The sequence below is a fragment of the Petromyzon marinus genome, unplaced genomic scaffold (assembly GCF_048934315.1).
Source record: "Petromyzon marinus isolate PM22_M1 ecotype Great Lakes invasive population unplaced genomic scaffold, UKy_Petmar_22M1.pri1.0 PM_G_Scaffold_43, whole genome shotgun sequence".
NCBI classification, from domain to species: Eukaryota; Metazoa; Chordata; class Hyperoartia; order Petromyzontiformes; family Petromyzontidae; genus Petromyzon; species Petromyzon marinus.
The window spans coordinates 621,356-765,534 of record NW_027422995.1 but is presented as its reverse complement, the minus strand read 5'-3'; positions in this window follow the sequence as shown (position 1 = coordinate 765,534).

The following is a 144,179-nucleotide window of genomic DNA, read 5'->3' as shown; positions in this document are numbered from 1 at the left end:
GCCTATTTAATAAGCCTATTTAATAAGTATTTAATGAGCCTATTTAATAAGTCTATTTAATAAGCCTATTTAATAAGCCTAGTTAATAAGTCTAAGTTGCTGAAATAAGCCTATTTAATAAGCCTATTTAATACGCCTATTTAATAAACCTATTTAATCAGTATTTAATGAGCCTATTTGATAAGTCTATTTAATAAGCCTTTTTAATAAGTCTCTTTAATAAGTCTATTTAATAAGCCTATTTAATAAGCCTATTTATTGAGCCTATTTGATAAGTCTATTTAATAAGCCTATTAAATAAGCCTATTTAATAAGTATTTAATGCGCCTATTTAATAAGTCTATTTGATAAGCCTATTTAATAGGCCTATTTAATAAGCCTATATATTGAGCCTATTTAATAAGTCTATTTAATAAGCCTATTAAATAAGCCTATTTAATAAGTATTTAATGCGCCTATTTAATAAGCCTATTTATTGAGCCTATTTAATAAGCCTATTTATTGAGCCTATTTAATAAGCCTATTTATTGAGCCTATTTAATAAGCCTATTTATTGTGCCTATTTAATGAGCCTATTTAATAAGTCTATTTAATAAGGCTATTTAATAAGCCTATTTAGTAAGCCTATTTAATAACCCTATTTAATAAGCCTATTTAATAAGCCTATTTAATACGCCTATTTAATAAGCCTATTTATTGAGCCTATTTAATAAGTCTATTTAATAAGCCTATTAAATAAGCCTATTTAATGCGCCTATTTAATAAGTCTATTTGATAAGCCTATTTAATAGGGCTATTTAATAAGTCTAAGTTGCTGAAATAAGCCTATTTTATAAGCCTAACTTGCTGAAATAAGCCTATTTAATAAGCCTGAGTTGCTAAAATAAGGCTATTTAATGAGGCTATTTAATACGTCTATTTAATACGCCTATTTAATAAGCCTATTTAATAAGCCTAAGTTGCTGAAATAAGCCTATTTAATAAGTCTAAGTTGCTGAAATAAGGCTATTTAATAAGCCTAAGTTGCTGAAATAAGCCTATTTAATAAGCCTAAGTTGCTGAAATAAGCCTATTTAATAAGTCTAAGTTGCTGAAATAAGCCTATCTAATAAGCCAAAGTTGCTAAAATAGGCCTATTTAATGAGGCTATTTGATAAGTCTATTTAATAAGCCTATTTAATAAGCCTATTTAAAAAGGTCTATTTAATAAGTCTAAGTTGCTGAAATAAACCTATTTAAAAATGCTATTTAATACGCCTAAGTTGCTGAAATAAACCTGTTTAATAAGGCTATTTAATAAGCATAAGTTGCTGAAATAAGCCTATTTAATAAGCCTACGTTGCTGAACTAAGCCTATATAAAAAGGTCTATTTAATAAGTCTAAGTTGCTGAAATAAACCTATTTAATAATGCAATTTAATAAGCCTAAATTGCTGAAATAAACCTGTTTAATAAGGCTATTTAATAAGCATAAGTTGCTGAAATAAGCCTATTTAATAAGCCTAAGTTGCTGAAATAAGCCTATTTAATAAGGCTATTTAATTCGTCTAAGTTGCAGAAATAAACCTATTTAATAATGCTATTTAATACGCCTAAGTTGCTGAAATAAGCATATTTAATAAGCATAAGTTGCTAAAATAAGCCTATTTAATAGGCCTATCTAATAAGTCTAAGTTGCAGAAAAAAGCATATTTCATAAGCATATTTATTGAGCCTAAGTTTCTGAAATGTCTATTTAATAAGGCTATTTAATAAGCCTAAGTTGCTGAAATAAGCCTATTTAATAAGGCTATTTAATGAGCCTAAGTTGCTGAAATAAGCCTATTTAAAAAGCCTAAGTTTCTGAACTAAGCCTATTTAAAAAGGTATATTTAATAAGTCTAAGTTGCTGAAATAAACCTATTTAAAAATGCTATTTAATAAGCCTAAGTTGCTGAAATAAACCTGTTTAATAAGGCTATTTAATAAGCATAAGTTGCTGAAATAAGCCTAAGTTGCTGAAATAAGCCTATTTAATAAGGCTATTTAATAAGTCTAAGTTGCTGAAATAAACCTATTTAATAAGCCTAAGTTGCTAAAATAAGCCTATTTAATGAGGCTATTTAATAAGTCTATTTAATAAGCCTATTTAATAAGCCTATTTAATAAGCCTATTAAATAAGCCTATTTAATACGCCTATTTAATAAACCTATTTAATCAGTATTTAATGAGCCTATTTAATAAGTCTATTTAATAAACCTTTTTAAAAAGCCTATTTAATAAGTCTATTTAATAAGCCTATTTAATAAGTCTATTTAATAAGTCTATTTAATAAGCCTATTTAATAAGTATTTAATGAGCCTATTTAATAAGCCTATTTATTGAGCCTATTTAATGAGCCTATTTATTGAGCCTATTTAATAAGCCTATTTATTGAGCCTATTTAATGAGCCTATTTATTGAGCCTATTTAATGAGCATATTTAATAAGTCTATGGAATAAGCCTATTTAATAAGCCTATTTAATAAGCCTATTTAATAAGCCTATTTAATAAGCCTATTTAATAAGCCTATTTAATAACCCTATTTATTGAGCCTATTTAATAAGTCTATTTAATAAGCCTATTTAATAAGCCTATTTAATAAGTATTTAATGAGCCTATTTAATAAGTCTATTTAATAAGCCTATTTAATAAGCCTAGTTAATAAGTCTAAGTTGCTGAAATAAGCCTAATTAATAAGCCTAAGTTGCTGAAATAAGCCTATTTAATAAGGCTATTTTAATATGCATAAGTTGCTTAAATAAGCCTATTTAATAAGCCTAAGTTGCTAAAATAAGCCTATTTAGTGAGGCTGTTTAATATGTCTATTTAATAAGCCTATTTAATAAGCCTATTTATTAAGCCTATTTAATACGCCTATTTAATAAACCTATTTAATAAGTATTTAAAGAGCCTATTTAATAAGTCTATTTAATAAGCCTTTTTAATAAGCCTATTTAATAAGTCTATTTAATAAGCCTATTTAATAAGTCTATTTAATAAGTCTATTTAATAAGCCTATTTAATAAGTATTTAATGAGCCTATTTAATACGCCTATTTATTGAGCCTATTTAATAAGCCTATTTATTGAGCCTATTTAATAAGCCTATTTATTGAGCCTATTTAATAAGCCTATTTATTGAGCCTATTTCATACGCCTATTTAATATGTCTATTTAATAAGCTATTTAATGAGCCTATTTAATAAGCCTATTTATTGAGCCTATTTAATAAGCCTATTTATTGAGCCTATTTAATAAGCCTATTTATTGAGCCTATTTCATACACCTATTTAATATGTCTATTTAATAAGCTATTTAATGAGCCTATTTAATAAGCCTATTTAATATGCCTATTTAATAAGCCTATTTAATAAGCCTATTTAATAAGCCTATTTATTGAGCCTATTTAATAAGTCTATTTAATAAGCCTGTTTAATAAGTATTTAATGAGCCTATTTAATAAGTCTATTTAATAAGCCTATTTAATAGGCCTATTTAATAAGTCTAAGTTGCTGAATAAGCCAATTTCATAAGTCTAAGTTGCTGAAATAAGGCTATTTAATAAGCCTAATTTGCTGAAATAAGCCTATTTAATAAGCCTAAGTTACTGAAATAAGGCTATTTAATGAGTCTAAGTTGCTGAAATAAGCCTATTTAATAAGCCTAAGTTGCTGAAATAAGTATATTTAATAAGCATAAGTTGCTGAAATAAGCCTATTTAATAAGTCTAAGTTGCTGAAATAAGGCTATTTAATAAGTCTAAGTTGCTGAAATAAGCCTATTTAATCAGCGTAAGTTGCTGAAATAAGCCTATTTAATGAGCCCAAGTTGCTGAAATAAGCCTATTTAATAAGGCTATTTAATAAGCCTAAGTTGCTGAAATAAGTCTATTTAATAAGCGTAAGTTGCTGAAATAAGGCTATTTAATACGTCTAATTTGCTGAAGTAAGCCTATTTAATAAGCCTAAGTTGCTGAAATAAGCCTATTTAATAAGCCTAAGTTGCTGAAATAAGCCTATTTAATAGGCCTATCTAATAAGTCTAAGTTGCAGAAATAAGCATATTTCATAAGCCTATTTAATGAGCCTAAGTTGCTGAAATGTCTATTTAATAAGCCGATTTAATAAGTCTAACTTGCTAAAATAAGCCTATTTAATAAGGCTATTTAATAAGCCTAAGTTGCTGAAATAAGCCTATTTAATGAGGCTATTTAATAAGCCTAAGTTACTGAAATAGGCCTATTTAATAATCCTAAGTTTCTGAACTAAGCCTATTTAAAAATGCTATTTAATAAGTTAAGTTGCTGAAATAAACCTATTTAAAAATGCTATTTAATAAGCCTAAATTGCTGAAATAAACCTGTTTAATAAGTCTATTTAATAAACATAATTTGCTGAAATAAGCCTATTTAATAAGCCTAAGTTGCTGAAATAAGCCTATTTAATAAGGCCATTTAATAAGTCTAAGTTGCAGAAATAAACCTATTTTATAATGCTATTTAATACGCCTAAGTTGCCGAAATAAGCATATTTAATAAGCCTAAGTTGCTAAAATAAGCCTATTTAATAGGCATATCTAATAAGTCTAAGTTGCAGAAATAAGCATATTTAATAAGACTATTTAATGAGCCTAAGTTGCTGAAATGTCTATTTAATAAGTCGATTTAATAAGTCTAAGTTGCTAAAATAAGCTTATTTAATAAGGCTATTTAATAAGCCTAAGTTGCTGAAATAAGCCTATTTAATAAGGCTATTTAATGAGCCTAAGTTGCTGAAATAAGCCTATTTAATAAGCCGAAGTTTCTGAACTAAGCCTATTTAAAAAGGTATATTTAATAAGTCTAAGTTGCTGAAATAAACCTATTTAAAAATGATATTTAATAAAGTCACGTAGAATGAGAATAAAATAATAAATTGATAAAATAAAATAACACAATAATATTATTGTGTTATTTTAAATTGATAAAATAAAATAACACAATAATATTATTGTGTTATTTTAAAATAAATAAAATAACACAATAATATTATTGTGTTATTTTAAAATAACACAATAATATTATTGTGTTATTTTATTTTATCAATTTATTATTTTACGTGACTTTACCGAAAGAACCAAAGAAGATGAATCATTGCAGTCACGAAAGCTTTAAATCGAAAGATATTTAATAAGCCTAAGTTGCTGAAATAAACCTGTTTAATAAGGCTATTTAATAAGCGTAAGTTGCTGAAATAAGCCTATTTAATAAGCCTAAGTTGCTGAAATAAGCCTATTTAATGAGGCTATTTAATAAGTCTATTTAATAAGCCTATTTAATAAGCCTATTTAATAAGCCTATTTAATAAGCCTATTTAATACGCCTATTTAATAAACCTATTTAATCAGTATTTAATGAGCCTATTCAATAAGTCTATTTAATAAGCCTTTTTAAAAAGCCTATTTAATAAGTCTATTTAATAAGCCTATTTAATAAGTATATTTAATAAGTCTATTTAATAAGCCTATTTAATAAGTATTTAATGAGCCTATTTAATAAGCCTATTTATTGAGCCTATTTAATAAGCCTATTTATTGAGCCTATTTAATGAGCCTATTTAATAAGTCTAGTGAATAAGCCTATTCAATAAGCCTATTTAATAAGCCTATTTAATAAGCCTATTTAATAAGCCTATTTAATACGCCTATTTAATAAACCTATTTAATCAGTATTTAATGAGCCTATTCAATAAGTCTATTTAATAAGCCTTTTTAAAAAGCCTATTTAATAAGTCTATTTAATAAGCCTATTTAATAAGTATATTTAATAAGTCTATTTAATAAGCCTATTTAATAAGTATTTAATGAGCCTATTTAATAAGCCTATTTATTGAGCCTATTTAATAAGCCTATTTATTGAGCCTATTTAATAAGCCTATTTATTGAGCCTATTTAATGAGCCTATTTATTGAGCCTATTTAATGAGCCTATTTAATAAGTCTAGTGAATAAGCCTATTCAATAAGCCTATTTAATAAGCCTATTTAATAAGCCTATTTAATAAGCCTATTTAATAAGCCTATTTAATAAGCCTATTTAATAACCCTATTTATTGAGCCTATTTAATAAGTCTATTTAATAAGCCTATTTAATTAGCCTATTTAAAAAGTATTTAATGAGCCTATTTAATAAGTCTATTTAATAAGCTATTTAATAAGCCTAGTTAATAAGTCTAAGTTGCTGAAATAAGCCTATTTAATAAGCCTAAGTTGCTGAAATAAGCCTATTTAATAAGGCTATTTTAATAAGCATAAGTTGCTTAAATAAGCCTATTTAATAAGCCTAAGTTGCTAAAATAAGCCTATTTAGTGAGGCTGTTTAATATGTCTATTTAATAAACCTATTTAATAAGCCTATTTATTAAGCCTATTTAATACACCTATTTAATAAACCTATTTAATAAGTATTTAAAGAGCCTATTTAATAAGTCTATTTAATAAGCCTTTTTAATAAGCCTATTTAATAAGTCTATTTAATAAGCCTATTTAATAAGTCTATTTAATAAGTCTATTTAATACGCCTATTTAATAAGTATTTAATGAGCCTATTTAATACGCCTATTTATTGAGCCTATTTAATAAGCCTATTTATTGAGCATATTTAATAAGCCTATTTATTGAGCCTATTTCATACGCCTATTTAATATGTCTATTTAATAAGCTATTTAATGAGCCTATTTAATGAGCCTATTTAATAAGCCTATTTAATAAGCCTATTTATTGAGCCTATTTAATAAGTCTATTTAATAAGCCTATTTAATAAGCCTATTTATTGAGCCTATTTAATAAGCCTATTTAATAAATCTATTTAATATGCCTATTTAATAAGCCTATTTAATAAGCCTATTTAATAAGCCTATTTATTGAGCCTATTTAATAAGTCTATTTAATAAGCCTGTTTAATAAGTATTTAATGAGCCTATTTAATAAGTCTATTTAATAAGCCTATTTAATAGGCCTATTTAATAAGTCTAAGTTGCTGAATAAGCCAATTTCATAAGTCTAAGTTGCTGAAATAAGGCTATTTAATAAGCCTAAGTTGCTGAAATAAGCCTATTTAATAAGCCTAAGTTACTGAAATAAGGCTATTTAATAAGTCTAAGTTGCTGAAATAAGCCTATTTAATAAGCCTAAGTTGCTGAAATAAGTATATTTAATGAGCCTAAGTTGCTGAAATGTCTATTTAATAAGTCGATTTAATAAGTCTAACTTGCTAAAATAAGCCTATTTAATAAGGCTATTTAATAAGCCTAAGTTGCTGAAATAAGCCTATTTAATGAGGCTATTTAATAAGCCTAAGTTAATGAAATAAGCCTATTTAATAATCCTAAGTTTCTGAACTAAGCCTATTTAAAAAGGTCTATTTAATAAGTCTAAGTTGCTGAAATAAACCTATTTAAAAATGCTATTTAATACGCCTAAGTTGCTGAAATAAACCTGATTAATAAGGCTATTTAATAAGCATAAGTTGCTGAAATAAGCCTATTTAATAAGCCTACGTTGCTGAACTAAGCCTATATAAAAAGGTCTATTTAATAAGTCTAAGTTGCTGAAATAAACCTATTTAAAAATGCTATTTAATAAGCCTAAATTTCTGAAATAAACCTGTTTAATAAGGCTATTTAATAAGCATAATTTGCTGAAATAAGCCTATTTAATAAGCCTAAGTTGCTGAAATAAGTCTATTTAATAAGGCCATTTAATAAGTCTAAGTTGCAGAAATAAACCTATTTTATAATGCTATTTAATACGCCTAAGTTGCCGAAATAAGCATATTTAATAAGCCTAAGTTGCTAAAATAAGCCTATTTAATAGGCATATCTAATAAGTCTAAGTTGCAGAAATAAGCATATTTAATAAGACTATTTAATGAGCCTAAGTTGCTGAAATGTCTATTTAATAAGTCGATTTAATAAGTCTAAGTTGCTAAAATAAGCTTATTTAATAAGGCTATTTAATAAGCCTAAGTTGCTGAAATAAGCCTATTTAATAAGGCTATTTAATGAGCCTAAGTTGCTGAAATAAGCCTATTTAATAAGCCGAAGTTTCTGAACTAAGCCTATTTAAAAAGGTATATGTAATAATTCTAAGTTGCTGAAATAAACCTATTTAAAAATGCTATTTAATAAGCCTAAGTTGCTGAAATAAACCTGTTTAATAAGGCTATTTAATAAGCGTAAGTTGCTGAAATAAGCCTATTTAATAAGCCTAAGTTGCTGAAATAAGCCTATTTAATGAGGCTATTTAATAAGTCTATTTAATAAGCCTATTTAATAAGCCTATTTAATAAGCCTATTTAATAAGCCTATTTAATACGCCTATTTAATAAACCTATTTAATCAGTATTTAATGAGCCTATTTAATAAGTCTATTTAATAAGCCTTTTTAAAAAGCCTATTTAATAAGTCTATTTAATAAGCCTATTTAATAAGTATATTTAATAAGTCTATTTAAAAAGCCTATTTATTGAGCCTATTTAATGAGCCTATTTATTGAGCCTATTTAATGAGCCTATTTAATAAGTCTATTGAATAAGCCTATTTAATAAGCCTATTTAATAAGCCTATTTAATGAGCCTATTTAATAAGCCTATTTATTGAGCCTATTTAATAAGCCTATTTATTGAGCCTATTTAATAAGCCTATTTATTGAGCCTATTTAATGAGCCTATTTATTGAGCCTATTTAATGAGCCTATTTAATAAGTCTATTGAATAAGCCTATTTAATAAGCCTATTTAATAAGCCTATTTAATAAGCCTATTTAATAAGCCTATTTAATAAGCCTATTTAATAAGCCTATTTAATAACCCTATTTATTGAGCCTATTTAATAAGTCTATTTAAAATGTCTATTTAATAAGCCTAGTTAATAAGCCTAGTTAATAAGTCTAAGTTGCTGAAATAAGCCTATTTAATAAGCCTAAGTTGCTGAAATAAGCCTATTTAATAAGGCTATTTTAATAAGCATAAGTTGCTTAAATAAGCCTATTTAATAAGCCTAAGTTGCTAAAATAAGCCTATTTAGTGAGGCTGTTTAATATGTCTATTTAATAAGCCTATTTAATAAGCCTATTTATTAAGCCTATTTAATATGCCTATTTAATAAACCTATTTAATAAGTATTTAAAGAGCCTATTTAATAAGTCTATTTAATAAGCCTTTTTAATAAGCCTATTTAATAAGTCTATTTAATAAGCATATTTAATAAGTCTATTTAATAAGTCTATTTAATAAGCCTATTTAATAAGTATTTAATGAGCCTATTTAATACGCCTATTTATTGATCCTATTTAATAAGCCTATTTATTGAGCCTATTTAATAAGCCTATTTATTGAGCCTATTTAATAAGCCTATTTATTGAGCCTATTTCATACGCCTATTTAATATGTCTATTTAATAAGCTATTTAATGAGCCTATTTAATAAGCCTATTTAATAAGCCTATTTAATAAGCCTATTTATTGAGCCTATTTAATAAGTCTATTTAATAAGCCTGTTTAATAAGTATTTAATGAGCCTATTTAATAAGTCTATTTAATAAGCCTATTTAATAGGCCTATTTAATAAGTCTAAGTTGCTGAATAAGCCAATTTCATAAGTCTAAGTTGCTGAAATAAGGCTATTTAATAAGCCTAATTTGCTGAAATAAGCCTATTTAATAAGCCCAAGTTACTGAAATAAGGCTATTTAATAAGTCTAAGTTGCTGAAATAAGCCTATTTAATAAGCCTAAGTTGCTGAAATAAGTATATTTAATAAGCATAAGTTGCTGAAATAAGCCTATTTAATAAGTCTAAGTTGCTGAAATAAGGCTATTTAATAAGTCTAAGTTGCTGAAATAAGCCTATTTAATCAGCGTAAGTTGCTGAAATAAGCCTATTTAATAAGCCCAAGTTGCTGAAATAAGCCTATTTAATAAGGCTATTTAATAAGTCTAATTTGCTGAAGTAAGCCTATTTAATAAGCCTAAGTTGCTGAAATAAGCCTATTTAATAAGCCTAAGTTGCTGAAATAAGCCTATTTAATAGGCCTATCTAATAAGTCTAAGTTGCAGAAATAAGCATATTTCATAAGCCTATTTAATGAGCCTAAGCTGCTGAAATGTCTATTTAATAAGTCGATTTAATAAGTCTAACTTGCTAAAATAAGCCTATTTAATAAGGCTATTTAATAAGCCTAAGTTGCTGAAATAAGCCAATTTAATAAGGCTATTTAATGAGCCTAAGTTGCTGAAATAAGCCTATTTAATAAGCCGAAGTTTCTGAACTAAGCCTATTTAAAAAGGTCTATTTAATAAGTCTAAGTTGCTGAAATAAACCTATTTAAAAATGCTATTTAATACGCCTAAGTTGCTGAAATAAACCTGATTAATAAGGCTATTTAATAAGCATAAGTTGCTGAAATAAGCCTATTTAATAAGCCTACGTTGCTGAACTAAGCCTATATAAAAAGGTCTATTTAATAAGTCTAAGTTGCTGAAATAAACCTATTTAAAAATGCTATTTAATAAGCCTAAATTTCTGAAATAAACCTGTTTAATAAGGCTATTTAATAAGCATAATTTGCTGAAATAAGCCTATTTAATAAGCCTAAGTTGCTGAAATAAGTCTATTTAATAAGGCCATTTAATAAGTCTAAGTTGCAGAAATAAACCTATTTTATAATGCTATTTAATACGCCTAAGTTGCCGAAATAAGCATATTTAATAAGCCTAAGTTGCTAAAATAAGCCTATTTAATAGGCATATCTAATAAGTCTAAGTTGCAGAAATAAGCATATTTAATAAGACTATTTAATGAGCCTAAGTTGCTGAAATGTCTATTTAATAAGTCGATTTAATAAGTCTAAGTTGCTAAAATAAGCTTATTTAATAAGGCTATTTAATAAGCCTAAGTTGCTGAAATAAGCCTATTTAATAAGGCTATTTAATGAGCCTAAGTTGCTGAAATAAGCCTATTTAATAAGCCGAAGTTTCTGAACTAAGCCTATTTAAAAAGGTATATGTAATAATTCTAAGTTGCTGAAATAAACCTATTTAAAAATGCTATTTAATAAGCCTAAGTTGCTGAAATAAACCTGTTTAATAAGGCTATTTAATAAGCGTAAGTTGCTGAAATAAGCCTATTTAATAAGCCTAAGTTGCTGAAATAAGCCTATTTAATGAGGCTATTTAATAAGTCTATTTAATAAGCCTATTTAATAAGCCTATTTAATAAGCCTATTTAATAAGCCTATTTAATACGCCTATTTAATAAACCTATTTAATCAGTATTTAATGAGCCTATTTAATAAGTCTATTTAATAAGCCTTTTTAAAAAGCCTATTTAATAAGTCTATTTAATAAGCCTATTTAATAAGTATATTTAATAAGTCTATTTAAAAAGCCTATTTATTGAGCCTATTTAATGAGCCTATTTATTGAGCCTATTTAATGAGCCTATTTAATAAGTCTATTGAATAAGCCTATTTAATAAGCCTATTTAATAAGCCTATTTAATGAGCCTATTTAATAAGCCTATTTATTGAGCCTATTTAATAAGCCTATTTATTGAGCCTATTTAATAAGCCTATTTATTGAGCCTATTTAATGAGCCTATTTATTGAGCCTATTTAATGAGCCTATTTAATAAGTCTATTGAATAAGCCTATTTAATAAGCCTATTTAATAAGCCTATTTAATAAGCCTATTTAATAAGCCTATTTAATAAGCCTATTTAATAAGCCTATTTAATAACCCTATTTATTGAGCCTATTTAATAAGTCTATTTAAAATGTCTATTTAATAAGCCTAGTTAATAAGCCTAGTTAATAAGTCTAAGTTGCTGAAATAAGCCTATTTAATAAGCCTAAGTTGCTGAAATAAGCCTATTTAATAAGGCTATTTTAATAAGCATAAGTTGCTTAAATAAGCCTATTTAATAAGCCTAAGTTGCTAAAATAAGCCTATTTAGTGAGGCTGTTTAATATGTCTATTTAATAAGCCTATTTAATAAGCCTATTTATTAAGCCTATTTAATATGCCTATTTAATAAACCTATTTAATAAGTATTTAAAGAGCCTATTTAATAAGTCTATTTAATAAGCCTTTTTAATAAGCCTATTTAATAAGTCTATTTAATAAGCATATTTAATAAGTCTATTTAATAAGTCTATTTAATAAGCCTATTTAATAAGTATTTAATGAGCCTATTTAATACGCCTATTTATTGATCCTATTTAATAAGCCTATTTATTGAGCCTATTTAATAAGCCTATTTATTGAGCCTATTTAATAAGCCTATTTATTGAGCCTATTTCATACGCCTATTTAATATGTCTATTTAATAAGCTATTTAATGAGCCTATTTAATAAGCCTATTTAATAAGCCTATTTAATAAGCCTATTTATTGAGCCTATTTAATAAGTCTATTTAATAAGCCTGTTTAATAAGTATTTAATGAGCCTATTTAATAAGTCTATTTAATAAGCCTATTTAATAGGCCTATTTAATAAGTCTAAGTTGCTGAATAAGCCAATTTCATAAGTCTAAGTTGCTGAAATAAGCCTATTTAATAAGCCTAATTTGCTGAAATAAGCCTATTTAATAAGCCCAAGTTACTGAAATAAGGCTATTTAATAAGTCTAAGTTGCTGAAATAAGCCTATTTAATAAGCCTAAGTTGCTGAAATAAGTATATTTAATAAGCATAAGTTGCTGAAATAAGCCTATTTAATAAGTCTAAGTTGCTGAAATAAGGCTATTTAATAAGTCTAAGTTGCTGAAATAAGCCTATTTAATCAGCGTAAGTTGCTGAAATAAGCCTATTTAATAAGCCCAAGTTGCTGAAATAAGCCTATTTAATAAGGCTATTTAATAAGTCTAATTTGCTGAAGTAAGCCTATTTAATAAGCCTAAGTTGCTGAAATAAGCCTATTTAATAAGCCTAAGTTGCTGAAATAAGCCTATTTAATAGGCCTATCTAATAAGTCTAAGTTGCAGAAATAAGCATATTTCATAAGCCTATTTAATGAGCCTAAGCTGCTGAAATGTCTATTTAATAAGTCGATTTAATAAGTCTAACTTGCTAAAATAAGCCTATTTAATAAGGCTATTTAATAAGCCTAAGTTGGTGAAATAAGCCTATTTAATGAGGCTATTTAATAAGCCTAAGTTACTGAAATAAGCCTATTTAATAATCCTAAGTTTCTGAACTAAGCCTATTTAAAAAGGTCTATTTAATAAGTCTAAGTTGCTGAAATAAACCTATTTAAAAATGCTATTTATTACGCCTAAGTTGCTGAAATAAACCTGATTAATAAGGCTATTTAATGAGCCTATTTAATGAGCCTATTTATTGAGCCTATTTAATAAGTCTATTTAATAAGCCTATTTAATAAGCCTATTTATTGAGCCTATTTAATAAGCCTATTTAATAAATCTATTTAATATGCCTATTTAATAAGTCTATTTAATAAGCCTATTTAATAAGCCTATTTAATAAGCCTATTTATTGAGCCTATTTAATAAGTCTATTTAATAAGCCTATTTAATAAGTATTTAATGAGCCTATTTAATAAGTCTATTTAATAAGCCTATTTAATAGGCCTATTTAATAAGTCTAAGTTGCTGAATAAGACAATTTCATAAGTCTAAGTTGCTGAAATAAGGCGATTTAATAAGCCTAATTTGCTGAAATAAGCCTATTTTATAAGCCTAAGTTACTGAAATAAGGCTATTTAATAAGTCTAAGTTGCTGAAATAAGCCTATTTAATAAGCCTAAGTTGCTGAAATAAGTATATTTAATAAGCATAAGTTGCTGAAATAAGCCTATTTAATAAGTCTAAGTTGCTGAAATAAGGCTATTTAATAAGTCTAAGTTGCTGAAATAAGCCTATTTAATCAGCGTAAGTTGCTGAAATAAGCCTATTTAATAAGCCCAAGTTGCCGAAATAAGCCTATTTAATAAGGCTATTTAATAAGCCTAAGTTGCTGAAATAAGTCTATTTAATAAGCGTAAGTTGCTGAAATAAGGCTATTTAATAAGTCTAATTTGCTGAAGTAAGCCTATTTAATAAGCCTAAGTTGCTGAAATAAGCCTATTTAATAAGCCTAAGTTGCTGAAATAAGCCTATTTAATAGGCCTATCTAATAAGTCTAAGTTGCAGAAATAAGCATATTTCATAAGCCTATTTAATGAGCCTAAGTTGCTGAAATGTCTATTTAATAAGTCGATTTAATAAGTCTAACTTGCTAAAATAAGCCTATTTAATCAGGCTATTTAATAAGCCTAAGTTGCTGAAATAAGCCTATTTAATGAGGCTATTTAATAAGCCTAAGTTACTGAAATAAGCCTATTTAATAATCCTAAGTTTCTGAACTAAGCCTATTTAAAAAGGTCTATTTAATTAGTCTAAGTTGCTGAAATAAACCTATTTAAAAATGCTATTTAATACGCCTAAGTTCCTGAAATAAACCTGATTAATAAGGCTATTTAATAAGCATAAGTTGCTGAAATAAGCCTATTTAATAAGCCTACGTTGCTGAACTAAGCCTATATAAAAAGGTCTATTTAATAAGTCTAAGTTGCTGAAATAAACCTAACTAAAAATGCCATTTAATAAGCCTAAATTGCTGAAATAAACCTGTTTAATAAGGCTATTTAATAAGCATAATTTGCTGAAATAAGCCTATTTAATAAGCCTAAGTTGCTGAAATAAGCCTATTTAATAAGGCCATTTAATAAGTCTAAGTTGCAGAAATAAACCTATTTTATAATGCTATTTAATACGCCTAAGTTGCCGAAATAAGCATATTTAATAAGCCTAAGTTGCTAAAATAAGCCTATTTAATAGGCATATCTAATAAGTCTAAGTTGCAGAAATAAGCATATTTAATAAGACTATTTAATGAGCCTAAGTTGCTGAAATGTCTATTTAATAAGTCGATTTAATAAGTCTAAGTTGCTAAAATAAGCTTGTTTATTAAGGCTATTTAATAAGCCTAAGTTGCTGAAATAAGCCTATTTAATAAGGCTATTTAATGAGCCTAAGTTGCTGAAAAAAGCCTATTTAATAAGCCGAAGTTTCTGAACTAAGCCTATTTAAAAAGGTATATTTAATAAGTCTAAGTTGCTGAAATAAACCTATTTAAAAATGCTATTTAATAAGCCTAAGTTGCTGAAATAAACCTGTTTAATAAGGCTATTTAATAAGCGTAAGTTGCTGAAATAAGCCTATTTAATAAACATAAGTTGCTGAAATAATCCTATTTAATAAGGCTATTTAATAAGTCTAAGTTGCTGAAAGAAACCTATTAAATAAGCCTAAGTTGCTAAAATAAGCCTATTTAATGAGGCTATTTAATAAGTCCATTTAATAAGCCTATTTAATAAGCCCATTTAATACGCCTATTTAATAAGCCTATTTAATACGCCTATTTAATCAACCTATTTAATAAGTATTTAATGAGCCTATTTATTAAGTCTATTTAATAAGCCTTTTTAATAAGCCTATTTAATAAAGTCTATTAAATAAGCCTATTTAATAATTATTTAATGAGCCTATTTAATAAACCTATTTATTGAGCCTATTTAACAAGCCTATTTATTGAGCCTATTTAATAAGCCTATTTATTGAGCCTATTTAGTAAGCCTATTTATTGAGCCTATTTAATAAGCCTATTTAATAAGCCTATTTAATAAGCCTATTTAATAAGCCTATTTAATAAGTATTTATTGAGCCTATTTAATCAGTCTATTTAATACGTCTATTTAATAGGCCTATTTAATAAGTCTAAGTTGCTGAAATAAGCCTATTTAATAAGGCTAAGTTGCTGAAATAAGCCTATTTAATAAGGCTATTTAATAAGCCTAAGTTGCTGAATAAGCATATTTAATAAGTCTAAGTTGCTGAAATAAGGCTATTTAATAAGCCTAAGTTGCTGAAATGAGCCTATTTAATGAGGCTATTTAATAAGTCTATTTAAGAAGCCTATTTAATAAGCCTATTTAATAAGCCTTTTTAATAAGCCTATTTAATAAGTCTATTTAATAAGTCTATTTAATAAGCCTATTTAATAAGTATTTAATGAGCCTATTTAATAAGCCTATTTATTGAGCCTTTTTAATAAGCCTATTTATTAAGCCTTTTTAATAAGCCTATTTAATAAGTCTATTTAATAAGCCTATTTAATAAGCCTATTTAATAAGCCTATTTAATATGCCTATTTATTAAGCCTATTTAATGAGCCTATTTAATAAGTCTATTTAATGAGCCTATTTAATAAGTCTAAGTTGCTGAATAAGCCTATTTAATAAGCCTAAGTTGCTGAAATAAGCCTATTTAATAAGCCTATTCAATAAGCCTAAGTTGCTGAATAAGCCTATATAATAAGCCTAAGTTGCTGAAATAAGCCTATTTAATAAGTCTAAGTTGCTGAAATAAGGCTATTTAATAAGCCTAAGTTACTGACATAAGCCTATTTAATAAGCCTAAGTTGCTGAAATAAGGCTATTTAATAAGTTTAAGTTGCTGAAATAAGCCTATTTAATATGCCTAAGTTGCTGAAATAAGTACATTTAATGAGCATAAGTTGCTGATATAAGCCTATTTAATAAGTCTAAGTTGCTGAAATAAGGCTATTTAATAAGTCTAAGTTGCTGAAATGAGCCTATTTAATCAGCATAATTTGCTGAAATAAGCCTATTTAATAAGCCCAAGTTGCTGAAATAAGCCTATTTAATAAGGCTATTTAATAAGCCTAAGTTGCTGAAATAAGCCTATTTAATAAGCCTAAGTTTGCTGAAATAAGCCTATTTAATAGGCCTATCTAATAAGTCTAAGTTGCAGAAATAAGCATATTTCATAAGCCTATTTACTGAGCCTAAGTTGCTGAAATGTCTATTTAATAAATCGATTTAATAAGTCTAAGTTGCTAAAATAAACCTATTTAATAAGGCTATTTAATAAGCCTAAGTAGCTGAAATAAGCATATTTAATGAGGCTATTTAATGAGCCTAAGTTGCTGAAATAAGCCTATTTAATAAGCCTAAGTTTCTGAACTAAGCCTATTTAAAAAGGTCTATTTAATAAGTCTAAGTTGCTGAAATAAACCTATTTAAAAATTCTATTTAATACGCCTAAGTTGCTGAAATAAACCTGATTAATAAGTCTATTTAATAAGCATAAGTTGCTGAAATAAGCCTATTTAATAAGCCTACGTTGCTGAACTAAGCCTATATAAAAAGGTCTATTTAATAAGTCTAAGTTGCTGAAATAAACCTATTTAAAAATGCTATTTAATAAGCCTAAATTGCTGAAATAAACCTGTTTAATAAGGCTATTTAATAAGCATAAGTTGATGAAATAAGCCTATTTAATAAGACTAAGTTGCTGAAATAAGCCTATTTAATAAGGCTATTTAATAAGTCTAAGTTGCAGAAATAAACCTATTTAATAATGCTATTTAATAGCCTAAGTTGCTGAAATAAGCATATTTAATAAGCCTACGTTGCTAAAATAAGCCTATTTAATAGGCCTATCTAATAAGTCTAAGTTGCAGAAATAAGCACATTTCATAAGCCTATTTAATGAGCCTAAGTTGCTGGAATGTCTATTTAATAAGTCGATTTAATAAGTCTAAGTTGCTCAAATAAGCCTATTTAATAAGGCTATTTAATAAGCCTAAGTTGCTGAAATAAGCCTATTTAATAAGGCTATTTAATGAGCCTAAGTTGCTGAAATAAGCCTATTTTAAAAACCTAAGTTTCTGAACTAAGCCTATTTAAAAAGGTATATTTAATAAGTCTAAGTTGCTGAAATAAACCTATTTAAAAATGCTATTTAATAAGCCTAAGTTGCTGAAATAAACCTGTTTAATAAGGCTATTTAATAAGCGTAAGTTGCTGAAATAAGCTTATTTAATAAGCCTAAGTTGCTGAAATAAGCCTATTTAATAAGGCTATTTAATAAGTCTAAGTTGCTGAAATAAACCTATTTAATAAGCCTAAGTTGCTAAAAAAGCCTATTTAATGAGGCTATTTAATAAGTCCATTTAATAAGCCTATTTAATACGCCTATTTAATACGCCTATTTAATAAGCCTATTTAATACGCCTATTTAATAAACCTATTTAATAAGTATTTAATGAGCCTATTTATTAAGTCTATTTAATACGCCTTTTTAATAAGCCTGTTTAATAAAGTCTAATTAATAAGCCTATTTAATAAGTCTATTTAATAAGTCTATTTAATAAGCCTATTTAATAAGTATTTAATGAGCCTATTTAATAAGCCTATTTATTGAGCCTATTTAATAAGCCTATTTATTGAGCCTATTTAATAAGCCTATTTATTGAGCCTATTTAGTAAGCCTATTTATTGAGCCTATTTAATAAGTCTATTTGATAAGCCTATTCAATGAGCCTATTTAATAAGTATTTAATGAGCCTATTTAATAAGTCTATTTAATAAGCCTATTTAATAGGCCTATTTAATAAGTCTAAGTTGCTGAAATAAGCTTATTTAATAAGCCTAAGTTGCTGAAATAAGCCTTTATAATAAGGCTATTTAATAAGCATAAGTTGCTGAATTCAGCCTATTTAATAAGCCTAAGTTGCTAAAATAAGCCTATTTAATGAGGCTATTTAATAAGTCTATTTAATGAGGCTATTTAATAAGTCTATTTAATAAGCCTATTTAATGAGACTATTTAATTCGCCTATTTAATAAACCTATTTAATAAGTATTTAATGAGCCTATTTAATAAGTCTATTTAATAAGCCTTTTTAATAAGCCTATTTAATAAGTCTATTTAATAAGCCTATTTAATAAGTATATTTAATAAGTCTAATTAATAAGCCTATTTAATACGTATTTAATGAGCCTATTTAATAAGCCTATTTATTGAGCCTATTTAATGAGCCTATTTATTGAGCCTATTTAATGAGCCTATTTATTGAGCCTATTTAATAAGCCTATTTATTGAGCCCATTTCATACGCCTATTTAATAAGTCTATTTAATAAGCCTATTTAATAAGTCTAAGTTGCTGAAATAAGCCTATTTAATAAGCCCAGGTTGCTGAAATAAGCCTATTTAATAAGGCTGTTTAGTAAGCCTAAGTTGCTGAAATGAGCCTATTTCATAAGCCTAAGTTGCTGAAATAAGGCTATTTAATAAGTCTAAGTTGCTGAAATAAGCCTATTTAATAAGGCTGTTTAGTAAGCCTAAGTTGCTGAAATGAGCCTATTTCATAAGCCTAAGTTGCTGAAATAAGGCTATTTAATAAGTCTAAGTTGCTGAAATAAGCCTATTTAATAAGCCTAAGTTGCTAAAATAAGCCTATTTAATGAGGCTATTTAATAAGTCTATTTAATAAGCCTATTTAATAAGCCTATTTAATAAGCCTATTTAATATGCCTATTTAATAAGTCTATTTAATAAGTCTATTTAATACGCCTATTTAATAAGTATTTAATAAGCCTATTTATTGAGCCTATTTAATAAGCCTATTTAATATGCCTATTTAATAAGTCTATTTAATAAGTCTATTTAATACGCCTATTTAATACGTATTTAATAAGCCTATTTAATAAGCCTATTTAATAAGCCTATTTAATAAGCCTATTTATTAAGCATATTTAATGAGCCTATTTAATAAGCCTATTTATTGAGCCTATTTAATAAGTCTATTTAATAAGCCTGTTTAATAAGCCTTTTTAATAAGTATTTAATGAGCCTATTTAATAAGCCTAAGTTGCTGAATAAGCCTATTTAATAAGCCTGAGTTGCTGAAATAAGCCTATTTAATAAGCCTATTTAATAAGCCTAAGTTGCTGAATAAGCCTATTTAATAAGCCTAAGTTTCTGAACTAAGCCTATTTAAAAAGGTCTATTTAATACGTCTAAGTTGCTGAAATAAACTTATTTAAAAATGCTATTTAATACGCCTAAGTTGCTGAAATAAACCTGATTAATAAGGTATTTAATAAGCATAAGTTGCTGAAATAAGCCTATTTAATAAGCCTACGTTGCTGAACTAAGCCTATATAAAAAGGTCTATTTAATAAGTCTAAGTTGCTGAAATAAACCTATTTAAAAATACTATTTAATAAGCCTAAATTGCTGAAATAAACCTGTTTAATAAGGCTATTTAATAAGCATAAGTTGCTGAAATAAGCCTATTTAATAAGCCTAAGTTGCTGAAATAAGCCTATTTAATAAGGCTATTTAATAAGTCTAAGTTGCAGAAATAAAACCTATTTATTAATGCTATTTAATACGCCTAAGTTGCTGAAATAAGCATATTTAATAAGCCTAAGTTGTAAAAAATAAGCCTATTTAATAGGCCTATCTCATAAGACTAAGTTGCAGAAATAAGCATATTTCATAAGCATATTTAATGAGCCTAAGTTGCTGAAATGTCTATTTAATAAGTCGATTTAATAAGTCTAAGTTGCTGAAATAAACCTATTTAATAAGCCTAAGTTGCTAAAAAAGCCTATTTAATGAGGCTATTTAATAAGTTCATTTAATAAGCCTATTTAATAAGCCTATTTAATACGCCTATTTAATAAGCCTATTTAATACGCCTATTTAATAAACCTATTTAATAAGTATTTAATGAGCCTATTTATTAAGTCTATTTAATACGCCTTTTAAATACGCCTATTTAATAAAGTCTATTTAATAAGCCTATTTAATAAGTCTATTTAATAAGTCTATTTAATAAGCCTATTTAATAAGTATTTAATGAGCCTATTTAATAAGCCTATTTATTGAGCCTATTTAATAAGCCTATTTAATAAGCCTATTTAATAAGCCTATTTAATAAGCCTATTTTATAAGCCTATTTAATAAGCCTATTTAATAAACCTATTTATTGAGCCTATTTAATAAGTCTATTTAATAAGCCTATTTAATAAGCCTATTTAATAAGCATTTAATGAGCCTATTTAATAAGTCTATTTAATAAGCCTATTTAATAGGCCTATTTAATAAGTCTAAGTTGCTGAAATAAGCTTATTTAATAAGCCTAAGTTGCTGAAATAAGCCTATATAATAAGGCTATTTAATAAGCATAAGTTGCTGAATTAAGCCTATTTAATAAGCCTAAGTTGCTAAAATAAACCTATTTAATGAGGCTATTTAATAAGTCTATTTAATGAGGCTATTTAATAAGTCTATTTAATAAGCCTATTTAATGAGACTATTTAATACGCCTATTTAATAAACCTATTTAATAAGTATTTAATGAGCCTATTTAATAAGTCTATTTAGTAAGCCTGTTTAATAAGCCTTTTTAATAAGTATTTAATGAGCCTATTTAATAAGCCTAAGTTGCTGAATAAGCCTATTTAATAAGCCTGAGTTGCTGAAATAAGCCTATTTAATAAGCCTATTTAATAAGCCTAAGTTGCTGAATAAGCCTATTTAATAAGCCTAAGTTTCTGAACTAAGCCTATTTAAAAAGGTCTATTTAATAAGTCTAAGTTGCTGAAATAAACCTATTTAAAAATGCTATTTAATACGCCTAAGTTGCTGAAATAAACCTGATTAATAAGGCTATTTAATAAGCATAAGTTGCTGAAATAAGCCTATTTAATAAGCCTACGTTGCTGAACTAAGCCTATCTAAAAAGGTCTATTTAATAAGTCTAAGTTGCTGAAATAAACCTGTTTAATAAGGCTATTTAATAAGCATAAGTTGCTGAAATAAGCCTATTTAATAGTCCTAAGTTGCTGAAATAAGCCTATTTAATAAGGCTATTTAATAAGTCTAAGTTGCAGAAATAAACCTATTTAATAATGCTATTTAATACGCCTAAGTTGCTGAAATAAGCATATTTAATAAACCTAAGTTGTAAAAAATAAGCCTATTTAATAGGCCTATCTAATAAGTCTAAGTTTCAGAAATGAGCATATTTCATAAGCATATTTAATGAGCCTAAGTTGCTGAAATGTCTATTTAATAAGTCGATTTAATAAGTCTAAGTTGCTAAAATAAGCCTATTTAATAAGGCTATTTAATAAGCCTAAGTTGCTGAAATAAGCCTATTTATTAAGGCTATTTAATGAGCCTAAGTTGCTGAAATAAGCCTATTTAAAAAGCCTAAGTTTCTGAACTAAGCCTATTTAAAAAGGTATATTTAATAAGTCTTGGTTGCTGAAATAAACCTATTTAAAAATGCTATTTAATAAGCCTAAGTTGCTGAAATAAACCTGTTTAATAAGGCTATTTAATAAGTGTAAGTTGCTGAAATAAGCTTATTTAATAAGCCTAAGTTGCTGAAATATGCCTATTTAATAAGGCTATTTAATAAGTCTAAGTTGCTGAAATAAACCTATTTAATAAGCCTAAGTTGCTAAAAAAGCCTATTTAATGAGGGTATTTAATAAGTTCATTTAATAAGCCGATTTAATAAGCCTATTTAATACGCCTACTTAATAAACCTATTTAATAAGTTTTTAATGAGCCTATTTATTAAGTCTATTTAATACGCCTTTTAAATAAGCCTATTTAATAAAGTCAATTTAATAAGCCTATTTAATAAATCTATTTAATAAGTCTATTTAATAAGCCTATTTAATAAGTATTTAATGAGCCTATTTAATAAGCCTATTTATTGAGCCTATTTAATAAGCCTATTTATTGAGCCTATTTAATAAGCCTATTTATTGAGCCTATTTAGTAAGCCTATTTATTGAGCCTATTTAATAAGCCTATTTAATAAGCCTATTTAATAAGCCTAATTAATAAGCCTTTTTTATAAGCCTATTTAATAAGCCTATTTAATAAGCCTATTTATTGAGCCTATTTAATAAGTCTATTTAATAAGCCTATTTAATAAAGTCAATTTAATAAGCCTATTTAATAAATCTATTTAATAAGTCTATTTAATAAGCCTATTTAATAAGTATTTAATGAGCCTATTTAATACGTCTATTTAATAAGCCTATTTAATAGGCCTATTTAATAAGTCTAAGTTGCTGAAATAAGCTTATTTAATAAGCCTAAGTTGCTGAAATAAGCCTATATAATAAGGCTATTTAATATGCATAAGTTGCTGAATTAAACCTATTTAATAAGCCTAAGTTGATAAAATAAGCCTATTTAATGAGGCTATTTAATAAGTCTATTTAATGAGGCTATTTAATAAGTCTATTTAATAAGCCTATTTAATGAGACTATTTAATACGCCTATTTAATAAACCTATTTAATAAGTATTTAATGAGCCTTTTTAATAAGTCTATTTAATAAGCCTTTTTAATAAGTATTTAATGAGCCTATTTAATAAGCCTAAGTTGCTGAATAAGCCTATTTAATAAGCCTGAGTTGCTGAAATAAGCCTATTTAATAAGCCTATTTAATAAGCCTAAGTTGCTGAATAAGCCTATTTAATAAGCCTAAGTTTCTGAACTAAGCCTATTTAAAAAGGTCTATTTAATAAGTCTAAGTTGCTGAAATAAACCTATTTAAAAATGCTATTTAATACGCCTAAGTTGCTGAAATAAACCTGATTAATAAGGCTATTTAATAAGCATAAGTTGCTGAAATAAGCCTATTTAATAAGCCTACGTTGCTGAACTAAGCCTATATAAAAAGGTCTATTTAATAAGTCTAAGTTGCTGAAATAAACCTATTTAAAAATGCTATTTAATAAGCCTAATTTGCTGAAATAAACCTGTTTAATAAGGCTATTTAATAAGCATAAGTTGCTGAAATAAGCCTATTTAATAATCCTAAGTTGCTGAAATAAGCCTATTTAATAAGGCTATTTAATAAGTCTAAGTTGCAGAAATAAACCTATTTAATAATGCTATTTAATAAGCCTAAGTTGCTGAAATAAGCATATTTAATAAGCCTAAGTTGTAAAAATAAGCCTATTTAATAGGCCTATCTAATAAGTCTAAGTTGCAGAAATAAGCATATTTCATAAGCATATTTAATGAGCCTAAGTTGATGAAATGTCTAATTAATAAGTCGATTTAATAAGTCTAAGTTGCTAAAATAAGCCTATTTAATAAGGCTATTTAATAAGCCTAAGTTGCCCAAATAAGCCTATTTAATAAGGCTATTTAATGAGCCTAAGTTGCTGAAATAAGCCTATTTAAAAAGCCTAAGTTTCTGAACTAATCCTATTTAAAAGGTATATTTAATAAGTCTAAGTTGCTGAAATAAACCTATTTAAAAATGCTATTTAATAAGCCTAAGTTGCTGAAATAAACCTGTTTAATAAGGATATTTAATAAGCGTAAGTCGCTGAAATAAGCTTATTTAATAAGCATAAGTTGCTGAAATAAGCCTATTTAATAAGGCTATTTAATAAGTCTACGTTGCTGAAATAAACCTATTTAATAAGCCTAAGTTGCTAAAAAAAGCCTATTTAATGAGGCTATTTAATAAGTCCATTTAATAAGCCTATTTAATAAGTTAATTTAATAAGCCTATTTAATAAGCCTATTTAATACGCCTATTTAATAAGCCTATTTAATACGCCTATTTAATAAACCTATTTAATAAGTATTTAATGAGCCTATTTATTAAGTCTATTTAATACGCCTTTTTAATAAGCCTATTTAATAAAGTCTATTTAATAAGCCTATTTAATAAGTCTATTTAATAAGTCTATTTAATAATCCTAATTAATAAGTATTTAATGAGCCTATTTAATAAGCCTATTTATTGAGCCTATTTAATAAGCCTATTTATTGAGCCTATTTAATAAGCCTATTTATTGAACCTATTTAGTAAGCCTATTTATTGAGCATATTTAATAAGCCTATTTAATAAGCCTATTTAATAAGCCTATTTAATAAGCCTATTTAATAAGCCTATTTAATACGCCTATTTATTGAGCCTATTTAATAAGTCTATTTAATAAGCCTATTTAATAAGCCTATTTAATAAGTATTTAATGAGCCTATTTAATAAGTTTATTTAATAAGCCTATTTAATAGGCCTATTTAATAAGTCTAAGTTGCTGAAATAAGCCTATTTAATAAGCCTAAGTTGCTAAAATAAGCCTATTTAATGAGGCTATTTAATAAGTCTATTTAATGAGGCTATTTAATAAGTCTATTTAATAAGCCTATTTAATAAGTATTTAACGAGCCTATTTAATAAGCCTATTTATTGAGCCTATTTAATAAGCCTATTAAATAAGCCTATTTAATAAGCCTATTTAATAAGTCTATTTAATAAGCCTATTTAATAAGCCTATTTAATAAGCATATTAATTAAGCCTATTTAATGAGCCTATTTAATAGGCCTATTTATTGAACCTATTTAATAAGTCCATTTAATAAGCCTGTTTAATAAGCCTATTTAATAAGTATTTAATGAGCCTATTTAATAAGCCTAAGTTGCTGAATAAGCCTATTTAATAAGCCTAAGTTGCTGAAATAAGCCTATTTAATAAGCCTATTTAATAAGCGTAAGTTGCTGAAATAAGCCTATTTAATAAGCCTAAGTTGCTGAAATAAGGCTATTTAATAAGTCTAAGTTGCTGAAATGAGCCTATTTATTCAGCGTAAGTTGCTGAAATAAGCCTATTTAATAAGCCCTAGTTGCTGAAATAAGCCTATTTAATAAGCCTAAGTTGCTGAATAAGCCTATTTAATAAGCCTAAGTTTCTGAACTAAGCCTATTTAAAAAGGTCTATTTAATAAGTCTAAGTTGCTGAAATAAACCTATTTAAAATGCTATTTAAAACGCCTAAGTTGCTGAAATAAACCTGATTAATAAGGCTATTTAATAAGCATAAGTTGCTGAAATAAGCCTATTTAATAAGCCTACGTTGCTGAACTAAGCCTATCTAAAAAGGTCTATTTAATAAGTCTAAGTTGCTGAAATAAACCTGTTTAATAAGGCTATTTAATAAGCATAAGTTGCTGAAATAAGCCTATTTAATAGTCCTAAGTTGCTGAAATAAGCCTATTTAATAAGCCTACGTTGCTGAACTAAGCCTATCTAAAAAGGTCTATTTAATAAGTCTAAGTTGCTGAAATAAACATGTTTAATAAGGCTATTTAATAAGTCTAAGTTGCAGAAATAAACCTATTTAATAATGCTATTTAATACGCCTAAGTTGCTGAAATAAGCATATTTAATAAGCCTAAGTTGTAAAAAATAAGCCTATTTAATAGGCCTATCTAATAAGTCTAAGTTTCAGAAATGAGCATATTTCATAAGCATATTTAATGAGCCTAAGTTGCTGAAATGTCTATTTAATAAGTCGATTTAATAAGTCTAAGTTGCTAAAATAAGCCTATTTAATAAGGCTATTTAATAAGCCTAAGTTGCTGAAATAAGCCTATTTATTAAGGCTATTTAATGAGCCTAAGTTGCTGAAATAAGCCTATTTAAAAAGCCTAAGTTTCTGAACTAAGCCTATTTAAAAAGGTATATTTAATAAGTCTAAGTTGCTGAAATAAACCTATTTAAAAATGCTATTTAATAAGCCTAAGTTGCTGAAATAAACCTGTTTAATAAGGCTATTTAATAAGTGTAAGTTGCTGAAATAAGCTTATTTAATAAGCCTAAGTTGCTGAAATATGCCTATTTAATAAGGCTATTTAATAAGTCTAAGTTGCTGAAATAAACCTATTTAATAAGCCTAAGTTGCTAAAAAAGCCTATTTAATGAGGCTATTTAATAAGTTCATTTAATAAGCCTATTTAATAAGCCTATTTAATACGCCTACTTAATAAACCTATTTAATAAGTTTTTAATGAGCCTATTTATTAAGTCTATTTAATACGCCTTTTAAATAAGCCTATTTAATAAAGGCAATTTTATAAGCCTATTTAATAAGTCTATTTAATAAGTCTATTTAATAAGCCTATTTAATAAGTATTTAATGAGCCTATTTAATAAGCCTATTTATTGAGCCTATTTAATAAGCCTATTTATTGAGCCTATTTAGTAAGCCTATTTATTGAGCCTATTTAATAAGCCTATTTAATAAGCCTATTTAATAAGCCTAATTAATAAGCCTATTTTATAAGCCTATTTAATAAGCCTACTTAATACGCCTATTTATTGAGCCTATTTAATAAGTCTATTTAATAAGCCTATTTAATAAGCCTATTTAATAAGTATTTAATGAGCCTATTTAATAAGTCTATTTAATAAGCCTATTTAATAGGCCTATTTAATAAGTCTAAGTTGCTGAAATAAGCTTATTTAATAAGCCTAAGTTGCTGAAATAAGCCTATATAATAAGGCTATTTAATATGCATAAGTTGCTGAATTAAGCCTATTTAATAAGCCTAAGTTGCTAAAATAAGCCTATTTAATGAGGCTATTTAATAAGTCTATTTAATGAGGCTATTTAATAAGTCTATTTAATAAGCCTATTTAATGAGACTATTTAATACGCCTATTTAATAAACCTATTTAATAAGTATTTAATGAGCCTATTTAATAAGTCTATTTAATAAGCCTGTTTAATAAGCCTTTTTAATAAGTATTTAATGAGCCTATTTAATAAGCCTAAGTTGCTGAATAAGCCTATTTAATAAGCCTGAGTTGCTGAAATAAGCCTATTTAATAAGCCTATTTAATAAGCCTAAGTTGCTGAATAAGCCTATTTAAAAAGGTCTATTTAATAAGTCTAAGTTGCTGAAATAAACCTATTTAAAAATGCTATTTAAAACGCCTAAGTTGCTGAAATAAACCTGATTAATAAGGCTATTTAATAAGCATAAGTTGCTGAAATAAGCCTATTTAATAAGCCTACGTTGCTGAACTAAGCCTATCTAAAAAGGTCTATTTAATAAGTCTAAGTTGCTGAAATAAACCTGTTTAATAAGGCTATTTAATAAGCATAAGTTGCTGAAATAAGCCTATTTAATAGTCCTAAGTTGCTGAAATAAGCCTATTTAATAAGCCTACGTTGCTGAACTAAGCCTATCTAAAAAGGTCTATTTAATAAGTCTAAGTTGCTGAAATAAACCTGTTTAATAAGGCTATTTAATAAGTCTAAGTTGCAGAAATAAACCTATTTAATAATGCTATTTAATACGCCTAAGTTGCTGAAATAAGCATATTTAATAAGCCTAAGTTGTAAAAAATAAGCCTATTTAATAGGCCTATCTAATAAGTCTAAGTTTCAGAAATGAGCATATTTCATAAGCATATTTAATGAGCCTAAGTTGCTGAAATGTCTATTTAATAAGTCGATTTAATAAGTCTAAGTTGCTAAAATAAGCCTATTTAATAAGGCTATTTAATAAGCCTAAGTTGCTGAAATAAGCCTATTTATTAAGGCTATTTAATGAGCCTAAGTTGCTGAAATAAGCCTATTTAAAAAGCCTAAGTTTCTGAACTAAGCCTATTTAAAAAGGTATATTTAATAAGTCTAAGTTGCTGAAATAAACCTATTTAAAAATGCTATTTAATAAGCCTAAGTTGCTGAAATAAACCTGTTTAATAAGGCTATTTAATAAGTGTAAGTTGCTGAAATAAGCTTATTTAATAAGCCTAAGTTGCTGAAATATGCCTATTTAATAAGGCTATTTAATAAGTCTAAGTTGCTGAAATAAACCTATTTAATAAGCCTAAGTTGCTAAAAAAGCCTATTTAATGAGGCTATTTAATAAGTTCATTTAATAAGCCTATTTAATAAGCCTATTTAATACGCCTACTTAATAAACCTATTTAATAAGTTTTTAATGAGCCTATTTATTAAGTCTATTTAATACGCCTTTTAAATAAGCCTATTTAATAAAGGCAATTTTATAAGCCTATTTAATAAGTCTATTTAATAAGTCTATTTAATAAGCCTATTTAATAAGTATTTAATGAGCCTATTTAATAAGCCTATTTATTGAGCCTATTTAATAAGCCTATTTAATAAGCCTAATTAATAAGCCTATTTTATAAGCCTATTTAATAAGCCTACTTAATACGCCTATTTATTGAGCCTATTTAATAAGTCTATTTAATAAGCCTATTTAATAAGCCTATTTAATAAGTATTTAATGAGCCTATTTAATAAGTCTATTTAATAAGCCTATTTAATAGGCCTATTTAATAAGTCTAAGTTGCTGAAATAAGCTTATTTAATAAGCCTAAGTTGCTGAAATAAGCCTATATAATAAGGCTATTTAATATGCATAAGTTGCTGAATTAAGCCTATTTAATAAGCCTAAGTTGCTAAAATAAGCCTATTTAATTAGGCTATTTAATAAGTCTATTTAATGAGGCTATTTAATAAGTCTATTTAATAAGCCTATTTAATGAGACTATTTAATACGCCTATTTAATAAACCTATTTAATAAGTATTTAATGAGCCTATTTAATAAGTCTATTTAATAAGCCTGTTTAATAAGCCTTTTTAATAAGTATTTAATGAGCCTATTTAATAAGCCTAAGTTGCTGAATAAGCCTATTTAATAAGCCTAAGTTTCTGAACTAAGCCTATTTAAAAAGGTCTATTTAATAAGTCTAAGTTGCTGAAATAAACCTATTTAAAAATGCTATTTAAAACGCCTAAGTTGCTGAAATAAACCTGATTAATAAGGCTATTTAATAAGCATAAGTTGCTGAAATAAGCCTATTTAATAAGCCTACGTTGCTGAACTAAGCCTATCTAAAAAGGTCTATTTAATAAGTCTAAGTTGCTGAAATAAACCTGTTTAATAAGGCTATTTAATAAGCATAAGTTGCTGAAATAAGCCTATTTAATAGTCCTAAGTTGCTGAAATAAGCCTATTTAATAAGCCTACGTTGCTGAACTAAGCCTATCTAAAAAGGTCTATTTAATAAGTCTAAGTTGCTGAAATAAACCTGTTTAATAAGGCTATTTAATAAGTCTAAGTTGCAGAAATAAACCTATTTAATAATGCTATTTAATACGCCTAAGTTGCTGAAATAAGCATATTTAATAAGCCTAAGTTGTAAAAAATAAGCCTATTTAATAGGCCTATCTAATAAGTCTAAGTTTCAGAAATGAGCATATTTCATAAGCATATTAAAGAGCCTAGGTTGCTGAAATGTCTATTTAATAAGTCGATTTAATAAGTCTAAGTTGCTAAAATAAGTCTATTTAATAAGGCTATTTAATAAGCCTAAGTTGCTGAAATAAGCCTATTTATTAAGGCTATTTAATGAGCCTAAGTTGCTGAAATAAGCCTATTTAAAAAGCCTAAGTTTCTGAACTAAGCCTATTTAAAAAGGTATATTTAATACGTCTAAGTTGCTGATATAAACCTATTTAAAAATGCTATTTAATAAGCCTAAGTTGCTGAAATAAACCTGTTTAATAAGGCTATTTAATAAGTGTAAGTTGCTGAAATAAGCTTATTTAATAAGCCTAAGTTGCTGAAATATGCCTATTTAATAAGGCTATTTAATAAGTCTAAGTTGCTGAAATAAACCTATTTAATAAGCCTAAGTTGCTAAAAAAGCCTATTTAATGAGGCTATTTAATAAGTTCATTTAATAAGCCTATTTAATAAGCCTATTTAATACGCCTACTTAATGAACCTATTTAATAAGTTTTTAATGAGCCTATTTATTAAGTCTATTTAATACGCCTTTTAAATAAGCCTATTTAATAAAGTCAATTTAATAAGCCTATTTAATAAGTCTATTTAATAAGTCTATTTAATAAGCCTATTTAATAAGTATTTAATGAGCCTATTTAATAAGCCTATTTATTGAGCCTATTTAATAAGCCTATTTATTGAGCCTATTTAGTAAGCCTATTTATTGAGCCTATTTAATAAGCCTATTTAATAAGCCTATTTAATAAGCCTAATTAATAAGCCTATTTTATAAGCCTATTTAATAAGCCTATTTAATAAGCCTATTTATTGAGCCTATTTATTAAGTCTATTTAATAAGCCTATTTAATAAGCCTATTTAATAAGTATTTAATGAGCCTATTTAATAAATCTATTTAATAAGCCTATTTAATAGGCCTATTTAATAAGTCTAAGTTGCTGAAATAAGCTTATTTAATAAGCCTAAGTTGCTGAAATAAGCCTATATAATAAGGCTATTTAATATGCATAAGTTGCTGAATTAAGCCTATTTAATAAGCCTAAGTTGCTAAAATAAGCCTATTTAATGAGGCTATTTAATAAGTCTATTTAATGAGGCTATTTAATAAGTCTATTTAATAAGCCTATTTAATGAGACTATTTAATACGCCTATTTAATAAACCTATTTAATAAGTATTTAATGAGCCTATTTAATAAGTCTATTTAATAAGCCTGTTTAATAAGCCTTTTTAATAAGTATTTAATGAGCCTATTTAATAAGCCTAAGTTGCTGAATAAGCCTATTTAATAAGCCTGAGTTGCTGAAATAAGCCTATTTAATAAGCCTATTTAATAAGCCTAAGTTGCTGAATAAGCCTATTTAAAAAGGTCTATTTAATAAGTCTAAGTTGCTGAAATAAACCTATTTAAAAATGCTATTTAAAACGCCTAAGTTGCTGAAATAAACCTGATTAATAAGGCTATTTAATAAGCATAAGTTGCTGAAATAAGCCTATTTAATAAGCCTACGTTGCTGAACTAAGCCTATCTAAAAAGGTCTATTTAATAAGTCTAAGTTGCTGAAATAAACCTGTTTAATAAGGCTATTTAATAAGCATAAGTTGCTGAAATAAGCCTATTTAATAGTCCTAAGTTGCTGAAATAAGCCTATTTAATAAGCCTACGTTGCTGAACTAAGCCTATCTAAAAAGGTCTATTTAATAAGTCTAAGTTGCTGAAATAAACCTGTTTAATAAGGCTATTTAATAAGTCTAAGTTGCAGAAATAAACCTATTTAATAATGCTATTTAATACGCCTAAGTTGCTGAAATAAGCATATTTAATAAGCCTAAGTTGTAAAAAATAAGCCTATTTAATAGGCCTATCTAATAAGTCTAAGTTTCAGAAATGAGCATATTTCATAAGCATATTTAATGAGCCTAAGTTGCTGAAATGTCTATTTAATAAGTCGATTTAATAAGTCTAAGTTGCTAAAATAAGCCTATTTAATAAGGCTATTTAATAAGCCTAAGTTGCTGAAATAAGCCTATTTATTAAGGCTATTTAATGAGCCTAAGTTGCTGAAATAAGCCTATTTAAAAAGCCTAAGTTTCTGAACTAAGCCTATTTAAAAAGGTATATTTAATAAGTCTAAGTTGCTGAAATAAACCTATTTAAAAATGCTATTTAATAAGCCTAAGTTGCTGAAATAAACCTGTTTAATAAGGCTATTTAATAAGTGTAAGTTGCTGAAATAAGCTTATTTAATAAGCCTAAGTTGCTGAAATATGCCTATTTAATAAGGCTATTTAATAAGTCTAAGTTGCTGAAATAAACCTATTTAATAAGCCTAAGTTGCTAAAAAAGCCTATTTAATGAGGCTATTTAATAAGTTCATTTAATAAGCCTATTTAATAAGCCTATTTAATACGCCTACTTAATAAACCTATTTAATAAGTTTTTAATGAGCCTATTTATTAAGTCTATTTAATACGCCTTTTAAATAAGCCTATTTATTAAAGGCAATTTTATAAGCCTATTTAATAAGTCTATTTAATAAGTCTATTTAATAAGCCTATTTAATAAGTATTTAATGAGCCTATTTAATAAGCCTATTTATTGAGCCTATTTAATAAGCCTATTTATTGAGCCTATTTAGTAAGCCTATTTATTGAGCCTATTTAATAAGCCTATTTAATAAGCCTATTTAATAAGCCTAATTAATAAGCCTATTTTATAAGCCTATTTAATAAGCCTACTTAATACGCCTATTTATTGAGCCTATTTAATAAGTCTATTTAATAAGCCTATTTAATAAGCCTATTTAATAAGTATTTAATGAGCCTATTTAATAAGTCTATTTAATAAGCCTATTTAATAGGCCTATTTAATAAGTCTAAGTTGCTGAAATAAGCTTATTTAATAAGCCTAAGTTGCTGAAATAAGCCTATATAATAAGGCTATTTAATATGCATAAGTTGCTGAATTAAGCCTATTTAATAAGCCTAAGTTGCTAAAATAAGCCTATTTAATGAGGCTATTTAATAAGTCTATTTAATGAGGCTATTTAATAAGTCTATTTAATAAGCCTATTTAATGAGACTATTTAATACGCCTATTTAATAAACCTATTTAATAAGTATTTAATGAGCCTATTTAATAAGTCTATTTAATAAGCCTGTTTAATAAGCCTTTTTAATAAGTATTTAATGAGCCTATTTAATAAGCCTAAGTTGCTGAATAAGCCTATTTAATAAGCCTAAGTTTCTGAACTAAGCCTATTTAAAAAGGTCTATTTAATAAGTCTAAGTTGCTGAAATAAACCTATTTAAAAATGCTATTTAAAACGCCTAAGTTGCTGAAATAAACCTGATTAATAAGGCTATTTAATAAGCATAAGTTGCTGAAATAAGCCTATTTAATAAGCCTACGTTGCTGAACTAAGCCTATCTAAAAAGGTCTATTTAATAAGTCTAAGTTGCTGAAATAAACCTGTTTAATAAGGCTATTTAATAAGCATAAGTTGCTGAAATAAGCCTATTTAATAGTCCTAAGTTGCTGAAATAAGCCTATTTAATAAGCCTACGTTGCTGAACTAAGCCTATCTAAAAAGGTCTATTTAATAAGTCTAAGTTGCTGAAATAAACCTGTTTAATAAGGCTATTTAATAAGTCTAAGTTGCAGAAATAAACCTATTTAATAATGCTATTTAATACGCCTAAGTTGCTGAAATAAGCATATTTAATAAGCCTAAGTTGTAAAAAATAAGCCTATTTAATAGGCCTATCTAATAAGTCTAAGTTTCAGAAATGAGCATATTTCATAAGCATATTAAAGAGCCTAGGTTGCTGAAATGTCTATTTAATAAGTCGATTTAATAAGTCTAAGTTGCTAAAATAAGTCTATTTAATAAGGCTATTTAATAAGCCTAAGTTGCTGAAATAAGCCTATTTATTAAGGCTATTTAATGAGCCTAAGTTGCTGAAATAAGCCTATTTAAAAAGCCTAAGTTTCTGAACTAAGCCTATTTAAAAAGGTATATTTAATAAGTCTAAGTTGCTGATATAAACCTATTTAAAAATGCTATTTAATAAGCCTAAGTTGCTGAAATAAACCTGTTTAATAAGGCTATTTAATAAGTGTAAGTTGCTGAAATAAGCTTATTTAATAAGCCTAAGTTGCTGAAATATGCCTATTTAATAAGGCTATTTAATAAGTCTAAGTTGCTGAAATAAACCTATTTAATAAGCCTAAGTTGCTAAAAAAGCCTATTTAATGAGGCTATTTAATAAGTTCATTTAATAAGCCTATTTAATAAGCCTATTTAATACGCCTACTTAATGAACCTATTTAATAAGTTTTTAATGAGCCTATTTATTAAGTCTATTTAATACGCCTTTTAAATAAGCCTATTTAATAAAGTCAATTTAATAAGCCTATTTAATAAGTCTATTTAATAAGTCTATTTAATAAGCCTATTTAATAAGTATTTAATGAGCCTATTTAATAAGCCTATTTATTGAGCCTATTTAATAAGCCTATTTATTGAGCCTATTTAGTAAGCCTATTTATTGAGCCTATTTAATAAGCCTATTTAATAAGCCTATTTAATAAGCCTAATTAATAAGCCTATTTTATAAGCCTATTTAATAAGCCTATTTAATAAGCCTATTTATTGAGCCTATTTATTAAGTCTATTTAATAAGCCTATTTAATAAGCCTATTTAATAAGTATTTAATGAGCCTATTTAATAAATCTATTTAATAAGCCTATTTAATAGGCCTATTTAATAAGTCTAAGTTGCTGAAATAAGCTTATTTAATAAGCCTAAGTTGCTGAAATAAGCCTATTTAATAAGTCTAAGTTGCTGAAATAAGCCTATTTAATAAGCCTACGTTGCTGAACTAAGCCTATCTAAAAAGGTCTATTTAATAAGTCTAAGTTGCTGAAATAAACCTGTTTAATAAGGCTATTTAATAAGTCTAAGTTGCAGAAATAAACCTATTTAATAATGCTATTTAATACGCCTAAGTTGCTGAAATAAGCATATTTAATAAGCCTAAGTTGTAAAAAATAAGCCTATTTAATAGGCCTATCTAATAAGTCTAAGTTTCAGAAATGAGCATATTTCATAAGCATATTAAAGAGCCTAGGTTGCTGAAATGTCTATTTAATAAGTCGATTTAATAAGTCTAAGTTGCTAAAATAAGTCTATTTAATAAGGCTATTTAATAAGCCTAAGTTGCTGAAATAAGCCTATTTATTAAGGCTATTTAATGAGCCTAAGTTGCTGAAATAAGCCTATTTAAAAAGCCTAAGTTTCTGAACTAAGCCTATTTAAAAAGGTATATTTAATAAGTCTAAGTTGCTGATATAAACCTATTTAAAAATGCTATTTAATAAGCCTAAGTTGCTGAAATAAACCTGTTTAATAAGGCTATTTAATAAGTGTAAGTTGCTGAAATAAGCTTATTTAATAAGCCTAAGTTGCTGAAATATGCCTATTTAATAAGGCTATTTAATAAGTCTAAGTTGCTGAAATAAACCTATTTAATAAGCCTAAGTTGCTAAAAAAGCCTATTTAATGAGGCTATTTAATAAGTTCATTTAATAAGCCTATTTAATAAGCCTATTTAATACGCCTACTTAATGAACCTATTTAATAAGTTTTTAATGAGCCTATTTATTAAGTCTATTTAATACGCCTTTTAAATAAGCCTATTTAATAAAGTCAATTTAATAAGCCTATTTAATAAGTCTATTTAATAAGTCTATTTAATAAGCCTATTTAATAAGTATTTAATGAGCCTATTTAATAAGCCTATTTATTGAGCCTATTTAATAAGCCTATTTATTGAGCCTATTTAGTAAGCCTATTTATTGAGCCTATTTAATAAGCCTATTTAATAAGCCTATTTAATAAGCCTAATTAATAAGCCTATTTTATAAGCCTATTTAATAAGCCTATTTAATAAGCCTATTTATTGAGCCTATTTATTAAGTCTATTTAATAAGCCTATTTAATAAGCCTATTTAATAAGTATTTAATGAGCCTATTTAATAAATCTATTTAATAAGCCTATTTAATAGGCCTATTTAATAAGTCTAAGTTGCTGAAATAAGCTTATTTAATAAGCCTAAGTTGCTGAAATAAGCCTATATAAAAAGGTCTATTTAATAAGTCTAAGTTGCTGAAATAAACCTATTTAAAAATGCTATTTAATAAGCCTAAATTGCTGAAATAAACCTGTTTAATAAGGCTATTTAATAAGCATAAGTTGCTGAAATAAGCCTATTTAATAATCCTAAGTTGCTGAAATAAGCCTATTTAATAAGGCTATTTAATAAGTCTAAGTTGCAGAAATAAACCTATTTAATAATGCTATTTAATAAGCCTAAGTTGCTGAAATAAGCATATTTAATAAGCCTAAGTTGTAAAAATAAGCCTATTTAATAGGCCTATCTAATAAGTCTAAGTTGCAGAAATAAGCATATTTCATAAGCATATTTAATGAGCCTAAGTTGATGAAATGTCTAATTAATAAGTCGATTTAATAAGTCTAAGTTGCTAAAATAAGCCTATTTAATAAGGCTATTTAATAAGCCTAAGTTGCCCAAATAAGCCTATTTAATAAGGCTATTTAATGAGCCTAAGTTGCTGAAATAAGCCTATTTAAAAAGCCTAAGTTTCTGAACTAAGCCTATTTAAAAAGGTATATTTAATAAGTCTAAGTTGCTGAAATAAACCTATTTAAAAATGCTATTTAATAAGCCTAAGTTGCTGAAATAAACCTGTTTAATAAGGATATTTAATAAGCGTAAGTTGCCGAAATAAGCTTATTTAATAAGCATAAGTTGCTGAAATAAGCCTATTTAATAAGGCTATTTAATAAGTCTACGTTGCTGAAATAAACCTATTTAATAAGCCTAAGTTGCTAAAAAAAGCCTATTTAATGAGGCTATTTAATAAGTCCATTTAATAAGCCTATTTAATAAGTACATTTAATAAGCCTATTTAATAAGCCTATTTAATACGCCTATTTAATAAGCCTATTTAATACACCTATTTAATAAACCTATTTAATAAGTATTTAATGAGCCTATTTATTAAGTCTATTTAATACGCCTTTTTAATAAGCCTATTTAATAAAGTCTATTTAATAAGCCTATTTAATACGTCTATTTAATAAGTCTATTTAATAATCCTAATTAATAAGTATTTAATGAGCCTATTTAATAAGCCTATTCATTGAGCCTATTTAATAAGCCTATTTATTGAGCCTATTTAATAAGCCTATTTATTGAGCCTATTTAGTAAGCCTATTTATTGAGCGTATTTAATAAGCCTATTTAATACGCCTATTTAATAAGCCTATTTAATAAGCCTATTTTATAAGCCTATTTAATAAGCCTATTTAATACGCCTATTTATTGAGCCTATTTAATAAGTCTATTTAATAAGCCTATTTAATAAGCCTATTTAATAAGTATTTAATGAGCCTATTTAATAAGTCTATTTAATAAGCCTATTTAATAGGCCTATTTAATAAGTCTAAGTTGCTGAAATAAGCCTATTTAATAAGCCTAAGTTGCTAAAATAAGCCTATTTAATGAGGCTATTTAATAAGTCTATTTAATGAGGCTATTTAATAAGTCTATTTAATAAGCCTATTTAATAAGTATTTAACGAGCCTATTTAATAAGCCTATATATTGAGCCTATTTAATACGCCTATTAAATAAGCCTATTTAATAAGCCTATTTAATAAGTCTATTTAATAAGCCTATTTAATAAGCCTATTTAATAAGCCTATTAATTAAGCCTATTTAATGAGCTTATTAAATAGGCCTATTTATTGAACCTATTTAATAAGTCCATTTAATAAGCCTGTTTAATAAGCCTATTTAATAAGTATTTAATGAGCCTATTTAATAAGCCTAAGTTGCTGAATAAGCCTATTTAATAAGCCTAAGTTGCTGAAATAAGCCTATTTAATAAGCCTATTTAATAAGCCTAAGTTGCTGAAATAAGCCTATTTAATAAGCCTAAGTTGCTGAAATAAGGCTATTTAATAAGTCTTAGTTGCTGAAATAAGCCTATTTAATAAGCCTATGTTGCTGAAATAAGTATATTTAATAAGCATAAGTTGCTGAAATAAGCCTATTTAATAAGTCTAAGTTGCTGAAATAAGGCTATTTAATAAGTCTAAGTTGCTGAAATGAGCCTATTTATTCAGCGTAAGTTGCTGAAATAAGCCTATTTAATAAGCCCTAGTTGCTGAAATAAGCCTATTTAATAAGTCTAAGTTGCTGAAATAAGCCTATTTAATAAGCCTAAGTTGCTGAAATAAGCCTATATAATAAGTCTAAGTTGCTGAAATAAGGCGATTTAATAAGCTTAAGTTGCTGAAATGAGCCTATTTAATAAGCCTAAGTTGCTGAAATAAGGCTATTTAATAAGTCTAAGTCGCTGAAATAAGCCTATTTAATAAGCCTAAGTTGCTAAAATAAGCCTATTTAATGAGGCTATTTAATAAGTCTATTTAATAAGCCTATTTAATAAGCCTATTTAATAAGCCTATTTAATAAGCCTATTTAATAAGTCTATTTAATAAGTCTATTTAATAAGCCTATTTAAAGAGTATTCAATGAGCCTATTTATTAAGCCTATTTATTGAGCCTATTTAATAAGCCTATTTATTAAGCCTATTTATTAAGCCTATTTATTGAGCCTATTTAATAAGCCTATTTATTTAGCCTATTTAATACGCCTATTTGATAAGTCTATTTAATAAGCCTATTTATTGAGCCTATTTAATAAGCCTATTTAATAAGCCTATTTAATAAGTATTTAATGAGCCTATTTAATCAGTCTATTTAATAAGCCTATTTAATAGGCCTATTTAATAAGTCTAAGTTGCTGAAATAAGCCTATTTAATAAACCTAAGTTGCTGAAAAGCCTATTTCATAAGCCTAAGTTGCTGAAATAAGCCTTTTTAATAAGTCTAAGTTGCTGAAATAAGCCTATTTAATAAGCCTAAGTTGCTAAAATAAGCCTATTTAATGAGGCTGTTTAATAAGTCTATTTAATAAGCCTATTTAATAAGCCTATTTAATGAGCCTATTTAAAAAGCCTATTTAATAAGTAAATTTAAAAAGTCTATTTAATAAGCCTATTTAATAAGTATTTAACCAGCCTATTTAATAAGCCTATTTATTGAGCCTATTTAATAAGCCTATTTATTAAGCCAATTAAATAAGCCTATTTAATAAGCCTATTTAATAAGTCTATTTAATAAGCCTATTTAATAAGCCTATTTAATAAGCCTATTAATTAAGCCTATTTAATGAGCCTATTTAATAAGCCTATTTATTTAACCTATTTAATAAGTCTATTTAATAAGCCTGTTTAATAAGCCTATTTAATAAGTATTTAATGAGCCTATTTAATAAGCCTAAGTTGCTGAATAAGCCTATTTAATAAGCCTATTTAATAAGCCTAAGTTGCTGAAATAAGCCTATTTAATAAGCCTAAGTTGCTGAAATAAGGCTATTTAATAAGTCTAAGTTGCTGAAATAAGCCTATTTAATAAGCCTATGTTGCTGAAATAAGTATATTTAATAAGCATAAGTTGCTGAAATAAGCCTATTTAATAAGTCTAAGTTGCTGAAATAAGGCTATTTAATAAGTCTAAGTTCCTGAAATGAGCCTATTTAATCAGCGTAAGTTGCTGAAATAAGCCTATTTAATAAGCCCTAGTTGCTGAAATAAGCCTATTTAATAAGGCTATTTAATAAGCCTAAGTTGCTGAAATAAGCCTATTTAATAAGTCTAAGTTGCTGAAATAAGCCTATTTAATAAGCCTAAGTTGCTGAAATAAGCCTATTTAATAAGTCTAAGTTGCTGAAATAAGACTATTTAATAAGCTTAAGTTGCTGAAATGAGCCTATTTAATAAGCCTAAGTTGCTGAAATAAGGATATTTAATAAGTCTAAGTCGCTGAAATAAGACTATTTAATAAGCCTAAGTTGCTAAAATAAGCCTATTTAATGAGGCTATTTAATAAGTCTATTTAATAAGCCTATTTAATAAGCCTATTTAATAAGCCTATTTAATAAGCCTATTTATTGAGCCTATTTAATGAGCCTATTTATTAAGCCTTTTTAATACGCCTATTTAATAAGTCTATTTAATAAGCCTATTTAATAAGCCTATTTAATAAGCCTATTTAATACGCCTATTTATTGAGCCTATTTAATTAGTCTATTTAATAAGCCTATTTAATAAGCCTATTTAATAAGTATTTAATGAGCCTATTTAATCAGTCTATTTAATAAGCCTATTTAATAGGCCTATTTAATAAGTCTAAGTTGCTGAAATAAGCCTATTTAATAAGCCTAAGTTGCTGAAAAGCCTATTTCATAAGCCTAAGTTGCTGAAATAAGCCTTTTTAATAAGTCTAAGTTGCTGAAACAAGCCTATTTAATAAGCCTAAGTTGCTAAAATAAGCCTATTTAATGAGGCTGTTTAATAAGTTATTTAATAAGCCTATTTAATAAGCCTATTTAATGAGCCTATTTAATAAGCCTATTTAATAAGTATTTAACGAGCCTATTTAATAAGCCTATTTATTGAGCATATTTAATAAGCCTATTTATTAAGCCAATTAAATAAGCCTATTTAATAAGCCTATTTAATAAGTCTATTTAATAACCCTATTTAATAAGCCTATTTAATAAGCCTATTAATTAAGCCTATTTAATGAGCCTATTTAATAAGCCTGTTTATTGAACCTATTTAATAAGTCTATTTAATAAGCCTGTTTAATAAGCCTATTTAATAAGTATTTAATGAGCCTATTTAATAAGCCTAAGTTGCTGAATAAGCCTATTTAATAAGCCTAAGTTGCTGAAATAAGCCTATTTAATAAGCCTATTTAATAAGCCTAAGTTGCTGAATAGGCCTATTTAATAAGCCTAAGTTGCTGAAATAAGCCTATTTAATAAGTCTAAGTTGCTGAAATAAGGCTATTTAATAAGCCTAAGTTGCTGAAATAAGCCTATTTAATAAGTCTAAGTTGATGAAATAAGCCTATTTAATCAGCGTAAGTTGCTGAAATAAGCCTATTTAATAAGCCCAAGTTGCTTAAATAAGCCTATTTAATAAGGCTATTTAATAAGCGTAAGTTGCTGAAAGAAGCCTATTTAATAATCGTAAGTTGCTGAAATAAGGCTTTTAATAAGTCTAAGTTGCTGAAATAAGCCTATTTAATAAGCCTAAGTTGCTGAAATAAGCCTATTTAATAAGCCTAAGTTGCTGAAATAAGCCTATTTAATAGGCCTATCTAATAAGTCTCAGTTGCAGAAATAAGCATATTTCATAAGCCCAAGTTGCTAAAATAAGCCTATTTAATGAGGCTGTTTAATAAGTCTATTTAATAAGCCTATTTAATAGGCCTATTTAATGAGCCTATTTAAAAAGCCTATTTAATAAGTCTATTTATTAAGTCTATTTAATAAGCCTATTTAATAAGTATTTAACGAGCCTATTTAATAAGCCTATTTATTGAGCCTATTTAATGAGCCTATTTATTAAGCCAATTAAATAAGCCTATTTAATAAGCCTATTTAATAAGTCTATTTAATAAGCCTATTTAATAAGCCTATTTAATAAGCCTATTAATTAAGCCTATTTAATGAGCCTATTTAATAAGCCTATTTATTGAACCTATTTAATAAGTCTATTTAATAAGCCTGTATAATAAGCCTATTTAATAAGTATTTAATGAGCCTATTTAATAAGCCTAAGTTGCTGAATAAGCCTATTTAATAAGCCTAAGTTGATAAAATAAGCCTATTTAATAAGCCTAAGTTGCTGAAATAAGGCTATTTAATAAGTCTAAGTTGCTGAAATAAGCCTATTTAATAAGCCTATGTTGCTGAAATAAGTATATTTAATAAGCATAAGTTGCTGAAATAAGCCTATTTAATAAGTCTAAGTTGCTGAAATAAGGCTATTTAATAAGTCTAAGTTGCTGAAATGTGCCTATTTAATCAGCGTAATTTGCTGAAATAAGCCTATTTAATAAGCCTAGTTGCTGAAATAAGCCTATTTAATAAGGCTATTTAATAAGCCTAAGTTGCTGAAATAAGCCTATGTAATAAGCCTAAGTTGCTGAAATAAGCCTATTTAATAAGCCTAAGTTGCTGAAATAAGCCCATTTAATAAGTCTAAGTTGCTGAAATAAGGCTATTTAATAAGCTTAAGTTGCTGAAATGAGCCTATTTAATAAGCCTAAGTTGCTGAAATAAGGCTATTTAATAAGTCTAAGTCGCTGAAATAAGCCTATTTAATAAGCCTAAGTTGCTAAAATAAGCCTATTTAATGAGGCTATTTAATAAGACTATTTAATAAGCCTATTTAATAAGCCTTTTTAATAAGCCTATTTAATAAGCCTATTTAATAAGTCTATTTAATAAGTCTATTTAATAAGCCTATTTAAAGAGTATTCAATGAGCCTATTTATTAAGCCTATTCATTGAGCCTATTTAATAAGCCTATTTATTAAGCCTATTTATTAAGCCTATTTATTGAGCCTATTTAATAAGCCTATTTATTAAGCCTATTTAATACGCCTATTTAATAAGTCTATTTAATAAGCCTATTTAATAAGCCTATTTAATAAGCGTATTTAATACGCCTATTTATTGAGCCTATTTAATAAGTCTATTTAATAAGCCTATTTAATAAGCCTATTTAATAAGTATTTAATGAGCCTATTTAATCAGTCTATTTAATAAGCCTATTTAATAGGCCTATTTAATAAGTCTAAGTTGCTGAAATAAGCCTATTTAATAAGCCTAAGTTGCTGAAAAGCCTATTTCATAAGCCTAAGTTGCTGAAATAAGCCTTTTTAATAAGTCTAAGTTGCTGAAATAAGCCTATTTAATAAGCCTAAGTTGCTAAAATAAGCCTATTTAATGAGGCTGTTTAATAAGTCTATTTAATAAGCCTATTTAATAAGCCTATTTAATGAGCCTATTTAAAAAGCCTATTTAATAAGTCTATTTAATAAGCCTATTTAATAAGCCTATTTAATAAGCCTATTAATTAAGCCTATTTAATGAGCCTATTTAATAAGCCTATTTATTGAACCTATTTAATAAGTCTATTTAATAAGCCTGTTTAATAAGCCTATTTAATAAGTATTTAATGAGCCTATTTAATAAGCCTAAGTTGCTGAATAAGCCTATTTAATAATCCTAAGTTGCTGAAATAAGCCTATTTAATAGGCCTATCTAATAAGTCTAAGTTGCAGAAATAAGCATATTTCATAAGCCTATTTAATGAACCTAAGTTGCTGAAATGTCTATTTAATAAGTCGATTTAATAAGTTAAAGTTGCTGAAATAAGCCTATTTAATAAGCCTAAGTTGCTGAAAAGCCTATTTCATAAGCCTAAGTTGCTGAAATAAGCCTTTTTAATAAGTCTAAGTTGCTGAAATAAGCCTATTTAATAAGCCTAAGTTGCTAAAATAAGCCTATTTAATGAGGCTGTTTAATAAGTCTATTTAATAAGCCTATTTAATAAGCCTATTTAATGAGCCTATTTAAAAAGCCTATTTAATAAGTCTATTTAATAAGCCTATTTAATAAGTATTTAACGAGCCTATTTAATAAGCCTATTTATTGAGCCTATTTAATAAGCCTATTTATTAAGCCAATTAAATAAGCCTATTTAATAAGCCTATTTAATAAGTCTATTTAATAAGACTATTTAATAAGCCTATTTAATAAGCCTATTAATTATGCCTATTTAATGAGCCTATTTAATAAGCCTATTTATTGAACCTATTTAATAAGTCTATTTAATAAGCCTGTTTAATAAGCTTATTTAATAAGTATTTAATGAGCCTATTTAATAAGCCTAAGTTGCTGAATAAGCCTATTTAATAAGCCTAAGTTGCTGAAATAAGCCTATTTAATAAGCCTATTTAATAAGCCTAAGTTGCTGAATAGGCCTATTTAATAAGCCTAAGTTGCTGAAATAAGCCTATTTAATAAGTCTAAGTTGCTGAAATAAGGCTATTTAATAAGCCTAAGTTGCTTAAATAAGCCTATTTAATAAGCCTAAGTTGCTGAAATAAGGCTATTTAATAACTCTAAGTTGCTGAAATAAGCCTATTTAATAAGTCTAAGTTGCTGAAATAAGCCTATTTAATAAGCCCAAGTTGCTGAAATAAGCCTATTTAATAAGGCTATTTAATAAGCCTAAGTTGCTGAAAGTAGCCTATTTAATAATCGTAAGTTGCTGAAATAAGGCTATTTAATAAGTCTAAGTTGCTGAAATAAGCCTATTTAATAAGCCTACGTTGCTGAAATAAGCCTATTTAATAAGCCTAAGTTGCTGAACTAAGCCTATTTAATAGGCCTATCTAATAAGTCTAAGTTGCAGAAATATTTAATAAGCCTAAGTTGCTGAATAAGCCTATTTAATAAGCCTAAGTTGCTGAAATAAGCCTATTTAATAAGTCTAAGTTGCTGAAATAAGGCTATTTAATAAGCCTAAGTTGCTGAAATAAGCCTATTTAATAAGCCTAAGTTGCTGAAATAAGCCTATTTAATAAGCCTAAGTTGCTGAAATAAGGCTATTTAATAAGTCTAAGTTGCTGAAATAAGCCTATTTAATAAGTCTAAGTTGCTGAAATAAGCCTATTTAATAAGTCTAAGTTGCTGAAATAAGGCTATTTAATAAATATAAGTTGCTGAAATAAGCCTATTTAATCAGCGTAAGTTGCTTAAATAAGCCTATTTAATAAGCCCAAGTTGCTGAAATAAGCCTATTTAATAAGGCTATTTAATAAGCCTAAGTTGCTGAAAGAAGCCTATTAAATAAGCGTAAGTTGCTGAAATAAGGCTATTTAATAAGTCTAAGTTGCTGAAATAAGCCTATTTAATAAGCCTAAGTTGCTGAAATAAGCCTATTTAATAAGCCTAAGTTGCTGAAATAAGGCTATTTAATAAATATAAGTTGCTGAAATAAGCCTATTTAATCAGCATAAGTTGCTTAAATAAGCCTATTTAATAAACCTAAGTTGCTAAAATAAGCCTATTTAATGAGGCTATTTAATAAGTCTATTTAATAAACCTATTTAATAAGCCTATTTAATAAGCCTATTTAATAAGTTTATTTAATAAGTCTATTTAATAAGTCTATTTAATAAGCCTATTTAATAAGTATTTAATGAGCCTATTTAATAAGCCAATTTATTGAGCCTATTTAATAAGCCAATTTATTGAGCCTATTTAATTATCCTATTTAATAAGCCTATGTAATGAGTCTATTTTATAAGCCTATTTAATACGCCTATTTAATAAGCCTATTTAATAAGTATTTAATGAGCCTATTTAATAAGCCTAAGTTGCTGAATAAGCCTATTTAATAAGCCTAAGTTGCTGAAATAAGCCTATTTAATAAGCCTATTTAATAAGCCTAAGTTGCTGAATAAGCCTATTTAATAAGCCTAAGTTGCTGAAATAAGCCTATTTAATAAGTCTAAGTTGCTGAAATAAGGCTATTTAATAAGCCTAAGTTGCTGAAATAAGGATATTTAATAAGTATAAGTTGCTGAAATAAGCCTATTTAATAAGTCTAAGTTGCTGAAATAAGGCTATTTAATAAATCTAAGTTGCTGAAATAAGCCTATTTAATCAGCGTAAGTTGCTGAAATAAGCCTATTTAATAAGCCCAAGTTGCTGAAATAAGCCTATTTAATAAGGCTATTTAATAAGCCTAAGTTGCTGAAAGAAGCCTATTTAATAAGCGTAAGTTGCTGAAATAAGGCTATTTAATAAGTCTAAGTTGCTGAAATAAGCCTATTTAATAAGCCTAAGTTGCTGAAATAAGCATATTTAATAAGCCTAAGTTGCTGAAATAAGCCTATTTAATAGGCCTATCTAATAAGTCTAAGTTGCAGAAATAAGCATATTTCATAAGCCTATTTAATGAGCCTAAGTTGCTGAAATGTCTATTTAATAAGTCGATTTAATAAGTCAAAGTTGCTAAAATAAGCCTATTTAATAAGGCTATTCAATAAACCTAAGTTGCTGAAATAAGCCTATTTAATGAGGCTATTTAATGAGCCTAAGTTGATTAAATAAGCCGATTTAATAAGCCTAAGTTTCTGAACTAAGCCTATTTAAAAAGGTCTATTTAATAAGTCTAAGTTGCTGAAATAAACCTATTTAAAAATGCTATTCAATACGCCCAAGTTGCAGAAATAAACCTGATTAATAAGGCTATTTAATAAGCGTAAGTTGCTGAAATAAGCCTATTTAATAAGCCTAAGTTGCTGAAATAAGCCTATTTAATAAGGCTATTTAATAAGTCTAAGTTGCTGAAATAAACCTATTTAATAAGCCTAAGTTGCTAAAATAAGCCTATATAATGAGGCTATTTAATAAGTCCATTTAATAAGCCTATTAAATAAGCCTATTTAATACGCCTATTTAATAAGCCTATTTAATACGCCTATTTAATAAACCTATTTAATAAGTATTTAATGAGCCTATTTATTAAGTCTATTTAATAAGCCTTTTTAATAAGCCTATTTAATAAGTCTATTTAATAAGCCTATTTAATAGGCCTATTTAATAAGTCTAAGTTGCTTAAATAAGCCTATTTAATAAGCCTAAGTTGCTGAATGAACCAATTTAATAAGTCTAAGTTGCTGAAATAAGGCTATTTAATACGCCTAAGTTGCTGAAATGAGCCTATTTAATAAGCCTAAGTTGCTGAAATAAGGCAATTCAATAAGTCTAAGTTGCTGAAATAAGCCTATTTAATAAACCTAAGTTGCTAAAATAAGCCTATTTAATGAGGCTATTTAATAAGTCTATTTAATAAACCTATTTAATAAGCCTATTTAATAAGCCTATTTAATAAGTTTATTTAGTAAGTCTATTTAATAAGTCTATTTAATAAGCCTATTTAATAAGTATTTAATGAGCCTATTTAATAAGCCAATTTATTGAGCCTATTTAATAAGCCAATTTATTGAGCCTATTTAATTATCCTATTTAATAAGCCTATGTAATGAGTCTATTTTATAAGCCTATTTAATACGCCTATTTAATAAGCCTATTTAATAAGTATTTAATGAGCCTATTTAATAAGCCTAAGTTGCTGAATAAGCCTATTTAATAAGCCTAAGTTGCTGAAAGAAGCCTATTTAATAAGCCTATTTAATAAGCCTAAGTTGCTGAATAAGCCTATTTAATAAGCCTAAGTTGCTGAAATAAGCCTATTTAATAAGTCTAAGTTGCTGAAATAAGGCTATTTAATAAGCCTAAGTTGCTGAAATAAGGATATTTAATAAGTGTAAGTTGCTGAAATAAGCCTATTTAATAAGTCTAAGTTGCTGAAATAAGCCTATTTAATAAGTCTAAGTTGCTGAAATAAGGCTATTTAATAAGTCTAAGTTGCTGAAATAAGCCTATTTAATCAGCGTAAGTTGCTGAAATAAGCCTAATTAATAAGCCCAAGTTGCTGAAATAAGCCTATTTAATAAGGCTATTTAATAAGCCTAAGTTGCTGAAAGAAGCCTATTTAATAAGCGTAAGTTGCTGAAATAAGGCTATTTAATAAGTCTAAGTTGCTGAAATAAGCCTATTTAATAAGCCTAAGTTGCTGAAATAAGCCTATTTAATAAGCCTAAGTTGCTGAAAAAAGCCTATTTAATAGGCCTATCTAATAAGTCTAAGTTGCAGAAATAAGCATATTTCATAAGCCTATTTAATGAGCCTAAGTTGCTGAAATGTCTATTTAATAAGTCGATTTAATAAGTCAAAGTTGCTAAAATAAGCCTATTTAATAAGGCTATTTAATAAGCCTAAGTTGCTGAAATAAGCCTATCTAAGGAGGCTATTTAATGAGCCTAAGTTGCTGAAATAAGCCGATTTAATAATCCTAAGTTTCTGAACTAAGCCTATTTAAAAAGGTCTATTTAATAAGTCTAAGTTGCTGAAATAAACCTATTTAAAAATGCTATTTAATACGCCCAAGTTGCTGAAATAAACCTGATTAATAAGGCTATTTAATAAGCGTAAGTTGCTGAAATAAGCCTATTTAATAAGCCTAAGTTGCTGAAATAAGCCTATTTAATAAGGCTATTTAATAAGTCTAAGTTGCTGAAATAAACCTATTTAATAAGCCTAAGTTGCTAAAATAAGCCTATTTAATGAGGCTATTTAATAAGTCCATTTAATAAGCCTATTTAATACGCCTATTTAATACGCCTATTTAATAAGCCTATTTAATACACCTATTTAATAAACCTATTTAATAAGCATTTAATGAGCCTATTTATTAAGTCTTTTTAATAAGCCTTTTTAATAAGCCTATTTAATAAGTCTATTTAATAAGCCTATATAATAGGCCTATTTAATAAGTCTAAGTTGCTGAAATAAGCCTATTTAATAAGCCTAAGTTGCTGAATAAACCAATTTAATAAGTCTAAGTTGCTGAAATAAGGCTATTTAATAAGCCTAAGTTGCTGAAATGAGCCTATTTAATAAGCCTAAGTTGCTGAAATAAGGCTATTCAATAAGTCTAAGTTGCTGAAATAAGCCTATTTAATAAGCCTAAGTTGCTAAAATAAGCCTATTTAATGAGGCTATTTAATAAGTCTATTTAATAAGCCTATTTAATAAGCCTATTTAATAAGCCTATTTAATAAGCCTATTTAATAAGTCTATTTAATAAGTCTATTTAATAAGCCTATTTAAAGAGTATTCAATGAGCCTATTTATTAAGCCTATTTAATAAGCCTATTTATTAAGCCTATTTATTAAGCCTATTTATTGAGCCTATTTAATAAGCCTATTTATTAAGCCTATTTAATACGCCTATTTAATAAGCCTATTTAATAAGCCTATTTAATAAGCCTATTTAATAAGCCTATTTAATAAGCCTATTTATTGAGCCTATTTAATAAGTCTATTTAATAAGCCTATTTAATAAGCCTATTTAATAAGTATTTAATGAGGCTATTTAATCAGTCTATTTAATAAGCCTATTTAATAGGCCTATTTAATGAGTCTAAGTTGCTGAAATAAGCCTATTTAATAAGCCTAAGTTGCTGAAAAGCCTATTTCATAGGCCTAAGTTGCTGAAATAAGCCTTTTTAATAAGTCTAAGTTGCTGAAATAAGCCTATTTAATAAGCCTAAGTTGATAAAATAAGCCTATTTAATGAGGCTGTTTAATAAGTCTATTTAATAAGCCTACTTAATAAGCCTATTTAATGAGCCTATTTAAAAAGCCTATTTAATAAGTCTATTTAATAAGTCTATTTAATACGCCTATTTAATAAGTATTTACCGAGCCTATTTAATAAGCCTATTTATTGAGCCTATTTAATAAGCCTATTTAATAAGCCTATTTAATAAGCCTATTAATTAAGCCTATTTAATGAGCCTATTTAATAAGCCTATTTATTGAACCTATTTAATAAGTCTATTTAATAAGCCTGTTTAATAAGCCTATTTAATAAGTATTTAATGAGCCTATTTAATAAGCCCAAGTTGCTGAATAAGCCTATTTAATAAGCCTAAGTTGCTGAAATAAGCCTATTTAATAAGCCTATTTAATAAGCCTAAGTTGCTGAATAAGCCTATTTAATAAGCCTAAGTTGCTGAAATAAGCCTATTTAATAAGTCTAAGTTGCTGAAATAAGGCTATTTAATAAGCCTAAGTTGCTGAAATAAGCCTATTTAATAAGCCTAAGTTGCTGAAATAAGGCTATTTAATAAGTCTAAGTTGCTGAAATAAGCCTATTTAATAAGTCTAAGTTGCTGAAATAAGGCTATTTAATAAATATAAGTTGCTGAAATAAGCCTATTTAATCAGCGTAAGTTGCTTAAATAAGCCTATTTAATAAGCCCAAGTTGCTGAAATAAGCCTATTTAATAAGGCTATTTAATAAGCCTAAGTTGCTGAAAGAAGCCTATTAAATAAGCGTAAGTTGCTGAAATAAGGCTATTTAATAAGTCTAAGTTGCTGAAATAAGCCTATTTAATAAGCCTAAGTTGCTGAAATAAGCCTATTTAATAAGCCTAAGTTGCTGAAATAAGGCTATTTAATAAATATAAGTTGCTGAAATAAGCCTATTTAATCAGCGTAAGTTGCTTAAATAAGCCTATTTAATAAGCCCAAGTTGCTGAAATAAGCCTATTTAATAAGGCTATTTAATAAGCCTAAGTTGCTGAAAGAAGCCTATTAAATAAGCGTAAGTTGCTGAAATAAGGCTATTTAATAAGTCTAAGTTGCTGAAATAAGCCTATTTAATACGCCTAAGTTGCTAAAATAAGCCTATTTAATAAGGCTATTTAATAAACCTAAGTTGATGAAATAAGCCTATTTAATGAGGCTATTTAATGAGCCTAAGTTGCTGAAATAAGCCGATTTAATAAGCCTAAGTTTCTGAACTAAGCCTATTTAAAAGGTCTATTTAATAAGTCTAAGTTGCTGAAATAAACCTATTTAAAAATGCTATTTAATACGCCCAAGTTGCTGAAATAAACCTGATTAATAAGGCTATTTAATAAGCGTAAGTTGCTGAAATAAGCCTATTTAATAAGCCTAAGTTGCTGAAATAAGCCTATTTAATAAGGCTATTTAATAAGTCTAAGTTGCTGAAATAAACCTATTTAATAAGCCTAAGTTGCTAAAATAAGCCTATTTAATGAGGCTATTTAATAAGTCCATTTAATAAGCCTATTTAATAAGCCTATTTAATACGCCTATTTAATAAGCGTATTTAATACGCCTATTTAATAAACCTATTTAATAAGTATTTAATGAGCCTATTTATTAAGTCTATTTAATAAGCCTTTTTAATAAGCCTATTTAATAAGTCTATTTAATAAGCCTATTTAATAGGCCTATTTAATAAGTCTAAGTTGCTTAAATAAGCCTATTTAATAAGCCTAAGTTGCTGAATAAACCAATTTAATAAGTCTAAGTTGCTGAAATAAGGCTATTTAATAAGCCTAAATTGCTGAAATGAGCCTATTTAATAAGCCTAAGTTGCTGAAATAAGGCTATTCAATAAGTATAAGTTGCTGAAATAAGCCTATTTAATTAACCTAAGTTGCTAAAATAAGCCTATTTAATGAGGCTATTTAATAAGTCTATTTAATAAACCTATTTAATAAGCCTATTTAATTATCCTATTTAATAAGCCTATGTAATGAGTCTATTTTATAAGCCTATTTAATACGCCTATTTAATAAGCCTATTTAATAAGTATTTAATGAGCCTATTTAATAAGCCTAAGTTGCTGAATAAGCCTATTTAATAAGCCTAAGTTGCTGAAATAAGCCTATTTAATAAGCCTATTTAATAAGCCTAAGTTGCTGAATAAGCCTATTTAATAAGCCTAAGTTGCTGAAATAAGCCTATTTAATAAGTCTAAGTTGCTGAAATAAGGCTATTTAATAAGCCTAAGTTGCTGAAATAAGCCTATTTAATAAGGTTATTTAATAAGCCTAAGTTGCTGAAAGAAGCCTATTTAATAAGCGTAAGTTGCTGAAATAAGGCTATTTAATAAGTCTAAGTTGCTGAAATAAGCCTATTTAATAAGCCTAAGTTGCTGAAATAAGCCTATTTAATAAGCCTAAGTTGCTGAAATAAGCCTATTTAATAGGCCTATCTAATAAGTCTAAGTTGCAGAAATAAGCATATTTCATAAGCCTATTTAATGAGCCTAAGTTGCTGAAATGTCTATTTAATAAGTCGATTTAATAAGTCAAAGTTGCTAAAATAAGCCTATTTAATAAGGCTATTTAATAAGCCTAAGTTTCTGAAATAAGCCTATTTAATAAGTCTAAGTTGCTGAAATAAGGCTATTTAATAAGTCTAAGTTGCTGAAATAAGCCTATTTAATCAGCGCAAGTTGCTGAAATAAGCCTATTTAATAAGCCCAAGTTGCTGAAATAAGCCTATTTAATAAGGCTATTTAATAAGCCTAAGTTGCTGAAAGAAGCCTATTTAATAAGCGTAAGTTGCTGAAATAAGGCTATTTAATAAGTCTAAGTTGCTGAAATAAGCCTATTTAATAAGCCTAAGTTTCTGAAATAAGCCTATTTAATGAGCATAAGTTGCTGAAATAAGCCTATTTAATAGGCCTATTTAATAAGTCTAAGTTGCAGAAATAAGCATATTTCATAAGCCTATTTAATAAGCCTATTTAATAAGTCTATTTAATAAGTCTATTTAATAAGCCTATTTAAAGAGTATTCAATGAGCCTATTTATTAAGCCTATTTAATAAGCCTATTTATTAAGCCTATTTATTGAGCCTATTTAATAAGCCTATTTATTAAGCCTATTTAATACGCCTATTTAATAAGCCTATTTAATAAGCCTATTTAATAAGCCTATTTAATAAGCCTATTTATTGAGCCTATTTAATAAGTCTATTTAATAAGCCTATTTAATAAGCCTATTTAATAAGTATTTAATGAGGCTATTTAATCAGTCTATTTAATAAGCCTTTTTAATAGGCGTATTTAATGAGTCTAAGTTGCTGAAATAAGCCTATTTAATACGCCTAAGTTGCTGAAAAGCCTATTTCATAGGCCTAAGTTGCTGAAACAAGCCTTTTTAATAAGTCTAAGTTGCTGAAATAAGCCTATTTAATAAGCCTAAGTTGATAAAATAAGCCTATTTAATGAGGCTGTTTAATAAGTCTATTTAATAAGCCTACTTAATAAGCCTATTTAATGAGCCTATTTAAAAAGCCTATTTAATAAGTCTATTTAATAAGTCTATTTAATACGCCTATTTAATAAGTATTTAACGAGCCTATTTAATAAGCCTATTTATTGAGCCTATTTAATAAGCCTATTTAATAAGCCTATTTAATAGCCTATTAATTAAGCCTATTTAATGAGCCTATTTAATAAGCCTATTTATTGAACCTATTTAATAAGTCTATTTAATAAGCCTGTTTAATAAGCCTATTTAATAAGTATTTAATGAGCCTATTTAATAAGCCCAAGTTGCTGAATAAGCCTATTTAATAAGCCTAAGTTGCTGAAATAAGCCTATTTAATAAGCCTATTTAATAAGCCTAAGTTGCTGAATAAGCCTATTTAATAAGCCTAAGTTGCTGAAATAAGCCTATTTAATAAGTCTAAGTTGCTGAAATAAGGCTATTTAATAAGCCTAAGTTGCTGAAATAAGCCTATTTAATAAGCCTAAGTTGCTGAAATAAGGCTATTTAATAAGTCTAAGTTGCTAAAATAAGCCTATTTAATAAGTCTAAGTTGCTGAAATAAGGCTATTTAATAAATATAAGTTGCTGAAATAAGCCTATTTAATCAGCGTAAGTTGCTTAAATAAGCCTATTTAATAAGCCCAAGTTGCTGAAATAAGCCTATTTAATAAGCCTATTTAATAAGCCCAAGTTGCTGAAATAAGCCTATTTAATAAGCCTATTTAATACGCCTATTTAATAAGCGTATTTAATACGCCTATTTAATAAACCTATTTAATAAGTATTTAATGAGCCTATTTATTAAGTCTATTTAATAAGCCTTTTTAATAAGCCTATTTAATAAGTCTATTTAATAAGCCTATTTAATAGGCCTATTTAATAAGTCTAAGTTGCTTAAATAAGCCTATTTAATAAGCCTAAGTTGCTGAATAAACCAATTTAATAAGTCTAAGTTGCTGAAATAAGGCTATTTAATAAGCCTAAATTGCTGAAATGAGCCTATTTAATAAGCCTAAGTTGCTGAAAAAAGGCTATTCAATAAGTATAAGTTGCTGAAATAAGCCTATTTAATTAACCTAAGTTGCTAAAATAAGCCTATTTAATGAGGCTATTTAATAAGTCTATTTAATAAACCTATTTAATAAGCCTATTTAATTATCCTATTTAATAAGCCTATGTAATGAGTCTATTTTATAAGCCTATTTAATACGCCTATTTAATAAGCCTATTTAATAAGTATTTAATGAGCCTATTTAATAAGCCTAAGTTGCTGAATAAGCCTATTTAATAAGCCTAAGTTGCTGAAATAAGCCTATTTAATAAGCCTATTTAATAAGCCTAAGTTGCTGAATAAGCCTATTTAATAAGCCTAAGTTGCTGAAATAAGCCTATTTAATAAGTCTAAGTTGCTGAAATAAGGCTATTTAATAAGCCCAAGTTGCTGAAATAAACCTATTTAATAAGCCTAAGTTGCTGAAATAAGGCTATTTAATAAGTCTAAGTTGCTGAAATAAGCCTATTTAATAAGTCTAAGTTGCTGAAATAAGCCTATTTAATCAGTGTAAGTTGCTGAAATAAGCCTATTTAATAAGCCCAAGTTGCTGAAATAAGCCTATTTAATAAGGCTATTTAATAAGCCTAAGTTGCTGAAAGAAGCCTATTTAATAAGCGTAAGTTGCTGAAATAAGGCTATTTAATAAGTCTAAGTTGCTGAAATAAGCCTATTTAATAAGCCTAAGTTTCTGAAATAAGCCTATTTAATAAGCATAAGTTGCTGAAATAAGCCTATTTAATAGGCCTATTTAATAAGTCTAAGTTGCAGAAATAAGCATATTTCATAAGCCTATTTAATGAGCCTAAGTTGCTGAAATGTCTATTTAATAAGTAGATTTAATAAGTCAAAGTTGCTAAAATACGCCTATTTAATAAGGCTATTTAATAAGCCTAAGTTGCTGAAATAAGCGTATTTAAGGAGGCTATTTAATGAGTCTAAGTTGCTGAAATAAGCCGATTTAATAAGCCTAAGTTTCTGAACTAAGCCTATTTAATAAGTCTAAGTTGCTGAAATAAGCCTATTTAATAAGTCTAAGTTGCTGAAATAAGCCTATTTAATCAGCGTAAGTTGCTGAAATAAGCCTATTTAATAAGCATAAGTTGCTGAAATAAGCCTATTTAATAGGCCTATTTAATAAGTCTAAGTTGCAGAAATAAGCATATTTCATAAGCCTATTTAATGAGCCTAAGTTGCTGAAATGTCTATTTAATAAGTAGATTTAATAAGTCAACATTGCTAAAATAAGCCTATTTAATAAGGCTATTTAATAAGCCTAAGTTGCTGAAATAAGCGTATTTAAGGAGGCTATTTAATGAGTCTAAGTTGCTGAAATAAGCCGATTTAATAAGCCTAAGTTTCTGAACTAAGCCTATTTAATAAGTCTAAGTTGCTGAAATAAGCCTATTTAATAAGCGTAAGTTGCTGAAATAAGCCTATTTAATCAGCGTAAGTTGCTGAAATAAGCCTATTTAATAAGCCCAAGTTGCTGAAATAAGCCTATTTAATAAGGTTATTTAATAAGCCTAAGTTGCTGAAAGAAGCCTATTTAATAAGCGTAAGTTGCTGAAATAAGGCTATTTAATAAGTCTAAGTTGCTGAAATAAGCCTATTTAATAAGCCTAAGTTGCTGAAATAAGCCTATTTAATAAGCCTAAGTTGCTGAAATAAGCCTATTTAATAGGCCTATCTAATAAGTCTAAGTTGCAGAAATAAGCATATTTCATAAGCCTATTTAATGAGCCTAAGTTGCTGAAATGTCTATTTAATAAGTCGATTTAATAAGTCAAAGTTGCTAAAATAAGCCTATTTAATAAGGCTATTTAATAAGCCTAAGTTTCTGAAATAAGCCTATTTAATGAGGCTATTTAATGAGCCTAAGTTGCTGAAATAAGCCGATTTAATAAGCCTAAGTTTCTGAACTAAGCCTATTTAAAAAGGTCTATTTAATAAGTCTAAGTTGCTGAAATAAACCTATTTTAAAATGCTATTTAATACGCCCAAGTTGCTGAAAAAAACCTGATTAATAAGGCTATTTAATAAGCGTAAGTTGCTGAAATAAGCCTAGTTGCTGAAATAAACCTATTTAATAAGCCTAAGTTGCTAAAATATGCCTATTTAATGAGGCTATTTAATAAGTCCATTTAATAAGCCTATTTAATAAGCCTATTTAATACGCCTATTTAATAAGCCTATTTAATACGCCTATTTAATAAACCTATTTAATAAGTATTTAATGAGCCTATTTATTAAGTCTATTTAATAAGCCTTTTTAATAAGCCTATTTAATAAGTCTATTTAATAAGCCTATATAATAGGCCTATTTAATAAGTCTAAGTTGCTGAAATAAGCCTATTTAATACGCCTAAGTTGCTGAATAAACTAATTTAATAAGTCTAAGTTGCTGAAATAAGGCTATTTAATAAGCCTAAGTTGCTGAAATGAGCCTATTTAATAAGCCTAAGTTGCTGAAATAAGGCTATTCAATAAGTCTAAGTTGCTGAAATAAGCCTATTTAATAAGCCTAAGTTGCTAAAATAAGCCTATTTAATGAGGCTATTTAATAAGTCTATTTAATAAGCCTATTTAATAAGCCTATTTAATAAGCCTATTTAATAAGCCTATTTAATAAGTCTATTTAATAAGTCTATTTAATAAGCCTATTTAAAGAGTATTCAATGAGCCTATTTATTAAGCCTATTTATTGAGCCTATTTAATAAGCCTATTTATTAAGCCTATTTATTAAGCCTATTTATTGAGCCTATTTAATAAGCCTATTTATTAAGCCTATTTATTAAGCCTATTTATTGAGCCTATTTAATAAGCCTATTTATTAAGCCTATTTAATACGCCTATTTAATAAGTCTATTTAATAAGCCTATTTAATAAGCCTATTTAATAAGCCTATTTAATAAGCCTATTTATTGAGCCTATTTAATAAGTCTCTTTAATAAGCCTATTTAATAAGCCTATTTAATAAGTATTTAATGAGCCTATTTAATCAGTCTATTTAATAAGCCTATTTAATAGGCCTATTTAATAAGTCTAAGTTGCTGAAATAAGCCTATTTAATAAGCCTAAGTTGCTAAAATAAGCCTATTTAATGAGGCTGTTTAATAAGTCTATTTAATAAGCCTACTTAATAAGCCTATTTAATGAGCCTATTTAAAAAGCCTATTTAATAAGTCTATTTAATAAGTCTATTTAATACACCTATTTAATAAGTATTTAACGAGCCTATTTAATAAGCCTATTTATTGAGCCTATTTAATAAGCCTATTTAATAAGCCTATTTAATAAGCCTATTTAATTAAGCCTATTAATTAAGCCTATTTAATGAGCCTATTTAATAAGCCTATTTATTGAACCTATTTAATAAGTCTATTTAATAAGCCTGTTTAATAAGCCTATTTAATAAGTATTTAATGAGCCTATTTAATAAACCCAAGTTGCTGAATAAGCCTATTAAATCAGCCTAAGTTGCTGAAATAAGCCTATTTAATAAGCCTATTTAATAAGCCTAAGTTGCTGAATAAGCCTATTTAATAAGCCTAAGTTGCTGAAATAAGCCTATTTAATAAGTCTAAGTTGCTGAAATAAGGCTATTTAATAAGCCTAAGTTGCTGAAATAAGCCTATTTAATAAGCCTAAGTTGCTGAAATAAGGCTATTTAATAAGTCTAAGTTGCTGAAATAAGGCTATTTAATAAGTCTAAGTTGCTGAAATAAGCCTATTTAATAAGTCTAAGTTGCTGAAATAAGCCTATTTAATAAGTCTAAGTTGCTGAAATTAGGCTATTTAATAAATCTAAGTTGCTGAAATAAGCATATTTAATCAGCGTAAGTTGCTGAAATAAGCCTATTTAATAAGCCCAAGTTGCTGAAATAAGCCTATTTAATAAGGCTATTTAATAAGCCTAAGTTGCTGAAATAAGCGTATTTAAGGAGGCTATTTAATGAGTCTAAGTTGCTGAAATAAGCCGATTTAATAAGCCTAAGTTTCTGAATTAAGCCTATTTAAAAAGGTCTATTTAATAAGTCTAAGTTGCTGAAATAAACCTATTTAAAAATGCTATTTAATACGCCCAAGTTGCTGAAATAAACCTGATTAATAAGGCTATTTAATAAGCGTAAGTTGCTGAAATAAGCCTATTTAATCAGCGTAAGTTGCTGAAATAAGCCTATTTAATAAGCCCAAGTTGCTGAAATAAGCCTATTTAATAAGGTTATTTAATAAGCCTAAGTTGCTGAAAGAAGCCTATTTAATAAGCGTAAGTTGCTGAAATAAGGCTATTTAATAAGTCTAAGTTGCTGAAATAAGCCTATTTAATAAGCCTAAGTTGCTGAAATAAGCCTATTTAATAAGCCTAAGTTGCTGAAATAAGCCTATGTAATAGGCCTATCTAATAAGTCTAAGTTGCAGAAATAAGCATATTTCATAAGCCTATTTAATGAGCCTAAGTTGCTGAAATGTCTATTTAATAAGTCGATTTAATAAGTCAAAGTTGATAAAATAAGCCTATTTAATAAGGCTATTTAATAAGCCTAAGTTTCTGAAATAAGCATATTTAATGAGGCTATTTAATGAGCCTAAGTTGCTGAAATAAGCCGATTTAATAAGCCTAAGTTTCTGAACTAAGCCTATTTAAAAAGGTCTATTTAATAAGTCTAAGTTGCTGAAATAAACCTATTTAAAAATGCTATTTAATACGCCCAAGTTGGTGAAATAAACCTGATTAATAAGGCTATTTAATAAGCGTAAGTTGCTGAAATAAGCCTATTTAATACGCCTAAGTTGCTGAAATAAGCCTATTTAATAAGGATATTTAATAAGTCTAAGTTGCTGAAATAAACCTATTTAATAAGCCTAAGTTGCTAAAATATGCCTATTTAATGAGGCTATTTAATAAGTCCATTTAATAAGCCTATTTAATAAGCTTATTTAATACGCCTATTTAATAAGCCTATTCAATACACCTTTTTAATAAACCTATTTAATAAGTATTTAATGAGCCTATTTATTAAGTCTATTTAATAAGCCTTTTTAATAAGCCTATTTAATAAGTCTATTTAATAAGCCTATTTAATAGGCCTATTTAATAAGTCTAAGTTGCTTAAATAAGCCTATTTAATAAGCCTAAGTTGCTGAATAAACCAATTTAATAAGTCTAAGTTGCTGAAATAAGGCTATTTAATAAGCCTAAATTGCTGAAATGAGCCTATTTAATAAGCCTAAGTTGCTGAAATAAGGCTATTCAATAAGTATAAGTTGCTGAAATAAGCCTATTTAATTAACCTAAGTTGCTAAAATAAGCCTATTTAATGAGGCTATTTAATAAGTCTATTTAATAAACCTATTTAATAAGCCTATTTAATTATCCTATTTAATAAGCCTATGTAATGAGTCTATTTTATAAGCCTATTTAATACGCCTATTTAATAAGCCTATTTAATAAGTATTTAATGAGCCTATTTAATAAGCCTAAGTTGCTGAATAAGCCTATTTAATAAGCCTAAGTTGCTGAAATAAGCCTATTTAATAAGCCTATTTAATAAGCCTAAGTTGCTGAATAAGCCTATTTAATAAGCCTAAGTTGCTGAAATAAGCCTATTTAATGTCTAAGTTGCTGAAATAAGGCTATTTAATAAGCCCAAGTTGCTGAAATAAGCCTATTTAATAAGCCTAAGTTGCTGAAATAAGGCTATTTAATAAGTCTAAGTTGCTGAAATAAGCCTATTTAATAAGTCTAAGTTGCTGAAATAAGCCTATTTAATAAGTCTAAGTTGCTGAAATAAGGCTATTTAATAAGTCTAAGTTGCTGAAATAAGCCTATTTAATCAGCGTAAGTTGCTGAAATAAGCCTATTTAATAAGCCCAAGTTGCTGAAATAAGCCTATTTAATAAGGCTATTTAATAAGCCTAAGTTGCTGAAAGAAGCCTATTTAATAAGCGTAAGTTGCTGAAATAAGGCTATTTAATAAGTCTAAGTTGCTGAAATAAGCCTATTTAATAAGCCTAAGTTTCTGAAATAAGCCTATTTAATAAGCATAAGTTGCTGAAATAAGCCTATTTAATAGGCCTATTAAATAAGTCTAAGTTGCAGAAATAAGCATATTTCATAAGCCTATTTAATGAGCCTAAGTTGCTGAAATGTCTATTTAATAAGTAGATTTAATAAGTCAAAGTTGCTAAAATAAGCCTATTTAATAAGGCTATTTAATAAGCCTAAGTTGCTGAAATAAGCGTATTTAAGGAGGCTATTTAATGAGTCTAAGTTGCTGAAATAAGCCGATTTAATAAGCCTAAGTTTCTGAACTAAGCCTATTTAATAAGTCTAAGTTGCTGAAATAAGCCTATTTAATAAGTCTAAGTTGCTGAAATAAGCCTATTTAATCAGCGTAAGTTGCTGAAATAAGCCTATTTAATAAGCATAAGTTGCTGAAATAAGCCTATTTAATAGGCCTATTTAATAAGTCTAAGTTGCAGAAATAAGCATATTTCATAAGCCTATTTAATGAGCCTAAGTTGCTGAAATGTCTATTTAATAAGTAGATTTAATAAGTCAACGTTGCTAAAATAAGCCTATTTAATAAGGCTATTTAATAAGCCTAAGTTGCTGAAATAAGCGTATTTAAGGAGGCTATTTAATGAGTCTAAGTTTCTGAACTAAGCCTATTTAATAAGTCTAAGTTGCTGAAATAAGCCTATTTAATAAGCGTAAGTTGCTGAAATAAGCCTATTTAATCAGCGTAAGTTGCTGAAATAAGCCTATTTAATAAGCCCAAGTTGCTGAAATAAGCCTATTTAATAAGGTTATTTAATAAGCCTAAGTTGCTGAAAGAAGCCTATTTAATAAGCGTAAGTTGCTGAAATAAGGCTATTTAATAAGTCTAAGTTGCTGAAATAAGCCTATTTAATAAGCCTAAGTTGCTGAAATAAGCCTATTTAATAAGCCTAAGTTGCTGAAATAAGCCTATTTAATAGGCCTATCTAATAAGTCTAAGTTGCAGAAATAAGCATATTTCATAAGCCTATTTAATGAGCCTAAGTTGCTGAAATGTCTATTTAATAAGTCGATTTAATAAGTCAAAGTTGCTAAAATAAGCCTATTTAATAAGGCTATTTAATAAGCCTAAGTTTCTGAAATAAGCCTATTTAATGAGGCTATTTAATGAGCCTAAGTTGCTGAAATAAGCCGATTTAATAAGCCTAAGTTTCTGAACTAAGCCTATTTAAAAAGGTCTATTTAATAAGTCTAAGTTGCTGAAATAAACCTATTTAAAAATGCTATTTAATACGCCCAAGTTGCTGAAAAAAACCTGATTAATAAGGCTATTTAATAAGCGTAAGTTGCTGAAATAAGCCTAGTTGCTGAAATAAACCTATTTAATGAGCCTAAGTTGCTAAAATATGCCTATTTAATGAGGCTATTTAATAAGTCCATTTAATAAGCCTATTTAATAAGCCTATTTAATACGCCTATTTAATAAGCCTATTTAATACGCCTATTTAATAAACCTATTTAATAAGTATTTAATGAGCCTATTTATTAAGTCTATTTAATAAGCCTTTTTAATAAGCCTATTTAATAAGTCTATTTAATAAGCCTATATAATAGGCCTATTTAATAAGTCTAAGTTGCTGAAATAAGCCTATTTAATAAGCCTAAGTTGCTGAATAAACTAATTTAATAAGTCTAAGTTGCTGAAATAAGGCTATTTAATAAGCCTAAGTTGCTGAAATGAGCCTATTTAATAAGCCTAAGTTGCTGAAATAAGGCTATTCAATAAGTCTAAGTTGCTGAAATAAGCCTATTTAATAAGCCTAAGTTGCTAAAATAAGCCTATTTAATGAGGCTATTTAATAAGTCTATTTAATAAGCCTATTTAATAAGCCTATTTAATAAGCCTATTTAATAAGCCTATTTAATAAGTCTATTTAATAAGTCTATTTAATAAGCCTATTTAAAGAGTATTCAATGAGCCTATTTATTAAGCCTATTTATTGAGCCTATTTAATAAGCCTATTTATTAAGCCTATTTATTAAGCCTATTTATTGAGCCTATTTAATAAGCCTATTTATTAAGCCTATTTATTAAGCCTATTTATTGAGCCTATTTAATAAGCCTATTTATTAAGCCTATTTAATACGCCTATTTAATAAGTCTATTTAATAAGCCTATTTAATAAGCCTATTTAATAAGCCTATTTAATAAGCCTATTTATTGAGCCTATTTAATAAGTCTATTTAATAAGCTTATTTAATAAGCCTATTTAATAAGTATTTAATGAGCCTATTTAATCAGTCTATTTAATAAGCCTATTTAATAGGCCTATTTAATAAGTCTAAGTTGCTGAAATAAGCCTATTTAATAAGCCTAAGTTGCTAAAATAAGCCTATTTAATGAGGCTGTTTAATAAGTCTATTTAATAAGCCTACTTAATAAGCCTATTTAATGAGCCTATTTAAAAAGCCTATTTAATAAGTCTATTTAATAAGTCTATTTAATACACCTATTTAATAAGTATTTAACGAGCCTATTTAATAAGCCTATTTATTGAGCCTATTTAATAAGCCTATTTAATAAGCCTATTTAATAAGCCTATTTAATTAAGCCTATTAATTAAGCCTATTTAATGAGCCTATTTAATAAGCCTATTTATTGAACCTATTTAATAAGTCTATTTAATAAGCCTGTTTAATAAGCCTATTTAATAAGTATTTAATAAGCCTATTTAATAAGCCTAAGTTGCTGAAATAAGCCTATTTAATAAGTCTAAGTTGCTGAAATAAGGCTATTTAATAAGCCTAAGTTGCTGAAATAAGCCTATTTAATAAGTCTAAGTTGCTGAAATAAGGCTATTTAATAAGTCTAAGTTGCTGAAATAAGCCTATTTAATAAGTCTAAGTTGCTGAAATAAGCCTATTTAATAAGTCTAAGTTGCTGAAATTAGGCTATTTAATAAATCTAAGTTGCTGAAATAAGCATATTTAATCAGCGTAAGTTGCTGAAATAAGCCTATTTAATAAGCCCAAGTTGCTGAAATAAGCCTATTTAATAAGGCTATTTAATAAGCCTAAGTTGCTGAAATAAGCGTATTTAAGGAGGCTATTTAATGAGTCTAAGTTGCTGAAATAAGCCGATTTAATAAGCCTAAGTTTCTGAACTAAGCCTATTTAAAAAGGTCTATTTAATAAGTCTAAGTTGCTGAAATAAACCTATTTAAAAATGCTATTTAATACGCCCAAGTTGCTGAAATAAACCTGATTAATAAGGCTATTTAATAAGCGTAAGTTGCTGAAATAAGCCTATTTAATCAGCGTAAGTTGCTGAAATAAGCCTATTTAATAAGCCCAAGTTGCTGAAATAAGCCTATTTAATAAGGTTATTTAATAAGCCTAAGTTGCTGAAAGAAGCCTATTTAATAAGCGTAAGTTGCTGAAATAAGGCTATTTAATAAGTCTAAGTTGCTGAAATAAGCCTATTTAATAAGCCTAAGTTGCTGAAATAAGCCTATTTAATAAGCCTAAGTTGCTGAAATAAGCCTATTTAATAGGCCTATCTAATAAGTCTAAGTTGCAGAAATAAGCATATTTCATAAGCCTATTTAATGAGCCTAAGTTGCTGAAATGTCTATTTAATAAGTCGATTTAATAAGTCAAAGTTGCTAAAATAAGCCTATTTAATAAGGCTATTTAATAAGCCTAAGTTTCTGAAATAAGCCTATTTAATGAGGCTATTTAATGAGCCTAAGTTGCTGAAATAAGCCGATTTAATAAGCCTAAGTTTCTGAACTAAGCCTATTTAAAAAGGTCTATTTAATAAGTCTAAGTTGCTGAAATAAACCTATTTAAAAATGCTATTTAATACGCCCAAGTTGGTGAAATAAACCTGATTAATAAGGCTATTTAATAAGCGTAAGTTGCTGAAATAAGCCTATTTAATAAGCCTAAGTTGCTGAAATAAGCCTATTTAATAAGGCTATTTAATAAGTCTAAGTTGCTGAAATAAACCTATTTAATAAGCCTAAGTTGCTAAAATATGCCTATTTAATGAGGCTATTTAATAAGTCCATTTAATAAGCCTATTTAATAAGCCTATTTAATACGCCTATTTAATAAGCCTATTCAATACGCCTTTTTAATAAACCTATTTAATAAGTATTTAATGAGCCTATTTATTAAGTCTATTTAATAAGCCTTTTTAATAAGCCTATTTAATAAGTCTATTTAATAAGCCTATATAATAGGCCTATTTAATAAGTCTAAGTTGCTGAAATAAGCCTATTTAATAAGCCTAAGTTGCTGAATAAACTAATTTAATAAGTCTAAGTTGCTGAAATAAGGCTATTTAATAAGCCTAAGTTGCTGAAATGAGCCTATTTAATAAGCCTAAGTTGCTGAAATAAGGCTATTCAATAAGTCTAAGTTGCTGAAATAAGCCTATTTAATAAGCCTAAGTTGCTAAAATAAGCCTATTTAATGAGGCTATTTAATAAGTCTATTTAATAAGCCTATTTAATAAGCCTATTTAATAAGCCTATTTAATAAGCCTATTTAATAAGTCTATTTAATACGTCTATTTAATAAGCCTATTTAAAGAGTATTCAATGAGCCTATTTATTAAGCCTATTTATTGAGCCTATTTAATAAGCCTATTTATTAAGCCTATTTATTAAGCCTATTTATTGAGCCTATTTAATAAGCCTATTTATTAAGCCTATTTAATACGCCTATTTAATAAGTCTATTTAATAAGCCTATTTAATACGCCTATTTAATAAGCCAATTTAATAAGCCTATTTATTGAGCCTATTTAATAAGTCTATTTAATAAGCCTATTTAATAAGCCTATTTAATAAGTATTTAATGAGCCTATTTAATCAGTCTATTTAATAAGCCTATTTAATAGGCCTATTTAATAAGTCTAAGTTGCTGAAATAAGCCTATTTAATAAGCCCAAGTTGCTAAAATAAGCCTATTTAATGAGGCTGTTTAATAAGTCTATTTAATAAGCCTACTTAATAAGCCTATTTAATGAGCCTATTTAAAAAGCCTATTTAATAAGTCTATTTAATAAGTCTATTTAATACACCTATTTAATAAGTATTTAACGAGCCTATTTAATAAGCCTATTTATTGAGCCTATTTAATAAGCCTATTTAATAAGCCTATTTAATTAAGCCTATTAATTAAGCCTATTTAATGAGCCTATTTAATAAGCCTATTTATTGAACCTATTTAATAAGTCTATTTAATAAGCCTGTTTAATAAGCCTATTTAATAAGTATTTAATGAGCCTATTTAATAAACCCAAGTTGCTGAATAAGCCTATTAAATCAGCCTAAGTTGCTGAAATAAGCCTATTTAATAAGCCTAAGTTGCTGAATAAGCCTATTTAATAAGCCTAAGTTGCTGAAATAAGCCTATTTAATAAGTCTAAGTTGCTGAAATAAGGCTATTTAATAAGCCTAAGTTGCTGAAATAAGCCTATTTAATAAGCCTAAGTTGCTGAAATAAGGCTATTTAATAAGTCTAAGTTGCTGAAATAAGGCTATTTAATAAATCTAAGTTGCTGAAATAAGCCTATTTAATAAGTCTAAGTTGCTGAAATAAGGCTATTTAATAAATCTAAGTTGCTGAAATAAGCCTATTTAATCAGCGTAAGTTGCTGAAATAAGCCTATTTAATAAGCCCAAGTTGCTGAAATAAGCCTATTTAATAAGGCTATTTAATAAGCCTAAGTTGCTGAAAGAAGCCTATTTAATAAGCGTAAGTTGCTGAAATAAGGCTATTTAATAAGTCTAAGTTGCTGAAATAAGCCTATTTAATAAGCCTAAGTTGCTGAAATAAGCATATTTAATAAGCCTAAGTTGCTGAAATAAGCCTATTTAATAGGCCTATCTAATAAGTCTAAGTTGCAGAAATAAGCATATTTCATAAGCCTATTTAATGAGCCTAAGTTGCTGAAATGTCTATTTAATAAGTCGATTTAATAAGTCAAAGTTGCTAAAATAAGCCTATTTAATAAGGCTATTCAATAAACCTAAGTTGCTGAAATAAGCCTATTTAATGAGGCTATTTAATGAGCCTAAGTTGATGAAATAAGCCGATTTAATAAGCCTAAGTTTCTGAACTAAGCCTATTTAAAAAGGTCTATTTAATAAGTCTAAGTTGCTGAAATAAACCTATTTAAAAATGCTATTCAATACGCCCAAGTTGCAGAAATAAACCTGATTAATAAGGCTATTTAATAAGCGTAAGTTGCTGAAATAAGCCTATTTAATAAGCCTAAGTTGCTGAAATAAGCCTATTTAATAAGGCTATTTAATAAGTCTAAGTTGCTGAAATAAACCTATTTAATAAGCCTAAGTTGCTAAAATAAGCCTATATAATGAGGCTATTTAATAAGTCCATTTAATAAGCCTATTAAATAAGCCTATTTAATACGCCTATTTAATAAGCCTATTTAATACGCCTATTTAATAAACCTATTTAATAAGTATTTAATGAGCCTATTTATTAAGTCTATTTAATAAGCCTTTTTAATAAGCCTATTTAATAAGTCTATTTAATAAGCCTATTTAATAGGCCTATTTAATAAGTCTAAGTTGCTTAAATAAGCCTATTTAATAAGCCTAAGTTGCTGAATGAACCAATTTAATAAGTCTAAGTTGCTGAAATAAGGCTATTTAATACGCCTAAGTTGCTGAAATGAGCCTATTTAATAAGCCTAAGTTGCTGAAATAAGGCAATTCAATAAGTCTAAGTTGCTGAAATAAGCCTATTTAATAAACCTAAGTTGCTAAAATAAGCCTATTTAATGAGGCTATTTAATAAGTCTATTTAATAAACCTATTTAATAAGCCTATTTAATAAGCATATTTAATAAGTTTATTTAGTAAGTCTATTTAATAAGTCTATTTAATAAGCCTATTTAATAAGTATTTAATGAGCCTATTTAATAAGCCAATTTATTGAGCCTATTTAATAAGCCAATTTATTGAGCCTATTTAATTATCCTATTTAATAAGCCTATGTAATGAGTCTATTTTATAAGCCTATTTAATACGCCTATTTAATAAGCCTATTTAATAAGTATTTAATGAGCCTATTTAATAAGCCTAAGTTGCTGAATAAGCCTATTTAATAAGCCTAAGTTGCTGAAAGAAGCCTATTTAATAAGCCTATTTAATAAGCCTAAGTTGCTGAATAAGCCTATTTAATAAGCCTAAGTTGCTGAAATAAGCCTATTTAATAAGTCTAAGTTGCTGAAATAAGGCTATTTAATAAGCCTAAGTTGCTGAAATAAGGATATTTAATAAGTGTAAGTTGCTGAAATAAGCCTATTTAATAAGTCTAAGTTGCTGAAATAAGCCTATTTAATAAGTCTAAGTTGCTGAAATAAGGCTATTTAATAAGTCTAAGTTGCTGAAATAAGCCTATTTAATCAGCGTAAGTTGCTGAAATAAGCCTAATTAATAAGCCCAAGTTGCTGAAATAAGCCTATTTAATAAGGCTATTTAATAAGCCTAAGTTGCTGAAAGAAGCCTATTTAATAAGCGTAAGTTGCTGAAATAAGGCTATTTAATAAGTCTAAGTTGCTGAAATAAGCCTATTTAATAAGCCTAAGTTGCTGAAATAAGCCTATTTAATAAGCCTAAGTTGCTGAAAAAAGCCTATTTAATAGGCCTATGTAATAAGTCTAAGTTGCAGAAATAAGCATATTTCATAAGCCTATTTAATGAGCCTAAGTTGCTGAAATGTCTATTTAATAAGTCGATTTAATAAGTCAAAGTTGCTAAAATAAGCCTATTTAATAAGGCTATTTAATAAGCCTAAGTTGCTGAAATAAGCCTATCTAAGGAGGCTATTTAATGAGCCTAAGTTGCTGAAATAAGCCGATTTAATAATCCTAAGTTTCTGAACTAAGCCTATTTAAAAAGGTCTATTTAATAAGTCTAAGTTGCTGAAATAAACCTATTTAAAAATGCTATTTAATACGCCCAAGTTGCTGAAATAAACCTGATTAATAAGGCTATTTAATAAGCGTAAGTTGCTGAAATAAGCCTATTTAATAAGCCTAAGTTGCTGAAATAAGCCTATTTAATAAGGCTATTTAATAAGTCTAAGTTGCTGAAATAAACCTATTTAATAAGCCTAAGTTGCTAAAATAAGCCTATTTAATGAGGCTATTTAATAAGTCCATTTAATAAGCCTATTTAATACGCCTATTTAATACGCCTATTTAATAAGCCTATTTAATATGCCTATTTAATAAACCTATTTAATAAGCATTTAATGAGCCTATTTATTAAGTCTTTTTAATAAGCCTTTTTAATAAGCCTATTTAATAAGTCTATTTAATAAGCCTATATAATAGGCCTATTTAATAAGTCTAAGTTGCTGAAATAAGCCTATTTAATAAGCCTAAGTTGCTGAATAAACCAATTTAATAAGTCTAAGTTGCTGAAATAAGGCTATTTAATAAGCCTAAGTTGCTGAAATGAGCCTATTTAATAAGCCTAAGTTGCTGAAATAAGGCTATTCAATAAGTCTAAGTTGCTGAAATAAGCCTATTTAATAAGCCTAAGTTGCTAAAATAAGCCTATTTAATGAGGCTATTTAATAAGTCTATTTAATAAGCCTATTTAATAAGCCTATTTAATAAGCCTATTTAATAAGCCTATTTAATAAGTCTATTTAATAAGTCTATTTAATAAGCCTATTTAAAGAGTATTCAATGAGCCTATTTATTAAGCCTATTTAATAAGCCTATTTATTAAGCCTATTTATTAAGCCTATTTATTGAGCCTATTTAATAAGCCTATTTATTAAGCCTATTTAATACGCCTATTTAATAAGCCTATTTAATAAGCCTATTTAATAAGCCTATTTAATAAGCCTATTTAATAAGCCTATTTATTGAGCCTATTTAATAAGTCTATTTAATAAGCCTATTTAATAAGCCTATTTAATAAGTATTTAATGAGGCTATTTAATCAGTCTATTTAATAAGCCTATTTAATAGGCCTATTTAATGAGTCTAAGTTGCTGAAATAAGCCTATTTAATAAGCCTAAGTTGCTGAAAAGCCTATTTCATAGGCCTAAGTTGCTGAAATAAGCCTTTTTAATAAGTCTAAGTTGCTGAAATAAGCCTATTTAATAAGCCTAAGTTGATAAAATAAGCCTATTTAATGAGGCTGTTTAATAAGTCTATTTAATAAGCCTACTTAATAAGCCTATTTAATGAGCCTATTTAAAAAGCCTATTTAATAAGTCTATTTAATAAGTCTATTTAATACGCCTATTTAATAAGTATTTACCGAGCCTATTTAATAAGCCTATTTATTGAGCCTATTTAATAAGCCTATTTAATAAGCCTATTTAATAAGCCTATTAATTAAGCCTATTTAATGAGCCTATTTAATAAGCCTATTTATTGAACCTATTTAATAAGTCTATTTAATAAGCCTGTTTAATAAGCCTATTTAATAAGTATTTAATGAGCCTATTTAATAAGCCCAAGTTGCTGAATAAGCCTATTTAATAAGCCTAAGTTGCTGAAATAAGCCTATTTAATAAGCCTATTTAATAAGCCTAAGTTGCTGAATAAGCCTATTTAATAAGCCTAAGTTGCTGAAATAAGCCTATTTAATAAGTCTAAGTTGCTGAAATAAGGCTATTTAATAAGCCTAAGTTGCTGAAATAAGCCTATTTAATAAGCCTAAGTTGCTGAAATAAGGCTATTTAATAAGTCTAAGTTGCTGAAATAAGCCTATTTAATAAGTCTAAGTTGCTGAAATAAGGCTATTTAATAAATATAAGTTGCTGAAATAAGCCTATTTAATCAGCGTAAGTTGCTTAAATAAGCCTATTTAATAAGCCCAAGTTGCTGAAATAAGCCTATTTAATAAGGCTATTTAATAAGCCTAAGTTGCTGAAAGAAGCCTATTAAATAAGCGTAAGTTGCTGAAATAAGGCTATTTAATAAGTCTAAGTTGCTGAAATAAGCCTATTTAATAAGCCTAAGTTGCTGAAATAAGCCTATTTAATAAGCCTAAGTTGCTGAAATAAGGCTATTTAATAAATATAAGTTGCTGAAATAAGCCTATTTAATCAGCGTAAGTTGCTTAAATAAGCCTATTTAATAAGCCCAAGTTGCTGAAATAAGCCTATTTAATAAGGCTATTTAATAAGCCTAAGTTGCTGAAAGAAGCCTATTAAATAAGCGTAAGTTGCTGAAATAAGGCTATTTAATAAGTCTAAGTTGCTGAAATAAGCTATTTAATAAGCCTAAGTTGCTAAAATAAGCCTATTTAATAAGGCTATTTAATAAACCTAAGTTGATGAAATAAGCCTATTTAATGAGGCTATTTAATGAGCCTAAGTTGCTGAAATAAGCCGATTTAATAAGCCTAAGTTTCTGAACTAAGCCTATTTAAAAGGTCTATTTAATAAGTCTAAGTTGCTGAAATAAACCTATTTAAAAATGCTATTTAATACGCCCAAGTTGCTGAAATAAACCTGATTAATAAGGCTATTTAATAAGCGTAAGTTGCTGAAATAAGCCTATTTAATAAGCCTAAGTTGCTGAAATAAGCCTATTTAATAAGGCTATTTAATAAGTCTAAGTTGCTGAAATAAACCTATTTAATAAGCCTAAGTTGCTAAAATAAGCCTATTTAATGAGGCTATTTAATAAGTCCATTTAATAAGCCTATTTAATAAGCCTATTTAATACGCCTATTTAATAAGCGTATTTAATACGCCTATTTAATAAACCTATTTAATAAGTATTTAATGAGCCTATTTATTAAGTCTATTTAATAAGCCTTTTTAATAAGCCTATTTAATAAGTCTATTTAATAAGCCTATTTAATAGGCCTATTTAATAAGTCTAAGTTGCTTAAATAAGCCTATTTAATAAGCCTAAGTTGCTGAATAAACCAATTTAATAAGTCTAAGTTGCTGAAATAAGGCTATTTAATAAGCCTAAATTGCTGAAATGAGCCTATTTAATAAGCCTAAGTTGCTGAAATAAGGCTATTCAATAAGTATAAGTTGCTGAAATAAGCCTATTTAATTAACCTAAGTTGCTAAAATAAGCCTATTTAATGAGGCTATTTAATAAGTCTATTTAATAAACCTATTTAATAAGCCTATTTAATTATCCTATTTAATAAGCCTATGTAATGAGTCTATTTTATAAGCCTATTTAATACGCCTATTTAATAAGCCTATTTAATAAGTATTTAATGAGCCTATTTAATAAGCCTAAGTTGCTGAATAAGCCTATTTAATAAGCCTAAGTTGCTGAAATAAGCCTATTTAATAAGCCTATTTAATAAGCCTAAGTTGCTGAATAAGCCTATTTAATAAGCCTAAGTTGCTGAAATAAGCCTATTTTATAAGTCTAAGTTGCTGAAATAAGGCTATTTAATAAGCCTAAGTTGCTGAAATAAGCCTATTTAATAAGGTTATTTAATAAGCCTAAGTTGCTGAAAGAAGCCTATTTAATAAGCGTAAGTTGCTGAAATAAGGCTATTTAATAAGTCTAAGTTGCTGAAATAAGCCTATTTAATAAGCCTAAGTTGCTGAAATAAGCCTATTTAATAAGCCTAAGTTGCTGAAATAAGCCTATTTAATAGGCCTATCTAATAAGTCTAAGTTGCAGAAATAAGCATATTTCATAAGCCTATTTAATGAGCCTAAGTTGCTGAAATGTCTATTTAATAAGTCGATTTAATAAGTCAAAGTTGCTAAAATAAGCCTATTTAATAAGGCTATTTAATAAGCCTAAGTTTCTGAAATAAGCCTATTTAATAAGTCTAAGTTGCTGAAATAAGGCTATTTAATAAGTCTAAGTTGCTGAAATAAGCCTATTTAATCAGCGCAAGTTGCTGAAATAAGCCTATTTAATAAGCCCAAGTTGCTGAAATAAGCCTATTTAATAAGGCTATTTAATAAGCCTAAGTTGCTGAAAGAAGCCTATTTAATAAGCGTAAGTTGCTGAAATAAGGCTATTTAATAAGTCTAAGTTGCTGAAATAAGCCTATTTAATAAGCCTAAGTTTCTGAAATAAGCCTATTTAATGAGCATAAGTTGCTGAAATAAGCCTATTTAATAGGCCTATTTAATAAGTCTAAGTTGCAGAAATAAGCATATTTCATAAGCCTATTTAATAAGCCTATTTAATAAGTCTATTTAATAAGTCTATTTAATAAGCCTATTTAAAGAGTATTCAATGAGCCTATTTATTAAGCCTATTTAATAAGCCTATTTATTAAGCCTATTTATTGAGCCTATTTAATAAGCCTATTTATTAAGCCTATTTAATACGCCTATTTAATAAGCCTATTTAATAAGCCTATTTAATAAGCCTATTTAATAAGCCTATTTATTGAGCCTATTTAATAAGTCTATTTAATAAGCCTATTTAATAAGCCTATTTAATAAGTATTTAATGAGGCTATTTAATCAGTCTATTTAATAAGCCTTTTTAATAGGCGTATTTAATGAGTCTAAGTTGCTGAAATAAGCCTATTTAATACGCCTAAGTTGCTGAAAAGCCTATTTCATAGGCCTAAGTTGCTGAAACAAGCCTTTTTAATAAGTCTAAGTTGCTGAAATAAGCCTATTTAATAAGCCTAAGTTGATAAAATAAGCCTATTTAATGAGGCTGTTTAATAAGTCTATTTAATAAGCCTACTTAATAAGCCTATTTAATGAGCCTATTTAAAAAGCCTATTTAATAAGTCTATTTAATAAGTCTATTTAATACGCCTATTTAATAAGTATTTAACGAGCCTATTTAATAAGCCTATTTATTGAGCCTATTTAATAAGCCTATTTAATAAGCCTATTTAATAAGCCTATTAATTAAGCCTATTTAATGAGCCTATTTAATAAGCCTATTTATTGAACCTATTTAATAAGTCTATTTAATAAGCCTGTTTAATAAGCCTATTTAATAAGTATTTAATGAGCCTATTTAATAAGCCCAAGTTGCTGAATAAGCCTATTTAATAAGCCTAAGTTGCTGAAATAAGCCTATTTAATAAGCCTATTTAATAAGCCTAAGTTGCTGAATAAGCCTATTTAATAAGCCTAAGTTGCTGAAATAAGCCTATTTAATAAGTCTAAGTTGCTGAAATAAGGCTATTTAATAAGCCTAAGTTGCTGAAATAAGCCTATTTAATAAGCCTAAGTTGCTGAAATAAGGCTATTTAATAAGTCTAAGTTGCTGAAATAAGCCTATTTAATAAGTCTAAGTTGCTGAAATAAGGCTATTTAATAAATATAAGTTGCTGAAATAAGCCTATTTAATCAGCGTAAGTTGCTTAAATAAGCCTATTTAATAAGCCCAAGTTGCTGAAATAAGCCTATTTAATAAGCCTATTTAATAAGCCCAAGTTGCTGAAATAAGCCTATTTAATAAGCCTATTTAATACGCCTATTTAATAAGCGTATTTAATACGCCTATTTAATAAACCTATTTAATAAGTATTTAATGAGCCTATTTATTAAGTCTATTTAATAAGCCTTTTTAATAAGCCTATTTAATAAGTCTATTTAATAAGCCTATTTAATAGGCCTATTTAATAAGTCTAAGTTGCTTAAATAAGCCTATTTAATAAGCCTAAGTTGCTGAATAAACCAATTTAATAAGTCTAAGTTGCTGAAATAAGGCTATTTAATAAGCCTAAATTGCTGAAATGAGCCTATTTAATAAGCCTAAGTTGCTGAAATAAGGCTATTCAATAAGTATAAGTTGCTGAAATAAGCCTATTTAATTAACCTAAGTTGCTAAAATAAGCCTATTTAATGAGGCTATTTAATAAGTCTATTTAATAAACCTATTTAATAAGCCTATTTAATTATCCTATTTAATAAGCCTATGTAATGAGTCTATTTTATAAGCCTATTTAATACGCCTATTTAATAAGCCTATTTAATAAGTATTTAATGAGCCTATTTAATAAGCCTAAGTTGCTGAATAAGCCTATTTAATAAGCCTAAGTTGCTGAAATAAGCCTATTTAATAAGCCTATTTAATAAGCCTAAGTTGCTGAATAAGCCTATTTAATAAGCCTAAGTTGCTGAAATAAGCCTATTTAATAAGTCTAAGTTGCTGAAATAAGGCTATTTAATAAGCCCAAGTTGCTGAAATAAGCCTATTTAATAAGCCTAAGTTGCTGAAATAAGGCTATTTAATAAGTCTAAGTTGCTGAAATAAGCCTATTTAATAAGTCTAAGTTGCTGAAATAAGCCTATTTAATCAGCGTAAGTTGCTGAAATAAGCCTATTTAATAAGCCCAAGTTGCTGAAATAAGCCTATTTAATAAGGCTATTTAATAAGCCTAAGTTGCTGAAAGAAGCCTATTTAATAAGCGTAAGTTGCTGAAATAAGGCTATTTAATAAGTCTAAGTTGCTGAAATAAGCCTATTTAATCAGCGTAAGTTGCTGAAATAAGCCTATTTAATAAGCATAAGTTGCTGAAATAAGCCTATTTAATAGGCCTATTTAATAAGTCTAAGTTGCAGAAATAAGCATATTTCATAAGCCTATTTAATGAGCCTAAGTTGCTGAAATGTCTATTTAATAAGTAGATTTAATAAGTCAACGTTGCTAAAATAAGCCTATTTAATAAGGCTATTTAATAAGCCTAAGTTGCTGAAATAAGCGTATTTAAGGAGGCTATTTAATGAGTCTAAGTTGCTGAAATAAGCCGATTTAATAAGCCTAAGTTTCTGAACTAAGCCTATTTAATAAGTCTAAGTTGCTGAAATAAGCCTATTTAATAAGCGTAAGTTGCTGAAATAAGCCTATTTAATCAGCGTAAGTTGCTGAAATAAGCCTATTTAATAAGCCCAAGTTGCTGAAATAAGCCTATTTAATAAGGTTATTTAATAAGCCTAAGTTGCTGAAAGAAGCCTATTTAATAAGCGTAAGTTGCTGAAATAAGGCTATTTAATAAGTCTAAGTTGCTGAAATAAGCCTATTTAATAAGCCTAAGTTGCTGAAATAAGCCTATTTAATAAGCCTAAGTTGCTGAAATAAGCCTATTTAATAGGCCTATCTAATAAGTCTAAGTTGCAGAAATAAGCATATTTCATAAGCCTATTTAATGAGCCTAAGTTGCTGAAATGTCTATTTAATAAGTCGATTTAATAAGTCAAAGTTGCTAAAATAAGCCTATTTAATAAGGCTATTTAATAAGCCTAAGTTTCTGAAATAAGCCTATTTAATGAGGCTATTTAATGAGCCTAAGTTGCTGAAATAAGCCGATTTAATAAGCCTAAGTTTCTGAACTAAGCCTATTTAAAAAGGTCTATTTAATAAGTCTAAGTTGCTGAAATAAACCTATTTAAAAATGCTATTTAATACGCCCAAGTTGCTGAAAAAAACCTGATTAATAAGGCTATTTAATAAGCGTAAGTTGCTGAAATAAGCCTAGTTGCTGAAATAAACCTATTTAATAAGCCTAAGTTGCTAAAATATGCCTATTTAATGAGGCTATTTAATAAGTCCATTTAATAAGCCTATTTAATAAGCCTATTTAATACGCCTATTTAATAAGCCTATTTAATACGCCTATTTAATAAACCTATTTAATAAGTATTTAATGAGCCTATTTATTAAGTCTATTTAATAAGCCTTTTTAATAAGCCTATTTAATAAGTCTATTTAATAAGCCTATATAATAGGCCTATTTAATAAGTCTAAGTTGCTGAAATAAGCCTATTTAATAAGCCTAAGTTTCTGAAATAAGCCTATTTAATAAGCATAAGTTGCTGAAATAAGCCTATTTAATAGGCCTATTAAATAAGTCTAAGTTGCAGAAATAAGCATATTTCATAAGCCTATTTAATGAGCCTAAGTTGCTGAAATGTCTATTTAATAAGTAGATTTAATAAGTCAAAGTTGCTAAAATAAGCCTATTTAATAAGGCTATTTAATAAGCCTAAGTTGCTGAAATAAGCGTATTTAAGGAGGCTATTTAATGAGTCTAAGTTGCTGAAATAAGCCGATTTAATAAGCCTAAGTTTCTGAACTAAGCCTATTTAATAAGTCTAAGTTGCTGAAATAAGCCTATTTAATAAGTCTAAGTTGCTGAAATAAGCCTATTTAATCAGCGTAAGTTGCTGAAATAAGCCTATTTAATAAGCATAAGTTGCTGAAATAAGCCTATTTAATAGGCCTATTTAATAAGTCTAAGTTGCAGAAATAAGCATATTTCATAAGCCTATTTAATGAGCCTAAGTTGCTGAAATGTCTATTTAATAAGTAGATTTAATAAGTCAACGTTGCTAAAATAAGCCTATTTAATAAGGCTATTTAATAAGCCTAAGTTGCTGAAATAAGCGTATTTAAGGAGGCTATTTAATGAGTCTAAGTTGCTGAAATAAGCCGATTTAATAAGCCTAAGTTTCTGAACTAAGCCTATTTAATAAGTCTAAGTTGCTGAAATAAGCCTATTTAATAAGCGTAAGTTGCTGAAATAAGCCTATTTAATCAGCGTAAGTTGCTGAAATAAGCCTATTTAATAAGCCCAAGTTGCTGAAATAAGCCTATTTAATAAGGTTATTTAATAAGCCTAAGTTGCTGAAAGAAGCCTATTTAATAAGCGTAAGTTGCTGAAATAAGGCTATTTAATAAGTCTAAGTTGCTGAAATAAGCCTATTTAATAAGCCTAAGTTGCTGAAATAAGCCTATTTAATAAGCCTAAGTTGCTGAAATAAGCCTATTTAATAGGCCTATCTAATAAGTCTAAGTTGCAGAAATAAGCATATTTCATAAGCCTATTTAATGAGCCTAAGTTGCTGAAATGTCTATTTAATAAGTCGATTTAATAAGTCAAAGTTGCTAAAATAAGCCTATTTAATAAGGCTATTTAATAAGCCTAAGTTTCTGAAATAAGCCTATTTAATGAGGCTATTTAATGAGCCTAAGTTGCTGAAATAAGCCGATTTAACAAGCCTAAGTTTCTGAACTAAGCCTATTTAAAAAGGTCTATTTAATAAGTCTAAGTTGCTGAAATAAACCTATTTAAAAATGCTATTTAATACGCCCAAGTTGCTGAAAAAAACCTGATTAATAAGGCTATTTAATAAGCGTAAGTTGCTGAAATAAGCCTAGTTGCTGAAATAAACCTATTTAATAAGCCTAAGTTGCTAAAATATGCCTATTTAATGAGGCTATTTAATAAGTCCATTTAATAAGCCTATTTAATAAGCCTATTTAATACACCTATTTAATAAGCCTATTTAATACGCCTATTTAATAAACCTATTTAATAAGTATTTAATGAGCCTATTTATTAAGTCTATTTAATAAGCCTTTTTAATAAGCCTATTTAATAAGTCTATTTAATAAGCCTATATAATAGGCCTATTTAATAAGTCTAAGTTGCTGAAATAAGCCTATTTAATAAGCCTAAGTTGCTGAATAAACTAATTTAATAAGTCTAAGTTGCTGAAATAAGGCTATTTAATAAGCCTAAGTTGCTGAAATGAGCCTATTTAATAAGCCTAAGTTGCTGAAATAAGGCTATTCAATAAGTCTAAGTTGCTGAAATAAGCCTATTTAATAAGCCTAAGTTGCTAAAATAAGCCTATTTAATGAGGCTATTTAATAAGTCTATTTAATAAGCCTATTTAATAAGCCTATTTAATAAGCCTATTTAATAAGCCTATTTAATAAGTCTATTTAATAAGTCTATTTAATAAGCCTATTTAAAGAGTATTCAATGAGCCTATTTATTAAGCCTATTTATTGAGCCTATTTAATAAGCCTATTTATTAAGCCTATTTATTAAGCCTATTTATTGAGCCTATTTAATAAGCCTATTTATTAAGCCTATTTATTAAGCCTATTTATTGAGCCTATTTAATAAGCCTATTTATTAAGCCTATTTAATACACCTATTTAATAAGTCTATTTAATAAGCCTATTTAATAAGCCTATTTAATAAGCCTATTTAATAAGCCTATTTATTGAGCCTATTTAATAAGTCTATTTAATAAGCCTATTTAATAAGCCTATTTAATAAGTATTTAATGAGCCTATTTAATCAGTCTATTTAATAAGCCTATTTAATAGGCCTATTTAATAAGTCTAAGTTGCTGAAATAAGCCTATTTAATAAGCCTAAGTTGCTAAAATAAGCCTATTTAATGAGGCTGTTTAATAAGTCTATTTAATAAGCCTACTTAATAAGCCTATTTAATGAGCCTATTTAAAAAGCCTATTTAATAAGTCTATTTAATAAGTCTATTTAATACACCTATTTAATAAGTATTTAACGAGCCTATTTAATAAGGCTATTTATTGAGCCTATTTAATAAGCCTATTTAATAAGCCTATTTAATAAGCCTATTTAATTAAGCCTATTAATTAAGCCTATTTAATGAGCCTATTTAATAAGCCTATTTATTGAACCTATTTAATAAGTCTATTTAATAAGCCTGTTTAATAAGCCTATTTAATAAGTATTTAATAAGCCTATTTAATAAGCCTAAGTTGCTGAAATAAGCCTATTTAATAAGTCTAAGTTGCTGAAATAAGGCTATTTAATAAGCCTAAGTTGCTGAAATAAGCCTATTTAATAAGTCTAAGTTGCTGAAATAAGGCTATTTAATAAGTCTAAGTTGCTGAAATAAGCCTATTTAATAAGTCTAAGTTGCTGAAATAAGCCTATTTAATAAGTCTAAGTTGCTGAAATTAGGCTATTTAATAAATCTAAGTTGCTGAAATAAGCATATTTAATCAGCGTAAGTTGCTGAAATAAGCCTATTTAATAAGCCCAAGTTGCTGAAATAAGCCTATTTAATAAGGCTATTTAATAAGCCTAAGTTGCTGAAATAAGCGTATTTAAGGAGGCTATTTAATGAGTCTAAGTTGCTGAAATAAGCCGATTTAATAAGCCTAAGTTTCTGAACTAAGCCTATTTAAAAAGGTCTATTTAATAAGTCTAAGTTGCTGAAATAAACCTATTTAAAAATGCTATTTAATACGCCCAAGTTGCTGAAATAAACTTGATTAATAAGGCTATTTAATAAGCGTAAGTTGCTGAAATAAGCCTATTTAATCAGCGTAAGTTGCTGAAATAAGCCTATTTAATAAGCCCAAGTTGCTGAAATAAGCCTATTTAATAAGGTTATTTAATAAGCCTAAGTTGCTGAAAGAAGCCTATTTAATAAGCGTAAGTTGCTGAAATAAGGCTATTTAATAAGTCTAAGTTGCTGAAATAAGCCTATTTAATAAGCCTAAGTTGCTGAAATAAGCCTATTTAATAAGCCTAAGTTGCTGAAATAAGCCTATTTAATAGGCCTATCTAATAAGTCTAAGTTGCAGAAATAAGCATATTTCATAAGCCTATTTAATGAGCCTAAGTTGCTGAAATGTCTATTTAATAAGTCGATTTAATAAGTCAAAGTTGATAAAATAAGCCTATTTAATAAGGCTATTTAATAAGCCTAAGTTGCTGAAATAAGCCTATTTAATAAGGCTATTTAATAAGTCTAAGTTGCTGAAATAAGCCTATTTAATAAGTCTAAGTTGCTGAAATAAGGCTATTTAATAAGCCTAAGTTGCTGAAATAAGCCTATTTAATAAGCCTAAGTTGCTGAAATAAGGCTATTTAATACGTCTAAGTTGCTGAAATAAGCCTATTTAATAAGTCTAAGTTGCTGAAATAAGCCTATTTAATAAGTCTAAGTTGCTGAAATAAGGCTATTTAATAAGTCTAAGTTGCTGAAATAAGCCTATTTAATCAGCGTAAGTTGCTGAAATAAGCCTATTTAATAAGCCCAAGTTGCTGAAATAAGCCTATTTAATAAGGCTATTTAATAAGCCTAAGTTGCTGAAAGAAGCCTATTTAATAAGCGTAAGTTGCTGAAATAAGGCTATTTAATAAGTCTAAGTTGCTGAAATAAGCCTATTTAATAAGCCTAAGTTTCTGAAATAAGCCTATTTAATAAGCATAAGTTGCTGAAATAAGCCTATTTAATAGGCCTATTTAATAAGTCTAAGTTGCAGAAATAAGCATATTTCATAAGCCTATTTAATGAGCCTAAGTTGCTGAAATGTCTATTTAATAAGTAGATTTAATAAGTCAAAGTTGCTAAAATAAGCCTATTTAATAAGGCTATTTAATAAGCCTAAGTTGCTGAAATAAGCGTATTTAAGGAGGCTATTTAATGAGTCTAAGTTGCTGAAATAAGCCGATTTAATAAGCCTAAGTTTCTGAACTAAGCCTATTTAATAAGTCTAAGTTGCTGAAATAAGCCTATTTAATAAGTCTAAGTTGCTGAAATAAGCCTATTTAATCAGCGTAAGTTGCTGAAATAAGCCTATTTAATAAGCATAAGTTGCTGAAATAAGCCTATTTAATAGGCCTATTTAATAAGTCTAAGTTGCAGAAATAAGCATATTTCATAAGCCTATTTAATGAGCCTAAGTTGCTGAAATGTCTATTTAATAAGTAGATTGAATAAGTCAAAGTTGCTAAAATAAGCCTATTTAATAAGGCTATTTAATAAGCCTAAGTTGCTGAAATAAGCGTATTTAAGGAGGCTATTTAATGAGTCTAAGTTGCTGAAATAAGCCGATTTAATAAGCCTAAGTTTCTGAACTAAGCCTATTTAATAAGTCTAAGTTGCTGAAATAAGCCTATTTAATAAGCGTAAGTTGCTGAAATAAGCCTATTTAATCAGCGTAAGTTGCTGAAATAAGCCTATTTAATAAGCCCAAGTTGCTGAAATAAGCCTATTTAATAAGGTTATTTAATAAGCCTAAGTTGCTGAAAGAAGCCTATTTAATAAGCGTAAGTTGCTGAAATAAGGCTATTTAATAAGTCTAAGTTGCTGAAATAAGCCTATTTAATAAGCCTAAGTTGCTGAAATAAGCCTATTTAATAAGCCTAAGTTGCTGAAATAAGCCTATTTAATAGGCCTATCTATTAAGTCTAAGTTGCAGAAATAAGCATATTTCATAAGCCTATTTAATGAGCCTAAGTTGCTGAAATGTCTATTTAATAAGTCGATTTAATAAGTCAAAGTTGCTAAAATAAGCCTATTTAATAAGGCTATTTAATAAGCCTAAGTTTCTGAAATAAGCCTATTTAATAAGTCTAAGTTGCTGAAATAAGGCTAATTAATAAGTCTAAGTTGCTGAAATAAGCCTATTTAATCAGCGCAAGTTGCTGAAATAAGCCTATTTAATAAGCCCAAGTTGCTGAAATAAGCCTATTTAATAAGGCTATTTAATAAGCCTAAGTTGCTGAAAGAAGCCTATTTAATAAGCGTAAGTTGCTGAAATAAGGCTATTTAATAAGTCTAAGTTGCTGAAATAAGCCTATTTAATAAGCCTAAGTTTCTGAAATAAGCCTATTTAATAAGCATAAGTTGCTGAAATAAGCCTATTTAATAGGCCTATTTAATAAGTCTAAGTTGCAGAAATAAGCATATTTCATAAGCCTATTTAATGAGCCTAAGTTGCTGAAATGTCTATTTAATAAGTAGATTTAATAAGTCAAAGTTGCTAAAATAAGCCTATTTAATAAGGCTATTTAATAAGCGTAAGTTGCTGAAATAAGCCTATTTAATCAGCGTAAGTTGCTGAAATAAGCCTATTTAATAAGCCCAAGTTGCTGAAATAAGCCTATTTAATAAGGTTATTTAATAAGCCTAAGTTGCTGAAAGAAGCCTATTTAATAAGCGTAAGTTGCTGAAATAAGGCTATTTAATAAGTCTAAGTTGCTGAAATAAGCCTATTTAATAAGCCTAAGTTGCTGAAATAAGCCTATTTAATAAGCCTAAGTTGCTGAAATAAGCCTATTTAATAGGCCTATCTAATAAGTCTAAGTTGCAGAAATAAGCATATTTCATAAGCCTATTTAATGAGCCTAAGTTGCTGAAATGTCTATTTAATAAGTCGATTTAATAAGTCAAAGTTGCTAAAATAAGCCTATTTAATAAGGCTATTTAATAAGCCTAAGTTTCTGAAATAAGCCTATTTAATGAGGCTATTTAATGAGCCTAAGTTGCTGAAATAAGCCGATTTAATAAGCCTAAGTTTCTGAACTAAGCCTATTTAAAAAGGTCTATTTAATAAGTCTAAGTTGCTGAAATAAACCTATTTAAAAATGCTATTTAATACGCCCAAGTTGCTGAAAAAAACCTGATTAATAAGGCTATTTAATAAGCGTAAGTTGCTGAAATAAGCCTATTTAATAAGCCTAAGTTGCTGAAATAAGCCTATTTAATAAGGCTATTTAATAAGTCTAAGTTGCTGAAATAAACCTATTTAATAAGCCTAAGTTGCTAAAATATGCCTATTTAATGAGGCTATTTAATAAGTCCATTTAATAAGCCTATTTAATAAGCCTATTTAATACGCCTATTTAATAAGCCTATTTAATACGCCTATTTAATAAACCTATTTAATAAGTATTTAATGAGCCTATTTATTAAGTCTATTTAATAAGCCTTTTTAATAAGCCTATTTAATAAGTCTATTTAATAAGCCTATATAATAGGCCTATTTAATAAGTCTAAGTTGCTGAAATTAGCCTATTTAATAAGCCTAAGTTGCTGAATAAACTAATTTAATAAGTCTAAGTTGCTGAAATAAGGCTATTTAATAAGCCTAAGTTGCTGAAATGAGCCTATTTAATAAGCCTAAGTTGCTGAAATAAGGCTATTCAATAAGTCTAAGTTGCTGAAATAAGCCTATTTAATAAGCCTAAGTTGCTAAAATAAGCCTATTTAATGAGGCTATTTAATAAGTCTATTTAATAAGCCTATTTAATAAGCCTATTTAATAAGCCTATTTAATAAGCCTATTTAATAAGCCTATTTAATAAGTCTATTTAATAAGTCTATTTAATAAGCCTATTTAAAGAGTATTCAATGAGCCTATTTATTAAGCCTATTTATTGAGCCTATTTAATAAGCCTATTTATTAAGCCTATTTATTAAGCCTATTTATTGAGCCTATTTAATAAGCCTATTTATTAAGCCTATTTATTAAGCCTATTTATTGAACCTATTTAATAAGCCTATTTATTAAGCCTATTTAATACGCCTATTTAATAAGTCTATTTAATAAGCCTATTTAATAAGCCTATTTAATAAGCCTATTTAATAAGCCTATTTATTGAGCCTATTTAATAAGTCTATTTAATAAGCCTATTTAATAAGCCTATTTAATAAGTATTTAATGAGCCTATTTAATCAGTCTATTTAATAAGCCTATTTAATAGGCCTATTTAATAAGTCTAAGTTGCTGAAATAAGCCTATTTAATAAGCCTAAGTTGCTAAAATAAGCCTATTTAATGAGGCTGTTTAATAAGTCTATTTAATAAGCCTACTTAATAAGCCTATTTAATGAGCCTATTTAAAAAGCCTATTTAATAAGTCTATTTAATAAGTCTATTTAATACACCTATTTAATAAGTATTTAACGAGCCTATTTAATAAGCCTATTTATTGAGCCTATTTAATAAGCCTATTTAATAAGCCTATTTAATAAGCCTATTTAATTAAGCCTATTAATTAAGCCTATTTAATGAGCCTATTTAATAAGCCTATTTATTGAACTTATTTAATAAGTCTATTTAATAAGCCTGTTTAATAAGCCTATTTAATAAGTATTTAATGAGCCTATTTAATACACCCAAGTTGCTGAATAAGCCTATTAAATCAGCCTAAGTTGCTGAAATAAGCCTATTTAATAAGCCTATTTATTAAGCCTTAGTTGCTGAATAAGCCTATTTAATAAGCCTAAGTTGCTGAAATAAGCCTATTTAATAAGTCTAAGTTGCTGAAATAAGGCTATTTAATAAGCCTAAGTTGCTGAAATAAGCCTATTTAATAAGCCTAAGTTGCTGAAATAAGGCTATTTAATAAGTCTAAGTTGCTGAAATAAGCCTATTTAATAAGTCTAAGTTGCTGAAATAAGCCTATTTAATAAGTCTAAGTTGCTGAAATTAGGCTATTTAATAAATCTAAGTTGCTGAAATAAGCAGATTTAATCAGCGTAAGTTGCTGAAATAAGCCTATTTAATAAGCCCAAGTTGCTGAAATAAGCCTATTTAATAAGGCTATTTAATAAGCCTAAGTTGCTGAAATAAGCGTATTTAAGGAGGCTATTTAATGAGTCTAAGTTGCTGAAATAAGCCGATTTAATAAGCCTAAGTTTCTGAACTAAGCCTATTTAAAAAGGTCTATTTAATAAGTCTAAGTTGCTGAAATAAACCTATTTAAAAATGCTATTTAATACGCCCAAGTTGCTGAAATAAACCTGATTAATAAGGCTATTTAATAAGCGTAAGTTGCTGAAATAAGCCTATTTAATCAGCGTAAGTTGCTGAAATAAGCCTATTTAATAAGCCCAAGTTGCTGAAATAAGCCTATTTAATAAGGTTATTTAATAAGCCTAAGTTGCTGAAAGAAGCCTATTTAATAAGCGTAAGTTGCTGAAATAAGGCTATTTAATAAGTCTAAGTTGCTGAAATAAGCCTATTTAATAAGCCTAAGTTGCTGAAATAAGCCTATTTAATAAGCCTAAGTTGCTGAAATAAGCCTATTTAATAGGCCTATCTAATAAGTCTAAGTTGCAGAAATAAGCATATTTCATAAGCCTATTTAATGTGCCTAAGTTGCTGAAATGTCTATTTAATAAGTCGATTTAATAAGTCAAAGTTGATAAAATAAGCCTATTTAATAAGGCTATTTAATAAGCCTAAGTTTCTGAAATAAGCCTATTTAATGAGGCTATTTAATGAGCCTAAGTTGCTGAAATAAGCCGATTTAATAAGCCTAAGTTTCTGAACTAAGCCTATTTAAAAAGGTCTATTTAATAAGTCTAAGTTGCTGAAATAAACCTATTTAAAAATGCTATTTAATACGCCCAAGTTGGTGAAATAAACCTGATTAATAAGGCTATTTAATAAGCGTAAGTTGCTGAAATAAGCCTATTTAATAAGCCTAAGTTGCTGAAATAAGCCTATTTAATAAGGCTATTTAATAAGTCTAAGTTGCTGAAATAAACCTATTTAATAAGCCTAAGTTGCTAAAATATGCCTATTTAATGAGGCTATTTAATAAGTCCATTTAATAAGCCTATTTAATAAGCCTATTTAATACGCCTATTTAATAAGCCTATTCAATACGCCTTTTTAATAAACCTATTTAATAAGTATTTAATGAGCCTATTTATTAAGTCTATTTAATAAGCCTTTTTAATAAGCCTATTTAATAAGTCTATTTAATAAGCCTATATAATAGGCCTATTTAATAAGTCTAAGTTGCTGAAATAAGCCTATTTAATAAGCCTAAGTTGCTGAATAAACTAATTTAATAAGTCTAAGTTGCTGAAATAAGGCTATTTAATAAGCCTAAGTTGCTGAAATGAGCCTACTTAATAAGCCTAAGTTGCTGAAATAAGGCTATTCAATAAGTCTAAGTTGCTGAAATAAGCCTATTTAATAAGCCTAAGTTGCTAAAATAAGCCTATTTAATGAGGCTATTTAATAAGTCTATTTAATAAGCCTATTTAATAAGACTATTTAATAAGCCTATTTAATAAGCCTATTTAATAAGTCTATTTAATACGTCTATTTAATAAGCCTATTTAAAGAGTATTCAATGAGCCTATTTATTAAGCCTATTTATTGAGCCTATTTAATAAGCCTATTTATTAAGCCTATTTATTAAGCCTATTTATTGAGCCTATTTAATAAGCCTATTTATTAAGCCTATTTAATACGCCTATTTAATAAGTCTATTTAATAAGCCTATTTAACACGCCTATTTAATAAGCCTATTTAATAAGCCTATTTATTGAGCCTATTTAATAAGTCTATTTAATAAGCCTATTTAATAAGCCTATTTAATAAGTATTTAATGAGCCTATTTAATCAGTCTATTTAATAAGCCTATTTAATAGGCCTATTTAATAAGTCTAAGTTGCTGAAATAAGCCTATTTAATAAGCCCAAGTTGCTAAAATAAGCCTATTTAATGAGGCTGTTTAATAAGTCTATTTAATAAAAATACTTAATAAGCCTATTTAATGAGCCTATTTAAAAAGCCTATTTAATAAGTCTATTTAATAAGTCTATTTAATACACCTATTTAATAAGTATTTAACGAGCCTATTTAATAAGCCTATTTATTGAGTCTATTTAATAAGCCTATTTAATAAGCCTATTTAATAAGCCTATTTAATTAAGCCTATTAATTAAGCCTATTTAATGAGCCTATTTAATAAGCCTATTTATTGAACCTATTTAATAAGTCTATTTAATAAGCCTGTTTAATAAGCCTATTTAATAAGTATTTAATGAGCCTATTTAATAAACCCAAGTTGCTGAATAAGCCTATTAAATCAGACTAAGTTGCTGAAATAAGCCTATTTAATAAGCCTATTTAATAAGTCTAAGTTGCTGAAATAAGGCTATTTAATAAATCTAAGTTGCTGAAATAAGCATATTTAATCAGCGTAAGTTGCTGAAATAAGCCTATTTAATAAGCCCAAGTTGCTGAAATAAGCCTATTTAATAAGGCTATTTAATAAGCCTAAGTTGCTGAAAGAAGCCTATTTAATAAGCGTAAGTTGCTGAAATAAGGCTATTTAATAAGTCTAATTTGCTGAAATAAGCCTATTTAATAAGCCTAAGTTGCTGAAATAAGCCTATTTAATAAGCCTAAGTTGCTGAAATAAGCCTATTTAATAGGCCTATCTAATAAGTCTAAGTTGCAGAAATAAGCATATTTCATAAGCCTATTTAATGAGCCTAAGTTGCTGAAATGTCTATTTAATAAGTCGATTTAATAAGTCAAAGTTGCTAAAATAAGCCTATTTAATAAGGCTATTTAATAAGCCAAAGTTGCAGAAATATGCCTATTTAAGGAGGCTATTTAATGAGCCTAAGTTGCTGAAATAAGCCGATTTAATAAGCCTAAGTTTCTGAACTAAGCCTATTTAAAAAGGTCTATTTAATAAGTCTAAGTGGCTGAAATAGACCTATTTAAAAATGCTATTTAATACGCCCAAGTTGCTGAAATAAACCTGATTAATAAGGCTATTTAATAAGCGCAAGTTGCTGAAATAAGCCTATTTAATCAGCGTAAGTTGCTGAAATAAGCCTATTTAATAAGCCCAAGTTGCTGAAATAAGCCTATTTAATAAGGCTATTTAATAAGCGTAAGTTGCTGAAAGAAGCCTATTTAATAAGCGTAAGTTGCTGAAATAAGGCTATTTAATAAGTCTAAGTTGCTGAAATAAGCCTATTTAATAAGCCTAAGTTGCTGAAATAAGCCTATTTAATAAGCCTAAGTTGCTGAAATAAGCCTATTTAATAGGCCTATCTAATAAGTCTAAGTTGCAGAAATAAGCCTATTTATTAGGCCTATCTAATAAGTCTAAGTTGCAGAAATAAGCATATTTCATAAGCCTATTTAATGAGCCTAAGTTGCTGAAATGTCTATTTAATAAGTAGATTTAATAAGTCAAAGTTGCTAAAATAAGCCTATTTAATAAGGCTATTTAATAAGCGTAAGTTGCTGAAATAAGCCTATTTAATCAGCGTAAGTTGCTGAAATAAGCCTATTTAATAAGCCCAAGTTGCTGAAATAAGCCTATTTAATAAGGTTATTTAATAAGCCTAAGTTGCTGAAAGAAGCCTATTTAATAAGCGTAAGTTGCTGAAATAAGGCTATTTAATAAGTCTAAGTTGCTGAAATAAGCCTATTTAATAAGCCTAAGTTGCTGAAATAAGCCTATTTATTAGGCCTATCTAATAAGTCTAAGTTGCAGAAATAAGCATATTTCATAAGCCTATTTAATGAGCCTAAGTTGCTGAAATGTCTATTTAATAAGTCGATTTAATAAGTCAAAGTTGCTAAAATAAGCCTATTTAATAAGGCTATTTAATAAGCCTAAGTTTCTGAAATAAGCCTATTTAATGAGGCTATTTAATGAGCCTAAGTTGCTGAAATAAGCCGATTTAATAAGCCTAAGTTTCTGAACTAAGCCTATTTAAAAAGGTCTATTTAATAAGTCTAAGTTGCTGAAATAAACCTATTTAAAAATGCTATTTAATACGCCCAAGTTGCTGAAAAAAACCTGATTAATAAGGCTATTTAATAAGCGTAAGTTGCTGAAATAAGCCTATTTAATAAGCCTAAGTTGCTGAAATAAGCCTATTTAATAAGGCTATTTAATAAGTCTAAGTTGCTGAAATAAACCTATTTAATAAGCCTAAGTTGCTAAAATATGCCTATTTAATGAGGCTATTTAATAAGTCCATTTAATAAGCCTATTTAATAAGCCTATTTAATACGCCTATTTAATAAGCCTATTTAATACGCCTATTTAATAAACCTATTTAATAAGTATTTAATGAGCCTATTTATTAAGTCTATTTAATAAGCCTTTTTAATAAGCCTATTTAATAAGTCTATTTAATAAGCCTATATAATAGGCCTATTTAATAAGTCTAAGTTGCTGAAATAAGCCTATTTAATAAGCCTAAGTTGCTGAATAAACTAATTTAATAAGTCTAAGTTGCTGAAATAAGGCTATTTAATAAGCCTAAGTTGCTGAAATGAGCCTATTTAATAAGCCTAAGTTGCTGAAATAAGGCTATTCAATAAGTCTAAGTTGCTGAAATAAGCCTATTTAATAAGCCTAAGTTGCTAAAATAAGCCTATTTAATGAGGCTATTTAATAAGTCTATTTAATAAGCCTATTTAATAAGCCTATTTAATAAGCCTATTTAATAAGCCTATTTAATAAGTCTATTTAATAAGTCTATTTAATAAGCCTATTTAAAGAGTATTCAATGAGCCTATTTATTAAGCCTATTTATTGAGCCTATTTAATAAGCCTATTTATTAAGCCTATTTATTAAGCCTATTTATTGAGCCTATTTAATAAGCCTATTTATTAAGCCTATTTATTAAGCCTATTTATTGAGCCTATTTAATAAGCCTATTTATTAAGCCTATTTAATACGCCTATTTAATAAGTCTATTTAATAAGCCTATTTAATAAGCCTATTTAATAAGCATATTTATTGAGCCTATTTAATAAGTCTATTTAATAAGCCTATTTAATAAGCCTATTTAATAAGTATTTAATTAGCCTATTTAATCAGTCTATTTAATAAGCCTATTTGATAGGCCTATTTAATAAGTCTAAGTTGCTGAAATAAGCCTATTTAATAAGCCTAAGTTGCTAAAATAAGCCTATTTAATGAGGCTGTTTAATAAGTCTATTTAATAAGCCTACTTAATAAGCCTATTTAATGAGCCTATTAAAAAGCCTATTTAATAAGTCTATTTAATAAGTCTATTTAATACACCTATTTAATAAGTATTTAACGAGCCTATTTAATAAGCCTATTTATTGAGCCTATTTAATAAGCCTATTTAATAAGCCTATTTAATAAGCCTATTTAATTAAGCCTATTAATTAAGCCTATTTAATGAGCCTATTTAATAAGCCTATTTATTGAACCTATTTAATAAGTCTATTTAATAAGCCTGTTTAATAAGCCTATTTAATAAGTATTTAATGAGCCTATTTAATAAACCCAAGTTGCTGAATAAGCCTATTAAATCAGCCTAAGTTGCTGAAATTAGCCTATTTAATAAGCCTATTTAATAAGCCTAAGTTGCTGAATAAGCCTATTTAATAAGCCTAAGTTGCTGAAATAAGCCTATTTAATAAGTCTAAGTTGCTGAAATAAGGCTATTTAATAAGCCTAAGTTGCTGAAATAAGCCTATTTAATAAGCCTAAGTTGCTGAAATAAGGCTATTTAATAAGTCTAAGTTGCTGAAATAAGCCTATTTAATAAGTCTAAGTTGCTGAAATAAGCCTATTTAATAAGTCTAAGTTGCTGAAATTAGGCTATTTAATAAATCTAAGTTGCTGAAATAAGCATATTTAATCAGCGTAAGTTGCTGAAATAAGCCTATTTAATAAGCCCAAGTTGCTGAAATAAGCCTATTTAATAAGGCTATTTAATAAGCCTAAGTTGCTGAAATAAGCGTATTTAAGGAGGCTATTTAATGAGTCTAAGTTGCTGAAATAAGCCGATTTACTAAGCCTAAGTTTCTGAACTAAGCCTATTTAAAAAGGTCTATTTAATAAGTCTAAGTTGCTGAAATAAACCTATTTAAAAATGCTATTTAATACGCCCAAGTTGCTGAAATAAACCTGATTAATAAGGCTATTTAATAAGCGTAAGTTGCTGAAATAAGCCTATTTAATCAGCGTAAGTTGCTGAAATAAGCCTATTTAATAAGCCCAAGTTGCTGAAATAAGCCTATTTAATAAGGTTATTTAATAAGCCTAAGTTGCTGAAAGAAGCCTATTTAATAAGCGTAAGTTGCTGAAATAAGGCTATTTAATAAGTCTAAGTTGCTGAAATAAGCCTATTTAATAAGCCTAAGTTGCTGAAATAAGCCTATTTAATAAGCCTAAGTTGCTGAAATAAGCCTATTTAATAGGCCTATCTAATAAGTCTAAGTTGCAGAAATAAGCATAATTCATAAGCCTATTTAATGAGCCTAAGTTGCTGAAATGTCTATTTAATAAGTCGATTTAATAAGTCAAAGTTGATAAAATAAGCCTATTTAATAAGGCTATTTAATAAGCCTAAGTTTCTGAAATAAGCCTATTTAATGAGGCTATTTAATGAGCCTAAGTTGCTGAAATAAGCCGATTTAATAAGCCTAAGTTTCTGAACTAAGCCTATTTAAAAAGGTCTATTTAATAAGTCTAAGTTGCTGAAATAAACCTATTTAAAAATGCTATTTAATACGCCCAAGTTGGTGAAATAAACCTGATTAATAAGGCTATTTAATAAGCGTAAGTTGCTGAAATAAGCCTATTTAATAAGCCTAAGTTGCTGAAATAAGCCTATTTAATAAGGCTATTTAATAAGTCTAAGTTGCTGAAATAAACCTATTTAATAAGCCTAAGTTGCTAAAATATGCCTATTTAATGAGGCTATTTAATAAGTCCATTTAATAAGCCTATTTAATAAGCCTATTTAATAAGCCTAAGTTGCTGAATAAGCCTATTTAATAAGCCTAAGTTGCTGAAATAAGCCTATTTAATAAGTCTAAGTTGCTGAAATAAGGCTATTTAATAAGCCTAAGTTGCTGAAATAAGCCTATTTAATAAGCCTAAGTTGCTGAAATAAGGCTATTTAATAAGTCTAAGTTGCTGAAATAAGCCTATTTAATAAGTCTAAGTTGCTGAAATAAGCCTATTTAATAAGTCTAAGTTGCTGAAATTAGGCTATTTAATAAATCTAAGTTGCTGAAATAAGCATATTTAATCAGCGTAAGTTGCTGAAATAAGCCTATTTAATAAGCCCAAGTTGCTGAAATAAGCCTATTTAATAAGGCTATTTAATAAGCCTAAGTTGCTGAAATAAGCGTATTTAAGGAGGCTATTTAATGAGTCTAAGTTGCTGAAATAAGCCGATTTACTAAGCCTAAGTTTCTGAACTAAGCCTATTTAAAAAGGTCTATTTAATAAGTCTAAGTTGCTGAAATAAACCTATTTAAAAATGCTATTTAATACGCCCAAGTTGCTGAAATAAACCTGATTAATAAGGCTATTTAATAAGCGTAAGTTGCTGAAATAAGCCTATTTAATCAGCGTAAGTTGCTGAAATAAGCCTATTTAATAAGCCCAAGTTGCTGAAATAAGCCTATTTAATAAGGTTATTTAATAAGCCTAAGTTGCTGAAAGAAGCCTATTTAATAAGCGTAAGTTGCTGAAATAAGGCTATTTAATAAGTCTAAGTTGCTGAAATAAGCCTATTTAATAAGCCTAAGTTGCTGAAATAAGCCTATTTAATAAGCCTAAGTTGCTGAAATAAGCCTATTTAATAGGCCTATCTAATAAGTCTAAGTTGCAGAAATAAGCATAATTCATAAGCCTATTTAATGAGCCTAAGTTGCTGAAATGTCTATTTAATAAGTCGATTTAATAAGTCAAAGTTGATAAAATAAGCCTATTTAATAAGGCTATTTAATAAGCCTAAGTTTCTGAAATAAGCCTATTTAATGAGGCTATTTAATGAGCCTAAGTTGCTGAAATAAGCCGATTTAATAAGCCTAAGTTTCTGAACTAAGCCTATTTAAAAAGGTCTATTTAATAAGTCTAAGTTGCTGAAATAAACCTATTTAAAAATGCTATTTAATACGCCCAAGTTGGTGAAATAAACCTGATTAATAAGGCTATTTAATAAGCGTAAGTTGCTGAAATAAGCCTATTTAATAAGCCTAAGTTGCTGAAATAAGCCTATTTAATAAGGCTATTTAATAAGTCTAAGTTGCTGAAATAAACCTATTTAATAAGCCTAAGTTGCTAAAATATGCCTATTTAATGAGGCTATTTAATAAGTCCATTTAATAAGCCTATTTAATAAGCCTATTTAATACGCCTATTTAATAAGCCTATTCAATACGCCTTTTTAATAAACCTATTTAATAAGTATTTAATGAGCCTATTTATTAAGTCTATTTAATAAGCCTTTTTAATAAGCCTATTTAATAAGTCTATTTAATAAGCCTATATAATAGGCCTATTTAATAAGTCTAAGTTGCTGAAATAAGCCTATTTAATAAGCCTAAGTTGCTGAATAAACTAATTTAATAAGTCTAAGTTGCTGAAATAAGGCTATTTAATAAGCCTAAGTTGCTGAAATGAGCCTATTTAATAAGCCTAAGTTGCTGAAATAAGGCTATTCAATAAGTCTAAGTTGCTGAAATAAGCCTATTTAATAAGCCTAAGTTGCTAAAATAAGCCTATTTAATGAGGCTATTTAATAAGTCTATTTAATAAGCCTATTTAATAAGCCTATTTAATAAGCCTATTTAATAAGCCTATTTAATAAGTCTATTTAATACGTCTATTTAATAAGCCTATTTAAAGAGTATTCAATGAGCCTATTTATTAAGCCTATTTATTGAGCCTATTTAATAAGCCTATTTATTAAGCCTATTTATTAAGCCTATTTATTGAGCCTATTTAATAAGCCTATTTATTAAGCCTATTTAATACGCCTATTTAATAAGTCTATTTAATAAGCCTATTTAATACGCCTATTTAATAAGCCTATTTAATAAGCCTATTTATTGAGCCTATTTAATAAGTCTATTTAATAAGCCTATTTAATAAGCCTATTTAATAAGTATTTAATGAGCCTATTTAATCAGTCTATTTAATAAGCCTATTTAATAGGCCTATTTAATAAGTCTAAGTTGCTGAAATAAGCCTATTTAATAAGCCCAAGTTGCTAAAATAAGCCTATTTAATGAGGCTGTTTAATAAGTCTATTTAATAAGCCTACTTAATAAGCCTATTTAATGAGCCTATTTAAAAAGCCTATTTAATAAGTCTATTTAATAAGTCTATTTAATACACCTATTTAATAAGTATTTAACGAGCCTATTTAATAAGCCTATTTATTGAGCCTATTTAATAAGCCTATTTAATAAGCCTATTTAATAAGCCTATTTAATTAAGCCTATTAATTAAGCCTATTTAATGAGCCTATTTAATAAGCCTATTTATTGAACCTATTTAATAAGTCTATTTAATAAGCCTGTTTAATAAGCCTATTTAATAAGTATTTAATGAGCCTATTTAATAAACCCAAATTGCTGAATAAGCCTATTAAATCAGCCTAAGTTGCTGAAATAAGCCTATTTAATAAGCCTATTTAATAAGCCTAAGTTGCTGAATAAGCCTATTTAATAAGCCTAAGTTGCTGAAATAAGCCTATTTAATAAGTCTAAGTTGCTGAAATAAGGCTATTTAATAAGCCTAAGTTGCTGAAATAAGCCTATTTAATAAGCCTAAGTTGCTGAAATAAGGCTATTTAATAAGTCTAAGTTGCTGAAATAAGCCTATTTAATAAGTCTAAGTTGCAGAAATAAGCCTATTTAATAAGTCTAAGTTGCTGAAATAAGGCTATTTAATAAATCTAAGTTGCTGAAATAAGCATATTTAATCAGCGTAAGTTGCTGAAATAAGCCTATTTAATAAGCCCAAGTTGCTGAAATAAGCCTATTTAATAAGGCTATTTAATAAGCCTAAGTTGCTGAAAGAAGCCTATTTAATAAGCGTAAGTTGCTGAAATAAGGCTATTTAATTAGTCTAATTTGCTGAAATAAGCCTATTTAATAAGTCTAAGTTGCTGAAATAAGCCTATTTAATAAGTCTAAGTTGCTGAAATAAGGCTATTTAATAAATCTAAGTTGCTGAAATAAGCCTATTTAATCAGTGTAAGTTGCTGAAATAAGCCTATTTAATAAGCCCACATTGCTGAAATAAGCCTATTTAATAAGGCTATTTAATAAGCCTAAGTTGCTGAAAGAAGCCAATTTAATAAGCGTAAGTTGCTGAAATAAGGGTATTTAATAAGTCTAAGTTGCTGAAATAAGCCTATTTAATAAGCCTAAGTTGCTGAAATAAGCCTATTTAATAAGCCTAAGTTGCTGAAATAAGCCTATTTAATAGGCCTATCTAATAAGTCTAAGTTGCAGAAATAAGCATATTTCATAAGCCTATTTAATGAGCCTAAGTTGCTGAAATGTCTATTTAATAAGTCGATTTAATAAGTCAAAGTTGCTAAAATAAGCCTATTTAATTAGGCTATTTAATAAGCCTAAGTTGCAGAAATATGCCTATTTAAGGAGGCTATTTAATGAGCCTAAGTTGCTGAAATAAGCCGATTTAATAAGCCTAAGTTTCTGAACTAAGCCTATTTAAAAAGGTCTATTTAATAAGTCTAAGTTGCTGAAATAAACCTATTTAAAAATGCTATTTAATACGCCCAAGTTGCTGAAATAAACCTGATTAATAAGGCTATTTAATAAGCGTAAGTTGCTGAAATAAGCCTATTTAATCAGCGTAAGTTGCTGAAATAAGCCTATTTAATAAGCCCAAGTTGCTGAAATAAGCCTATTTAATAAGGCTATTTAATAAGCGTAAGTTGCTGAAAGAAGCCTATTTAATAAGCGTAAGTTGCTGAAATAAGGCTATTTAATAAGTCTAAGTTGCTGAAATAAGCCTATTTAATAAGCCTAAGTTGCTGAAATAAGCCTATTTAATAAGCCTAAGTTGCTGAAATAAGCCTATTTAATAGGCCTATCTAATAAGTCTAAGTTGCAGAAATAAGCATATTTCATAAGCCTATTTAATGAGCCTAAGTTGCTGAAATGTCTATTTAATAAGTCGATTTAATAAGTCAAAGTTGCTAAAATAAGCCTAATTAATAAGGCTATTTAATAAGCCTAAGTTGCTGAAATAAGCCTATTTAAGGAGGCTATTTAATGAGCCTAAGTTGCTGAAATAAGCCGATTTAATAAGCCTAAGTTTCTGAACTAAGCCTATTTAAAAAGGTGTATTTAATAAGTCTAAGTTGCTGAAATAAACCTATTTAAAAATGCTATTTAATACGCCCAAGTTGCTGAAATAAACCTGATTAATAAGGCTATTTAATAAGCGTAAGTTGCTGAAATAAGCCTATTTAATCAGCGTAAGTTGCTGAAATAAGCCTATTTAATAAGCCCAAGTTGCTGAAATAAGCCTATTTAATAAGGCTATTTAATGAGCCTAAGTTGCTGAAAGAAGCCTATTTAATAAGCGTAAGTTGCTGAAATAAGGCTATTTAATAAGTCTAAGTTGCTGAAATAAGCCTATTTAATAAGCCTAAGTTGCTGAAATAAGCCTATTTAATACGCCTAAGTTGCTGAAATAAGCCTATTTAATAGGCCTATCTAATAAGTCTAAGTTGCAGAAATAAGCATATTTCATAAGCCTATTTAATGAGCCTAAGTTGCTGAAATGTCTATTTAATAAGTCAATTTAATAAGTCAAAGTTGCAAAAATAAGCCTATTTAATAAGGCTATTTAATAAGCCTAAGTTGCTGAAATAAGCCTATTTAATGAGGCTATTTAATGAGCCTAAGTTGCTGAAATAAGCCGATTTAATAAGCCTAAGTTTCTGAACTAAGCCTATTTAAAAAGGTCTATTTAATAAGTCTAAGTTGCTGAAATAAACCTATTTAAAAATGCTATTTAATACGCCCAAGTTGCTGAAATAAACCTGATTAATAAGGCTATTTAATAAGCGTAAGTTGCTGAAATAAGCCTATTTAATAAGCCTAGGTTGCTGAAATAAGCCTATTTAATAAGGCTATTTAATAAGTCTAAGTTGCTGAAATAAACCTATTTAATAAGCCTAAGTTGCTAAAATAAGCCTATTTAATGAGGCTATTTAATGTCCATTTAATAAGCCTATTTAATAAGCCTATTTAATACGCCTATTTAATAAGCCTATTTAATACGCCTATTTAATAAACCTATTTAATAAGTATTTAATGAGCCTATTTATTAAGTCTATTTAATAAGCCTTTTTAATAAGCCTATTTAATAAGTCTATTTAATAAGCCTATATAATAGGCCTATTTAATAAGTCTAAGTTGCTGAAATAAGCCTATTTAATAAGCCTAAGTTGCTGAATAAACTAATTTAATAAGTCTAAGTTGCTGAAATGAGCCTATTTAATAAGTCTAAGTTGCTGAAATAAGCCTATTTAATAAGCCTAAGTTGCTAAAATTTAATGAGGCTATTTAATAAGTCTATTTAATAAGCCTATTTAATAAGCCTATTTAATAAGCCTATTTAATAAGTCTATTTAATACGTCTATTTAATAAGCCTATTTAAAGAGTATTCAATGAGCCTATTTATTAAGCCTATTTATTGAGCCTATTTAATAAGCCTATTTATTAAGCCTATTTAATATGCCTATTTAATAAGTCTATTTAATAAGCCTATTTAATAAGCCTATTTAATAAGCCTATTTAATAAGCCTATTTAATAAGCCTATTTAATAAGTATTTAATGAGCCTATTTAATCAGTCTATTTAATAAGCCTATTTAATAGACCTATTTAATAAGTCTAATTTGCTGAAATAAGCCTATTTAATAAGCCTAAGTTGCTAAAATAAGCCTATTTAATGAGGCTGTTTAATAAGTCTATTTAAAACACCTATTTAATAAGTATTTAACGAGCCTATTTAATAAGCCTATTTATTGAGCCTATTTAATAAGCCTATTTAATAAGCCTATTAATTAAGCCTATTTAATGAGCCTATTTAATAAGCCTATTTATTGAACCTATTTAATAAGTCTATTTAATAAGCCTGTTTAATAAGCCTTTTTTAATAAGTATTTAATGAGCCTATTTAATAAGCCCAAGTTGCTCAATAAGCCTATTTAATAAGCCTAAGTTGCTGAAATAAGCCTATTTAATAAGCCTATTTAATAAGCCTAAGTTGCTGAATAAGCCTATTTAATAAGCCTAAGTTGCTGAAATAAGCCTATTTAATAAGTCTAAGTTGCTGAAATAAGGCTATTTAATAAGCCTATGTTGCTGAAATAAGCCTATTTAATAAGCCTAAGTTGCTGAAATAAGGCTATTTAATAAGTCTAAGTTGCTGAAATAAGCCTATTTAATAAGTCTAAGTTGCTGAAATAAGCCTATTTAATAAGTCTAAGTTGCTGAAATAAGGCTATTTAATAAATCTAAGTTGCTGAAAAAAGCCTATTTAATCAGCGTAAGTTGCTGAAATAAGCCTATTTAATAAGCCCAAGTTGCTGAAATAAGCCTATTTAATAAGGCTATTTAATAAGCCTAAGTTGCTGAAAGAAGCGTATTTAATAAGCGTAAGTTGCTGAAATAAGGCTATTTAATAAGTCTAAGTTGCTGAAATAAGCCTATTTAATAGGCCTAAGTTGCTGAAATAAGCCTATTTAATAAGCCTAAGTTGCTGAAATAAGCATATTTAATAGGCCTATCTAATAAGTCTAAGTTGCAGAAATAAGCATATTTCATAAGCCTATTTAATGAGCCTAAGTTGCTGAAATGTCTATTTAATAAGTCGATTTAATAAGTCAAAGTTTCTAAAATAAGCCTATTTAATAAGGCTATTTAATAAGCCTAAGTTGCAGAAATATGCCTATTTAAGGAGGCTATTTAATGAGCCTAGTTGCTGAAATAAGCCGATTTAATAAGCCTAAGTTTCTGAACTAAGCCTATTTAAAAAGGTCTATTTAATAAGTCTAAGTTGCTGAAATAAACCTATTTAAAAATGCTATTTAATATGCCCAAGTTGCTGAAATAAACCTGATTAATAAGGCTATTTAATAAGCGTAAGTTGCTGAAATAAGCCTATTTAATCAGCGTAAGATGCTGAAATAAGCCTATTTAAAAAGCCCAAGTTGCTGAAATAAGCCTATTTAATAAGGCTATTTAATAAGCGTAAGTTGCTGAAATAAGGCTATTTAATAAGTCTAAGTTGCTGAAATAAGCCTAGTTAATAAGCCTAAGTTGCTGAAATAAGCCTATTTAATGAGCCTAAGTTGCTGAAATAAGCCTATTTAATAGGCCTATCTAATAAGTCTAAGTTGCAGAAATAAGCATATTTCATAAGCCTATTTAATGAGCCTAAGTTGCTGAAATGTCTATTTAATAAGTCGATTTAATAAGTCAAAGTTGCTAAAATAAGCCTATTTAATAAGGCTATTTAATAAGCGTAAGTTGCTGAAATAAGCCTATTTAATAAGCCTAAGTTGCTGAAATAAGCGTATTTAATAAGGCTATTTAATAAGTCTAAGTTGCTGAAATAAACCTATTTAATAAGCCTAAGTTGCTAAAATAAGCCTATTTAATGAGGCTATTTAATAAGTCCATTTAATAAGCCTATTTAATAAGCCTATTTAATATGCCTATTTAATAAGCCTATTTAATACGCCTATTTAATAAACCTATTTAATAAGTATTTAATGAGCCTATTTATTAAGTCTATTTAATAAGCCTTTTTAATAAGCCTATTTAATAAGTCTATTTAATAAGCCTATATAATAGGCCTATTTAATAAGTCTAAGTTGCTGAAATAAGCCTATTTAATAAGCCTAAGTTGCTGAATAAACCAATTTAATAAGTCTAAGTTGCTGAAATAAGGCTATTCAATAAGTCTAAGTCGCTGAAATAAGCCTATTTAATAAGCCTAAGTTGCTAAAATAAGCCTATTTAATGAGGCTATTTAATGTGTCTATTTAATAAGCCTATTTAATAAGCCTATTTAATAAGCCTATTTAATAAGTCTATTTAATAAGTCTATTTAATAAGCCTATTTAAAGAGTATTCAATGAGCCTATTTATTAAGACTATTTATTGAGCCTATTTAATAAGCCTATTTATTAAGCCTATTTATTAAGCCTATTTATTGAGCCTATTTAATAAGCCTATTTATTGAACCTATTTAATAAGTCTATTTAATAAGCCTGTTTAATAAGCCTATTTAATAAGTATTTAATGAGCCTATTTAATAAGCCCAAGTTGCTGAATAAGCCTATTAAATAAGCCTAAGTTGCTGAAATAAGCCTATTTAATAAGCCTATTTAATAAGCCTAAGTTGCTGAATAAGCCTATTTAATAAGCCTAAGTTGCTGAAATAAGCCTATTTAATAAGTCTAAGTTGCTGAAATAAGGCTATTTAATAAGCCTAAGTTGCTGAAATAAGCCTATTTAATAAGCCTAAGTTGCTGAAATAAGGCTATTTAATAAGTCTAAGTTGCTGAAATAAGCCTATTTAATAAGTCTACAGTTGCTGAAATAAGCCTATTTAATAAGTCTAAGTTGCTGAAATAAGGCTATTTAATAAATCTAAGTTGCTGAAATAAGCCTATTTAATCAGCGTAAGTTGCTGAAATAAGCCTATTTAATAAGCCCACGTTGCTGAAATCAGCCTATTTAATAAGGCTATTTAATAAGCCTAAGTTGCTGAATAAGCCTATTTAATAAGCCTAAGTTGCTGAAATAAGCCTATTTAATAAGTCTAAGTTGCTGAAATAAGGCTATTTAATAAGCCTAAGTTGCTGAAATAAGCCTATTTAATAAGCCTAAGTTGCTGAAATAAGGCTATTTAATAAGTCTAAGTTGCTGAAATAAGCCTATTTAATAAGTCTAAGTTGCTGAAATAAGCCTATTTAATAAGTCTAAGTTGCTGAAATAAGGCTATTTAATAAATCTAAGTTGCTGAAATAAGCCTATTTAATCAGCGTAAGTTGCTGAAATAAGCCTATTTAATAAGCCCACGTTGCTGAAATAAGCCTATTTAATAAGGCTATTTAATAAGCCTAAGTTGCTGAAAGAAGCCTATTTAATAAGCGTAAGTTGCTGAAATAAGGCTATTTAATAAGTCTAAGTTGCTGAAATAAGCCTATTTAATAAGCCTAAGTTGCTGAAATAAGCCTATTTAATAAGCCTAAGTTGCTGAAATAAGCCTATTTAATAGGCCTATCTAATAAGTCTAAGTTGCAGAAATAAGCATATTTCATAAGCCTATTTAATGAGCCTAAGTTGCTGAAATGTCTATTTAATAAGTCGATTTAATAAGTCAAAGTTGCTAAAATAAGCCTATTTAATTAGGCTATTTAATAAGCCTAAGTTGCAGAAATATGCCTATTTAAGGAGGCTATTTAATGAGCCTAAGTTGCTGAAATAAGCCGATTTAATAAGCCTAAGTTTCTGAACTAAGCCTATTTAAAAAGGTCTATTTAATAAGTCTAAGTTGCTGAAATAAACCTATTTAAAAATGCTATTTAATACGCCCAAGTTGCTGAAATAAACCTGATTAATAAGGCTATTTAATAAGCGTAAGTTGCTGAAATAAGCCTATTTAATCAGTGTACGTTGCTGAAATAAGCCTATTTAATGAGCCCAAGTTGCTGAAAGAAGCCTATTTAATAAGGCTATTTAATAAGCCTAAGTTGCTGAAATAAGCCTATTTAATAAGCCTAAGTTGCTGAAATAAGCCTATTTAATAGGCCTATCTAATAAGTCTAAGTTGCAGAAATAAGCATATTTCATAAGCCTATTTAATGAGCCTAAGTTGCTGAAATGTCTATTTAATAAGTCGATTTAATAAGTCAAAGTTGCTAAAATAAGCCTATTTAATAAGGCATTTTAATAAGCATAAGTTGCTGAAATAAGCCTATTTAAGGAGGCTATTTAATGAGCCTAAGTTGCTGAAATAAGCCGATTTAATAAGCCTAAGTTTCTGAACTAAGCCTATTTAAAAAGGTCTATTTAATAAGTCTAAGTTGCTGAAATAAGCCTATTTAATAGGCCTATCTAATAAGTCTAAGTTGCAGAAATAAGCATATTTCATAAGCCTATTTAATGAGCCTAAGTTGCTGAAATGTCTATTTAATAAGTCGATTTAATAAGTCAAAGTTGCTAAAATAAGCCTATTTAATTAGGCTATTTAATAAGCCTAAGTTGCAGAAATATGCCTATTTAAGGAGGCTATTTAATGAGCCTAAGTTGCTGAAATAAGCCGATTTAATAAGCCTAAGTTTCTGAACTAAGCCTATTTAAAAAGGTCTATTTAATAAGTCTAAGTTGCTAAAATAAACCTATTTAAAAATGCTATTTAATACGCCCAAGTTGCTGAAATAAACCTGATTAATAAGGCTATTTAATAAGCGTAAGTTGCTGAAATAAGCCTATTTAATCAGTGTAAGTTGCTGAAATAAGCCTATTTAATGAGCCCAAGTTGCTGAAAGAAGCCTATTTAATAAGGCTATTTAATAAGCCTAAGTTGCTGAAAGAAGCCTATTTAATAAGCGTAAGTTGCTCAAATAAGGCTATTTAATAAGTCTAAGTTGCTGAAATAAGGCTATTTAATAAGCCTAAGTTGCTGAAATAAGCCTATTTAATAAGCCTAAGTTGCTGAAATAAGGCTATTTAATAAGTCTAAGTTGCTGAAATAAGCCTATTTAATAAGTCTAAGTTGCTGAAATAAGCCTATTTAATAAGTCTAAGTTGCTGAAATAAGGCTATTTAATAAATCTAAGTTGCTGAAATAAGCCTATTTAATCAGCGTAAGTTGCTGAAATAAGCCTATTTAATAAGCCCACGTTGCTGAAATAAGCCTATTTAATAAGGCTATTTAATAAGCCTAAGTTGCTGAAAGAAGCCTATTTAATAAGCGTAAGTTGCTGAAATAAGGCTATTTAATAAGTCTAAGTTGCTGAAATAAGCCTATTTAATAAGCCTAAGTTGCTGAAATAAGCCTATTTAATAAGCCTAAGTTGCTGAAATAAGCCTATTTAATAGGCCTATCTAATAAGTCTAAGTTGCAGAAATAAGCATATTTCATAAGCCTATTTAATGAGCCTAAGTTGCTGAAATGTCTATTTAATAAGTCGATTTAATAAGTCAAAGTTGCTAAAATAAGCCTATTTAATTAGGCTATTTAATAAGCCTAAGTTGCAGAAATATGCCTATTTAAGGAGGCTATTTAATGAGCCTAAGTTGCTGAAATAAGCCGATTTAATAAGCCTAAGTTTCTGAACTAAGCCTATTTAAAAAGGTCTATTTAATAAGTCTAAGTTGCTGAAATAAACCTATTTAAAAATGCTATTTAATACGCCCAAGTTGCTGAAATAAACCTGATTAATAAGGCTATTTAATAAGCGTAAGTTGCTGAAATAAGCCTATTTAATCAGTGTAAGTTGCTGAAATAAGCCTATTTAATGAGCCCAAGTTGCTGAAAGAAGCCTATTTAATAAGGCTATTTAATAAGCCTAAGTTGCTGAAAGAAGCCTATTTAATAAGCGTAAGTTGCTGAAATAAGTCTATTTAATAAGTCTAAGTTGCTGAAATAAGCCTATTTAATAAGCCTAAGTTGCTGAAATAAGCCTATTTAATAAGCCTAAGTTGCTGAAATAAGCCTATTTAATAGGCCTATCTAATAAGTCTAAGTTGCAGAAATAAGCATATTTCATAAGCCTATTTAATGAGCCTAAGTTGCTGAAATGTCTATTTAATAAGTCGATTTAATAAGTCAAAGTTGCTAAAATAAGCCTATTTAATAAGGCATTTTAATAAGCATAAGTTGCTGAAATAAGCCTATTTAAGGAGGCTATTTAATGAGCCTAAGTTGCTGAAATAAGCCGATTTAATAAGCCTAAGTTTCTGAACTAAGCCTATTTAAAAAGGTCTATTTAATAAGTCTAAGTTGCTGAAATAAGCCTATTTAATAGGCCTATCTAATAAGTCTAAGTTGCAGAAATAAGCATATTTCATAAGCCTATTTAATGAGCCTAAGTTGCTGAAATGTCTATTTAATAAGTCGATTTAATAAGTCAAAGTTGCTAAAATAAGCCTATTTAATTAGGCTATTTAATAAGCCTAAGTTGCAGAAATATGCCTATTTAAGGAGGCTATTTAATGAGCCTAAGTTGCTGAAATAAGCCGATTTAATAAGCCTAAGTTTCTGAACTAAGCCTATTTAAAAAGGTCTATTTAATAAGTCTAAGTTGCTAAAATAAACCTATTTAAAAATGCTATTTAATACGCCCAAGTTGCTGAAATAAACCTGATTAATAAGGCTATTTAATAAGCGTAAGTTGCTGAAATAAGCCTATTTAATCAGTGTAAGTTGCTGAAATAAGCCTATTTAATGAGCCCAAGTTGCTGAAAGAAGCCTATTTAATAAGGCTATTTAATAAGCCTAAGTTGCTGAAAGAAGCCTATTTAATAAGCGTAAGTTGCTGAAATAAGGCTATTTAATAAGTCTAAGTTGCTGAAATAAGCCTATTTAATAAGCCTAAGTTGCTGAAATAAGCCTATTTAATAAGCCTAAGTTGCTGAAATAAGCCTATTTAATAGGCCTATCTAATAAGTCTAAGTTGCAGAAATAAGCATATTTCATAAGCCTATTTAATGAGCCTAAGTTGCTGAAATGTCTATTTAATAAGTCGATTTAATAAGTCAAAGTTGCTAAAATAAGCCTATTTAATAAGGCTATTTAATAAGCCTAAGTTGCTGAAATAAGCCTATTTAAGGAGGCTATTTAATGAGCCTAAGTTGCTGAAATAAGCCGATTTAATAAGCCTAAGTTTCTGAACTAAGCCTATTTAAAAAGGTCTATTTAATAAGTCTAAGTTGCTGAAATAAGCCTATTTAATAGGCCTATCTAATAAGTCTAAGTTGCAGAAATAAGCATATTTCATAAGCCTATTTAATGAGCCTAAGTTGCTGAAATGTCTATTTAATAAGTCGATTTAATAAGTCAAAGTTGCTAAAATAAGCCTATTTAATTAGGCTATTTAATAAGCCTAAGTTGCACAAATATGCCTATTTAAGGAGGCTATTTAATGAGCCTAAGTTGCTGAAATAAGCCGATTTAATAAGCCTAAGTTTCTGAACTAAGCCTATTTAAAAAGGTCTATTTAATAAGTCTAAGTTGCTGAAATAAACCTATTTAAAAATGCTATTTAATACGCCCAAGTTGCTGAAATAAACCTGATTAATAAGGCTATTTAATAAGCGTAAGTTGCTGAAATAAGCCAATTTAATCAGTGTAAGTTGCTGAAATAAGCCTATTTAATGAGCCCAAGTTGCTGAAAGAAGCCTATTTAATAAGGCTATTTAATAAGCCTAAGTTGCTGAAAGAAGCCTATTTAATAAGCGTAAGTTGCTGAAATAAGGCTATTTAATAAGTCTAAGTTGCTGAAATAAGCCTATTTAATAAGCCTAAGTTGCTGAAATAAGCCTATTTAATAAGCCTAAGTTGCTGAAATAAGCCTATTTAATAGGCCTATCTAATAAGTCTAAGTTGCAGAAATAAGCATATTTCATAAGCCTATTTAATGAGCCTAAGTTGCTGAAATGTCTATTTAATAAGTCGATTTAATAAGTCAAAGTTGCTAAAATAAGCCTATTTAATAAGGCTATTTAATAAGCCTAAGTTGCTGAAATAAGCCTATTTAAGGAGGCTATTTAATGAGCCTAAGTTGCTGAAATAAGCCGATTTAATAAGCCTAAGTTTCTGAACTAAGCCTATTTAAAAAGGTCTATTTAAGAAGTCTAAGTTGCTGAAATAAGCCTATTTAATAGGCCTATCTAATAAGTCTAAGTTGCAGAAATAAGCATATTTCATAAGCCTATTTAATGAGCCTAAGTTGCTGAAATGTCTATTTAATAAGTCGATTTAATAAGTCAAAGTTGCTAAAATAAGCCTATTTAATTAGGCTATTTAATAAGCCTAAGTTGCAGAAATATGCCTATTTAAGGAGGCTATTTAATGAGCCTAAGTTGCTGAAATAAGCCGATTTAATAAGCCTAAGTTTCTGAACTAAGCCTATTTAAAAAGGTCTATTTAATAAGTCTAAGTTGCTGAAATAAACCTATTTAAAAATGCTATTTAATACGCCCAAGTTGCTGAAATAAACCTGATTAATAAGGCTATTTAATAAGCGTAAGTTGCTGAAATAAGCCAATTTAATCAGTGTAAGTTGCTGAAATAAGCCTATTTAATGAGCCCAAGTTGCTGAAAGAAGCCTATTTAATAAGGCTATTTAATAAGCCTAAGTTGCTGAAAGAAGCCTATTTAATAAGCGTAAGTTGCTGAAATAAGGCTATTTAATAAGTCTAAGTTGCTGAAATAAGCCTATTTAATAAGCCTAAGTTGCTGAAATAAGCCTATTTAATAAGCCTAAGTTGCTGAAATAAGCCTATTTAATAGGCCTATCTAATAAGTCTAAGTTGCAGAAATAAGCATATTTCATAAGCCTATTTAATGAGCCTAAGTTGCTGAAATGTCTATTTAATAAGTCGATTTAATAAGTCAAAGTTGCTAAAATAAGCCTATTTAATAAGGCTATTTAATAAGCCTAAGTTGCTGAAATAAGCCTATTTAAGGAGGCTATTTAATGAGCCTAAGTTGCTGAAATAAGCCGATTTAATAAGCCTAAGTTTCTGAACTAAGCCTATTTAAAAAGGTCTATTTAATAAGTCTAAGTTGCTGAAATAAACCTATTTAAAAATGCTATTTAATACGCCCAAGTTGCTGAAATAAACCTGATTAATAAGGCTATTTAATAAGCGTAAGTTGCTGAAATAAGCCTATTTAATCAGCGTAAGTTGCTGAAATAAGCCTATTTAATAAGCCCAAGTTGCTGAAATAAGCCTATTTAATAAGGCTATTTAATAAGCCTAAGTTGCTGAAAGAAGCCTATTTAATAAGCGTAAGTTGCTGAAATAAGGCTATTTAATAAGTCTAAGTTGCTGAAATAAGCCTATTTAATAAGCCTAAGTTGCTGAAATAAGCCTATTTAATCAGCGTAAGTTGCTGAAATAAGCCTATTTAATAAGCCCACGTTGCTGAAATAAGCCTATTTAATAAGGCTATTTAATAAGCCTAAGTTGCTGAATAAGCCTATTTAATAAGCCTAAGTTGCTGAAATAAGCCTATTTAATAAGTCTAAGTTGCTGAAATAAGGCTATTTAATAAGGCTAAGTTGCTGAAATAAGCCTATTTAATAAGCCTAAGTTGCTGAAATAAGGCTATTTAATAAGTCTAAGTTGCTGAAATAAGCCTATTTAATAAGTCTAAGTTGCTGAAATAAGCCTATTTAATAAGTCTAAGTTGCTGAAATAAGGCTATTTAATAAATCTAAGTTGCTGAAATAAGCCTATTTAATCAGCGTAAGTTGCTGAAATAAGCCTATTTAATAAGCCCACGTTGCTGAAATAAGCCTATTTAATAAGGCTATTTAATAAGCCTAAGTTGCTGAAAGAAGCCTATTTAATAAGCGTAAGTTGCTGAAATAAGGCTATTTAATAAGTCTAAGTTGCTGAAATAAGCCTATTTAATAAGCCTAAGTTGCTGAAATAAGCCTATTTAATAAGCCTAAGTTGCTGAAATAAGCCTATTTAATAGGCCTATCTAATAAGTCTAAGTTGCAGAAATAAGCATATTTCATAAGCCTATTTAATGAGCCTAAGTTGCTGAAATGTCTATTTAATAAGTCGATTTAATAAGTCAAAGTTGCTAAAATAAGCCTATTTAATTAGGCTATTTAATAAGCCTAAGTTGCAGAAATATGCCTATTTAAGGAGGCTATTTAATGAGCCTAAGTTGCTGAAATAAGCCGATTTAATAAGCCTAAGTTTCTGAACTAAGCCTATTTAAAAAGGTCTATTTAATAAGTCTAAGTTGCTGAAATAAACCTATTTAAAAATGCTATTTAATACGCCCAAGTTGCTGAAATAAACCTGATTAATAAGGCTATTTAATAAGCGTAAGTTGCTGAAATAAGCCTATTTAATCAGTGTAAGTTGCTGAAATAAGCCTATTTAATAAGCCCAAGTTGCTGAAATAAGCCTATTTAATAAGGCTATTTAATAAGCCTAAGTTGCTGAAAGAAGCCTATTTAATAAGCGTAAGTTGCTGAAATAAGGCTATTTAATAAGTCTAAGTTGCTGAAATAAGCCTATTTAATAAGCCTAAGTTGCTGAAATAAGCCTATTTAATAAGCTTAAGTTGCTGAAATAAGCCTATTTAATAGGCCTATCTAATAAGTCTAAGTTGCAGAAATAAGCATATTTCATAAGCCTATTTAATGAGCCTAAGTTGCTGAAATGTCTATTTAATAAGTCGATTTAATAAGTCAAAGTTGCTAAAATAAGCCTATTTAATAAGGCTATTTAATAAGCCTAAGTTGCTGAAATAAGCCTATTTAAGGAGGCTATTTAATGAGCCTAAGTTGCTGAAATAAGCCGATTTAATAAGCCTAAGTTTCTGAACTAAGCCTATTTAAAAAGGTCTATTTAATAAGTCTAAGTTGCTGAAATAAACCTATTTAAAAATGCTATTTAATACGCCCAAGTTGCTGAAATAAACCTGATTAATAAGGCTATTTAATAAGCGTAAGTTGCTGAAATAAGCCTATTTAATCAGCGTAAGTTGCTGAAATAAGCCTATTTAATAAGCCCAAGTTGCTGAAATAAGCCTATTTAATAAGGCTATTTAATAAGCCTAAGTTGCTGAAAGAAGCCTATTTAATAAGCGTAAGTTGCTGAAATAAGGCTATTTAATAAGTCTAAGTTGCTGAAATAAGCCTATTTAATAAGCCTAAGTTGCTGAAATAAGCCTATTTAATACGCCTAAGTTGCTGAAATAAGCCTATTTAATAGGCCTATCTAATAAGTCTAAGTTGCAGAAATAAGCATATTTCATAAGCCTATTTAATGAGCCTAAGTTGCTGAAATGTCTATTTAATAAGTCGATTTAATAAGTCAAAGTTGCTAAAATAAGCCTATTTAATAAGGCTATTTAATAAGCCTAATTTGCTCAAATAAGCCTATTTAATGAGGCTATTTAATGAGCCTAAGTTGCTGAAATAAGCCGATTTAATAAGCCTAAGTTTCTGAACTAAGCCTATTTAAAAAGGTCTATTTAATAAGTCTAAGTTGCTGAAATAAACCTATTTAAAATGCTATTTAATACGCCCAAGTTGCTGAAATAAACCTGATTAATAAGTCTATTTAATAAGCGTAAGTTGCTGAAATAAGCCTATTTAATAAGCCTAAGTTGCTGAAATAAGCCTATTTAATAAGGCTATTTAATTAGTCTAAGTTGCTGAAATAAACCTATTTAATAAGCCTAAGTTGCTAAAATAAGCCTATTTAATGAGGCTATTTAATAAGTCCATTTAATAAGCCTATTTAATAAGCCTATTTAATACGCCTATTTAATAAGCCTATTTAATACGCCTATTTAATAAACCTATTTAATAAATATTTAATGAGCCTATTTATTAAGTCTATTTAATAAGCCTTTTTAATAAGCCTATTTAATAAGTCTATTTAATAAGCCTATATAATAGGCCTATTTAATAAGTCTAAGTTGCTGAAATAAGCCTATTTAATAAGCCTAAGTTGCTGAAAAAACTAATTTAATAAGTCTAAGTTGCTGAAATAAGGCTATTTAATAAGCCTAAGTTGCTGAAATGAGCCTATTTAATAAGCCTAAGTTGCTGAAATAAGGCTATTCAATAAGTCTAAGTTGCTGAAATAAGCCTATTTAATAAGCCTAAGTTGCTAAAATTTAATGAGGCTATTTAATAAGTCTATTTAATAAGCCTATTTAATAAGCCTATTTAATAAGCCTATTTAATAAGTCTATTTAATACGTCTATTTAATAAGCCTATTTAAAGAGTATTCAATGAGCCTATTTATTAAGCCTATTTATTGAGCCTATTTAATAAGCCTATTTATTAAGCCTATTTATTAAGCCTATTTATTGAGCCTATTTAATAAGCCTATTTATTAAGCCTATTTAATATGCCTATTTAATAAGTCTATTTAATAAGCCTATTTAATAAGCCTATTTAATAAGCCTATTTAATAAGCCTATTTAATAAGCCTATTTAATAAGTATTTAATGAGCCTATTTAATCAGTCTATTTAATAAGCCTATTTAATAGACCTATTTAATAAGTCTAATTTGCTGAAATAAGCCTATTTAATAAGCCTAAGTTGCTAAAATAAGCCTATTTAATGAGGCTGTTTAATAAGTCTATTTAATAAGCCTACTTAATAAGCCTATTTAATGAGCCTATTTAAAAAGCCTATTTAATAAGTCTATTTAATAAGTCTATTTAATACACCTATTTAATAATTATTTAACGAGCCTATTTAATAAGCCTATTTATTGAGCCTATTTAATAAGCCTATTTAATAAGCCTATTTAATAAGCCTATTAATTAAGCCTATTTAATGAGCCTATTTAATAAGCCTATTTATTGAACCTATTTAATAAGTCTATTTAATAAGCCTATTTAATAAGCATTTAATGAGCCTATTTAATAAGCCCAAGTTGCTCAATAAGCCTATTTAATAAGCCTAAGTTGCTGAAATAAGCCTATTTAATAAGCCTATTTAATAAGCCTAAGTTGCTGAATAAGCCTATTTAATAAGCCTAAGTTGCTGAAATAAGCCTATTTAATAAGTCTAAGTTGCTGAAATAAGGCTATTTAATAAGCCTATGTTGCTGAAATAAGCCTATTTAATAAGCCTAAGTTGCTGAAATAAGGCTATTTAATAAGTCTAAGTTGCTGAAATAAGCCTATTTAATAAGTCTAAGTTGCTGAAATAAGCCTATTTAATAAGTCTAAGTTGCTGAAATAAGGCTATTTAATAAGCGTAAGTTGCTGAAATAAGCCTATTTAATCAGCGTAAGTTGCTGAAATAAGCCTATTTAATAAGCCCAAGTTGCTGAAATAAGCCTATTTAATAAGGCTATTTAATAAGCCTAAGTTGCTGAAAGAAGCGTATTTAATAAGCGTAAGTTGCTGAAATAAGGCTATTTAATAAGTCTAAGTTGCTGAAATAAGCCTATTTAATAAGCCTAAGTTGCTGAAATAAGCCTATTTAATAAGCCTAAGTTGCTGAAATAAGCATATTTAATAGGCCTATCTAATAAGTCTAAGTTGCAGAAATAAGCATATTTCATAAGCCTATTTAATGAGCCTAAGTTGCTGAAATGTCTATTTAATAAGTCGATTTAATAAGTCAAAGTTTCTAAAATAAGCCTATTTAATAAGGCTATTTAATAAGCCTAAGTTGCAGAAATATGCCTATTTAAGGAGGCTATTTAATGAGCCTAGTTGCTGAAATAAGCCGATTTAATAAGCCTAAGTTTCTGAACTAAGCCTATTTAAAAAGGTCTATTTAATAAGTCTAAGTTGCTGAAATAAACCTATTTAAAAATGCTATTTAATATGCCCAAGTTGCTGAAATAAACCTGATTAATAAGGCTATTTAATAAGCGTAAGTTGCTGAAATAAGCCTATTTAATCAGCGTAAGATGCTGAAATAAGCCTATTTAAAAAGCCCAAGTTGCTGAAATAAGCCTATTTAATAAGGCTATTTAATAAGCGTAAGTTGCTGAAATAAGGCTATTTAATAAGTCTAAGTTGCTGAAATAAGCCTAGTTAATAAGCCTAAGTTGCTGAAATAAGCCTATTTAATGAGCCTAAGTTGCTGAAATAAGCCTATTTAATAGGCCTATCTAATAAGTCTAAGTTGCAGAAATAAGCATATTTCATACGCCTATTTAATGAGCCTAAGTTGCTGAAATGTCTATTTAATAAGTCGATTTAATAAGTCAAAGTTGCTAAAATAAGCCTATTTAATAAGGCTATTTAATAAGCGTAAGTTGCTGAAATAAGCCTATTTAATAAGCCTAAGTTGCTGAAATAAGCGTATTTAATAAGGCTATTTAATAATTTCGATTTAAAGCTTTCGTGACTGCAATGATTCATCTTCTTTGGTTCTTTCGGTAAAGTCACGTAGAATGAGAATAAAATAATAAATTGATAAAATAAAATAACACAATAATATTCTCACGACGTATCGGCCACAACACAAGAGGCCTTCATCAGGTGAAGGGAGCGAGACTGTCTGGTAGGACAGCGCTGTCCTACCAGACAGTCTCGCTCCCTTCACCTGATGAAGGCCTCTTGTGTTGTGGCCGAAACGTCGTGAGAATATTATTGTGTTATTTTATTTTATCAATTTATTATTTTATTCTCATTCTACGTGCTATTTAATAAGTCTAAGTTGCTGAAATAAACCTATTTAATAAGCCTAAGTTGCTAAAATAAGCCTATTTAATGAGGCTATTTAATAAGTCCATTTAATAAGCCTATTTAATAAGCCTATTTAATACGCCTATTTAATAAGCCTATTTAATACGCCTATTTAATAAACCTATTTAATAAGTATTTAATGAGCCTATTTATTAAGTCTATTTAATAAGCCTTTTTAATAAGCCTATTTAATAAGTCTATTTAATAAGCCTATATAATAGGCCTATTTAATAAGTCTAAGTTGCTGAAATAAGCCTATTTAATAAGCCTAAGTTGCTGAATAAACCAATTTAATAAGTCTAAGTTGCTGAAATAAGGCTATTTAATAAGCCTAAGTTGCTGAAATGAGCCTATTTAATAAGCCTAAGTTGCTGAAATAAGGCTATTCAATAAGTCTAAGTTGCTGAAATAAGCCTATTTAATAAGCCTAAGTTGCTAAAATAAGCCTATTTAATGAGGCTATTTAATGAGTCTATTTAATAAGCCTATTTAATAAGCCTATTTAATAAGCCTATTTAATAAGCCTATTTAATAAGTCTATTTAATAAGTCTATTTAATAAGCCTATTTAAAGAGTATTCAATGAGCCTATTTATTAAGACTATTTATTGAGCCTATTTAATAAGCCTATTTATTAAGCCTATTTATTAAGCCTATTTATTGAGCCTATTTAATAAGCCTATTTATTGAACCTATTTAATAAGTCTATTTAATAAGCCTGTTTAATAAGCCTATTTAATAAGTATTTAATGAGCCTATTTAATAAGCCCAAGTTGCTTAATAAGCCTATTAAATAAGCCTAAGTTGCTGAAATAAGCCTATTTAATAAGCCTATTTAATAAGCCTAAGTTGCTGAATAAGCCTATTTAATAAGCCTAAGTTGCTGAAATAAGCCTATTTAATAAGTCTAAGTTGCTGAAATAAGGCTATTTAATAAGCCTAAGTTGCTGAAATAAGCCTATTTAATAAGCCTAAGTTGCTGAAATAAGGCTATTTAATAAGTCTAAGTTGCTGAAATAAGCCTATTTAATAAGTCTACAGTTGCTGAAATAAGCCTATTTAATAAGTCTAAGTTGCTGAAATAAGGCTATTTAATAAATCTAAGTTGCTGAAATAAGCCTATTTAATCAGCGTAAGTTGCTGAAATGAGCCTATTTAATAAGCCCACGTTGCTGAAATAAGCCTATTTAATAAGGCTATTTAATAAGCCTAAGTTGCTGAATAAGCCTATTTAATAAGCCTAAGTTGCTGAAATAAGCCTATTTAATAAGTCTAAGTTGCTGAAATAAGGCTATTTAATAAGCCTAAGTTGCTGAAATAAGCCTATTTAATAAGCCTAAGTTGAAGAAATAAGGCTATTTAATAAGTCTAAGTTGCTGAAATACGCCTATTTAATAAGTCTAAGTTGCTGAAATAAGCCTATTTAATAAGTCTAAGTTGCTGAAATAAGGCTATTTAATAAATCTAAGTTGCTGAAATAAGCCTATTTAATCAGCGTAAGTTGCTGAAATAAGCCTAATTAATAAGCCCACGTTGCTGAAATAAGCCTATTTAATAAGGCTATTTAATAAGCCTAAGTTGCTGAAAGAAGCCTATTTAATAAGCGTAAGTTGCTGAAATAAGGCTATTTAATAAGTCTAAGTTGCTGAAATAAGCCTATTTAATAAGCCTAAGTTGCTGAAATAAGCCTATTTAATAAGCCTAAGTTGCTGAAATAAGCCTATTTAATAGGCCTATCTAATAAGTCTAAGTTGCAGAAATAAGCATATTTCATAAGCCTATTTAATGAGCCTAAGTTGCTGAAATGTCTATTTAATAAGTCGATTTAATAAGTCAAAGTTGCTAAAATAAGCCTATTTAATTAGGCTATTTAATAAGCCTAAGTTGCAGAAATATGCCTATTTAAGGAGGCTATTTAATGAGCCTAAGTTGCTGAAATAAGCCGATTTAATAAGCCTAAGTTTCTGAACTAAGCCTATTTAAAAAGGTCTATTTAATAAGTCTAAGTTGCTGAAATAAACCTATTTAAAAATGCTATTTAATACGCCCAAGTTGCTGAAATAAACCTGATTAATAAGGCTATTTAATAAGCGTAAGTTGCTGAAATAAGCCTATTTAATCAGTGTAAGTTGCTGAAATAAGCCTATTTAATAAGCCCAAGTTGCTGAAATAAGCCTATTTAATAAGGCTATTTAATAAGCCTAAGTTGCTGAAAGAAGCCTATTTAATAAGCGTAAGTTGCTGAAATAAGGCTATTTAATAAGTCTAAGTTGCTGAAATAAGCCTATTTAATAAGCCTAAGTTGCTGAAATAAGCCTATTTAATAAGCCTAAGTTGCTGAAATAAGCCTATTTAATAGGCCTATCTAATAAGTCTAAGTTGCAGAAATAAGCATATTTCATAAGCCTATTTAATGAGCCTAAGTTGCTGAAATGTCTATTTAATAAGTCGATTTAATAAGTCAAAGTTGCTAAAATAAGCCTATTTAATAAGGCTATTTAATAAGCCTAAGTTGCTGAAATAAGCCTATTTAAGGAGGCTATTTAATGAGCCTAAGTTGCTGAATTAAGCCGATTTAATAAGCCTAAGTTTCTGAACTAAGCCTATTTAAAAAGGTCTATTTAATAAGTCTAAGTTGCTGAAATAAACCTATTTAAAAATGCTATTTAATACGCCCAAGTTGCTGAAATAAACCTGATTAATAAGGCTATTTAATAAGCGTAAGTTGCTGAAATAAGCCTATTTAATCAGCGTAAGTTGCTGAAATAAGCCTATTTAATAAGCCCAAGTTGCTGAAATAAGCCTATTTAATAAGGCTATTTAATAAGCCTAAGTTGCTGAAAGAAGCCTATTTAATAAGCGTAAGTTGCTGAAATAAGGCTATTTAATAAGTCTAAGTTGCTGAAATAAGCCTATTTAATAAGCCTAAGTTGCTGAAATAAGCCTATTTAATACGCCTAAGTTGCTGAAATAAGCCTATTTAATAGGCCTATCTAATAAGTCTAAGTTCCAGAAATAAGCATATTTCATAAGCCTATTTAATGAGCCTAAGTTGCTGAAATGTCTATTTAATAAGTCGATTTAATAAGTCAAAGTTGCTAAAATAAGCCTATTTAATAAGGCATTTTAATAAGCATAAGTTGCTGAAATAAGCCTATTTAAGGAGGCTATTTAATGAGCCTAAGTTGCTGAAATAAGCCGATTTAATAAGCCTAAGTTTCTGAACTAAGCCTATTTAAAAAGGTCTATTTAATAAGTCTAAGTTGCTGAAATAAACCTATTTAAAAATGCTATTTAATACGCCCAAGTTGCTGAAATAAACCTGATTAATAAGGCTATTTAATAAGCGTAAGTTGCTGAAATAAGCCTATTTAATAAGCCTAAGTTGCTGAAATAAGCCTATTTAATAAGGCTATTTAATTAGTCTAAGTTGCTGAAATAAACCTATTTAATAAGCCTAAGTTGCTAAAATAAGCCTATTTAATGAGGCTATTTAATAAGTCCATTTAATAAGCCTATTTAATAAGCCTATTTAATACGCCTATTTAATAAGCCTATTTAATACGCCTATTTAATAAACCTATTTAATAAATATTTAATGAGCCTATTTATTAAGTCTATTTAATAAGCCTTTTTAATAAGCCTATTTAATAAGTCTATTTAATAAGCCTATATAATAGGCCTATTTAATAAGTCTAAGTTGCTGAAATAAGCCTATTTAATAAGCCTAAGTTGCTGTAATAAGCCTATTTAAAAAGGTCTATTTAATAAGTCTAAGTTGCTGAAATAAACCTATTTAAAAATGCTATTTAATATGCCCAAGTTGCTGAAATAAACCTGATTAATAAGGCTATTTAATAAGCGTAAGTTGCTGAAATAAGCCTATTTAATCAGCGTAAGTTGCTGAAATAAGCCTATTTAAAAAGCCCAAGTTGCTGAAATGTCTATTTAATAAGTCGATTTAATAAGTCAAAGTTGCTAAAATAAGCCTATTTAATAAGGCTATTTAATAAGCGTAAGTTGCTGAAATAAGCCTATTTAATAAGCCTAAGTTGCTGAAATAAGCGTATTTAATAAGGCTTTTTAATAAGTCTAAGTTGCTGAAATAAACCTATTTAATAAGCCTAAGTTGCTAAAATAAGCCTATTTAATGAGGCTATTTAATAAGTCCATTTAATAAGCCTATTTAATAAGCCTATTAAATACGCCTATTTAATAAGCCTATTTAATACACCTATTTAATAAACCTATTTAATAAGTATTTAATGAGCCTATTTATTAAGTCTATTTAATAAGCCTTTTTAATAAGCCTATTTAATAAGTCTATTTAATAAGCCTATATAATAAGCCTATTTAATAAGTCTAAGTTGCTGAAATAAGCCTATTTAATAAGCCTAAGTTGCTGAATAAACCAATTTAATAAGCCTAAGTTGCTAAAATAAGCCTATTTAATGAGGCTATTTATTAAGCCTATTTATTAAGCCTATTTATTGAGCCTATTTAATAAGCCTATTTATTAAGCCTATTTAATACGCCTATTTAATAAGTCTATTTAATAAGCCTATTTAATAAGCCTATTTAATAAGCCTATTTAATAAGCCTATTTAATAAGCCTATTTAATAAGCCTATTTAATGAGCCTATTTAATCAGTCTATTTAATAAGCCTATTTAATAGGCCTATTTAATAAGTCTAAGTTGCTGAAATAAGCCTATTTAATACGCCTAAGTTGCTAAAATAAGCCTATTTAATGAAGCTGTTTAATAAGTCTATTTAATAAGCCTACTTAATAAGCCTATTTAATGAGCCTATTTAAAAAGCCTATTTAATAAGTCTATTTAATAAGTCTATTTAATACGCCTATTTAATAAGTATTTAACGAGCCTATTTAATAAGCCTATTTATTGAGCCTATTTAATAAGTCTATTTAATAAGCCTATTTAATAAGTATTTAATGAGCCTATTTAATAAGCCAATTTATTGAGCCTATTTAATAAGCCAATTTATTGAGCCTATTTAATTATCCTATTTAATAAGCCTATGTAATGAGTCTATTTTATAAGCCTATTTAATACGCCTATTTAATAAGCCTATTTAATAAGTATTTAATGAACCTATTTAATAAGCCTAAGTTGCTGAATAAGCCTATTTAATAAACCTAAGTTGCTGAAATAAGCCTATTTAATAAACCTATTTAATAAGCCTAAGTTGCTGAATAAGCCTATTTAATAAGCCTAAGTTGCTGAAATAAGCCTATTTAATAAGTCTAAGTTGCTGAACGAAGGCTATTTAATAAGCCTAAGTTGCTGAAATAAGCCTAAGTTGCTGAAATAAGGCTATTTAATAAGTCTAAGTTGCTGAAATAAGCCTATTTAATAAGTCTAAGTTGCTGAAATAAGCCTATTTAATAAGTCTAAGTTACTGAAATAAGGCTATTTAATAAGTCTAAGTTGCTGAAATAAGCCTATTTAATCAGCTTAAGTTGCTGAAATAAGCCTATTTAATAAGCCCAAGTTACTGAAATAAGCCTATTTAATAAGGCTATTTAATAAGCCTAAGTTGCTGAAAGAAGCCTATTTAATAAGCGTAAGTTGCTGAAATAAGGCTATTTAATAAGTCTAAGTTGCTGAAATAAGCCTATTTAATAAGCCTAAGTTTCTGAAATAAGCCTATTTAATAAGCCTAAGTTGCTGAAATAAGCCTATTTAATCAGTGTAAGTTGCTGAAATAAGCCTATTTAATAAGCCCAAGTTGCTGAAATAAGCCTATTTAATAAGGCTATTTAATAAGCCTAAGTTGCTGAAAGAAGCCTATTTAATAAGCGTAAGTTGCTGAAATAAGGCTATTTAATAAGTCTAAGTTGCTGAAATAAGCCTATTTAATAAGCCTAAGTTGCTGAAATAAGCCTATTTAATAGGCCTATCTAATAAGTCTAAGTTGCAGAAATAAGCATATTTCATAAGCCTATTTAATGAGCCTAAGTTGCTGAAATGTCTATTTAATAAGTCGATTTAATAAGTCAAAGTTGCTAAAATAAGCCTATTTAATAAGGCTATTTAATAAGCCTAAGTTGCTGAAATAAGCCTATTTAAGGAGGCTATTTAATGAGCCTAAGTTGCTGAAATAAGCCGATTTAATAAGCCTAAGTTTCTGAACTAAGCCTATTTAAAAAGGTCTATTTAATAAGTCTAAGTTGCTGAAATAAACCTATTTAAAAATGCTATTTAATACGCCCAAGTTGCTGAAATAAACCTGATTAATAAGGCTATTTAATAAGCGTAAGTTGCTGAAATAAGCCTATTTAATCAGCGTAAGTTGCTGAAATAAGCCTATTTAATAAGCCCAAGTTGCTGAAATAAGCCTATTTAATAAGGCTATTTAATAAGCCTAAGTTGCTGAAAGAAGCCTATTTAATAAGCGTAAGTTGCTGAAATAAGGCTATTTAATAAGTCTAAGTTGCTGAAATAAGCCTATTTAATAAGCCTAAGTTGCTGAAATAAGCCTATTTAATACGCCTAAGTTGCTGAAATAAGCCTATTTAATAGGCCTATCTAATAAGTCTAAGTTGCAGAAATAAGCATATTTCATAAGCCTATTTAATGAGCCTAAGTTGCTGAAATGTCTATTTAATAAGTCGATTTAATAAGTCAAAGTTGCTAAAATAAGCCTATTTAATAAGGCTATTTAATAAGCCTAAGTTGCTGAAATAAGCCTATTTAAGGAGGCTATTTAATGAGCCTAAGTTGCTGAAATAAGCCGATTTAATAAGCCTAAGTTTCTGAACTAAGCCTATTTAAAAAGGTCTATGTAATAAGTCTAAGTTGCTGAAATAAACCTATTTAAAAATGCTATTTAATACGCCCAAGTTGCTGAAATAAACCTGATTAATAAGGCTATTTAATAAGCGTAAGTTGCTGAAATAAGCCTATTTATTCGGCGTAAGTTGCTGAAATAAGCCTATTTAATAAGCCCAAGTTGCTGAAATAAGCCTATTTAATAAGGCTATTTAATAAGCCTAAGTTGCTGAAAGAAGCCTATTTAATAAGCGTAAGTTGCTGAAATAAGGCTATTTAATAAGTCTAAGTTGCTGAAATAAGCCTATTTAATAAGCCTAAGTTGCTGAAATAAGCCTATTTAATAAGCCTAAGTTGCTGAAATAAGCCTATTTAATAGGCCTATCTAATAAGTCTAAGTTGCAGAAATAAGCATATTTCATAAGCCTATATAATGAGCCTAAGTTGCTGAAATGTCTATTTAATAAGTCGATTTAATAAGTCAAAGTTGCTAAAATAAGCCTATTTAATAAGGCTATTTAATAAGTCTAAGTTGCTGAAATAAACCTATTTAAAAATGCTATTTAATACGCCCAAGTTGCTGAAATAAACCTCATTAATAAGGCTATTTAATAAGCGTAAGTTGCTGAAATAAGCCTATTTAATAAGCCTAAGTTGCTGAAATAAGCCTATTTAATAAGGCTATTTAATAAGTCTAAGTTGCTGAAATAAACCTATTTAATAAGCCTAAGTTGCTAAAATAAGCCTATTTAATGAGGCTATTTAATAAGTCCATTTAATAAGCCTATTTAATAAGCCTATTTAATACGCCTATTTAATAAGCCTATTTAATAAGTCTATTTAATAAGCCTATATAATTGGCCTATTTAATAAGTCTAAGTTGCTGAAAAAAGCCTATTTAATAAGCCTAAGTTGCTGAATAAACTAATTTAATAAGTCTAAGTTGCTGAAATAAGGCTATTTAATAAGCCTAAGTTGCTGAAATGAGCCTATTTAATAAGCCTAAGTTGCTGAAATAAGGCTATTCAATAAGTCTAAGTTGCTGAAATAAGCCTATTTAATAAGCCTAAGTTGCTAAAATAAGCCTATTTAATGAGACTATTTAATAAGTCTATTTAATAAGCCTATTTAATAAGCCTATTTAATAAGCCTATTTAATAAGCCTATTTAATAAGTCTATTTAATACGTCTATTTAATAAGCCTATTTAAAGGGTATTCAATGAGCCTATTTATTAAGCCTATTTATTGAGCCTATTTAATAAGCCTATTTATTAAGACTATTTATTAAGCCTATTTATTGAGCCTATTTAATAAGCCTATTTATTAAGCCTATTTAATACGCCTATTTAATAAGTCTATTTAATAAGCCTATTTAATAAGCCTATTTAATAAGCCTATTTAATAAGCCTATTTATTGAGCCTATTTAATAAGTCTATTTAATAAGCCTATTTAATAAGCCTATTTAATAAGTATTTAATGAGCCTATTTAATCAGTCTATTTAATAAGCCTATTTAATAGGCCTATTTAATACGTCTAAGTTGCTGAAATAAGCCTATTAAATAAGCCTAAGTTGCTAAAATAAGCCTATTTAATGAGGCTGTTTAATAAGTCTATTTAATAAGCCTACTTAATAAGCCTATTTAATGAGCCTATTTAAAAAGCCTATTTAATAAGTCTATTTAATAAGTCTATTTAATACGCCTATTTAATAAGTATTTAACGAGCCTATTTAATAAGCCTATTTATTGAGCCTATTTAATAAGCCTATTTAATAAGCCTATTTAATAAGCCTATTAATTAAGCCTATTTAATGAGCCTATTTGATAAGTCTATTTAATAAGTCTATTTAATAAGCCTATTTAAAGAGTATTCAATGAGCCTATTTATTAAGCCTATTTATTGAGCCTATTTAATAAGCCTATTTATTAAGCCTATTTATTAAGCCTATTTATTGAGCCTATTTAATACGCCTATTTATTAAGCCTATTTAATACGCCTATTTAATAAGTCTATTTAATAAGCCTATTTAATAAGCCTATTTAATAAGCCTATTTAATGAGCCTATTTAATGAGCCTATTTAAAAAGCCTATTTAATAAGTCTATTTAATAAGTCTATTTAATAAGTCTATTTAATACGCCTATTTAATAAGTATTTAACGAGCCTATTTAATAAGCCTATTTATTGAGCCTATTTAATAAGCCTATTTAATAAGCCTATTTAATAAGCCTATTAATTAAGCCTATTTAATGAGCCTATTTGATAAGTCTATTTAATAAGTCTATTTAATAAGCCTATTTAAAGAGTATTCAATGAGCCTATTTATTAAGCCTATTTATTGAGCCTATTTAATAAGCCTATTTATTAAGCCTATTTATTAAGCCTATTTATTGAGCCTATTTAATACGCCTATTTATTAAGCCTATTTAATACGCCTATTTAATAAGTCTATTTAATAAGCCTATTTAATAAGCCTATTTAATAAGCCTATTTAATGAGCCTATTTAATAAGCTTATTTAAAAAGCCTATTTAATAAGTCTATTTAATAAGTCTATTTAATACGCCTATTTAATAAGCCTATTAATTAAGCCTATTTAATGAGCCTATTTAATAAGCCTATTTATTGAACCTATTTAATAAGTCTATTTAATAAGCCTGTTTAATAAGCCTATTTAATAAGTATTTAATGAGCCTATTTAATAAGCCCAAGTTGCTGAATAAGCCTATTTAATAAGCCTAAGTTGCTGAAATAAGCCTATTTAATAAGTGTAAGTTGCTGAAATAAGGCTATTTAATGAGCCTAAGTTGCTGAAATAAGCCTATTTAATAAGCCTAAGTTGCTGAAATAAGGCTATTTAATAAGTCTAAGTTGCTGAAATAAGCCTATTTAATAAGTCTAAGTTGCTGAAATAAGCCTATTTAATAAGCCTAAGTTGCTGAAATAAGGCTATTTAATAAATCTAAGTTGCTGAAATAAGCCTATTTAATCAGCGTAAGTTGCTGAAATAAGCCTCTTTAATAAGCCCAAGTTGCTGAAATAAGCCTATTTAATAAGGCTATTTAATAAGCCTAAGTTGCTGAAAGAAGCCTATTTAATAAGCGTAAGTTGCTGAAATAAGGCTATTTAATAAGTCTAAGTTGCTGTAATAAGCCTATTTAATAAGCCTAAGTTGCTGAAATAAGCCTATTTAATAAGCCTAAGTTGCTGAAATAAGCCTATTTAATAGGCCTATCTAATAAGTCTAAGTTGCAGAAATAAGCATATTTCATAAGCCTATTTAATGAGCCTAAGTTGCTGAAATGTCTATTTAATAAGTCGATTTAATAAGTCAAAGTTGCTAAAATACGCCTATTTAATACGGCTATTTAATAAACCTAAGTTGCTGAAATAAGCCTATTTAATGAGGCTATTTAATGAGCCTAAGTTGCTGAAATAAGCCGATTTAATAAGCCTAAGTTTCTGAACTAAGCCTATTTAAAAAGGTATATTTAATAAGTCTAAGTTGGTGAAATAAACCTATTTAAAAATGCTATTTAATACGCCCAAGTTGCTGAAATAAACCTGATTAATAAGGCTATTTAATAAGCGTAAGTTGCTGAAATAAGCCTATTTAATAAGCCCAAGTTACTGAAATAAGCCTATTTAATAAGGCTATTTAATAAGTCGAAGTTGCTGAAATAAACCTATTTAATAAGCCTTAGTTGCTAAAATAAGCCTATTTAATGAGGCTATTTAATAAGTCCATTTAATAAGCCTATTTAATAAGCCTATTTAATACGCCTATTTAATAAGCCTATTTAATACGCCTATTTAATAAACCTATTTAATAAGTATTTAATGAGCCTATTTAATAAATCTATTTAATAAGCCTTTTTAATAAGCCTATTTAATAAGTCTATTTAATAAGCCTATTTAATAGGCCTATTTAATAAGTCTAAGTTGCTTAAATAAGCCTATTTAATAAGCCTAAGTTGCTGAATAAACCAATTTAATAAGTCTAAGTTGCTGAAATAAGGCTATTTAATAGGCCTAAGTTGCTGAAATGAGCCTATTTAATAAGCCTAAGTTGCTGAAATAAGGCTATTCAATAAGTCTAAGTTGCTGAAATAAGCCTATTTAATAAACCTAAGTTGCTAAAATAAGCCTATTTAATGAGGCTATTTAATAAGTCTATTTAATAAACCTATTTAATAAGCCTATTTAATAAGCCTATTTAATAAGCCTATTTAATAAGTCTATTTAATAAGTCTATTTAATAAGCCTATTTAATAAGAATTCAATGAGCCTATTTAATAAGCCAATTTATTGAGCCTATTTAATAAGCCAATTTATTGAGCCTATTTAATTATCCTATTTAATAAGCCTATGTAATGAGTCTATTTTATAAGCCTATTTAATACGCCTATTTAATAAGCCTATTTAATAAGTATTTAATGAGCCTATTTAATAAGCCTAAGTTGCTGAATAAGCCTATTTAATAAGCCTAAGTTGCTGAAATAAGCCTATTTAATAAGCCTAAGTTGCTGAATAAGCCTATTTAATAAGCCTAAGTTGCTGAAATAAGCCTATTTAATAAGTCTAAGTTGCTGAAATAAGGCTATTTAATAAGCCTAAGTTGCTGAAATAAGCCTATTTAATAAGCCTAAGTTGCTGAAATAAGGCTATTTAATAAGTCTAAGTTGCTGAAATAAGCCTATTTAATAAGTCTAAGTTGCTGAAATAAGCCTATTTAATAAGTCTAAGTTGCTGAAATAAGGCTATTTAATAAGTCTAAGTTGCTGAAATAAGCCTATTTAATCAGCTTAAGTTGCTGAAATAAGCCTATTTAATAAGCCCAAGTTACTGAAATAAGCCTATTTAATAAGGCTATTTAATAAGCCTAAGTTGCTGAAAGAAGCCTATTTAATAAGCCTAAGTTTCTGAAATAAGCCTATTTAATAAGCCTAAGTTGCTGAAATACGCCTATTTAATAGGCCTATCTAATAAGTCTAAGTTGCAGAAATAAGCATATTTCATAAGCCTATTTATTGAGCCTAAGTTGCTGAAATGTCTATTTAATAAGTCGATTTAATAAGTCAAAGTTGCTAAAATAAGCCTATTTAATAAGGCTATTTAATAAGCCTAAGTTGCTGAAATAAGCCTATTTAAGGAGGCTATTTAATGAGCCTAAGTTGCTGAAATAAGCCGATTTAATAAGCCTAAGTTTCTGAACTAAGCCTATTTAAAAAGGTCTATTTAATAAGTCTAAGTTGCTGAAATAAACCTATTTAAAAATGCTATTTAATACGCCCAAGTTGCTGAAATAAACCTGATTAATAAGGCTATTTAATAAGCGTAAGTTGCTGAAATAAGCCTATTTAATCAGCGTAAGTTGCTGAAATAAGCCTATTTAATAAGCCCAAGTTGCTGAAATAAGCCGATTTAATAAGGCTATTTAATAAGCCTAAGTTGCTGAAAGAAGCCTATTTAATAAGCGTAAATTGCTGAAATAAGGCTATTTAATAAGTCTACGTTGCTGAAATAAGCCTATTTAATAAGCCTAAGTTGCTGAAATAAGCCTATTTAATAAGCCTAAGTTGCTGAAATAAGCCTATTTAATAAGGCTATTTAATAAGTCGAAGTTGCTGAAATAAACCTATTTAATAAGCCTTAGTTGCTAAAATAAGCCTATTTAATGAGGCTATTTAATAAGTCCATTTAATAAGCCTATTTAATAAGCCTATTTAATACGCCTATTTAATAAGCCTATTTAATACGCCTATTTAATAAACCTATTTAATAAGTATTTAATGAGCCTATTTATTAAATCTATTTAATAAGCCTTTTTAATAAGCCTATTTAATAAGTCTATTTAATAAGCCTATTTAATAGGCCTATTTAATAAGTCTAAGTTGCTTAAATAAGCCTATTTAATAAGCCTAAGTTGCTGAATAAACCAATTTAATAAGTCTAAGTTGCTGAAATAAGGCTATTTAATAAGCCTAAGTTGCTGAAATGAGCCTATTTAATAAGCCTAAGTTGCTGAAATAAGGCTATTCAATAAGTCTAAGTTGCTGAAATAAGCCTATTTAATAAACCTAAGTTGCTAAAATAAGCCTATTTAATGAGGCTATTTAATAAGTCTATTTAATAAACCTATTTAATAAGCCTATTTAATAAGCCTATTTAATAAGCCTATTTAATAAGTCTATTTAATAAGTCTATTTAATAAGCCTATTTAATAAGAATTCAATGAGCCTATTTAATAAGCCAATTTATTGAGCCTATTTAATAAGCCAATTTATTGAGCCTATTTAATTATCCTATTTAATAAGCCTATGTAATGAGTCTATTTTATAAGCCTATTTAATACGCCTATTTAATAAGCCTATTTAATAAGTATTTAATGAGCCTATTTAATAAGCCTAAGTTGCTGAATAAGCCTATTTAATAAGCCTAAGTTGCTGAAATAAGCCTATTTAATAAGCCTAAGTTGCTGAATAAGCCTATTTAATAAGCCTAAGTTGCTGAAATAAGCCTATTTAATAAGTCTAAGTTGCTGAAATAAGGCTATTTAATAAGCCTAAGTTGCTGAAATAAGCCTATTTAATAAGCCTAAGTTGCTGAAATAAGGCTATTTAATAAGTCTAAGTTGCTGAAATAAGCCTATTTAATAAGTCTAAGTTGCTGAAATAAGCCTATTTAATAAGTCTAAGTTGCTGAAATAAGGCTATTTAATAAGTCTAAGTTGCTGAAATAAGCCTATTTAATAAGTCTAAGTTGCTGAAATAAGGCTATTTAATAAGTCTAAGTTGTTGAAATAAGCCTATTTAATCAGCTTAAGTTGCTGAAATAAGCCTATTTAATAAGCCCAAGTTACTGAAATAAGCCTATTTAATAAGGCTATTTAATAAGCCTAAGTTGCTGAAAGAAGCCTATTTAATAAGCGTAAGTTGCTGAAATAAGGCTATTTAATAAGTCTAAGTTGCTGAAATAAGCCTATTTAATAAGCCTAAGTTTCTGAAATAAGCCTATTTAATAAGCCTAAGTTGCTGAAATAAGCCTATTTAATAGGCCTATCTAATAAGTCTAAGTTGCAGAAATAAGCATATTTCATAAGCCTATTTGTTGAGCCTAAGTTGCTGAAATGTCTATTTAATAAGTCGATTTAATAAGTCAAAGTTGCTAAAATAAGCCTATTTAATAAGGCTATTTAATAAGCCTAAGTTGCTGAAATAAGCCTATTTAAGGAGGCTATTTAATGAGCCTAAGTTGCTGAAATAAGCCGATTTAATAAGCCTAAGTTTCTGAACTAAGCCTATTTAAAAAGATCTATTTAATAAGTCTAAGTTGCTGAAATAAACCTATTTAAAAATGCTATTTAATACGCCCAAGTTGCTGAAATAAACCTGATTAATAAGGCTATTTAATAAGCGTAAGTTGCTGAAATAAGCCTATTTAATCAGCGTAAGTTGCTGAAATAAGCCTATTTAATAAGCCCAAGTTGCTGAAATAAGCCTTTTTAATAAGGCTATTTAATAAGCCTAAGTTGCTGAAAGAAGCCTATTTAATAAGCGTAAGTTGCTGAAATAAGGCTATTTAATAAGTCTAAGTTGCTGAAATAAGCCTATTTAATAAGCCTAAGTTGCTGAAATAAGCCTATTTAATAAGCCTAAGTTGCTGAAATAAGCCTATTTAATAGGCCTATCTAATAAGTCTAAGTTGCAGAAATAAGCATATTTCATAAGCCTATTTAATGAGCCTAAGTTGCTGAAATGTCTATTTAATAAGTCGATTTAATAAGTCAAAGTTGCTAAAATAAGCCTATTTAATAAGGCTATTTAATAAGTCTAAGTTGCTGAAATAAACCTATTTAAAAATGCTATTTAATACGCCCAAGTTGCTGAAATAAACCTGATTAATAAGGCTATTTAACAAGCGTAAGTTGCTGAAATAAGCCTATTTAATAAGCCTAAGTTGCTGAAATAAGCCTATTTAATAAGGCTATTTAATAAGTCTAAGTTGCTGAAATAAACCTATTTAATAAGCCTAAGTTGCTAAAATAAGCCTATTTAATGAGGTTATTTAATAAGTCCATTTAATAAGCCTATTTAATAAGCCTATTTAATACGCCTATTTAATAAGCCTATTTAATAAGTCTATTTAATAAGCCTATATAATTGGCCTATTTAATAAGTCTAAGTTGCTGAAAAAGCCTATTTAATAAGCCTAAGTTGCTGAATAAACTAATTTAATAAGTCTAAGTTGCTGAAATAAGGCTATTTAATAAGCCTAAGTTGCTGAAATGAGCCTATTTAATAAGCCTAAGTTGCTGAAATAAGGCTATTCAATAAGTCTAAGTTGCTGAAATAAGCCTATTTAATAAGCCTAAGTTGCTAAAATAAGCCTATTTAATGAGGCTATTTAATAAGTCTATTTAATAAGCCTATTTAATAAGCCTATTTAATAAGCCTATTTAATAAGCCTATTTAATAAGTCTATTTAATACGTCTATTTAATAAGCCTATTTAAAGGGTATTCAATGAGCCTATTTATTAAGCCTATTTATTGAGCCTATTTAATAAGCCTATTTATTAAGCCTATTTATTAAGCCTATTTATTGAGCCTATTTAATAAGCCTATTTATTAAGCCTATTTAATACGCCTATTTAATAAGTCTATTTAATAAGCCTATTTAATAAGCCTATTTAATAAGCCTATTTAATAAGCCTATTTATTGAGCCTATTTAATAAGTCTATTTAATAAGCCTATTTAATAAGCCTATTTAATAAGTATTTAATGAGCCTATTTAATCAGTCTATTTAATAAGCCTATTTAATAGGCCTATTTAATACGGCTAAGTTGCTAAAATAAGCCTATTTAATGAGGCTGTTTAATAAGTCTATTTAATAAGCCTACTTAATAAGCCTATTTAATGAGCCTATTTAAAAAGCCTATTTAATAAGTCTATTTAATAAGTCTATTTAATACGCCTATTTAATAAGTATTTAACGAGCCTATTTAATAAGCCTATTATTGAGCCTATTTAATAAGCCTATTTAATAAGCCTATTTAATAAGCCTATTAATTAAGCCTATTTAATGAGCCTATTTAATAAGTCTATTTAATAAGTCTATTTAATAAGCCTATTTAAAGAGTATTCAATGAGCCTATTTATTAAGCCTATTTATTGAGCCTATTTAATAAGCCTATTTATTAAGCCTATTTATTAAGCCTATTTATTGAGCCTATTTAATACGCCTATTTATTAAGCCTATTTAATACGCCTATTTAATAAGTCTATTTAATAAGCCTATTTAATAAGCCTATTTAATAAGCCTATTTAATGAGCCTATTTAATCAGTCTATTTAATAAGCCTATTTAATAGGCCTATTTAGTAAGTCTAAGTTGCTGAAATAAGCCTATTTAATACGCCTAAGTTGCTAAAATAAGCCTATTTAATGAAGCTGTTTAATAAGTCTATTTAATAAGCCTACTTAATAAGCCTATTTAATGAGCCTATTTAAAAAGCCTATTTAATAAGCCTATTTATTAAGCCTATTTAATACGCCTATTTAATAAGTCTATTTAATAAGCCTATTTAATAAGCCTATTTAATAAGCCTATTTAATAAGCCTATTTATTGAGCCTATTTAATAAGCCTATTTAATAGGCCTATTTAATACGTCTAAGTTGCTGAAATAAGCCTATTAAATAAGCCTAAGTTGCTAAAATAAGCCTATTTAATGAGGCTGTTTAATAAGTCTATTTAATAAGCCTACTTAATAAGCCTATTTAATGAGCCTATTTAAAAAGCCTATTTAATAAGTCTATTTAATAAGTCTATTTAATACGCCTATTTAATAAGTATTTAACGAGCCTATTTAATAAGCCTATTATTGAGCCTATTTAATAAGCCTATTTAATAAGCCTATTTAATAAGCCTATTAATTAAGCCTATTTAATGAGCCTATTTAATAAGTCTATTTAATAAGTCTATTTAATAAGCCTATTTAAAGAGTATTCAATGAGCCTATTTATTAAGCCTATTTATTGAGCCTATTTAATAAGCCTATTTATTAAGCCTATTTATTAAGCCTATTTATTTAGCCTATTTAATACGCCTATTTATTAAGCCTATTTAATACGCCTATTTAATAAGTCTATTTAATAAGCCTATTTAATAAGCCTATTTAATAAGCCTATTTAATGAGCCTATTTAATCAGTCTATTTAATAAGCCTATTTAATAGGCCTATTTAGTAAGTCTAAGTTGCTGAAATAAGCCTATTTAATACGCCTAAGTTGCTAAAATAAGCCTATTTAATGAAGCTGTTTAATAAGTCTATTTAATAAGCCTACTTAATAAGCCTATTTAATGAGCCTATTTAAAAAGCCTATTTAATAAGTCTATTTAATAAGTCTATTTAATACGCCTATTTAATAAGCCTATTAATTAAGCCTATTTAATGAGCCTATTTAATAAGCCTATTTATTGAACCTATTTAATAAGTCTATTTAATAAGCCTGTTTAATAAGCCTATTTAATAAGTATTTAATGAGCCTATTTAATAAGCCCAAGTTGCTGAATAAGCCTATTTAATAAGCCTAAGTTGCTGAAATAAGCCTATTTAATAAGCCTATTTAATAAGCCTAAGTTGCTGAATAAGCCTATTTAATAAGCCTAAGTTGCTGAAATAAGCCTATTTAACAAGTCTAGGTTGCTGAAATAAGGCTATTTAATGAGCCTAAGTTGCTGAAATAAGCCTATTTAATAAGCCTAAGTTGCTGAAATAAGGCTATTTAATAAGTCTAAGTTGCTGAAATAAGCCTATTTAATAAGTCTAAGTTGCTGAAATAAGCCTATTTAATAAGTCTAAGTTGCTGAAATAAGGCTATTTAATAAATCTAAGTTGCTGAAATAAGCCTATTTAATCAGCGTAAGTTGCTGAAATAAGCCTCTTTAATAAGCCCAAGTTGCTGAAATAAGCCTATTTAATAAGGCTATTTAATACGCCTAAGTTGCTGAAAGAAGCCTATTTAATAAGCGTAAGTTGCTGAAATAAGGCTATTTAATAAGTCTAAGTTGCTGTAATAAGCCTATTTAATAAGCCTAAGTTGCTGAAATAAGCCTATTTAATAAGCCTAAGTTGCTGAAATAAGCCTATTTAATAGGCCTATCTAATAAGTCTAAGATGCAGAAATAAGCATATTTCATAAGCCTATTTAATGAGCCTAAGTTGCTGAAATGTCTATTTAATAAGTCGATTTAATAAGTCAAAGTTGCTAAAATACGCCTATTTAATACGGCTATTTAATAAACCTAAGTTGCTGAAATAAGCCTATTTAATGAGGCTATTTAATGAGCCTAAGTTGCTGAAATAAGCCGATTTAATAAGCCTAAGTTTCTGAACTAAGCCTATTTAAAAAGGTATATTTAATAAGTCTAAGTTGGTGAAATAAACCTATTTAAAAATGCTATTTAATACGCCCAAGTTGCTGAAATAAACCTGATTAATAAGGCTATTTAATAAGCGTAAGTTGCTGAAATAAGCCTATTTAATAAGCCTAAGTTACTGAAATAAGCCTATTTAATAAGGCTATTTAATAAGTCGAAGTTGCTGAAATAAACCTATTTAATAAGCCTTAGTTGATAAAATAAGCCTATTTAATGAGGCTATTTAATAAGTCCATTTAATAAGCCTATTTAATAAGCCTATTTAATACGCCTATTTAATAAGCCTATTTAATACGCCTATTTAATAAACCTATTTAATAAGTATTTAATGAGCCTATTTATTAAATCTATTTAATAAGCCTTTTTAATAAGCCTATTTAATAAGTCTATTTAATAAGCCTATTTAATAGGCCTATTTAATAAGTCTAAGTTGCTTAAATAAGCCTATTTAATAAGCCTAAGTTGCTGAATAAACCAATTTAATAAGTCTAAGTTGCTGAAATAAGGCTATTTAATAAGCCTAAGTTGCTGAAATGAGCCTATTTAATAAGCCTAAGTTGCTGAAATAAGGCTATTCAATAAGTCTAAGTTGCTGAAATAAGCCTATTTAATAAACCTAAGTTGCTAAAATAAGCCTATTTAATGAGGCTATTTAATAAGTCTATTTAATAAACCTATTTAATAAGCCTATTCAATAAGCCTATTTAATAAGCCTATTTAATAAGTCTATTTAATAAGTCTATTTAATAAGCCTATTTAATAAGAATTCAATGAGCCTATTTAATAAGCCAATTTATTGAGCCTATTTAATAAGCCAATTTATTGAGCCTATTTAATTATCCTATTTAATAAGCCTATGTAATGAGTCTATTTTATAAGCCTATTTAATACGCCTATTTAATAAGCCTATTTAATAAGTATTTAATGAGCCTATTTAATAAGCCTAAGTTGCTGAATAAGCCTATTTAATAAGCCTAAGTTGCTGAAATAAGCCTATTTAATAAGCCTAAGTTGCTGAATAAGCCTATTTAATAAGCCTAAGTTGCTGAAATAAGCCTATTTAATAAGTCTAAGCTGCTGAAATAAGGCTATTTAATAAGCCTAAGTTGCTGAAATAAGCCTATTTAATAAGCCTAAGTTGCTGAAATAAGGCTATTTAATAAGTCTAAGTTGCTGAAATAAGCCTATTTAATAAGTCTAAGTTGCTGAAATAAGCCTATTTAATAAGCCCAAGTTGCTGAATGAGCCTATTTAATAAGCCTAAGTTGCTGAAAGAAGCCTATTTAATAAGCGTAAGTTGCTGAAATAAGGCTATTTAATAAGTCTAAGTTGCTGAAATAAGCCTATTTAATAAGCCTAAGTTGCTGAAATAAGCCTATTTAATAAGCTTAAGCTGCTGAAATAAGCCTATTTAATAGGCCTATCTAATAAGTCTAAGTTGCAGAAATAAGCATATTTCATAAGCCTATTTAATGAGCCTAAGTTGCTGAAATGTCTATTTAATAAGTCGATTTAATAAGTCAAAGTTGCTAAAATAAGCCTATTTAATAAGGCTATTTAATAAGCCTAAGTTGCTGAAATAAGCCTATTTAATGAGGCTATTTAATGAGCCTAAGTTGCTGAAATAAGCCGATTTAATAAGCCTAAGTTTCTGAACTAAGCCTATTTAAAAAGGTCTATTTAATAAGTCTAAGTTGCTGAAATAAACCTATTTAAAAATGCTATTTAATACGCCCAAGTTGCTGAAATAAACCTGATTAATAAGGCTATTTAATAAGCGTAAGTTGCTGAAATAAGCCTATTTAATAAGCCCAAGTTGCTGAAATAAGCCTATTTAATAAGGCTATTTAATAAGCCTAAGTTGCTGAAAGAAGCCTATTTAATAAGCGTAAGTTGCTGAAATAAGGCTATTTAATAAGTCTAAGTTGCTGAAATAAGCCTATTTAATAAGCTTAAGTTGCTGAAATAAACCTATTTAATAAGCCTAAGTTGCTGAAATAAGCCTATTTAATAGGCCTATCTAATAAGTCTAAGTTGCAGAAATAAGCATATTTCATAAGCCTATTTAATGAGCCTAAGTTGCTGAAATGTCTATTTAATAAGTCGATTTAATAAGTCAAAGTTGCTAAAATAAGCCTATTTAATAAGGCTATTTAATAAGTCTAAGTTGCTGAAATAAACCTATTTAAAAATGCTATTTAATACGCCCAAGTTGCTGAAATAAACCTGATTAATAAGGCTATTTAACAAGCGTAAGTTGCTGAAATAAGGCTATTTAATAAGTCTAAGTTGCTGAAATAAGCCTATTTAATAAGCCTAAGTTTCTGAAATAAGCCTATTTAATAAGCCTAAGTTGCTGAAATAAGCCTATTTAATAGGCCTATCTAATAAGTCTAAGTTGCAGAAATAAGCATATTTCATAAGCCTATTTATTGAGCCTAAGTTGCTGAAATGTCTATTTAATAAGTCGATTTAATAAGTCAAAGTTGCTAAAATAAGCCTATTTAATAAGGCTATTTAATAAGCCTAAGTTGCTGAAATAAGCCTATTTAAGGAGGCTATTTAATGAGCCTAAGTTGCTGAAATAAGCCGATTTAATAAGCCTAAGTTTCTGAACTAAGCCTATTTAAAAAGGTATATTTAATAAGTCTAAGTTGCTGAAATAAACCTATTTAAAAATGCTATTTAATACGCCCAAGTTGCTGAAATAAACCTGATTAATAAGGCTATTTAATAAGCGTAAGTTGCTGAAATAAGCCTATTTAATCAGCGTAAGTTGCTGAAATAAGCCTATTTAATAAGCCCAAGTTGCTGAAATAAGCCTATTTAATAAGGCTATTTAATAAGCCTAAGTTGCTGAAAGAAGCCTATTTAATAAGCGTAAATTGCTGAAATAAGGCTATTTAATAAGTCTAAGTTGCTGAAATAAGCCTATTTAATAAGCCTAAGTTGCTGAAATAAGCCTATTTAATAAGCCTAAGTTGCTGAAATAAGCCTATTTAATAAGGCTATTTAATAAGTCGAAGTTGCTGAAATAAACCTATTTAATAAGCCTTAGTTGCTAAAATAAGCCTATTTAATGAGGCTATTTAATAAGTCCATTTATTAAGCCTATTTAATAAGCCTATTTTATACGCCTATTTAATAAGCCTATTTAATACGCCTATTTAATAAACCTATTTAATAAGTATTTAATGAGCCTATTTATTAAATCTATTTAATAAGCCTTTTTAATAAGCCTATTTAATAAGTCTATTTAATAAGCCTATTTAATAGGCCTATTTAATAAGTCTAAGTTGCTTAAATAAGCCTATTTAATAAGCCTAAGTTGCTGAATAAACCAATTTAATAAGTCTAAGTTGCTGAAATAAGGCTATTTAATAAGCCTAAGTTGCTGAAATGAGCCTATTTAATAAGCCTAAGTTGCTGAAATAAGGCTATTCAATAAGTCTAAGTTGCTGAAATAAGCCTATTTAATAAACCTAAGTTGCTAAAATAAGCCTATTTAAAGAGGCTATTTAATAAGTCTATTTAATAAACCTATTTAATAAGCCTATTTAATAAGCCTATTTAATAAGCCTATTTAATAAGTCTATTTAATAAGTCTATTTAATAAGCCTATTTAATAAGAATTCAATGAGCCTATTTAATAAGCCAATTTATTGAGCCTATTTAATAAGCCAATTTATTGAGCCTATTTAATTATCCTATTTAATAAGCCTATGTAATGAGTCTATTTTATAAGCCTATTTAATACGCCTATTTAATAAGCCTATTTAATAAGTATTTAATGAGCCTATTTAATAAGCCTAAGTTGCTGAATAAGCTTATTTAATAAGCCTAAGTTGCTGAAATAAGCCTATTTAATAAGCCTAAGTTGCTGAATAAGCCTATTTAATAAGCCTAAGTTGCTGAAATAAGCCTATTTAATAAGTCTAAGTTGCTGAAATAAGGCTATTTAATAAGCCTAAGTTTCTGAAATAAGCCTATTTAATAAGCCTAAGTTGCTGAAATAAGGCTATTTAATAAGTCTAAGTTGCTGAAATAAGCCTATTTAATAAGTCTAAGTTGCTGAAATAAGCCTATTTAATAAGTCTAAGTTGCTGAAATAAGCCTATTTAATCAGCTTAAGTTGCTGAAATAAGCCTATTTAATAAGCCCAAGTTACTGAAATAAGCCTATTTAATAAGGCTATTTAATAAGCCTAAGTTGCTGAAAGAAGCCTATTTAATAAGCGTAAGTTGCTGAAATAAGGCTATTTAATAAGTCTAAGTTGCTGAAATAAGCCTATTTAATAAGCCTAAGTTTCTGAAATAAGCCTATTTAATAAGCCTAAGTTGCTGAAATAAGCCTATTTAATAGGCCTATCTAATAAGTCTAAGTGGCAGAAATAAGCATATTTCATAAGCCTATTTATTGAGCCTAAGTTGCTGAAATGTCTATTTAATAAGTCGATTTAATAAGTCAAAGTTGCTAAAATAAGCCTATTTAATAAGGCTATTTAATAAGCCTAAGTTGCTGAAATAAGCCTATTTAAGGAGGCTATTTAATGAGCCTAAGTTGCTGAAATAAGCCGATTTAATAAGCCTAAGTTTCTGAACTAAGCCTATTTAAAAAGGTCTATTTAATAAGTCTAAGTTGCTGAAATAAACCTATTTAAAAATGCTATTTAATACGCCCAAGTTGCTGAAATAAACCTGATTAATAAGGCTATTTAATAAGCGTAAGTTGCTGAAATAAGCCTATTTAATCAGCGTAAGTTGCTGAAATAAGCCTATTTAATAAGCCCAAGTTGCTGAAATAAGCCTATTTAATAAGGCTATTTAATAAGCCTAAGTTGCTGAAAGAAGCCTATTTAATAAGCGTAAGTTGCTGAAATAAGGCTATTTAATAAGACTAAGTTGCTGAAATAAGCCTATTTAATAAGCCTAAGTTGCTGAAATAAGCCTATTTAATGAGCCTAAGTTGCTGAAATGTCTATTTAATAAGTCGATTTAATAAGTCAAAGTTGCTAAAATAAGCCTATTTAATAAGGCTATTTAATAAGTCTAAGTTACTGAAATAAACCTATTTAAAAATGCTATTTAATACGCCCAAGTTGCTGAAATAAACCTGATTAATAAGGCTATTTAACAAGCGTAAGTTGCTGAAATAAGCCTATTTAATAAGCCTAAGTTGCTGAAATAAGCCTATTTAATAAGGCTATTTAATAAGTCTAAGTTGCTGAAATAAACCTATTTAATAAGCCTAAGTTGCTAAAATAAGCCTATTTAATGAGGCTATTTAATAAGTCCATTTAATAAGCCTATTTAATAAGCCTATTTAATACGCCTATTTAATAAGCCTATTTAATAAGTCTATTTAATAAGCCTATATAATTGGCCTATTTAATAAGTCTAAGTTGCTGAAAAAAGCCTATTTAATAAGCCTAAGTTGCTGAATAAACTAATTTAATAAGTCTAAGTTGCTGAAATAAGGCTATTTAATAAGCCTAAGTTGCTGAAATGAGCCTATTTAATAAGCCTAAGTTGCTGAAATAAGGCTATTCAATAAGTCTAAGTTGCTGAAATAAGCCTATTTAATAAGCCTAAGTTGCTAAAATAAGCCTATTTAATGAGGCTATTTAATAAGTCTATTTAATAAGCCTATTTAATAAGCCTATTTAATAAGCCTATTTAATAAGCCTATTTAATAAGTCTATTTAATACGTCTATTTAATAAGCCTATTTAAAGGGTATTCAATGAGCCTATTTATTAAGCCTATTTATTGAGCCTATTTAATAAGCCTATTTATTAAGCCTATTTATTAAGCCTATTTATTGAGCCTATTTAATAAGCCTATTTATTAAGCCTATTTAATACGCCTATTTAATAAGTCTATTTAATAAGCCTATTTAATAAGCCTATTTAATAAGCCTATTTAATAAGCCTATTTATTGAGCCTATTTAATAAGTCTATTTAATAAGCCTATTTAATAAGCCTATTTAATAAGTATTTAATGAGCCTATTTAATCAGTCTATTTAATAAGCCTATTTAATAGGCCTATTTAATACGTCTAAGTTGCTGAAATAAGCCTATTAAATAAGCCTAAGTTGCTAAAGTAAGCCTATTTAATGAGGCTGTTTAATAAGTCTATTTAATAAGCCTACTTAATAAGCCTATTTAATGAGCCTATTTAAAAAGCCTATTTAATAAGTCTATTTAATAAGTCTATTTAATACGCCTATTTAATAAGTATTTAACGAGCCTATTTAATAAGCCTATTATTGAGCCTATTTAATAAGCCTATTTAATAAGCCTATTTAATAAGCCTATTAATTAAGCCTATTTAATGAGCCTATTTAATAAGTCTATTTAATAAGTCTATTTAATAAGCCTATTTAAAGAGTATTCAATGAGCCTATTTATTAAGCCTATTTATTGAGCATATTTAATAAGCCTATTTATTAAGCCTATTTATTAAGCCTATTTATTGAGCCTATTTAATACGCCTATTTATTAAGCCTATTTAATACGCCTATTTAATAAGTCTATTTAATAAGCCTATTTAATAAGCCTATTTAATAAGCCTATTTAATGAGCCTATTTAATCAGTCTATTTAATAAGCCTATTTAATAGGCCTATTTAGTAAGTCTAAGTTGCTGAAATAGGCCTATTTAATACGCATAAGTTGCTAAAATAATCCTATTTAATGAAGCTGTTTAATAAGTCTATTTAATAAGCCTACTTAATAAGCCTATTTAATGAGCCTATTTAAAAAGCCTATTTAATAAGTCTATTTAATAAGTCTATTTAATACGCCTATTTAATAAGCCTATTAAGGCTATTTAATGAGCCTATTTAATAAGCCTATTTATTGAACCTATTTAATAAGTCTATTTAATAAGCCTGTTTAATAAGCCTATTTAATAAGTATTTAATGAGCCTATTTAATAAGCCCAAGTTGCTGAATAAGCCTATTTAATAAGCCTAAGTTGCTGAAATAAGCCTATTTAATAAGCCTATTTAATAAGCCTAAGTTGCTGAATAAGCCTATTTAATAAGCCTAAGTTGCTGAAATAAGCCTATTTAACAAGTCTAGGTTGCTGAAATAAGGCTATTTAATGAGCCTAAGTTGCTGAAATAAGCCTATTTAATAAGCCTAAGTTGCTGAAATAAGGCTATTTAATAAGTCTAAGTTGCTGAAATAAGCCTATTTAATAAGTCTAAGTTGCTGAAATAAGCCTATTTAATAAGTCTAAGTTGCTGAAATAAGGCTATTTAATAAATCTAAGTTGCTGAAATAAGCCTATTTAATCAGCGTAAGTTGCTGAAATAAGCCTCTTTAATAAGCCCAAGTTGCTGAAATAAGCCTATTTAATAAGGCTATTTAATAAGCCTAAGTTGCTGAAAGAAGCCTATTTAATAAGCGTAAGTTGCTAAAATAAGGCTATTTAATAAGTCTAAGTTGCTGTAATAAGCCTATTTAATAAGCCTAAGTTGCTGAAATAAGCCTATTTAATAAGCCTAAGTTGCTGAAATAAGCCTATTTAATAGGCCTATCTAATAAGTCTAAGTTGCAGAAATAAGCATATTTCATAAGCCTATTTAATGAGCCTAAGTTGCTGAAATGTCTATTTAATAAGTCGATTTAATAAGTCAAAGTTGCTAAAATACGCCTATTTAATACGGCTATTTAATAAACCTAAGTTGCTGAAATAAGCCTATTTAATGAGGCTATTTAATGAGCCTAAGTTGCTGAAATAAGCCGATTTAATAATCCTAAGTTTTTGAACTAAGCCTATTTAAAAAGGTATATTTAATAAGTCTAAGTTGGTGAAATAAACCTATTTAAAAATGCTATTTAATACGCCCAAGTTGCTGAAATAAACCTGATTAATAAGGCTATTTAATAAGCGTAAGTTGCTGAAATAAGCCTATTTAATAAGCCTAAGTTACTGAAATAAGCCTATTTAATAAGGCTATTTAATAAGTCGAAGTTGCTGAAATAAACCTATTTAATAAGCCTTAGTTGATAAAATAAGCCTATTTAATGAGGCTATTTAATAAGTCCATTTAATAAGCCTATTTAATAAGCCTATTTAATACGCCTATTTAATAAGCCTATTTAATACGCCTATTTAATAAACCTATTTAATAAGTATTTAATGAGCCTATTTATTAAATCTATTTAATAAGCCTTTTTAATAAGCCTATTTAATAAGTCTATTTAATAAGCCTATTTAATAGACCTATTTAATAAGTCTAAGTTGCTTAAATAAGCCTATTTAATAAGCCTAAGTTGCTGAATAAACCAATTTAATAAGTCTAAGTTGCTGAAATAAGGCTATTTAATAAGCCTAAGTTGCTGAAATGAGCCTATTTAATAAGCCTAAGTTGCTGAAATAAGGCTATTCAATAAGTCTAAGTTGCTGAAATAAGCCTATTTAATAAACCTAAGTTGCTAAAATAAGCCTATTTAATGAGGCTATTTAATAAGTCTATTTAATAAACCTATTTAATAAGCCTATTTAATAAGCCTATTTAATAAGCCTATTTAATAAGTCTATTTAATAAGAATTCAATGAGCCTATTTAATAAGCCAATTTATTGAGCCTATTTAATAAGCCAATTTATTGAGCCTATTTAATTATCCTATTTAATAAGCCTATGTAATGAGTCTATTTTATAAGCCTATTTAATACGCCTATTTAATAAGCCTATTTAATAAGTATTTAATGAGCCTATTTAATAAGCCTAAGTTGCTGAATAAGCCTATTTAATAAGCCTAAGTTGCTGAAATAAGCCTATTTAATAAGCCTAAGTTGCTGAATAAGCCTATTTAATAAGCCTAAGTTGCTGAAATAAGCCTATTTAATAAGTCTAAGCTGCTGAAATAAGGCTATTTAATAAGCCTAAGTTGCTGAAATAAGCCTATTTAATCAGCTTAAGTTGCTGAAATAAGCCTATTTAATAAGCCCAAGTTGCTGAATGAGCCTATTTAATAAGCCTAAGTTTCTGAAAGAAGCCTATTTAATAAGCATAAGTTGCTGAAATAAGGCTATTTAATAAGTCTAAGTTGCTGAAATAAGCCTATTTAATAAGCCTAAGTTGCTGAAATAAGCCTATTTAATAAGCCTAAGTTGCTGAAATAAGCCTATTTAATAGGCCTATCTAATAAGTCTAAGTTGCAGAAATAAGCATATTTCATAAACCTATTTAATGAGCCTAAGTTGCTGAAATGTCTATTTAATAAGTCGATTTAATAAGTCAAAGTTGCTAAAATAAGCCTATTTAATAAGGCTATTTAATAAGCGTAAGTTGCTGAAATAAGCCTATTTAATAAGCCTAAGTTGCTGAAATAAGCCTATTTAATCAGCGTAAGTTGTTGAAATAAGCCTATTTAATAAGCCCAAGTTGCTGAAATAAGCCTATTTAATAAGGCTATTTAATAAGCCTAAGTTGCTGAAAGAAGCCTATTTAATAAGCGTAAGTTGCTGAAATAAGGCTATTTAATAAGTCTAAGTTGCTGAAATAAGCCTATTTAATAAGCCTAAGTTGCTGAAATAAGCCTATTTAATAAGCCTAAGTTGCTGAAATAAGCCTATTTAATAGGCCTATCTAATAAGTCTAAGTTGCAGAAATAAGCATATTTCATAAGCCTATTTAATGAGCCTAAGTTGCTGAAATGTCTATTTAATAAGTCGATTTAATAAGTCAAAGTTGCTCAAATAAGCCTATTTAATAAGGCTATTTAATAAGCCTAAGTTGCTGAAATAAGCCTATTTAAGGAGGCTATTTAATGAGCCTAAGTTGCTGAAATAAGCCGATTTAATAAGCCTAAGTTTCTGAACTAAGCCTATTTAAAAAGGTCTACTTAATAAGTCTAAGTTGCTGAAATAAACCTATTTAAAAATGGTATTTAATACGCCCAAGTTGCTGAAATAAACCTGATTAATAAGGCTATTTAATAAGCGTAAGTTGCTGAAATAAGCCTATTTAATAAGCCTAAGTTGCTGAAATAAGCCTATTTAATAAGGCTATTTAATAAGTCTAAGTTGCTGAAATAAACCTATTTAATAAGCCTAAGTTGCTAAAATAAGCCTATTTAATGAGGCTATTTAATAAGTCCATTTAATAAGCCTATTTAATAAGCCTATTTAATACGCCTATTTAATAAGCCTATTTAATATGCCTATTTAATAAACCTATTTAATAAGTATTTAATGAGCCTATTTATTAAGTCTATTTAATAAGCCTTTTTAATAAGCCTATTTAATAAGTCTATTTAATAAGCCTATTTAATAGGCCTATTTAATAAGTCTAAGTTGCTGAAATAAGCCTATTTAATAAGCCTAAGTTGCTGAATAAACCAATTTAATAAGTCTAAGTTGCTGAAATGAGCCTATTTAATAAGCCTATTTAATAAGCTTATTTAATAAGCCTATTTAATAAGTCTATTTAATAAGCCTATTTAAAGAGTATTCAATGAGCCTATTTATTAAGCCTATTTATTGAGCCTATTTAATAAGCCTATTTATTAAGCCTATTTATTAAGCCTATTTATTGAGCCTATTTAATAAGCCTATTTATTAAGCCTATTTAATACGCCTATTTAATAAATCTATTTAATAAGCCTATTTAATAAGCCTATTTAATAAGCCTATTTAATAAGCCTATTTAATAAGCCTATTAATTACACCTATGTAATGAGCCTATTTAATAAGCCTATTTATTGAACCTATTTAATAAGTCTATTTAATAAGCCTGTTTAATAAGCCTATTTAATAAGTATTTAATGAGCCTATTTAATAAGCCCAAGTTGCTGAATAAGCCTATTAAATAAGCCTAAGTTGCTGAAATAAGCCTATTTAATAAGCCTATTTAATAAGCCTAAGTTGGTGAATAAGCCTATTTAATAAGCCTAAGTTGCTGAAATAAGCCTATTTAGTAAGTCTAAGTTGCTGAAATAAGGCCATTTAATAAGCCTAAGTTGCTGAAATAAGCCTATTTAATAAGCCTATGTTGCTGAAATAAGGCTATTTAATAAGTCTAAGTTGCTGAAATAAGCCTATTTAATAAGTCTAAGTTGCTGAAATAAGCCTATTTAATAAGTCTAAGTTGCTGAAATAAGGCTATTTAATAAATCTAAGTTGCTGAAATAAGCCTATTTAATCAGCGTAAGTTGCTGAAATAAGCCTATTTAATAAGCCCAAGTTCCTGAAATAAGCCTATTTAATAAGGCTATTTAATAAGCCTAAGTTGCTGAAAGAAGCCTATTTAATAAGCGTAAGTTGCTGAAATAAGACTATTTAATAAGCCTATATAATAGGCCTATTTAATAAGTCTAAGTTGCTGAAATAAGCCTATTTAATAAGCCTAAGTTGCTGAATAAACCAATATAATAAGTCTAAGTTGCTGAAATAAGGCTATTTAATAAGCCTAAGTTGCTGAAATGAGCCTATTTAATAAGCCTAAGTTGCTGAAATAAGGCTATTCAATAAGTCTAAGTTGCTGAAATAAGCCTATTTAATAAGCCTAAGTTGCTAAAATAAGCCTATTTAATGAGGCTATTTAATAAGTCTATTTAATAAGCCTATTTAATAAGCCTATTTAATAAGCCTATTTAATAAGTCTATTTAATAAGTCTATTTAATAAGCCTATTTAAAGAGTATTCAATGAGCCTATTTATTAAGCCTATTTATTGAGCCTATTTAATAAGCCTATTTATTAAGCCTATTTATTAAGCCTTTTTATTGAGCCTATTTAATAAGCCTATTTATTAAGCCTATTTAATATGCCTATTTAATAAGTCTATTTAATAAGCCTATTTAATAAGCCTATTTAATAAGCCTATTTAATAAGCCTATTTAATGAGCCTATTAATTAAGCCTATTTAATAAGCCTATTTAATAAGCCTATTTAATAAGGCTATTTAATAAGCCTAAGTTGCAGAAATATGCCTATTTAAGGAGGCTATTTAATGATCCTAAGTTGCTGAAATAAGCGGATTTAATAAGCCTAAGTTTCTGAACTAAGCCTATTTAAAAAGGTCTATTTAATAAGTCTAAGTTGCTGAAATAAACCTATTTAAAAATGCTATTTAATAGGCCCAAGTTGCTGAAATAAACCTGATTAATAAGGCTATTTAATAAGCGTAAGTTGCTGAAATAAGCCTATTTAATCAGCGTAAGTTGCTGAAATAAGCCTATTTAATAAGCCCAAGTAGCTGAAATAAGCCTATTTAATAAGGCTATTTAATAAGCGTAAGTTGCTGAAAGAAGCCTATTTAATAAGCGTAAGTTGCTGAAATAAGGCTATTTAATAAGTCTAAGTTGCTGAAATAAGCCTATTTAATAAGCCTAAGTTGCTGAAATAAGCCTATTTAATAAGCCTAAGTTGCTGAAATAAGCCTATTTAATAGGCCTATCTAATAAGTCTAAGTTGCAGAATTAAGCATATTTCATAAGCCTATTTAATGAGCCTAAGTTGCTGAAATGTCTATTTAATAAGTCGATTTAATAAGTCAAAGTTGCTAAAATAAGCCTATTTAATAAGGCTATTTAATAAGCCTAAGTTGCTGAAATAAACCTATTTAATGAGGCTATTTAATGAGCCTAAGTTGCTGAAATAAGCCGATTTAATAAGCCTAAGTTTCTGAACTAAGCCTATTTAAAAAGGTCTATTTAATAAGTCTAAGTTGCTGAAATAAACCTATTTAAAAATGGTATTTAATACGCCCAAGTTGCTGAAATAAACCTGATTAATAAGGCTATTTAATAAGCCTAAGTTGCTGAAATAAGCCTATTTAATAAGGCTATTTAATAAGTCTAAGTTGCTGAAATAAACCTATTTAATAAGCCTAAGTTGCTAAAATAAGGCTATTTAATGAGGCTATTTAATAAGTCCATTTAATAAGCCTATTTAATAAGCCTATTTAATATGCCTATTTAATAAGCCTATTTAATATGCCTATTTAATAAACCTATTTAATAAGTACTTAATGAGCCTATTTATTAAGTCTATTTAATAAGCCTTTTTAATAAGCCTATTTAATAAGTCTATTTAATAAGCCTATATAATAGGCCTATTTAATAAGTCTAAGTTGCTGAAATAAGCCTATTTAATAAGCCTAAGTTGCTGAATAAACCAATTTAATAAGTCTAAGTTGCTGAAATAAGGCTATTTAATAAGCCTAAGTTGCTGAAATGAGCCTATTTAATAAGCCTAAGTTGCTGAAATAAGGCTATTCAATAAGTCTAAGTTGCTGAAATAAGCCTATTTAATAAGCCTAAGTTGCTAAAATAAGCCTATTTAATGAGGCTATTTAATAAGTCTATTTAATAAGCCTATTTAATAAGCCTATTTAATAAGCCTATTTAATAAGCCTATTTAATAAGTCTATTTAATAAGTCTATTTAATAAGCCTATTTAAAGAGTATTCAATGAGCCTATTTATTAAGCCTATTTATTGAGTCTATTTAATAAGCCTATTTATTAAGCCTATTTATTAAGCCTATTTATTGAGCCTATTTAATAAGCCTATTTATTAAGCCTATTTAATACGCCTATTTAATAAGTCTATTTAATAAGCCTATTTAATAAGCCTATTTAATAAGCCTATTTAATGAGCCTATTTAATCAGTCTATTTAATAAGCCTATTTAATAGGCCTATTTAGTAAGTCTAAGTTGCTGAAATAAGCCTATTTAATACGCCTAAGTTGCTAAAATAAGCCTATTTAATGAAGCTGTTTAATAAGTCTATTTAATAAGCCTACTTAATAAGCCTATTTAATGAGCCTATTTAAAAAGCCTATTTAATAAGTCTATTTAATAAGTCTATTTAATACGCCTATTTAATAAGTATTTAACGAGCCTATTTAATAAGCCTATTTATTGAGCCTATTTAATAAGCCTATTTAATAAGCTTATTTAATAAGCCTATTAATTAAGCCTATTTAATGAGCCTATTTAATAAGCCTATTTATTGAACCTATTTAATAAGTCGATTTAATAAGCCTGTTTAATAAGCCTATTTAATAAGTATTTAATGAGCCTATTTAATAAGCCCAAGTTGCTGAATAAGCCTATTTAATAAGCCTAAGTTGCTGAAATAAGCCTATTTAATAAGCCTATTTAATAAGCCTAAGTTGCTGAATAAGCCTATTTAATAAGCCTAAGTTGCTGAAATAAGCCTATTTAATAAGTCTAAGTTGCTGAAATAAGGCTATTTAATGAGCCTAAGTTGCTGAAATAAGCCTATTTAATAAGCCTAAGTTGCTAAAATAAGGCTATTTAATAAGTCTAAGTTGCTGAAATAAGCATATTTAATAAGTCTAAGTTGCTGAAATAAGCCTATTTAATAAGTCTAAGTTGCTGAAATAAGGCTATTTAATAAATCTAAGTTGCTGAAATAAGCCTATTTAATCAGCGTAAGTTGCTGAAATAAGCCTCTTTAATAAGCCCAAGTTGCTGAAATAAGCCTATTTAATAAGGCTATTTAATAAGCCTAAGTTGCTGAAAGAAGCCTATTTAATAAGC